The sequence below is a fragment of the Chlorocebus sabaeus genome, chromosome 5 (assembly GCF_047675955.1).
Source record: "Chlorocebus sabaeus isolate Y175 chromosome 5, mChlSab1.0.hap1, whole genome shotgun sequence".
NCBI classification, from domain to species: domain Eukaryota; kingdom Metazoa; phylum Chordata; class Mammalia; order Primates; family Cercopithecidae; genus Chlorocebus; species Chlorocebus sabaeus.
In genome coordinates, this window is record NC_132908.1 from 33,634,906 (window position 1) to 33,775,698 (window position 140,793).

Here is a 140,793-nt window from a genome sequence, read left to right on the forward strand (position 1 = left end):
GAAGCCCATAGAGGGCTATGGTGAAAAAGGAAATATCTTCCGTTCAAAACTGGAAAGAAGCTTTCTGAGAAACTGTTCTGTGTTCTGTTAATTCATCTCACACAGTTACAACTTTCCCTTCAACAAGCCTTTCGCTAAGGCTGTTCTTGTGGAATTGGCAAAGGGATATTTGGAAGCCCTTAGAGGCCTATGGTGAAAAAGGAAATATCTTCCGTTCAAAACTGGAAAGAAGCTTTCTGAGAAACTGCTCTGTGTTCTGTTCATTCATCTCACAGAGTTACATCTTCCCCTTCAAGAAGCCTTTCGCTAAGGCTGTTCTTGTGGAATTGGCAAAGGGATATTTGGAAGCCCATAGAGGGCTATGCTGAAAAAGGAAATATCTTCCGTTCAAAACTGGAAAGAAGCTTTCTGAGAAACTGCTCTGTGTTCTGTTAATTCATCTCACAGAGTTACAACTTTCCCTCCAAGAAGCCTTTCGCTAAGGCTGTTCTTGTGGAATTGGCAAAGGGATATTTGGAAGCCCATAGAGGCCTATGGTGAAAAAGGAAATATCTTCCGTTCAAAACTGGAAAGAAGCTTTCTGAGAAACTGCTCTGTGTTCTGTTAATTCATCTCACAGAGTTACATCTTTCCCTTCAAGAAGCCTTTCGCTAATGCTGTTTTTGTGGAATTGGCAAAGGGATATTTGGAAGCCCATAGAGGGTTATGGTGAAAAAGGAAGTAACTTCCGTTGAAAACTGGAAAAAAGCTTTCTGAGAAACGGCTCTGTGTTCTGTTAATTCATCTCACAGAGTTACATCTTTCCCTTCAAGAAGCCTTTCGCTAAGGCTGTTCTTGTGGAATTGGCAAAGGGATATTTGGAAGCCCATACAGGGCTATGGTGAAAAAGGAAATATCTTCCGTTCAAAAGTGGAAAGAAGCTTTCTGAGTAACTGCTCTGTGTTCTGTTAATTCATCTCATAGAGTTACATCTTTCACTTCAAGAAGCCTGTCGCTAAGGCTGTTCTTGTGGAATTGGCAAAGGGATATTTGGAAGCCCATAGAGGGCTAGGGTGAAAAGGGAAATATCTTCCGTTCAAAACTGGAAAGAAGCTTTCTGAGAAACTGCTCTGTGTTCTGTTAATTCATCTCACAGAGTTACATCTTTCCCTTCAAGAAGCCTTTCGCTAAGGCTGTTCTTGTGGAATTGGCAAAGGGATATTTGGAAGCCCTTAGAGGCCTATGGTGAAAAAGGAAATATCTTCCGTTCAAAACTGGAAAGAAGCTTTCTGAGAAACTGCTCTGTGTTCTGTTCATTCATCTCACAGAGTTACATCTTCCCCTTCAAGAAGCCTTTCGCTAAGGCTGTTCTTGTGGAATTGGCAAAGGGATATTTGGAAGCCCATAGAGGGCTATGGTGAAAAAGGAAATATCTTCCGTTCAAAACTGGAAAGAAGCTTTCTGAGAAACTGCTCTGTGTTCTGTTAATTCATCTCACACAGTTACAACTTTCCCTTCAACAAGCCTTTCGCTAAGGCTGTTCTTGTGGAATTGGCAAAGGGATATTTGGAAGCCCTTAGAGGCCTATGGTGAAAAAGGAAATATCTTCCGTTCAAAACTGGAAAGAACCTTTCTGAGAAACTGCTCTGTGTTCTGTTAATTCATCTCACAGAGTTACATCTTCCCCTTCAAGAAGCTTTTCGCTAAGGCTGTTCTTGTGGAATTGGCAAAGGGATATTTGGAAGCCCATAGAGGGCTATGGTGAAAAAGGAAATATCTTCCGTTCAAAACTGGAAAGAAGCTTTCTGAGAAACTGCTCTGTGTTCTGTTAATTCATCTCACACAGTTACAACTTTCCCTTCAACAAGCCTTTCGCTAAGGCTGTTCTTGTGGAATTGGCAAAGGGATATTTGGAAGCCCTTAGAGGCCTATGGTGAAAAAGGAAATATCTTCCGTTCAAACCTGGAAAGAAGCTTTCTGAGAAACTGCTCTGTGTTCTGTTAATTCATCTCACAGAGTTTCATCTTTCACTTCAAGAAGACTTTCGCTAAGGCTGTTCTTGTGGAATTGGCAAAGGGATATTTGGAAGCCCATAGAGGGCTCTGGTGAAAAAGGAAATATCTTCCGTTCAAAACTGGAAAGAAGCTTTCTGAGAAACTGCTCTGTGTTCTGTTAATTCATCTCACAGAGTTACATCTTTCCCTTCAAGAAACCTTTCGCTAAGGCTGTTCTTGTGGAATTGGCAAAGGGATATTTGGAAGCCCATAGAGGGCTATGGTGAAAAAGGAAATATCTTCCGTTCAAAAGTGGAAAGAAGCTTTCTGAGTAACTGCTCTGTGTTCTGTTAATTCATCTCACAGAGTTACATCTTTCCCTTCAAGAAGCCTGTCGCTAAGACTGTTCTTGTGGAATTGGCAAAGGGATATTTGGAAGCCCATAGAGGGCTATGGTGAAAAGGGAAATATCTTCCGTTCAAAACTGGAAAGAAGCTTTCTGAGAAACTGCTCTGTGTTCTGTTCATTCATCTCACAGAGTTACATCTTTCCCTTCAAGAAGCCTTTCGCTAAGGCTGTTCTTGTGGAATTGGCAAAGGGATATTTGGAAGCCCTTAGAGGCCTATGGTGAAAAAGGAAATATCTTCCGTTCAAAACTGGAAAGAAGCTTTCTGAGAAACTGCTCTGTGTTCTGTTCATTCATCTCACAGAGTTACATCTTCCCCTTCAAGAAGCCTTTCGCTAAGGCTGTTCTTGTGGAATTGGCAAAGGGATATTTGGAAGCCCATAGAGGGCTATGGTGAAAAAGGAAATATCTTCCGTTCAAAACTGGAAAGAAGCTTTCTGAGAAACTGCTCTGTGTTCTGTTAATTCATCTCACACAGTTACAACTTTCCCTTCAACAAGCCTTTCGCTAAGGCTGTTCTTCTGGAATTGGCAAAGGGATATTTGGAAGCCCTTAGAGGCCTATGGTGAAAAAGGAAATATCTTCCGTTCAAAACTGGAAAGAAGCTTTCTGAGAAACTGCTCTGTGTTCTGTTAATTCATCTCACAGAGTTACATCTTCCCCTTCAAGAAGCCTTTCGCTAAGGCTGTTCTTGTGGAATTGGCAAAGGGATATTTGGAAGCCCATAGACGGCTATGGTGAAAAAGGAAATATCTTCCGTTCAATACTGGAAAGAAGCTTTCTGAGAAACTGCTCTGTGTTCTGTTAATTCATCTCACACAGTTACAACTTTCCCTTCAACAAGCCTTTCGCTAAGGCTGTTCTTGTGGAATTGGCAAAGGGATATTTGGAAGCCCTTAGAGGCCTATGGTGAAAAAGGAAATATCTTCCGTTCAAAACTGGAAAGAAGCTTTCTGAGAAACTGCTCTGTGTTCTGTTCATTCATCTCACAGAGTTACATCTTCCCCTTCAAGAAGACTTTCGCTAAGGCTGTTCTTGTGGAATTGGCAAAGGGATATTTGGAAGCCCATAGAGGGCTCTGGTGAAAAAGGAAATATCTTCCGTTCAAAACTGGAAAGAAGCTTTCTGAGAAACTGCTCTGTGTTCTGTTAATTCATCTCACAGAGTTACATCTTTCCCTTCAAGAAACCTTTCGCTAAGGCTGTTCTTGTGGAATTGGCAAAGGGATATTTGGAAGCCCATAGAGGGCTATGGTGAAAAAGGAAATATCTTCCGTTCAAAAGTGGAAAGAAGCTTTCTGAGTAACTGCTCTGTGTTCTGTTAATTCATCTCACAGAGTTACATCTTTCCCTTCAAGAAGCCTGTCGCTAAGACTGTTCTTGTGGAATTGGCAAAGGGATATTTGGAAGCCCATAGAGGGCTATGGTGAAAAGGGAAATATCTTCCGTTCAAAACTGGAAAGAAGCTTTCTGAGAAACTGCTCTGTGTTCTGTTCATTCATCTCACAGAGTTACATCTTTCCCTTCAAGAATCCTTTCGCTAAGGCTGTTCTTGTGGAATTGGCAAAGGGATATTTGGAAGCCCTTAGAGGCCTATGGTGAAAAAGGAAATATCTTCCGTTCAAAACTGGAAAGAAGCTTTCTGAGAAACTGCTCTGTGTTCTGTTCATTCATCTCACAGAGTTACATCTTCCCCTTCAAGAAGCCTTTCGCTAAGGCTGTTCTTGTGGAATTGGCAAAGGGATATTTGGAAGCCCATAGAGGGCTATGGTGAAAAAGGAAATATCTTCCGTTCAAAACTGGAAAGAAGCTTTCTGAGAAACTGCTCTGTGTTCTGTTAATTCATCTCACACAGTTACAACTTTCCCTTCAACAAGCCTTTCGCTAAGGCTGTTCTTCTGGAATTGGCAAAGGGATATTTGGAAGCCCTTAGAGGCCTATGGTGAAAAAGGAAATATCTTCCGTTCAAAACTGGAAAGAAGCTTTCTGAGAAACTGCTCTGTGTTCTGTTAATTCATCTCACAGAGTTACATCTTCCCCTTCAAGAAGCCTTTCGCTAAGGCTGTTCTTGTGGAATTGGCAAAGGGATATTTGGAAGCCCATAGACGGCTATGGTGAAAAAGGAAATATCTTCCGTTCAATACTGGAAAGAAGCTTTCTGAGAAACTGCTCTGTGTTCTGTTAATTCATCTCACACAGTTACAACTTTCCCTTCAACAAGCCTTTCGCTAAGGCTGTTCTTGTGGAATTGGCAAAGGGATATTTGGAAGCCCTTAGAGGCCTATGGTGAAAAAGGAAATATCTTCCGTTCAAAACTGGAAAGAAGCTTTCTGAGAAACTGCTCTGTGTTCTGTTCATTCATCTCACAGAGTTACATCTTCCCCTTCAAGAAGACTTTCGCTAAGGCTGTTCTTGTGGAATTGGCAAAGGGATATTTGGAAGCCCATAGAGGGCTCTGGTGAAAAAGGAAATATCTTCCGTTCAAAACTGGAAAGAAGCTTTCTGAGAAACTGCTCTGTGTTCTGTTAATTCATCTCACAGAGTTACATCTTTCCCTTCAAGGAGCCTTTCGCTAAGGCTGTTCTTGTGGAATTGGCAAAGTGATATTTGGAAGCCCATAGAGGGCTTTGGTGAAAAAGGAAATATCTTCCGTTCAAAACTGGAAAGAAGCTTTCTGAGAAACTGCTCTGTGTTCTCTTAATTCATCTCAAGAGTTACATCTTTCCCTTCAAGAAGCCTTTCGCTAAGGCTTTTCTTGTGGAATTGGCAAAGGGATATTTGGAAGCCCATAGAGGGCTATGGTGAAAAAGGAAATATCTTCCGTTGAAAAGTGGAAAGAAGCTGTCGGAGAAACTGCTCTGTGATCTGTTAATTCATCTCACAGAGTTACATCTTTCCCTTCAAAAAGCCTTTCGCTAAGGCTGTTCTTGTGGAATTGGCAAAGGGATATTTGGAAGCCCATAGAGGCCTATGGTGAAAAAGGAAATATCTTCCGTTCAAAACTGGAAAGAAGCTTTCTGAGAAACTGCTCTGTGTTCTGTTAATTCATCTCACAGAGTTACATCTTTCCCTTCAAGAAGCCTTTCGCTAATGCTGTTTTTGTGGAATTGGCAAAGGGATATTTGGAAGCCCATAGAGGGCTATGGTGAAAAGGGAAATATCTTCCGTTCAAAACTGGAAAGAAGCTTTCTGAGAAACTGCTCTGTGTTCTGTTAATTCATCTCACAGAGTTACATCTTTCCCTTCAAGAAGCCTTTCGCTAAGGCTGTTCTTGTGGAATTGGCAAAGGGATATTTGGAAGCCCTTAGAGGCCTATGGTGAAAAAGGAAATATCTTCCGTTCAAAACTGGAAAGAAGCTTTCTGAGAAACTGCTCTGTGTTCTGTTCATTCATCTCACAGAGTTACATCTTCCCCTTCAAGAAGCCTTTCGCTAAGGCTGTTCTTGTGGAATTGGCAAAGGGATATTTGGAAGCCCATAGAGGGCTTTGGTGAAAAAGGAAATATCTTCCGTTCAAAACTGGAAAGAAGCTTTCTGAGAAACTGCTCTGTGTTCTGTTAATTCATCTCACACAGTTACAACTTTCCCTTCAACAAGCCTTTCGCTAAGGCTGTTCTTGTGGAATTGGCAAAGGGATATTTGGAAGCCCTTAGAGGCCTATGGTGAAAAAGGAAATATCTTCCGTTCAAAACTGGAAAGAAGCTTTCTGAGAAACTGCTCTGTGTTCTGTTCATTCATCTCACAGAGTTACATCTTCCCCTTCAAGAAGCCTTTCGCTAAGGCTGTTCTTGTGGAATTGGCAAAGGGATATTTGGAAGCCCATAGAGGGCTATGGTGAAAAAGGAAACATCTTCCGTTCAAAACTGGAAAGAAGCTTTCTGAGAAACTGCTCTGTGTTCTCTTAATTCATCTCACAGAGTTAAACTTTCCCTTCAACAAGCCTTTCGCTAAGGCTGTTCTTGTGGAATTGGCAAAGGGATATTTGGAAGCCCTTATAGGCCTATGGTGAAAAAGGAAACATCTTCCGTTCAAAACTGGAAAGAAGCTTTCTGAGAAACTGCTCTGTGTTCTGTTCATTCATCTCACAGAGTTACATCTTCCCCTTCAAGAAGCCTTTCGCTAAGGCTTTTCTTGTGGAATTGGCAAAGGGATATTTGGAAACCCATAGAGGGCTATGGTGAAAAAGGAAATATCTTCCGTTCAAAACTGGAAAGAAGCTTTCTGAGAAACTGCTCTGTGTTCTGTTAATTCATCTCACCGAGTTACATCTTTCACTTCAAGAAGCCTTTCGCTAAGGCTGTTCTTGTGGAATTGGCAAAGGGATATTTGGAAGCCCATAGAGGGCTTTGGTGAAAAAGGAAATATCTTCCGTTCAAAACTGGAAAGAAGCTTTCTGAGAAACTGCTCTGTGTTCTGTTAATTCATCTCACAGAGTTACATCTTTCACTTCAAGAAGACTTTCGCTAAGGCTGTTCTTGTGGAATTGGCAAAGGGATATTTGGAAGCCCATAGAGGGATATGGTGAAAAAGGAAATATCTTCCGTTCAAAACTGGCAAGAAGCTTTCTGAGAAACTGCTCTGTGTTCTCTTAATTCTTCTCACAGAGTTACATCTTTCCCTTCAAGAAGCCTTTCGCTAAGGCTGTTCTTGTGGAATTGGCAAAGGGATATTTGGAAGCCCATAGAGGGCTATGGTGAAAAAGGAAATATCTTCCGTTCAAAACTGGAAAGAAGCTTTCTGAGAAACTGCTCTGTGTTCTGTTAATTCATCACAGAGAGTTACATCTTTCCCTTCAAAAAGCCTTTCGCTAAGGCTATTCTTGTGGAATTGCCAAAGGGATATTTGGAAGCCCATAGAGGGCTATGGTGAAAAAGGAAATATCTTCCGTTCAAAAGTGGAAAGAAGCTGTCGGAGAAACTGCTCTGTGTTCTGTTAATTCATCTCACAGAGTTACATCTTTCCCTTCAAAAAGCCTTTCGCTGAGGCTGTTCTTGTGGAATTGGCAAAGGGATATTTGGAAGCCCATAGAGGCCTATGGTGAAAAAGGAAATATCTTCCGTTCAAAACTGGAAAGAAGCTTTCTGAGAAACCGCTCTGTGTTCTGTTCATTCATCTCACAGAGTTACATCTTCCCCTTCAAGAAGCCTTTCGCTAAGGCTGTTCTTGTGGAATTGGCAAAGGGATATTTGGAAGCCCATAGAGGGCTATGGTGAAAAAGGAAATATCTTCCGTTCAAAACTGGAAAGAAGCTTTCTGAGAAACTGCTCTGTGTTCTGTTAATTCATCTCACACAGTTACAACTTTCCCTTCAACAAGCCTTTCGCTAAGGCTGTTCTTGTGGAATTGTCAAAGGGATATTTGGAAGCCCTTAGAGGCCTATGGTGAAAAAGGAAATATCTTCCGTTCAAAACTGGAAAGAAGCTTTCTGAGAAACTGCTCTGTGTTCTCTTCATTCATCTCACAGAGTTACATCTTCCCCTTCAAGAAGCCTTTCGCTAAGGCTGTTCTTGTGGAATTGGCAAAGGGATATTTGGAAGCCCATAGAGGGCTATGGTGAAAAAGGAAATATCTTCCGTTCAAAACTGGAAAGAAGCTTTCTGAGAAACTGCTCTGTGTTCTGTTAATTCATCTCACAGAGTTAAAACTTTCCTTCAACAAGCCTTTCGCTAAGGCTGTTCTTCTGGAATTGGCAAAGGGATATTTGGAAGCCCTTAGAGGCCTATGGTGAAAAAGGAAATATCTTCCGTTCAAAACTGGAAAGAAGCTTTCTGAGAAACTGCTCTGTGTTCTGCTCATTCATCTCACAGAGTTACATCTTTCCTTTCAAGAAGCCTTTCGCTAAGGCTGTTCTTGTGGAATTGGCAAAGGGATATTTGGAAGCCCATAGAGGGCTATGGTGAAAAAGGAAATATCTTCCGTTCGAAACTGGAAAGAAGCTTTCTGAGAAACTGCTCTGTGTTCTGTTAATTCATCTCACACAGTTACAACTTTCCCTTCAAGAAGCCTTTCGCTAAGGCTGTTCTTGTGGAATTGGCAAAGGGATATTTGTAAGCCCTTAGAGGCCTATGGTGAAAAAGGAAATATCTTCCGTTCAAAACTGGAAAGAAGCTTTCTGAGAAACTGCTCTGTGTTCTGTTCATTCAACTCACAGAGTTACATCTTCCCCTTCAAGAAGCCTTTCGCTAAGGCTGTTCTTGTGGAATTGGCAAAGGGATATTTGGAAGCCCATAGAGGGCTATGGTGAAAAAGGAAATATCTTCCGTTCAAAACTGGAAAGAAGCTTTCTGAGAAACTGCTCTGTGTTCTGTTAATTCATCTCACAGAGTTAAATCTTTCCCTTCAAGAAGCCTTTCGCTAAGGCTGTTCTTGTGGAATTGGCAAAGTGATATTTGGAAGCCCATAGAGGGCTTTGGTGAAAAAGGAAATATCTTCCGTTTAAAACTGGAAAGAAGCTTTCTGAGAAACTGCTCTGTGTTCTGTTCATTCATCTCACAGAGTTACATCTTTCACTTCAAGAAGCCTTTCGCTAAGGCTGTTCTTGTGGAATTGGCAAAGGGATATTTGGAAGCCCATAGAGGGCTATGGTGAAAAAGGAAATATCTTCCGTTCAAAACTGGAAAGAAGCTTTCTGAGAAACTGCACTGTGTTCTCTTAATTCTTCTCACAGAGTTACATCTTTCCCTTCAAGAAGCCTTTCGCTAAGGCTGTTCTTGTGGAATTGGCAAAGGGATATTTGGAAGCCCATAGAGGGCTATGGTGAAAAAGGAAATATCTTCCGTTCAAAAGTGGAAAGAAGCTGTCGGAGAAACTGCTCTGTGTTCTGTTCATTCATCTCACAGTGTTACATCTTTCCCTTCAAAAAGCCTTTCGCTAAGGCTGTTCTTGTGGAATTGGCAAAGGGATATTTGGAAGCCCTTAGAGGCCTATGGTGAAAAAGGAAATATCTTCCGTTCAAAACTGGAAACAAGCTTTCTGAGAAACTGCTCTGTGTTCTGTTCATTCATCTCACAGAGTTACATCTTCCCCTTCAAGAAGCCTTTCGCTAAGGCTGTTCTTGTGGAATTGGCAAAGGGATATTTGGAAGCCCATAGAGGGCTATGGTGAAAAAGGAAATATCTTCCGTTCAAAACTGGAAAGAAGCTTCCTGAGAAACTGCTCTGTGTTCTGTTAATTCATCTCACACAGTTACAACTTTCCCTTCAGCAAGCCTTTCGCTAAGGCTGTTCTTGTGGAATTGGCAAAGGGATATTTGGAAGCCCATAGAGGGCTATGGTGAAAAAGGAAATATCTTCCGTTCAAAACTGGAAAGAAGCTTTCTGAGAAACTGCTCTGTGTTCTGTTAATTCATCTCACAGAGTTACATCTTTCCCTTCAAGAAGCCTTTCGCTAAGGCTGTTCTTGTGGAATTGGCAAAGGGATATTTGGAAGCCCATAGAGGGCTTTGGTGAAAAAGGAAATATCTTCCGTTCAAAACTGGAAAGAAGCTGTCGGAGAAACTGCTCTGTGTTCTGTTAATTCATCTCACAGAGTTACATCTTTCCCTTCAAAAAGCCTTTCGCTGAGGCTGTTCTTGTGGAATTGGCAAAGGGATATTTGGAAGCCCATAGAGGCCTATGGTGAAAAAGGAAATATCTTCCGTTCAAAACTGGAAAGAAGCTTTCTGAGAAACCGCTCTGTGTTCTGTTCATTCATCTCACAGAGTTACATCTTCCCCTTCAAGAAGCCTTTCACTAAGGCTGTTCTTGTGGAATTGGCAAAGGGATATTTGGAAGCCATAGAGGGCTATGGTGAAAAAGGAAATATCTTCCGTTCAAAAGTGGAAAGAAGCTGTCGGAGAAACTGCTCTGTGTTCTGTTAATTCATCTCACAGAGTTAGATCTTTCCCTTCAAAAAGCCTTTCGCTAAGGCTGTTCTTGTGGAATTGGCAAAGGGATATTTGGAAGCCCTTAGAGGCCTATGGTGAAAAAGGAAATATCTTCCGTTCAAAACTGGAAAGAAGCTTTCTGAGAAACTGCTCTGTGTTCTGTTAATTCATCTCACACAGTTACATCTTTCCCTTCAAGAAGCCTTTCGCTAAGGCTGTTCTTGTGGAATTGGCAAAGGGATATTTGGAAGCCCTTAGAGGCCTATGGTGAAAAAGGAAATATCTTCCGTTCAAAACTGGAAAGAAGCTTTCTGAGAAACTGCTCTGTGTTCTGTTCATTCATCTCACACAGTTACATCTTCCCCTTCAAGAAGCCTTTCGCTAAGGCTGTTCTTGTGGAATTGGCAAAGGGATATTTGGAAGCCCATAGAGGGCTATGGTGAAAAAGGAAATATCTTCCGTTCAAAACTGGAAAGAAGCTTTCTGAGAAACTGCTCTGTGTTCTCTTAATTCATCTCACAGAGTTACATCTTTCCCTTCAAGAAGCCTTTCGCTAAGGCTTTTCTTGTGGAATTGGCAAAGGGATATTTGGAAGCCCATAGAGGGCTATGGTGAAAAAGGAAATATCTTCCGTTCAAAAGTGGAAAGAAGCTGTCGGGGAAACTGCTCTGTGTTCTGTTAATTCATCTCACAGAGTTAGATCTTTCCCTTCAAAAAGCCTTTCGCTAAGGCTGTTCTTGAGAATTGGCAAAGGGATATTTGGAAGCCCATAGAAGCCTATGGTGAAAAAGGAAATATCTTCCGTTCAAAACTGGAAAGAAGCTTTCTGAGAAACTGCTCTGTGTTCTGTTAATTCATCTCACACAGTTACATCTTTCCCTTCAAGAAGCCTTTCGCTAAGGCTGTTCTTGTGGAATTGGCAAAGGGATATTTGGAAGCCCATAGAGGGCTATGGTGAAAAAGGAAATATCTTCCGTTCAAAACTGGAAAGAAGCTTTCTGAGAAACTGCTCTGTGTTCTGTTCATTCATCTCACAGAGTTACATCTTCCCCTTCAAGAAGCCTTTCGCTAAGGCTGTTCTTGTGGAATTGGCAAAGGGATATTTGGAAGCCCATAGAGGGCTATGGTGAAAAAGGAAATATCTTCCGTTCAAAACTGGAAAGAAGCTTTCTGAGAAACTGCTCTGTGTTCTGTTAATTCATCTCACACAGTTACAACTTTCCCTTCAACAAGCCTTTCGCTAAGGCTGTTCTTGTGGAATTGTCAAAGGGATATTTGGAAGCCCTTAGAGGCCTATGGTGAAAAAGGAAATATCTTCCGTTCAAAACTGGAAAGAAGCTTTCTGAGAAACTGCTCTGTGTTCTCTTCATTCATCTCACAGAGTTACATCTTCCCCTTCAAGAAGCCTTTCGCTAAGGCTGTTCTTGTGGAATTGGCAAAGGGATATTTGGAAGCCCATAGAGGGCTATGGTGAAAAAGGAAATATCTTCCGTTCAAAACTGGAAAGAAGCTTTCTGAGAAACTGCTCTGTGTTCTGTTAATTCATCTCACAGAGTTAAAACTTTCCTTCAACAAGCCTTTCGCTAAGGCTGTTCTTCTGGAATTGGCAAAGGGATATTTGGAAGCCCTTAGAGGCCTATGGTGAAAAAGGAAATATCTTCCGTTCAAAACTGGAAAGAAGCTTTCTGAGAAACTGCTCTGTGTTCTGCTCATTCATCTCACAGAGTTACATCTTTCCTTTCAAGAAGCCTTTCGCTAAGGCTGTTCTTGTGGAATTGGCAAAGGGATATTTGGAAGCCCATAGAGGGCTATGGTGAAAAAGGAAATATCTTCCGTTCGAAACTGGAAAGAAGCTTTCTGAGAAACTGCTCTGTGTTCTGTTAATTCATCTCACACAGTTACAACTTTCCCTTCAAGAAGCCTTTCGCTAAGGCTGTTCTTGTGGAATTGGCAAAGGGATATTTGTAAGCCCTTAGAGGCCTATGGTGAAAAAGGAAATATCTTCCGTTCAAAACTGGAAAGAAGCTTTCTGAGAAACTGCTCTGTGTTCTGTTCATTCAACTCACAGAGTTACATCTTCCCCTTCAAGAAGCCTTTCGCTAAGGCTGTTCTTGTGGAATTGGCAAAGGGATATTTGGAAGCCCATAGAGGGCTATGGTGAAAAAGGAAATATCTTCCGTTCAAAACTGGAAAGAAGCTTTCTGAGAAACTGCTCTGTGTTCTGTTAATTCATCTCACAGAGTTAAATCTTTCCCTTCAAGAAGCCTTTCGCTAAGGCTGTTCTTGTGGAATTGGCAAAGTGATATTTGGAAGCCCATAGAGGGCTTTGGTGAAAAAGGAAATATCTTCCGTTTAAAACTGGAAAGAAGCTTTCTGAGAAACTGCTCTGTGTTCTGTTCATTCATCTCACAGAGTTACATCTTTCACTTCAAGAAGCCTTTCGCTAAGGCTGTTCTTGTGGAATTGGCAAAGGGATATTTGGAAGCCCATAGAGGGCTATGGTGAAAAAGGAAATATCTTCCGTTCAAAACTGGAAAGAAGCTTTCTGAGAAACTGCACTGTGTTCTCTTAATTCTTCTCACAGAGTTACATCTTTCCCTTCAAGAAGCCTTTCGCTAAGGCTGTTCTTGTGGAATTGGCAAAGGGATATTTGGAAGCCCATAGAGGGCTATGGTGAAAAAGGAAATATCTTCCGTTCAAAAGTGGAAAGAAGCTGTCGGAGAAACTGCTCTGTGTTCTGTTCATTCATCTCACAGTGTTACATCTTTCCCTTCAAAAAGCCTTTCGCTAAGGCTGTTCTTGTGGAATTGGCAAAGGGATATTTGGAAGCCCTTAGAGGCCTATGGTGAAAAAGGAAATATCTTCCGTTCAAAACTGGAAACAAGCTTTCTGAGAAACTGCTCTGTGTTCTGTTCATTCATCTCACAGAGTTACATCTTCCCCTTCAAGAAGCCTTTCGCTAAGGCTGTTCTTGTGGAATTGGCAAAGGGATATTTGGAAGCCCATAGAGGGCTATGGTGAAAAAGGAAATATCTTCCGTTCAAAACTGGAAAGAAGCTTTCTGAGAAACTGCTCTGTGTTCTGTTAATTCATCTCACACAGTTACAACTTTCCCTTCAGCAAGCCTTTCGCTAAGGCTGTTCTTGTGGAATTGGCAAAGGGATATTTGGAAGCCCATAGAGGGCTATGGTGAAAAAGGAAATATCTTCCGTTCAAAACTGGAAAGAAGCTTTCTGAGAAACTGCTCTGTGTTCTGTTAATTCATCTCACAGAGTTACATCTTTCCCTTCAAGAAGCCTTTCGCTAAGGCTGTTCTTGTGGAATTGGCAAAGGGATATTTGGAAGCCCATAGAGGGCTTTGGTGAAAAAGGAAATATCTTCCGTTCAAAACTGGAAAGAAGCTGTCGGAGAAACTGCTCTGTGTTCTGTTAATTCATCTCACAGAGTTACATCTTTCCCTTCAAAAAGCCTTTCGCTGAGGCTGTTCTTGTGGAATTGGCAAAGGGATATTTGGAAGCCCATAGAGGCCTATGGTGAAAAAGGAAATATCTTCCGTTCAAAACTGGAAAGAAGCTTTCTGAGAAACCGCTCTGTGTTCTGTTCATTCATCTCACAGAGTTACATCTTCCCCTTCAAGAAGCCTTTCACTAAGGCTGTTCTTGTGGAATTGGCAAAGGGATATTTGGAAGCCATAGAGGGCTATGGTGAAAAAGGAAATATCTTCCGTTCAAAAGTGGAAAGAAGCTGTCGGAGAAACTGCTCTGTGTTCTGTTAATTCATCTCACAGAGTTAGATCTTTCCCTTCAAAAAGCCTTTCGCTAAGGCTGTTCTTGTGGAATTGGCAAAGGGATATTTGGAAGCCCTTAGAGGCCTATGGTGAAAAAGGAAATATCTTCCGTTCAAAACTGGAAAGAAGCTTTCTGAGAAACTGCTCTGTGTTCTGTTAATTCATCTCACACAGTTACATCTTTCCCTTCAAGAAGCCTTTCGCTAAGGCTGTTCTTGTGGAATTGGCAAAGGGATATTTGGAAGCCCTTAGAGGCCTATGGTGAAAAAGGAAATATCTTCCGTTCAAAACTGGAAAGAAGCTTTCTGAGAAACTGCTCTGTGTTCTGTTCATTCATCTCACACAGTTACATCTTCCCCTTCAAGAAGCCTTTCGCTAAGGCTGTTCTTGTGGAATTGGCAAAGGGATATTTGGAAGCCCATAGAGGGCTATGGTGAAAAAGGAAATATCTTCCGTTCAAAACTGGAAAGAAGCTTTCTGAGAAACTGCTCTGTGTTCTGTTAATTCATCTCACACAGTTACAACTTTCCCTTCAACAAGCCTTTCGCTAAGGCTGTTCTTGTGGAATTGGCAAAGGGATATTTGGAAGCCCTTAGAGGCCTATGGTGAAAAAGGAAATATCTTCCGTTCAAAACAGGAAAGAGGCTTTCTGAGTAACTGCTCTGTGTTCTGTTCATTCATCTCACAGAGTTACATCTTCCCCTTCTAGAAGCCTTTCGCTAAGGCTGTTCTTGTGGAATTGGCAAAGGGATGTTTGGAAGCCCATAGAGGGCTAGGGTGAAAAAGGAAATATCTTCCGTTCAAAACTGAAAGAAGCTTTCTGAGAAACTGCTCTGTGTTCTGTTAATTCATCTCACAGAGTTACATCTTCCCCTTCAAGAAGCCTTTCGCTAAGGCTGTTCTTGTGGAATTGGCAAAGGGATATTTGGAAGCCCATAGAGGGCTATGGTGAAAAAGGAAATATCTTCCGTTCAAAACTGGAAAGAAGCTTTCTGAGAAACTGCTCTGTGTTCTGTTAATTCATCTCACACAGTTACAACTTTCCCTTCAACAAGCCTTTCGCTAAGGCTGTTCTTGTGGAATTGGCAAAGGGATATTTGGAAGCCCTTAGAGGCCTATGGTGAAAAAGGAAATATCTTCCGTTCAAAACTGGAAAGAAGCTTTCTGAGAAACTGCTCTGTGTTCTGTTCATTCATCTCACAGAGTTACATCTTCCCCTTCAAGAAGCCTTTCGCTAAGGCTGTTCTTGTGGAATTGGCAAAGGGATATTTGGAAGCCCATAGAGGGCTATGGTGAAAAAGGAAATATCTTCCGTTCAAAACTGGAAAGAAGCTTTCTGAGAAACTGCTCTGTGTTCTGTTAATTCATCACAGAGAGTTACATCTTTCCCTTCAAAAAGCCTTTCGCTAAGGCTATTCTTGTGGAATTGGCAAAGGGATATTTGGAAGCCCATAGAGGGCTATGGTGAAAAAGGAAATATCTTCCGTTCAAAACTGGAAAGAAGCTTTCTGAGAAACTGCTCTGTGTTCTCTTAATTCATCTCACAGAGTTACATCTTTCCCTTCAAGAAGCCTTTCGCTAAGGCTTTTCTTGTGGAATTGGCAAAGGGATATTTGGAAGCCCATAGAGGGCTATGGTGAAAAAGGAAATATCTTCCGTTCAAAAGTGGAAAGAAGCTGTCGGGGAAACTGCTCTGTGTTCTGTTAATTCATCTCACAGAGTTAGATCTTTCCCTTCAAAAAGCCTTTCGCTAAGGCTGTTCTTGAGAATTGGCAAAGGGATATTTGGAAGCCCATAGAAGCCTATGGTGAAAAAGGAAATATCTTCCGTTCAAAACTGGAAAGAAGCTTTCTGAGAAACTGCTCTGTGTTCTGTTAATTCATCTCACACAGTTACATCTTTCCCTTCAAGAAGCCTTTCGCTAAGGCTGTTCTTGTGGAATTGGCAAAGGGATATTTGGAAGCCCATAGAGGGCTATGGTGAAAAAGGAAATATCTTCCGTTCAAAACTGGAAAGAAGCTTTCTGAGAAACTGCTCTGTGTTCTGTTCATTCATCTCACAGAGTTACATCTTCCCCTTCAAGAAGCCTTTCGCTAAGGCTGTTCTTGTGGAATTGGCAAAGGGATATTTGGAAGCCCTTAGAGGGCTATGGTGAAAAAGGAAATATCTTCCGTTCAAAACTGGAAAGAAGCTTTCTGAGAAACTGCTATGTGTTCTGTTAATTCATCTCACAGAGTTAAAACTTTCCTTCAACAAGCCTTTCGCTAAGGCTGTTCTTCTGGAATTGGCAAAGGGATATTTGGAAGCCCTTAGAGGCCTATGGTGAAAAAGGAAATATCTTCCGTTCAAAACTGGAAAGAAGCTTTCTGAGAAACTGCTCTGTGTTCTGTTCATTCATCTCACACAGTTACATCTTTCCCTTCAAGAAGCCTTTCGCTAAGGCTGTTCTTGTGGAATTGGCAAAGGGATATTTGGAAGCCCTTAGAGGCCTATGGTGAAAAAGGAAATATCTTCCGTTCAAAACTGGAAAGAAGCTTTCTGAGAAACTGCTCTGTGTTCTGTTCATTCATCTCACACAGTTACATCTTCCCCTTCAAGAAGCCTTTCGCTAAGGCTGTTCTTGTGGAATTGGCAAAGGGATATTTGGAAGCCCATAGAGGGCTATGGTGAAAAAGGAAATATCTTCCGTTCAAAACTGGAAAGAAGCTTTCTGAGAAACTGCTCTGTGTTCTGTTAATTCATCTCACACAGTTACAACTTTCCCTTCAACAAGCCTTTCGCTAAGGCTGTTCTTGTGGAATTGGCAAAGGGATATTTGGAAGCCCTTAGAGGCCTATGGTGAAAAAGGAAATATCTTCCGTTCAAAACAGGAAAGAGGCTTTCTGAGTAACTGCTCTGTGTTCTGTTCATTCATCTCACAGAGTTACATCTTCCCCTTCAAGAAGCCTTTCGCTAAGGCTGTTCTTGTGGAATTGGCAAAGGGATGTTTGGAAGCCCATAGAGGGCTATGGTGAAAAAGGAAATATCTTCCGTTCAAAACTGAAAGAAGCTTTCTGAGAAACTGCTCTGTGTTCTGTTAATTCATCTCACAGAGTTACATCTTCCCCTTCAAGAAGCCTTTCGCTAAGGCTGTTCTTGTGGAATTGGCAAAGGGATATTTGGAAGCCCATAGAGGGCTATGGTGAAAAAGGAAATATCTTCCGTTCAAAACTGGAAAGAAGCTTTCTGAGAAACTGCTCTGTGTTCTGTTAATTCATCTCACACAGTTACAACTTTCCCTTCAACAAGCCTTTCGCTAAGGCTGTTCTTGTGGAATTGGCAAAGGGATATTTGGAAGCCCTTAGAGGCCTATGGTGAAAAAGGAAATATCTTCCGTTCAAAACTGGAAAGAAGCTTTCTGAGAAACCGCTCTGTGTTCTGTTCATTCATCTCACAGAGTTACATCTTCCCCTTCAAGAAGCCTTTCACTAAGGCTGTTCTTGTGGAATTGGCAAAGGGATATTTGGAAGCCATAGAGGGCTATGGTGAAAAAGGAAATATCTTCCGTTCAAAAGTGGAAAGAAGCTGTCGGAGAAACTGCTCTGTGTTCTGTTAATTCATCTCACAGAGTTAGATCTTTCCCTTCAAAAAGCCTTTCGCTAAGGCTGTTCTTGTGGAATTGGCAAAGGGATATTTGGAAGCCCTTAGAGGCCTATGGTGAAAAAGGAAATATCTTCCGTTCAAAACTGGAAAGAAGCTTTCTGAGAAACTGCTCTGTGTTCTGTTCATTCATCTCACACAGTTACATCTTTCCCTTCAAGAAGCCTTTCGCTAAGGCTGTTCTTGTGGAATTGGCAAAGGGATATTTGGAAGCCCTTAGAGGCCTATGGTGAAAAAGGAAATATCTTCCGTTCAAAACTGGAAAGAAGCTTTCTGAGAAACTGCTCTGTGTTCTGTTCATTCATCTCACACAGTTACATCTTCCCCTTCAAGAAGCCTTTCGCTAAGGCTGTTCTTGTGGAATTGGCAAAGGGATATTTGGAAGCCCATAGAGGGCTATGGTGAAAAAGGAAATATCTTCCGTTCAAAACTGGAAAGAAGCTTTCTGAGAAACTGCTCTGTGTTCTGTTAATTCATCTCACACAGTTACAACTTTCCCTTCAACAAGCCTTTCGCTAAGGCTGTTCTTGTGGAATTGGCAAAGGGATATTTGGAAGCCCTTAGAGGCCTATGGTGAAAAAGGAAATATCTTCCGTTCAAAACAGGAAAGAGGCTTTCTGAGTAACTGCTCTGTGTTCTGTTCATTCATCTCACAGAGTTACATCTTCCCCTTCAAGAAGCCTTTCGCTAAGGCTGTTCTTGTGGAATTGGCAAAGGGATGTTTGGAAGCCCATAGAGGGCTATGGTGAAAAAGGAAATATCTTCCGTTCAAAACTGAAAGAAGCTTTCTGAGAAACTGCTCTGTGTTCTGTTAATTCATCTCACAGAGTTACATCTTCCCCTTCAAGAAGCCTTTCGCTAAGGCTGTTCTTGTGGAATTGGCAAAGGGATATTTGGAAGCCCATAGAGGGCTATGGTGAAAAAGGAAATATCTTCCGTTCAAAACTGGAAAGAAGCTTTCTGAGAAACTGCTCTGTGTTCTGTTAATTCATCTCACACAGTTACAACTTTCCCTTCAACAAGCCTTTCGCTAAGGCTGTTCTTGTGGAATTGGCAAAGGGATATTTGGAAGCCCTTAGAGGCCTATGGTGAAAAAGGAAATATCTTCCGTTCAAAACTGGAAAGAAGCTTTCTGAGAAACTGCTCTGTGTTCTGTTCATTCATCTCACAGAGTTACATCTTCCCCTTCAAGAAGCCTTTCGCTAAGGCTGTTCTTGTGGAATTGGCAAAGGGATATTTGGAAGCCCATAGAGGGCTATGGTGAAAAAGGAAATATCTTCCGTTCAAAACTGGAAAGAAGCTTTCTGAGAAACTGCTCTGTGTTCTGTTAATTCATCACAGAGAGTTACATCTTTCCCTTCAAAAAGCCTTTCGCTAAGGCTATTCTTGTGGAATTGGCAAAGGGATATTTGGAAGCCCATAGAGGGCTATGGTGAAAAAGGAAATATCTTCCGTTCAAAACTGGAAAGAAGCTTTCTGAGAAACTGCTCTGTGTTCTCTTAATTCATCTCACAGAGTTACATCTTTCCCTTCAAGAAGCCTTTCGCTAAGGCTTTTCTTGTGGAATTGGCAAAGGGATATTTGGAAGCCCATAGAGGGCTATGTTGAAAAAGGAAATATCTTCCGTTCAAAAGTGGAAAGAAGCTGTCGGGGAAACTGCTCTGTGTTCTGTTAATTCATCTCACAGAGTTAGATCTTTCCCTTCAAAAAGCCTTTCGCTAAGGCTGTTCTTGAGAATTGGCAAAGGGATATTTGGAAGCCCATAGAAGCCTATGGTGAAAAAGGAAATATCTTCCGTTCAAAACTGGAAAGAAGCTTTCTGAGAAACTGCTCTGTGTTCTGTTAATTCATCTCACACAGTTACATCTTTCCCTTCAAGAAGCCTTTCGCTAAGGCTGTTCTTGTGGAATTGGCAAAGGGATATTTGGAAGCCCATAGAGGGCTATGGTGAAAAAGGAAATATCTTCCGTTCAAAACTGGAAAGAAGCTTTCTGAGAAACTGCTCTGTGTTCTGTTCATTCATCTCACAGAGTTACATCTTCCCCTTCAAGAAGCCTTTCGCTAAGGCTGTTCTTGTGGAATTGGCAAAGGGATATTTGGAAGCCCTTAGAGGGATATGGTGAAAAAGGAAATATCTTCCGTTCAAAACTGGAAAGAAGCTTTCTGAGAAACTGCTATGTGTTCTCTTAATTCTTCTCACAGAGTTACATCTTTCCCTTCAAGAAGCCTTTCGCTAAGGCTGTTCTTGTGGAATTGGCAAAGGGATATTTGGAAGCCCTTAGAGGGCTATGGTGAAAAAGGAAATATCTTCCGTTCAAAACTGGAAAGAAGCTTTCTGAGAAACTGCTCTGTGTTCTGCTCATTCATCTCACAGAGTTACATCTTTCCTTTCAAGAAGCCTTTCGCTAAGGCTGTTCTTGTGGAATTGGCAAAGGGATATTTGGAAGCCCATAGAGGGCTTTGGTGAAAAAGGAAATATCTTCCGTTCAAAACTGGAAAGAAGCTGTCGGAGAAACTGCTCTGTGTTCTGTTAATTCATCTCACAGAGTTACATCTTTCCCTTCAAAAAGCCTTTCGCTGAGGCTGTTCTTGTGGAATTGGCAAAGGGATATTTGGAAGCCCATAGAGGCCTATGGTGAAAAAGGAAATATCTTCCGTTCAAAACTGGAAAGAAGCTTTCTGAGAAACCGCTCTGTGTTCTGTTCATTCATCTCACAGAGTTACATCTTCCCCTTCAAGAAGCCTTTCACTAAGGCTGTTCTTGTGGAATTGGCAAAGGGATATTTGGAAGCCATAGAGGGCTATGGTGAAAAAGGAAATATCTTCCGTTCAAAAGTGGAAAGAAGCTGTCGGAGAAACTGCTCTGTGTTCTGTTAATTCATCTCACAGAGTTAGATCTTTCCCTTCAAAAAGCCTTTCGCTAAGGCTGTTCTTGTGGAATTGGCAAAGGGATATTTGGAAGCCCTTAGAGGCCTATGGTGAAAAAGGAAATATCTTCCGTTCAAAACTGGAAAGAAGCTTTCTGAGAAACTGCTCTGTGTTCTGTTAATTCATCTCACACAGTTACATCTTTCCCTTCAAGAAGCCTTTCGCTAAGGCTGTTCTTGTGGAATTGGCAAAGGGATATTTGGAAGCCCTTAGAGGCCTATGGTGAAAAAGGAAATATCTTCCGTTCAAAACTGGAAAGAAGCTTTCTGAGAAACTGCTCTGTGTTCTGTTCATTCATCTCACACAGTTACATCTTCCCCTTCAAGAAGCCTTTCGCTAAGGCTGTTCTTGTGGAATTGGCAAAGGGATATTTGGAAGCCCATAGAGGGCTATGGTGAAAAAGGAAATATCTTCCGTTCAAAACTGGAAAGAAGCTTTCTGAGAAACCGCTCTGTGTTCTGTTAATTCATCTCACACAGTTACAACTTTCCCTTCAACAAGCCTTTCGCTAAGGCTGTTCTTGTGGAATTGGCAAAGGGATATTTGGAAGCCCTTAGAGGCCTATGGTGAAAAAGGAAATATCTTCCGTTCAAAACAGGAAAGAGGCTTTCTGAGTAACTGCTCTGTGTTCTGTTCATTCATCTCACAGAGTTACATCTTCCCCTTCAAGAAGCCTTTCGCTAAGGCTGTTCTTGTGGAATTGGCAAAGGGATATTTGGAAGCCCATAGAGGGCTAAGGTGAAAAAGGAAATATCTTCCGTTCAAAACTGGAAAGAAGCTTTCTGAGAAACTGCTCTGTGTTCTGTTAATTCATCTCACACAGTTACAACTTTCCCTTCAACAAGCCTTTCGCTAAGGCTGTTCTTGTGGAATTGGCAAAGGGATATTTGGAAGCCCTTAGAGGCCTATGGTGAAAAAGGAAATATCTTCCGTTCAAAACTGTAAAGAAGCTTTCTGAGAAACTGCTCTGTGTTCTGTTCATTCATCTCACAGAGTTACATCTTCCCCTTCAAGAAGCCTTTCGCTAAGGCTGTTCTTGTGGAATTGGCAAAGGGATATTTGGAAGCCCATAGAGGGCTATGGTGAAAAAGGAAATATCTTCCGTTCAAAACTGGAAAGAAGCTTTCTAAGAAACTGCTCTGTGTTCTGTTAATTCATCACAGAGAGTTACATCTTTCCCTTCAAAAAGCCTTTCGCTAAGGCTATTCTTGTGGAATTGGCAAAGGGATATTTGGAATCCCATAGAGGGCTATGGTGAAAAAGGAAATATCTTCCGTTCAAAACTGGAAAGAAGCTTTCTGAGAAACTGCTCTGTGTTCTCTTAATTCATCTCACAGAGTTACATCTTTCCCTTCAAGAAGCCTTTCGCTAAGGCTTTTCTTGTGGAATTGGCAAAGGGATATTTGGAAGCCCATAGAGGGCTATGGTGAAAAAGGAAATATCTTCCGTTCAAAAGTGGAAAGAAGCTGTCGGGGAAACTGCTCTGTGTTCTGTTAATTCATCTCACAGAGTTAGATCTTTCCCTTCAAAAAGCCTTTCGCTAAGGCTGTTCTTGAGAATTGGCAAAGGGATATTTGGAAGCCCATAGAAGCCTATGGTGAAAAAGGAAATATCTTCCGTTCAAAACTGGAAAGAAGCTTTCTGAGAAACTGCTCTGTGTTCTGTTAATTCATCTCACACAGTTACATCTTTCCCTTCAAGAAGCCTTTCGCTAAGGCTGTTCTTGTGGAATTGGCAAAGGGATATTTGGAAGCCCATAGAGGGCTATGGTGAAAAAGGAAATATCTTCCGTTCAAAACTGGAAAGAAGCTTTCTGAGAAACTGCTCTGTGTTCTGTTCATTCATCTCACAGAGTTACATCTTCCCCTTCAAGAAGCCTTTCGCTAAGGCTGTTCTTGTGGAATTGGCAAAGGGATATTTGGAAGCCCTTAGAGGGCTATGGTGAAAAAGGAAATATCTTCCGTTCAAAACTGGAAAGAAGCTTTCTGAGAAACTGCTCTGTGTTCTGTTAATTCATCTCACACAGTTACAACTTTCCCTTCAACAAGCCTTTCGCTAAGGCTGTTCTTGTGGAATTGTCAAAGGGATATTTGGAAGCCCTTAGAGGCCTATGGTGGAAAAGGAAATATCTTCCGTTCAAAACTGGAAAGAAGCTTTCTGAGAAACTGCTCTGTGTTCTCTTAATTCTTCTCACAGAGTTACATCTTTCCCTTCAAGAAGCCTTTCGCTAAGGCTGTTCTTGTGGAATTGGCAAAGGGATATTTGGAAGCCCATAGAGGGCTATGGTGAAAAAGGAAATATCTTCCGTTCAAAAGTGGAAAGAAGCTTTCTGAGAAACTGCTCTGTGTTCTGTTAATTCATCTCACACAGTTACAACTTTCCCTTCAACAAGCCTTTCGCTAAGGCTGTTCTTGTGGAATTGGCAAAGGGATATTTGGAAGCCCTTAGAGGCCTATGGTGAAAAAGGAAATATCTTCCGTTCAAAACTGGAAAGAAGCTTTCTGAGAAACTGATCTGTGTTCTGTTCATTCATCTCACAGAGTTACATCTTCCCCTTCAAGAAGCCTTTCGCTAAGGCTGTTCTTGTGGAATTGGCCAAAGGATATTTGGAAGCCCATAGAGGGCTACGGTGAAAAAGGAAATATCTTCCGTTCAAAACTGGAAAGAAGCTTTCTGAGAAACTGCTCTGTGTTCTCTTAATTCATCTCACACAGTTACAACTTTTCCTTCAACAAGCCTTTCGCTAAGGCTGTTCTTGTGGAATTGGCAAAGGGATATTTGGAAGCCCTTAGAGGCCTATGGTGCAAAAGGAAATATCTTCCGTTCAAAACTGGAAAGAAGCTTTCTGAGAAACTGCTCTGTGTTCTGTTCATTCGTCTCACAGAGTTACATCTTCCCCTTCAAGAAGCCTTTCGCTAAGGCTGTTCTTGTGGAATTGGCAAAGGGATATTTGGAAGCCCATAGAGGGCTATGCTGAAAAAGGAAATATCTTCCGTTCAAAACTGGAAAGAAGCTTTCTGAGAAACTGCTCTGTGTTCTGTTAATTCATCTCACAGAGTTAAAACTTTCCCTTCAACAAGCCTTTCGCTAAGGCTGTTCTTGTGGAATTGGCAAAGGGATATTTGGAAGCCCTTATAGGCCTATGGTGAAAAAGGAAATATCTTCCGTTCAAAACTGGAAAGAAGCTTTCTGAGAAACTGCTCTGTGTTCTGTTCATTCATCTCACAGAGTTACATCTTCCCCTTCAAGAAGCCTTTCGCTAAGGCTTTTCTTGTGGAATTGGCAAAGGGTTATTTGGAAGCCCATAGAGGGCTATGGTGAAAAAGGAAATATCTTCCGTTCAAAACTGGAAAGAAGCTTTCTGAGAAACTGCTCTGTGTTCTGTTAATTCATCTCACAGAGTTACATCTTTCCCTTCAAGAAGCCTTTCGCTAAGGCTGCTCTTGTGGAATTGGCAAAGTGATATTTGGAAGCCCATAGAGGGCTTTGGTGAAAAAGGAAATATCTTCCGTTCAAAACTGGAAAGAAGCTTTCTGAGAAACTGCTCTGTGTTCTGTTAATTCATCTCACAGAGTTACATCTTTCACTTCAAGAAGACTTTCGCTAAGGCTGTTCTTGTGGAATTGGCAAAGGGATATTTGGAAGCCCAGAGAGGGCTATGGTGAAAAAGGAAATATCTTCCGTTCAAAACTGGCAAGAAGCTTTCTGAGAAACTGCTCTGTGTTCTCTTAATTCTTCTCACAGAGTTACATCTTTCCCTTCAAGAAGCCTTTCGCTAAGGCTGTTCTTGTGGAATTGGCAAAGGGATATATGGAAGCCCATAGAGGGCTATGGTGAAAAAGGAAATATCTTCCGTTCAAAACTGGAAAGAAGCTTTCTGAGAAACTGCTCTGTGTTCTGTTAATTCATCACAGAGAGTTACATCTTTCCCTTCAAAAAGCCTTTCGCTAAGGCTATTCTTGTGGAATTGCCAAAGGGATATTTGGAAGCCCATAGAGGGCTATGGTGAAAAAGGAAATATCTTCCGTTCAAAAGTGGAAAGAAGCTGTCGGAGAAACTGCTCTGTGTTCTGTTAATTCATCTCACAGAGTTACATCTTTCCCTTCAAAAAGCCTTTCGCTGAGGCTGTTCTTGTGGAATTGGCAAAGGGATATTTGGAAGCCCATAGAGGCCTATGGTGAAAAAGGAAATATCTTCCGTTCAAAACTGGAAAGAAGCTTTCTGAGAAACTGCTCTGTGTTCTGTTCATTCATCTCACAGAGTTACATCTTCCCCTTCAAGAAGCCTTTCACTAAGGCTGTTCTTGTGGAATTGGCAAAGGGATATTTGGAAGCCCATAGAGGGCTATGGTGAAAAAGGAAATATCTTCCGTTCAAAACTGGAAAGAAGCTTTCTGAGAAACTGCTCTGTGTTCTGTTAATTCATCTCACACAGTTACAACTTTCCCTTCAACAAGCCTTTCGCTAAGGCTGTTCTTGTGGAATTGGCAAAGGGATATTTGGAAGCCCTTAGAGGCCTATGGTGAAAAAGGAAATATCTTCCGTTCAAAACTGGAAAGAAGCTTTCTGAGAAACTGCTCTGTGTTCTGTTCATTCATCTCACAGAGTTACATCTTTCACTTCAAAAAGCCTTTCGCTAAGGCTGTTCTTGTGGAATTGGCAAAGTGATATTTGGAAGCCCATAGAGGGCTTTGGTGAAAAAGGAAATATCTTCCGTTCAAAACTGGAAAGAAGCTTTCTGAGAAACTGCTCTGTGTTCTGTTAATTCATCTCACAGAGTTACATCTTTCACTTCAAGAAGACTTTCGCTAAGGCTGTTCTTGTGGAATTGGCAAAGGGATATTTGGAAGCCCATAGAGGGCTATGGTGAAAAAGGAAATATCTTCCGTTCAAAACTGGCAAGAAGCTTTCTGAGAAACTGCTCTGTGTTCTCTTAATTCTTCTCACAGAGTTACATCTTTCCCTTCAAGAAGCCTTTCGCTAAGGCTGTTTTTGTGGAATTGGCAAAGGGATATTTGGAAGCCCATAGAGGGCTATGGTGAAAAAGGAAATATCTTCCGTTCAAAACTGGAAAGAAGCTTTCTGAGAAACTGCTCTGTGTTCTGTTAATTCATCACAGAGAGTTACATCTTTCCCTTCAAAAAGCCTTTCGCTAGGGCTATTCTTGTGGAATTGGCAAAGGTATATTTGGAGGCCCATAGAGAGCTATGGTGAAAAAGGAAATATCTTCCGTTCAAAACTGGAAAGAAGCTTTCTGAGAAACTGCTGTGTGTTCTCTTAATTCATCTCACAGAGTTACATCTTTCCCTTCAAGAAGCCTTTCGCTAAGGCTTTTCTTGTGGAATTGGCAAAGGGATATTTGGAAGCCCATAGAGGGCTATGGTGAAAAAGGAAATATCTTCCGTTCAAAAGTGGAAAGAAGCTGTCGGAGAAACTGGTCTGTGTTCTGTTAATTCATCTCACAGAGTTAGATCTTTCCCTTCAAAAAGCCTTTCGCTAAGCTGTTCTTGTGGAATTGGCAAAGGGATATTTGGAAGCCCTTAGAGGCCTATGGTGAAAAAGGAAATATCTTCCGTTCAAAACTGGAAAGAAGCTTTCTGAGAAACTGCTCTGTGTTCTGTTAATTCATCTCACACAGTTACATCTTTCCCTTCAAGAAGCCTTTCGCTAAGGCTGTTCTTGTGGAATTGGCAAAGGGATATTTGGAAGCCCTTAGAGGCCTATGGTGAAAAAGGAAATATCTTCCGTTCAAAACTGGAAAGAAGCTTTCTGAGAAACTGCTCTGTGTTCTGTTCATTCATCTCACACAGTTACATCTTCCCCTTCAAGAAGCCTTTCGCTAAGGCTGTTCTTGTGGAATTGGCAAAGGGATATTTGGAAGCCCATAGAGGGCTATGGTGAAAAAGGAAATATCTTCCGTTCAAAACTGGAAAGAAGCTTTCTGAGAAACTGCTCTGTGTTCTGTTAATTCATCTCACACAGTTACAACTTTCCCTTCAACAAGCCTTTCGCTAAGGCTGTTCTTGTGGAATTGGCAAAGGGATATTTGGAAGCCCTTAGAGGCCTATGGTGAAAAAGGAAATATCTTCCGTTCAAAACAGGAAAGAGGCTTTCTGAGTAACTGCTCTGTGTTCTGTTCATTCATCTCACAGAGTTACATCTTCCCCTTCAAGAAGCCTTTCGCTAAGGCTGTTCTTGTGGAATTGGCAAAGGGATATTTGGAAGCCCATAGAGGGCTAGGGTGAAAAAGGAAATATCTTCCGTTCAAAACTGAAAGAAGCTTTCTGAGAAACTGCTCTGTGTTCTGTTAATTCATCTCACAGAGTTACATCTCCCCTTCAAGAAGCCTTTCGCTAAGGCTGTTCTTGTGGAATTGGCAAAGGGATATTTGGAAGCCCATAGAGGGCTATGGTGAAAAAGGAAATATCTTCCGTTCAAAACTGGAAAGAAGCTTTCTGAGAAACTGCTCTGTGTTCTGTTAATTCATCTCACACAGTTACAACTTTCCCTTCAACAAGCCTTTCGCTAAGGCTGTTCTTGTGGAATTGGCAAAGGGATATTTGGAAGCCCTTAGAGGCCTATGGTGAAAAAGGAAATATCTTCCGTTCAAAACTGGAAAGAAGCTTTCTGAGAAACTGCTCTGTGTTCTGTTCATTCATCTCACAGAGTTACATCTTCCCCTTCAAGAAGCCTTTCGCTAAGGCTGTTCTTGTGGAATTGGCAAAGGGATATTTGGAAGCCCATAGAGGGCTATGGTGAAAAAGGAAATATCTTCCGTTCAAAAGTGGAAAGAAGCTGTCGGAGAAACTGCTCTGTGTTCTGTTAATTCATCTCACAGAGTTACATCTTTCCCTTCAAAAAGCCTTTCGCTGAGGCTGTTCTTGTGGAATTGGCAAAGGGATATTTGGAAGCCCATAGAGGCCTATGGTGAAAAAGGAAATATCTTCCGTTCAAAACTGGAAAGAAGCTTTCTGAGAAACTGCTCTGTGTTCTGTTCATTCATCTCACAGAGTTACATCTTCCCCTTCAAGAAGCCTTTCACTAAGGCTGTTCTTGTGGAATTGGCAAAGGGATATTTGGAAGCCCATAGAGGGCTATGGTGAAAAAGGAAATATCTTCCGTTCAAAACTGGAAAGAAGCTTTCTGAGAAACTGCTCTGTGTTCTGTTAATTCATCTCACACAGTTACAACTTTCCCTTCAACAAGCCTTTCGCTAAGGCTGTTCTTGTGGAATTGGCAAAGGGATATTTGGAAGCCCTTAGAGGCCTATGGTGAAAAAGGAAATATCTTCCGTTCAAAACTGGAAAGAAGCTTTCTGAGAAACTGCTCTGTGTTCTGTTCATTCATCTCACAGAGTTACATCTTTCACTTCAAAAAGCCTTTCGCTAAGGCTGTTCTTGTGGAATTGGCAAAGTGATATTTGGAAGCCCATAGAGGGCTTTGGTGAAAAAGGAAATATCTTCCGTTCAAAACTGGAAAGAAGCTTTCTGAGAAACTGCTCTGTGTTCTGTTAATTCATCTCACAGAGTTACATCTTTCACTTCAAGAAGACTTTCGCTAAGGCTGTTCTTGTGGAATTGGCAAAGGGATATTTGGAAGCCCATAGAGGGCTATGGTGAAAAAGGAAATATCTTCCGTTCAAAACTGGCAAGAAGCTTTCTGAGAAACTGCTCTGTGTTCTCTTAATTCTTCTCACAGAGTTACATCTTTCCCTTCAAGAAGCCTTTCGCTAAGGCTGTTTTTGTGGAATTGGCAAAGGGATATTTGGAAGCCCATAGAGGGCTATGGTGAAAAAGGAAATATCTTCCGTTCAAAACTGGAAAGAAGCTTTCTGAGAAACTGCTCTGTGTTCTGTTAATTCATCACAGAGAGTTACATCTTTCCCTTCAAAAAGCCTTTCGCTAGGGCTATTCTTGTGGAATTGGCAAAGGTATATTTGGAAGCCCATAGAGAGCTATGGTGAAAAAGGAAATATCTTCCGTTCAAAACTGGAAAGAAGCTTTCTGAGAAACTGCTGTGTGTTCTCTTAATTCATCTCACAGAGTTACATCTTTCCCTTCAAGAAGCCTTTCGCTAAGGCTTTTCTTGTGGAATTGGCAAAGGGATATTTGGAAGCCCATAGAGGGCTATGGTGAAAAAGGAAATATCTTCCGTTCAAAAGTGGAAAGAAGCTGTCGGAGAAACTGGTCTGTGTTCTGTTAATTCATCTCACAGAGTTAGATCTTTCCCTTCAAAAAGCCTTTCGCTAAGCTGTTCTTGTGGAATTGGCAAAGGGATATTTGGAAGCCCTTAGAGGCCTATGGTGAAAAAGGAAATATCTTCCGTTCAAAACTGGAAAGAAGCTTTCTGAGAAACTGCTCTGTGTTCTGTTAATTCATCTCACACAGTTACATCTTTCCCTTCAAGAAGCCTTTCGCTAAGGCTGTTCTTGTGGAATTGGCAAAGGGATATTTGGAAGCCCTTAGAGGCCTATGGTGAAAAAGGAAATATCTTCCGTTCAAAACTGGAAAGAAGCTTTCTGAGAAACTGCTCTGTGTTCTGTTCATTCATCTCACACAGTTACATCTTCCCCTTCAAGAAGCCTTTCGCTAAGGCTGTTCTTGTGGAATTGGCAAAGGGATATTTGGAAGCCCATAGAGGGCTATGGTGAAAAAGGAAATATCTTCCGTTCAAAACTGGAAAGAAGCTTTCTGAGAAACTGCTCTGTGTTCTGTTAATTCATCTCACACAGTTACAACTTTCCCTTCAACAAGCCTTTCGCTAAGGCTGTTCTTGTGGAATTGGCAAAGGGATATTTGGAAGCCCTTAGAGGCCTATGGTGAAAAAGGAAATATCTTCCGTTCAAAACAGGAAAGAGGCTTTCTGAGTAACTGCTCTGTGTTCTGTTCATTCATCTCACAGAGTTACATCTTCCCCTTCAAGAAGCCTTTCGCTAAGGCTGTTCTTGTGGAATTGGCAAAGGGATATTTGGAAGCCCATAGAGGGCTAGGGTGAAAAAGGAAATATCTTCCGTTCAAAACTGAAAGAAGCTTTCTGAGAAACTGCTCTGTGTTCTGTTAATTCATCTCACAGAGTTACATCTTCCCCTTCAAGAAGCCTTTCGCTAAGGCTGTTCTTGTGGAATTGGCAAAGGGATATTTGGAAGCCCATAGAGGGCTATGGTGAAAAAGGAAATATCTTCCGTTCAAAACTGGAAAGAAGCTTTCTGAGAAACTGCTCTGTGTTCTGTTAATTCATCTCACACAGTTACAACTTTCCCTTCAACAAGCCTTTCGCTAAGGCTGTTCTTGTGGAATTGGCAAAGGGATATTTGGAAGCCCTTAGAGGCCTATGGTGAAAAAGGAAATATCTTCCGTTCAAAACTGGAAAGAAGCTTTCTGAGAAACTGCTCTGTGTTCTGTTCATTCATCTCACAGAGTTACATCTTCCCCTTCAAGAAGCCTTTCGCTAAGGCTGTTCTTGTGGAATTGGCAAAGGGATATTTGGAAGCCCATAGAGGGCTATGGTGAAAAAGGAAATATCTTCCGTTCAAAACTGGAAAGAAGCTGTCGGAGAAACTGCTCTGTGTTCTGTTAATTCATCTCACAGAGTTACATCTTTCCCTTCAAAAAGCCTTTCGCTAATGCTGTTTTTGTGGAATTGGCAAAGGGATATTTGGAAGCCCATAGAGGGTTATGGTGAAAAAGGAAGTAACTTCCGTTGAAAACTGGAAAGAAGCTTTCTGAGAAACGGCTCTGTGTTCTGTTAATTCATCTCACAGAGTTACATCCTTCCCTTCAAGAAGCCTTTCGCTAAGGCTGTTCTTGGGGAATTGGCAAAGGGATATTTGGAAGCCCATAGAGGGCTATGGTGAAAAAGGAAATATCTTCCAGTCAAAAGTGGAAAGAAGCTTTCTGAGTAACTGCTCTGTGTTCTGTTAATTCATCTCACAGAGTTACATCTTTCACTTCAAGAAGCCTGTCGCTAAGACTGTTCTTGTGGAATTGGCAAAGGGATATTTGGAAGCCCATAGAGGGCTATGGTGAAAAGGGAAATATCTTCCGTTCAAAACTGGAAAGAAGCTTTCTGAGAAACTGCTCTGTGTTCTGTTAATTCATCTCACAGAGTTACATCTTTCCCTTCAAGAAGCCTTTCGCTAAGGCTGTTCTTGTGGAATTGGCAAAGGGATATTTGGAAGCACTTAGAGGCCTATGGTGAAAAAGGAAATATCTTCCGTTCAAAACTGGAAAGAAGCTTTCTGAGAAACTGCTCTGTGTTCTGTTCATTCATCTCACAGAGTTACATCTTCCCCTTCAAGAAGCCTTTCGCTAAGGCTGTTCTTGTGGAATTGGCAAAGGGATATTTGGAAGCCCATAGAGGGCTATGGTGAAAAAGGAAATATCTTCCGTTCAAAACTGGAAAGAAGCTTTCTGAGAAACTGCTCTGTGTTCTGTTAATTCATCTCACACAGTTACAACTTTCCCTTCAACAAGCCTTTCGCTAAGGCTGTTCTTGTGGAATTGGCAAAGGGATATTTGGAAGCCCTTAGAGGCCTATGGTGAAAAAGGAAATATCTTCCGTTCAAAACTGGAAAGAAGCTTTCTGAGAAACTGCTCTGTGTTCTGTTCGTTCATCTCACAGAGTTACATCTTCCCCTTCAAGAAGCCTTTCGCTAAGGCTGTTCTTGTGGAATTGGCAAAGGGATATTTGGAAGCCCATAGAGGGCTATGGTGAAAAAGGAAATATCTTCCGTTCAAAACTGGAAAGAAGCTTTCTGAGAAACTGTTCTGTGTTCTGTTAATTCATCTCACACAGTTACAACTTTCCCTTCAACAAGCCTTTCGCTAAGGCTGTTCTTGTGGAATTGGCAAAGGGATATTTGGAAGCCCTTAGAGGCCTATGGTGAAAAAGGAAATATCTTCCGTTCAAAACTGGAAAGAAGTTTTCTGAGAAACTGCTCTGTGTTCTGTTCATTCATCTCACAGAGTTACATCTTCCCCTTCAAGAAGCCTTTCGTTAAGGCTGTTCTTGTGGAATTGGCAAAGGGATATTTGGAAGCCCATAGAGGGCTATGCTGAAAAAGGAAATATCTTCCGTTCAAAACTGGAAAGAAGCTTTCTGAGAAACTGCTCTGTGTTCTGTTCATTCATCTCACAGAGTTACATCTTCCCCTTCAAGAAGCCTTTCGCTAAGGCTGTTCTTGTGGAATTGGCAAAGGGATATTTGGAAGCCCATAGAGGCCTATGGTGAAAAAGGAAATATCTTCCGTTCAAAACTGGAAAGAAGCTTTCTGAGAAACTGCTCTGTGTTCTGTTAATTCATCTCACAGAGTTACATCTTTCCCTTCAAGAAGCCTTTCGCTAATGCTGTTTTTGTGGAATTGGCAAAGGGATATTTGGAAGCCCATAGAGGGTTATGGTGAAAAAGGAAGTAACTTCCGTTGAAAACTGGAAAAAAGCTTTCTGAGAAACGGCTCTGTGTTCTGTTAATTCATCTCACAGAGTTACATCTTTCCCTTCAAGAAGCCTTTCGCTAAGGCTGTTCTTGTGGAATTGGCAAAGGGATATTTGGAAGCCCATACAGGGCTATGGTGAAAAAGGAAATATCTTCCGTTCAAAAGTGGAAAGAAGCTTTCTGAGTAACTGCTCTGTGTTCTGTTAATTCATCTCACAGAGTTACATCTTTCACTTCAAGAAGCCTGTCGCTAAGACTGTTCTTGTGGAATTGGCAAAGGGATATTTGGAAGCCCATAGAGGGCTATGGTGAAAAGGGAAATATCTTCCGTTCAAAACTGGAAAGAAGCTTTCTGAGAAACTGCTCTGTGTTCTGTTAATTCATCTCACAGAGTTACATCTTTCCCTTCAAGAAGCCTTTCGCTAAGGCTGTTCTTGTGGAATTGGCAAAGGGATATTTGGAAGCCCTTAGAGGCCTATGGTGAAAAAGGAAATATCTTCCGTTCAAAACTGGAAAGAAGCTTTCTGAGAAACTGCTCTGTGTTCTGTTCATTTATCTCACAGAGTTACATCTTCCCCTTCAAGAAGCCTTTCGCTAAGGCTGTTCTTGTGGAATTGGCAAAGGGATATTTGGAAGCCCATAGAGGGCTATGGTGAAAAAGGAAATATCTTCCGTTCAAAACTGGAAAGAAGCTTTCTGAGAAACTGCTCTGTGTTCTGTTAATTCATCTCACACAGTTACAACTTTCCCTTCAACAAGCCTTTCGCTAAGGCTGTTCTTGTGGAATTGGCAAAGGGATATTTGGAAGCCCATAGAGGGCTATGGTGAAAAAGGAAATATCTTCCGTTCAAAACTGGAAAGAAGCTTTCTGAGAAACTGCTCTGTGTTCTGTTCATTGATCTCACAGAGTTACATCTTTCCCTTCAAGAAGCCTTTCGCTAAGGCTGTTCTTGTGGAATTGGCAAAGGGATATTTGGAAGCCCATAGAGGGCTATGGTGAAAAGGGAAATATCTTCCGTTCAAAACTGGAAAGAAGCTTTCTGAGAAACTGCTCTGTGTTCTGTTAATTCATCTCACAGAGTTACATCTTTCCCTTCAAGAAGCCTTTCGCTAAGGCTGTTCTTGTGGAATTGGCAAAGGGATATTTGGAAGCCCTTAGAGGCCTATGGTGAAAAAGGAAATATCTTCCGTTCAAAACTGGAAAGAAGCTTTCTGAGAAACTGCTCTGTGTTCTGTTCATTCATCTCACAGAGTTACATCTTCCCCTTCAAGAAGCCTTTCGCTAAGGCTGTTCTTGTGGAATTGGCAAAGGGATATTTGGAAGACCATAGAGGGCTATGGTGAAAAAGGAAATATCTTCCGTTCAAAACTGGAAAGAAGCTTTCTGAGAAACTGCTCTGTGTTCTGTTAATTCATCTCACACAGTTACAACTTTCCCTTCAACAAGCCTTTCGCTAAGGCTGTTCTTGTGGGATTGGCAAAGGGATATTTGGAAGCCCTTAGAGGCCTATGGTGAAAAAGGAAATATCTTCCGTTCAAAACTGGAAAGAAGCTTTCTGAGAAACTGCTCTGTGTTCTGTTCATTCATCTCACAGAGTTACATCTTCCCCTTCAAGAAGCCTTTCGCTAAGGCTGTTCTTGTGGAATTGGCAAAGGGATATTTGGAAGCCCATAGAGGGCTATGGTGAAAAAGGAAATATCTTCCGTTCGAAACTGGAAAGAAGCTTTCTGAGAAACTGCTCTGTGTTCTCTTAATTCATCTCACAGAGTTAAACTTTCCCTTCAACAAGCCTTTCGCTAAGGCTGTTCTTGTGGAATTGGCAAAGGGATATTTGGAAGCCCTTATAGGCCTATGGTGAAAAAGGAAACATCTTCCGTTCAAAACTGGAAAGAAGCTTTCTGAGAAACTGCTCTGTGTTCTGTTCATTCATCTCACAGAGTTACATCTTCCCCTTCAAGAAGCCTTTCGCTAAGGCTTTTCTTGTGGAATTGGCAAAGGGATATTTGGAAGCCCATAGAGGGCTATGGTGAAAAAGGAAATATCTTCCGTTCAAAACTGGAAAGAAGCTTTCTGAGAAACTGCTCTGTGTTCTGTTAATTCATCTCACAGAGTTACATCTTTCACTTCAAGAAGCCTTTCGCTAAGGCTGTTCTTGTGGAATTGGCAAAGGGATATTTGGAAGCCCATAGAGGGCTTTGGTGAAAAAGGAAATATCTTCCGTTCAAAACTGGAAAGAAGCTTTCTGAGAAACTGCTCTGTGTTCTGTTAATTCATCTCACAGAGTTACATCTTTCACTTCAAGAAGACTTTCGCTAAGGCTGTTCTTGTGGAATTGGCAAAGGGATATTTGGAAGCCCATAGAGGGATATGGTGAAAAAGGAAATATCTTCCGTTCAAAACTGGCAAGAAGCTTTCTGAGAAACTGCTCTGTGTTCTCTTAATTCTTCTCACAGAGTTACATCTTTCCCTTCAAGAAGCCTTTCGCTAAGGCTGTTCTTGTGGAATTGGCAAAGGGATATTTGGAAGCCCATAGAGGGCTATGGTGAAAAAGGAAATATCTTCCGTTCAAAACTGGAAAGAAGCTTTCTGAGAAACTGCTCTGTGTTCTGTTAATTCATCACAGAGAGTTACATCTTTCCCTTCAAAAAGCCTTTCGCTAAGGCTATTCTTGTGGAATTGCCAAAGGGATATTTGGAAGCCCATAGAGGGCTATGGTGAAAAAGGAAATATCTTCCGTTCAAAAGTGGAAAGAAGCTGTCGGAGAAACTGCTCTGTGTTCTGTTAATTCATCTCACAGAGTTACATCTTTCCCTTCAAAAAGCCTTTCGCTGAGGCTGTTCTTGTGGAATTGGCAAAGGGATATTTGGAAGCCCATAGAGGCCTATGGTGAAAAAGGAAATATCTTCCGTTCAAAACTGGAAAGAAGCTTTGTGAGAAACCGCTCTGTGTTCTGTTAATTCGTCTCACACAGTTACATCTTTCCCTTCAAGAAGCCTTTCGCTAAGGCTGTTCTTGTGGAATTGGCAAAGGGATATTTGGAAGCCCTTAGAGGCCTATGGTGAAAAAGGAAATATCTTCCGTTCAAAACTGTAAAGAAGCTTTCTGAGAAACTGCTCTGTGTTCTGTTCATTCATCTCACACAGTTACATCTTCCCCTTCAAGAAGCCTTTCGCTAAGGCTGTTCTTGTGGAATTGGCAAAGGGATATTTGGAAGCCCATAGAGGGCTATGGTGAAAAAGGAAATATCTTCCGTTCAAAACTGGAAAGAAGCTTTCTGAGAAACTGCTCTGTGTTCTGTTAATTCATCTCACACAGTTACAACTTTCCCTTCAACAAGCCTTTCGCTAAGGCTGTTCTTGTGGAATTGGCAAAGGGATATTTGGAAGCCCTTAGAGGCCTATGGTGAAAAAGGAAATATCTTCCGTTCAAAACAGGAAAGAGGCTTTCTGAGTAACTGCTCTGTGTTCTGTTCATTCATCTCACAGAGTTACATCTTCCCCTTCAAGAAGCCTTTCGCTAAGGCTGTTCTTGTGGAATTGGCAAAGGGATGTTTGGAAGCCCATAGAGGGCTAGGGTGAAAAAGGAAATATCTTCCGTTCAAAACTGAAAGAAGCTTTCTGAGAAACTGCTCTGTGTTCTGTTAATTCATCTCACAGAGTTACATCTTCCCCTTCAAGAAGCCTTTCGCTAAGGCTGTTCTTGTGGAATTGGCAAAGGGATATTTGGAAGCCCATAGAGGGCTAAGGTGAAAAAGGAAATATCTTCCGTTCAAAACTGGAAAGAAGCTTTCTGAGAAACTGCTCTGTGTTCTGTTAATTCATCTCACACAGTTACAACTTTCCCTTCAACAAGCCTTTCGCTAAGGCTGTTCTTGTGGAATTGGCAAAGGGATATTTGGAAGCCCTTAGAGGCCTATGGTGAAAAAGGAAATATCTTCCGTTCAAAACTGGAAAGAAGCTTTCTGAGAAACTGCTCTGTGTTCTGTTCATTCATCTCACAGAGTTACATCTTCCCCTTCAAGAAGCCTTTCGCTAAGGCTGTTCTTGTGGAATTGGCAAAGGGATATTTGGAAGCCCATAGAGGGCTATGGTGAAAAAGGAAATATCTTCCGTTCAAAACTGGAAAGAAGCTTTCTAAGAAACTGCTCTGTGTTCTGTTAATTCATCACAGAGAGTTACATCTTTCCCTTCAAAAAGCCTTTCGCTAAGGCTATTCTTGTGGAATTGGCAAAGGGATATTTGGAAGCCCATAGAGGGCTATGGTGAAAAAGGAAATATCTTCCGTTCAAAACTGGAAAGAAGCTTTCTGAGAAACTGCTCTGTGTTCTCTTAATTCATCTCACAGAGTTACATCTTTCCCATCAAGAAGCCTTTCGCTAAGGCTTTTCTTGTGGAATTGGCAAAGGGATATTTGGAAGCCCATAGAGGGCTATGGTGAAAAAGGAAATATCTTCCGTTCAAAAGTGGAAAGAAGCTGTCGGGGAAACTGCTCTGTGTTCTGTTAATTCATCTCACAGAGTTAGATCTTTCCCTTCAAAAAGCCTTTCGCTAAGGCTGTTCTTGAGAATTGGCAAAGGGATATTTGGAAGCCCATAGAAGCCTATGGTGAAAAAGGAAATATCTTCCGTTCAAAACTGGAAAGAAGCTTTCTGAGAAACTGCTCTGTGTTCTGTTAATTCATCTCACACAGTTACATCTTTCCCTTCAAGAAGCCTTTCGCTAAGGCTGTTCTTGTGGAATTGGCAAAGGGATATTTGGAAGCCCATAGAGGGCTATGGTGAAAAAGGAAATATCTTCCGTTCAAAACTGGAAAGAAGCTTTCTGAGAAACTGCTCTGTGTTCTGTTCATTCATCTCACAGAGTTACATCTTCCCCTTCAAGAAGCCTTTCGCTAAGGCTGTTCTTGTGGAATTGGCAAAGGGATATTTGGAAGCCCTTAGAGGGCTATGGTGAAAAAGGAAATATCTTCCGTTCAAAACTGGAAAGAAGCTTTCTGAGAAACTGCTCTGTGTTCTGTTAATTCATCTCACACAGTTACAACTTTCCCTTCAACAAGCCTTTCGCTAAGGCTGTTCTTGTGGAATTGTCAAAGGGATATTTGGAAGCCCTTAGAGGCCTATGGTGGAAAAGGAAATATCTTCCGTTCAAAACTGGAAAGAAGCTTTCTGAGAAACTGCTCTGTGTTCTGTTCATTCATCTCACAGAGTTACATCTTCCCCTTCAAGAAGCCTTTCGCTAAGGCTGTTCTTGTGGAATTGGCAAAGGGATATTTGGAAGCCCATAGAGGGCTATGGTGAAAAAGGAAATATCTTCCGTTCAAAACTGGAAAGAAGCTTTCTGAGAAACTGCTCTGTGTTCTGTTAATTCATCTCACAGAGTTAAAACTTTCCTTCAACAAGCCTTTCGCTAAGGCTGTTCTTCTGGAATTGGCAAAGGGATATTTGGAAGCCCTTAGAGGCCTATGGTGAAAAAGGAAATATCTTTCGTTCAAAACTGGAAAGAAGCTTTCTGAGAAACTGCTCTGTGTTCTGCTCATTCATCTCACAGAGTTACATCTTTCCTTTCAAGAAGCCTTTCGCTAAGGCTGTTCTTGTGGAATTGGCAAAGGGATATTTGGAAGCCCATAGAGGGCTATGGTGAAAAAGGAAATATCTTCCGTTCAAAACTGGAAAGAAGCTTTCTGAGAAACTGCTCTGTGTTCTGTTAATTCATCTCACACAGTTACAACTTTCCCTTCAAGAAGCCTTTCGCTAAGGCTGTTCTTGTGGAATTGGCAAAGGGATATTTGTAAGCCCTTAGAGGCCTATGGTGAAAAAGGAAATATCTTCCGTTCAAAACTGGAAAGAAGCTTTCTGAGAAACTGCTCTGTGTTCTGTTCATTCAACTCACAGAGTTACATCTTCCCCTTCAAGATGCCTTTCGCTAAGGCTGTTCTTGTGGAATTGGCAAAGGGATATTTGGAAGCCCATAGAGGGCTATGGTGAAAAAGGAAATATCTTCCGTTCAAAACTGGAAAGAAGCTTTCTGAGAAACTGCTCTGTGTTCTGTTCATTCATCTCACAGAGTTACATCTTTCCCTTCAAGAAGCCTTTCGCTAAGGCTGTTCTTGTGGAATTGGCAAAGTGATATTTGGAAGCCCATAGAGGGCTTTGGTGAAAAAGGAAATATCTTCCGTTCAAAACTGGAAAGAAGCTTTCTGAGAAACTGCTCTGTGTTCTGTTAATTCATCTCACAGAGTTACATCTTTCACTTCAAGAAGCCTTTCGCTAAGGCTGTTCTTGTGGAATTGGCAAAGGGATATTTGGAAGCCCATAGAGGGCTATGGTGAAAAAGGAAATATCTTCCGTTCAAAACTGGAAAGAAGCTTTCTGAGAAACTGCTCTGTGTTCTCTTAATTCTTCTCACAGAGTTACATCTTTCCCTTTAAGAAGCCTTTCGCTAAGGCTGTTCTTGTGGAATTGGCAAAGGGATATTTGGAAGCCCATAGAGGGCTATGGTGAAAAAGGAAATATCTTCCGTTCAAAAGTGGAAAGAAGCTGTCCGAGAAACTGCTCTGTGTTCTGTTAATTCATCTCACAGAGTTACATCTTTCCCTTCAAGAAGCCTTTCGCTAAGGCTGTTCTTGTGGAATTGGCAAAGTGATATTTGGAAGCCCATAGAGGGCTTTGGTGAAAAAGGAAATATCTTCCGTTCAAAACTGGAAAGAAGCTTTCTGAGAAACTGCTCTGTGTTCTGTTAATTCATCTCACAGAGTTAAAATCTTTCACTTCAAGAAGCCTTTCGCTAAGGCTGTTCTTGTGGAATTGGCAAAGGGATATTTGGAAGCCCATAGAGGGCTATGCTGAAAAAGGAAATATCTTCCGTTCAAAACTGGAAAGAAGCTTTCTGAGAAACTGCTCTGTGTTCTCTTAATTCTTCTCACAGAGTTACATCTTTCCCTTCAAGAAGCCTTTCGCTAAGGCTGTTCTTGTGGAATTGGCAAAGGGATATATGGAAGCCCATAGAGGGCTATGGTGAAAAAGGAAATATCTTCCGTTCAAAACTGGAAAGAAGCTTTCTGAGAAACTGCTCTGTGTTCTGTTAATTCATCACAGAGAGTTACATCTTTCCCTTCAAAAAGCCTTTCGCTAAGGCTATTCTTGTGGAATTGCCAAAGGGATATTTGGAAGCCCATAGAAGGCTATGGTGAAAAAGGAAATATCTTCCGTTCAAAAGTGGAAAGAAGCTGTCGGAGAAACTGCTCTGTGTTCTGTTAATTCATCTCACAGAGTTACATCTTTCCCTTCAAAAAGCCTTTCGCTGAGGCTGTTCTTGTGGAATTGGCAAAGGGATATTTGGAAGCCCATAGAGGCCTATGGTGAAAAAGGAAATATCTTCCGTTCAAAACTGGAAAGAAGCTTTCTGAGAAACTGCTCTGTGTTCTGTTCATTCATCTCACAGAGTTACATCTTCCCCTTCAAGAAGCCTTTCACTAAGGCTGTTCTTGTGGAATTGGCAAAGGGATATTTGGAAGCCCATAGAGGGCTATGGTGAAAAAGGAAATATCTTCCGTTCAAAACTGGAAAGAAGCTTTCTGAGAAACTGCTCTGTGTTCTGTTAATTCATCTCACACAGTTACAACTTTCCCTTCAACAAGCCTTTCGCTAAGGCTGTTCTTGTGGAATTGGCAAAGGGATATTTGGAAGCCCTTAGAGGGCTTTGGTGAAAAAGGAAATATCTTCCGTTCAAAACTGGAAAGAAGCTTTCTGAGAAACTGCTCTGTGTTCTGTTAATTCATCTCACAGAGTTACATCTTTCACTTCAAGAAGACTTTCGCTAAGGCTGTTCTTGTGGAATTGGCAAAGGGATATTTGGAAGCCCATAGAGGGCTATGGTGAAAAAGGAAATATCTTCCGTTCAAAACTGGCAAGAAGCTTTCTGAGAAACTGCTCTGTGTTCTCTTAATTCTTCTCACAGAGTTACATCTTTCCCTTCAAGAAGCCTTTCGCTAAGGCTGTTTTTGTGGAATTGGCAAAGGGATATTTGGAAGCCCATAGAGGGCTATGGTGAAAAAGGAAATATCTTCCGTTCAAAACTGGAAAGAAGCTTTCTGAGAAACTGCTCTGTGTTCTGTTAATTCATCACAGAGAGTTACATCTTTCCCTTCAAAAAGCCTTTCGCTAAGGCTATTCTTGTGGAATTGGCAAAGGTATATTTGGAAGCCCATAGAGAGCTATGGTGAAAAAGGAAATATCTTCCGTTCAAAACTGGAAAGAAGCTTTCTGAGAAACTGCTGTGTGTTCTCTTAATTCATCTCACAGAGTTACATCTTTCCCTTCAAGAAGCCTTTCGCTAAGGCTTTTCTTGTGGAATTGGCAAAGGGATATTTGGAAGCCCATAGAGGGCTACGGTGAAAAAGGAAATATCTTCCGTTCAAAAGTGGAAAGAAGCTGTCGGAGAAACTGCTCTGTGTTCTGTTAATTCATCTCACAGAGTTAGAGCTTTCCCTTCAAAAAGCCTTTCGCTAAGGCTGTTCTTGTGGAATTGGCAAAGGGATATTTGGAAGCCCTTAGAGGCCTATGGTGAAAAAGGAAATATCTTCCGTTCAAAACTGGAAAGAAGCTTTCTGAGAAACTGCTCTGTGTTCTGTTAATTCATCTCACACAGTTACATCTTTCCCTTCAAGAAGCCTTTCGCTAAGGCTGTTCTTGTGGAATTGGCAAAGGGATATTTGGAAGCCCTTAGAGGCCTATGGTGAAAAAGGAAATATCTTCCGTTCAAAACTGGAAAGAAGCTTTCTGAGAAACTGCTCTGTGTTCTGTTCATTCATCTCACACAGTTACATCTTCCCCTTCAAGAAGCCTTTCGCTAAGGCTGTTCTTGTGGAATTGGCAAAGGGATATTTGGAAGCCCATAGAGGGCTATGGTGAAAAAGGAAATATCTTCCGTTCAAAACTGGAAAGAAGCTTTCTGAGAAACTGCTCTGTGTTCTGTTAATTCATCTCACACAGTTACAACTTTCCCTTCAACAAGCCTTTCGCTAAGGCTGTTCTTGTGGAATTGGCAAAGGGATATTTGGAAGCCCTTAGAGGCCTATGGTGAAAAAGGAAATATCTTCCGTTCAAAACAGGAAAGAGGCTTTCTGAGTAACTGCTCTGTGTTCTGTTCATTCATCTCACAGAGTTACATCTTCCCCTTCAAGAAGCCTTTCGCTAAGGCTGTTCTTGTGGAATTGGCAAAGGGATATTTGGAAGCCCATAGAGGGCTAGGGTGAAAAAGGAAATATCTTCCGTTCAAAACTGAAAGAAGCTTTCTGAGAAACTGCTCTGTGTTCTGTTAATTCATCTCACAGAGTTACATCTTCCCCTTCAAGAAGCCTTTCGCTAAGGCTGTTCTTGTGGAATTGGCAAAGGGATATTTGGAAGCCCATAGAGGGCTATGGTGAAAAAGGAAATATCTTCCGTTCAAAACTGGAAAGAAGCTTTCTGAGAAACTGCTCTGTGTTCTGTTAATTCATCTCACACAGTTACAACTTTCCCTTCAACAAGCCTTTCGCTAAGGCTGTTCTTGTGGAATTGGCAAAGGGATATTTGGAAGCCCTTAGAGGCCTATGGTGAAAAAGGAAATATCTTCCGTTCAAAACTGGAAAGAAGCTTTCTGAGAAACTGCTCTGTGTTCTGTTCATTCATCTCACAGAGTTACATCTTCCCCTTCAAGAAGCCTTTCGCTAAGGCTGTTCTTGTGGAATTGGCAAAGGGATATTTGGAAGCCCATAGAGGGCTATGGTGAAAAAGGAAATATCTTCCGTTCAAAACTGGAAAGAAGCTGTCGGAGAAACTGCTCTGTGTTCTGTTAATTCATCTCACAGAGTTACATCTTTCCCTTCAAAAAGCCTTTCGCTAATGCTGTTTTTGTGGAATTGGCAAAGGGATATTTGGAAGCCCATAGAGGGTTATGGTGAAAAAGGAAGTAACTTCCGTTGAAAACTGGAAAGAAGCTTTCTGAGAAACGGCTCTGTGTTCTGTTAATTCATCTCACAGAGTTACATCCTTCCCTTCAAGAAGCCTTTCGCTAAGGCTGTTCTTGGGGAATTGGCAAAGGGATATTTGGAAGCCCATAGAGGGCTATGGTGAAAAAGGAAATATCTTCCAGTCAAAAGTGGAAAGAAGCTTTCTGAGTAACTGCTCTGTGTTCTGTTAATTCATCTCACAGAGTTACATCTTTCACTTCAAGAAGCCTGTCGCTAAGACTGTTCTTGTGGAATTGGCAAAGGGATATTTGGAAGCCCATAGAGGGCTATGGTGAAAAGGGAAATATCTTCCGTTCAAAACTGGAAAGAAGCTTTCTGAGAAACTGCTCTGTGTTCTGTTAATTCATCTCACAGAGTTACATCTTTCCCTTCAAGAAGCCTTTCGCTAAGGCTGTTCTTGTGGAATTGGCAAAGGGATATTTGGAAGCACTTAGAGGCCTATGGTGAAAAAGGAAATATCTTCCGTTCAAAACTGGAAAGAAGCTTTCTGAGAAACTGCTCTGTGTTCTGTTCATTCATCTCACAGAGTTACATCTTCCCCTTCAAGAAGCCTTTCGCTAAGGCTGTTCTTGTGGAATTGGCAAAGGGATATTTGGAAGCCCATAGAGGGCTATGGTGAAAAAGGAAATATCTTCCGTTCAAAACTGGAAAGAAGCTTTCTGTGAAACTGCTCTGTGTTCTGTTAATTCATCTCACACAGTTACAACTTTCCCTTCAACAAGCCTTTCGCTAAGGCTGTTCTTGTGGAATTGGCAAAGGGATATTTGGAAGCCCTTAGAGGCCTATGGTGAAAAAGGAAATATCTTCCGTTCAAAACTGGAAAGAAGCTTTCTGAGAAACTGCTCTGTGTTCTGTTCGTTCATCTCACAGAGTTACATCTTCCCCTTCAAGAAGCCTTTCGCTAAGGCTGTTCTTGTGGAATTGGCAAAGGGATATTTGGAAGCCCATAGAGGGCTATGGTGAAAAAGGAAATATCTTCCGTTCAAAACTGGAAAGAAGCTTTCTGAGAAACTGTTCTGTGTTCTGTTAATTCATCTCACACAGTTACAACTTTCCCTTCAACAAGCCTTTCGCTAAGGCTGTTCTTGTGGAATTGGCAAAGGGATATTTGGAAGCCCTTAGAGGCCTATGGTGAAAAAGGAAATATCTTCCGTTCAAAACTGGAAAGAAGTTTTCTGAGAAACTGCTCTGTGTTCTGTTCATTCATCTCACAGAGTTACATCTTCCCCTTCAAGAAGCCTTTCGTTAAGGCTGTTCTTGTGGAATTGGCAAAGGGATATTTGGAAGCCCATAGAGGGCTATGCTGAAAAAGGAAATATCTTCCGTTCAAAACTGGAAAGAAGCTTTCTGAGAAACTGCTCTGTGTTCTGTTCATTCATCTCACAGAGTTACATCTTCCCCTTCAAGAAGCCTTTCGCTAAGGCTGTTCTTGTGGAATTGGCAAAGGGATATTTGGAAGCCCATAGAGGCCTATGGTGAAAAAGGAAATATCTTCCGTTCAAAACTGGAAAGAAGCTTTCTGAGAAACTGCTCTGTGTTCTGTTAATTCATCTCACAGAGTTACATCTTTCCCTTCAAGAAGCCTTTCGCTAATGCTGTTTTTGTGGAATTGGCAAAGGGATATTTGGAAGCCCATAGAGGGTTATGGTGAAAAAGGAAGTAACTTCCGTTGAAAACTGGAAAAAAGCTTTCTGAGAAACGGCTCTGTGTTCTGTTAATTCATCTCACAGAGTTACATCTTTCCCTTCAAGAAGCCTTTCGCTAAGGCTGTTCTTGTGGAATTAGCAAAGGGATATTTGGAAGCCCATACAGGGCTATGGTGAAAAAGGAAATATCTTCCGTTCAAAAGTGGAAAGAAGCTTTCTGAGTAACTGCTCTGTGTTCTGTTAATTCATCTCACAGAGTTACATCTTTCACTTCAAGAAGCCTGTCGCTAAGACTGTTCTTGTGGAATTGGCAAAGGGATATTTGGAAGCCCATAGAGGGCTATGGTGAAAAGGGAAATATCTTCCGTTCAAAACTGGAAAGAAGCTTTCTGAGAAACTGCTCTGTGTTCTGTTAATTCATCTCACAGAGTTACATCTTTCCCTTCAAGAAGCCTTTCGCTAAGGCTGTTCTTGTGGAATTGGCAAAGGGATATTTGGAAGCCCTTAGAGGCCTATGGTGAAAAAGGAAATATCTTCCGTTCAAAACTGGAAAGAAGCTTTCTGAGAAACTGCTCTGTGTTCTGTTCATTTATCTCACAGAGTTACATCTTCCCCTTCAAGAAGCCTTTCGCTAAGGCTGTTCTTGTGGAATTGGCAAAGGGATATTTGGAAGCCCATAGAGGGCTATGGTGAAAAAGGAAATATCTTCCGTTCAAAACTGGAAAGAAGCTTTCTGAGAAACTGTTCTGTGTTCTGTTAATTCATCTCACACAGTTACAACTTTCCCTTCAACAAGCCTTTCGCTAAGGCTGTTCTTGTGGAATTGGCAAAGGGATATTTGGAAGCCCTTCGAGGCCTATGGTGAAAAAGGAAATATCTTCCGTTCAAAACTGGAAAGAAGCTTTCTGAGAAACTGCTCTGTGTTCTGTTCATTCATCTCACAGAGTTACATCTTCCCCTTCAAGAAGCCTTTCGCTAAGGCTGTTCTTGTGGAATTGGCAAAGGGATATTTGGAAGACCATAGAGGGCTATGGTGAAAAAGGAAATATCTTCCGTTCAAAACTGGAAAGAAGCTTTCTGAGAAACTGCTCTGTGTTCTGTTAATTCATCTCACACAGTTACAACTTTCCCTTCAACAAGCCTTTCGCTAAGGCTGTTCTTGTGGGATTGGCAAAGGGATATTTGGAAGCCCTTAGAGGCCTATGGTGAAAAAGGAAATATCTTCCGTTCAAAACTGGAAAGAAGCTTTCTGAGAAACTGCTCTGTGTTCTGTTCATTCATCTCACAGAGTTACATCTTCCCCTTCAAGAAGCCTTTCGCTAAGGCTGTTCTTGTGGAATTGGCAAAGGGATATTTGGAAGCCCATAGAGGGCTATGGTGAAAAAGGAAATATCTTCCGTTCGAAACTGGAAAGAAGCTTTCTGAGAAACTGCTCTGTGTTCTCTTAATTCATCTCACAGAGTTAAACTTTCCCTTCAACAAGCCTTTCGCTAAGGCTGTTCTTGTGGAATTGGCAAAGGGATATTTGGAAGCCCTTATAGGCCTATGGTGAAAAAGGAAACATCTTCCGTTCAAAACTGGAAAGAAGCTTTCTGAGAAACTGCTCTGTGTTCTGTTCATTCATCTCACAGAGTTACATCTTCCCCTTCAAGAAGCCTTTCGCTAAGGCTTTTCTTGTGGAATTGGCAAAGGGATATTTGGAAGCCCATAGAGGGCTATGGTGAAAAAGGAAATATCTTCCGTTCAAAACTGGAAAGAAGCTTTCTGAGAAACTGCTCTGTGTTCTGTTAATTCATCTCACAGAGTTACATCTTTCACTTCAAGAAGCCTTTCGCTAAGGCTGTTCTTGTGGAATTGGCAAAGGGATATTTGGAAGCCCATAGAGGGCTTTGGTGAAAAAGGAAATATCTTCCGTTCAAAACTGGAAAGAAGCTTTCTGAGAAACTGCTCTGTGTTCTGTTAATTCATCTCACAGAGTTACATCTTTCACTTCAAGAAGACTTTCGCTAAGGCTGTTCTTGTGGAATTGGCAAAGGGATATTTGGAAGCCCATAGAGGGATATGGTGAAAAAGGAAATATCTTCCGTTCAAAACTGGCAAGAAGCTTTCTGAGAAACTGCTCTGTGTTCTCTTAATTCTTCTCACAGAGTTACATCTTTCCCTTCAAGAAGCCTTTCGCTAAGGCTGTTCTTGTGGAATTGGCAAAGGGATATTTGGAAGCCCATAGAGGGCTATGGTGAAAAAGGAAATATCTTCCGTTCAAAACTGGAAAGAAGCTTTCTGAGAAACTGCTCTGTGTTCTGTTAATTCATCACAGAGAGTTACATCTTTCCCTTCAAAAAGCCTTTCGCTAAGGCTATTCTTGTGGAATTGCCAAAGGGATATTTGGAAGCCCATAGAGGGCTATGGTGAAAAAGGAAATATCTTCCGTTCAAAAGTGGAAAGAAGCTGTCGGAGAAACTGCTCTGTGTTCTGTTAATTCATCTCACAGAGTTACATCTTTCCCTTCAAAAAGCCTTTCGCTGAGGCTGTTCTTGTGGAATTGGCAAAGGGATATTTGGAAGCCCATAGAGGCCTATGGTGAAAAAGGAAATATCTTCCGTTCAAAACTGGAAAGAAGCTTTCTGAGAAACTGCTGTGTGTTCTCTTAATTCATCTCACAGAGTTACATCTTTCCCTTCAAGAAGCCTTTCGCTAAGGCTTTTCTTGTGGAATTGGTAAAGGGATATTTGGAAGCCCATAGAGGGCTATGGTGAAAAAGGAAATATCTTCCGTTCAAAAGTGGAAAGAAGCTGTCGGAGAAACTGCTCTGTGTTCTGTTAATTCATCTCACAGAGTTAGATCTTTCCCTTCAAAAAGCCTTTCGCTAAGGCTGTTCTTGTGGAATTGGCAAAGGGATATTTGGAAGCCCTTAGAGGCCTATGGTGAAAAAGGAAATATCTTCCGTTCAAAACTGGAAAGAAGCTTTCTGAGAAACTGCTCTGTGTTCTGTTAATTCATCTCACACAGTTACATCTTTCCCTTCAAGAAGCCTTTCGCTAAGGCTGTTCTTGTGGAATTGGCAAAGGGATATTTGGAAGCCCTTAGAGGCCTATGGTGAAAAAGGAAATATCTTCCGTTCAAAACTGGAAAGAAGCTTTCTGAGAAACTGCTCTGTGTTCTGTTCATTCATCTCACACAGTTACATCTTCCCCTTCAAGAAGCCTTTCGCTAAGGCTGTTCTTGTGGAATTGGCAAAGGGATATTTGGAAGCCCATAGAGGGCTATGGTGAAAAAGGAAATATCTTCCGTTCAAAACTGGAAAGAAGCTTTCTGAGAAACTGCTCTGTGTTCTGTTAATTCATCTCACACAGTTACAACTTTCCCTTCAACAAGCCTTTCGCTAAGGCTGTTCTTGTGGAATTGGCAAAGGGATATTTGGAAGCCCTTAGAGGCCTATGGTGAAAAAGGAAATATCTTCCGTTCAAAACAGGAAAGAGGCTTTCTGAGTAACTGCTCTGTGTTCTGTTCATTCATCTCACAGAGTTACATCTTCCCCTTCAAGAAGCCTTTCGCTAAGGCTGTTCTTGTGGAATTGGCAAAGGGATATTTGGAAGCCCATAGAGGGCTAGGGTGAAAAAGGAAATATCTTCCGTTCAAAACTGAAAGAAGCTTTCTGAGAAACTGCTCTGTGTTCTGTTAATTCATCTCACAGAGTTACATCTTCCCCTTCAAGAAGCCTTTCGCTAAGGCTGTTCTTGTGGAATTGGCAAAGGGATATTTGGAAGCCCATAGAGGGCTATGGTGAAAAAGGAAATATCTTCCGTTCAAAACTGGAAAGAAGCTTTCTGAGAAACTGCTCTGTGTTCTGTTAATTCATCTCACACAGTTACAACTTTCCCTTCAACAAGCCTTTCGCTAAGGCTGTTCTTGTGGAATTGGCAAAGGGATATTTGGAAGCCCTTAGAGGCCTATGGTGAAAAAGGAAATATCTTCCGTTCAAAACTGGAAAGAAGCTTTCTGAGAAACTGCTCTGTGTTCTGTTCATTCATCTCACAGAGTTACATCTTCCCCTTCAAGAAGCCTTTCGCTAAGGCTGTTCTTGTGGAATTGGCAAAGGGATATTTGGAAGCCCATAGAGGGCTATGGTGAAAAAGGAAATATCTTCCGTTCAAAACTGGAAAGAAGCTGTCGGAGAAACTGCTCTGTGTTCTGTTAATTCATCTCACAGAGTTACATCTTTCCCTTCAAAAAGCCTTTCGCTAATGCTGTTTTTGTGGAATTGGCAAAGGGATATTTGGAAGCCCATAGAGGGTTATGGTGAAAAAGGAAGTAACTTCCGTTGAAAACTGGAAAGAAGCTTTCTGAGAAACGGCTCTGTGTTCTGTTAATTCATCTCACAGAGTTACATCCTTCCCTTCAAGAAGCCTTTCGCTAAGGCTGTTCTTGGGGAATTTGCAAAGGGATATTTGGAAGCCCATAGAGGGCTATGGTGAAAAAGGAAATATCTTCCAGTCAAAAGTGGAAAGAAGCTTTCTGAGTAACTGCTCTGTGTTCTGTTAATTCATCTCACAGAGTTACATCTTTCACTTCAAGAAGCCTGTCGCTAAGACTGTTCTTGTGGAATTGGCAAAGGGATATTTGGAAGCCCATAGAGGGCTATGGTGAAAAGGGAAATATCTTCCGTTCAAAACTGGAAAGAAGCTTTCTGAGAAACTGCTCTGTGTTCTGTTAATTCATCTCACAGAGTTACATCTTTCCCTTCAAGAAGCCTTTCGCTAAGGCTGTTCTTGTGGAATTGGCAAAGGGATATTTGGAAGCACTTAGAGGCCTATGGTGAAAAAGGAAATATCTTCCGTTCAAAACTGGAAAGAAGCTTTCTGAGAAACTGCTCTGTGTTCTGTTCATTCATCTCACAGAGTTACATCTTCCCCTTCAAGAAGCCTTTCGCTAAGGCTGTTCTTGTGGAATTGGCAAAGGGATATTTGGAAGCCCATAGAGGGCTATGGTGAAAAAGGAAATATCTTCCGTTCAAAACTGGAAAGAAGCTTTCTGAGAAACTGCTCTGTGTTCTGTTAATTCATCTCACACAGTTACAACTTTCCCTTCAACAAGCCTTTCGCTAAGGCTGTTCTTGTGGAATTGGCAAAGGGATATTTGGAAGCCCTTAGAGGCCTATGGTGAAAAAGGAAATATCTTCCGTTCAAAACTGGAAAGAAGCTTTCTGAGAAACTGCTCTGTGTTCTGTTCGTTCATCTCACAGAGTTACATCTTCCCCTTCAAGAAGCCTTTCGCTAAGGCTGTTCTTGTGGAATTGGCAAAGGGATATTTGGAAGCCCATAGAGGGCTATGGTGAAAAAGGAAATATCTTCCGTTCAAAACTGGAAAGAAGCTTTCTGAGAAACTGTTCTGTGTTCTGTTAATTCATCTCACACAGTTACAACTTTCCCTTCAACAAGCCTTTCGCTAAGGCTGTTCTTGTGGAATTGGCAAAGGGATATTTGGAAGCCCTTAGAGGCCTATGGTGAAAAAGGAAATATCTTCCGTTCAAAACTGGAAAGAAGTTTTCTGAGAAACTGCTCTGTGTTCTGTTCATTCATCTCACAGAGTTACATCTTCCCCTTCAAGAAGCCTTTCGTTAAGGCTGTTCTTGTGGAATTGGCAAAGGGATATTTGGAAGCCCATAGAGGGCTATGCTGAAAAAGGAAATATCTTCCGTTCAAAACTGGAAAGAAGCTTTCTGAGAAACTGCTCAGTGTTCTGTTCATTCATCTCACAGAGTTACATCTTCCCCTTCAAGAAGCCTTTCGCTAAGGCTGTTCTTGTGGAATTGGCAAAGGGATATTTGGAAGCCCATAGAGGCCTATGGTGAAAAAGGAAATATCTTCCGTTCAAAACTGGAAAGAAGCTTTCTGAGAAACTGCTCTGTGTTCTGTTAATTCATCTCACAGAGTTACATCTTTCCCTTCAAGAAGCCTTTCGCTAATGCTGTTTTTGTGGAATTGGCAAAGGGATATTTGGAAGCCCATAGAGGGTTATGGTGAAAAAGGAAGTAACTTCCGTTGAAAACTGGAAAAAAGCTTTCTGAGAAACGGCTCTGTGTTCTGTTAATTCATCTCACAGAGTTACATCTTTCCCTTCAAGAAGCCTTTCGCTAAGGCTGTTCTTGTGGAATTGGCAAAGGGATATTTGGAAGCCCATACAGGGCTATGGTGAAAAAGGAAATATCTTCCGTTCAAAAGTGGAAAGAAGCTTTCTGAGTAACTGCTCTGTGTTCTGTTAATTCATCTCACAGAGTTACATCTTTCACTTCAAGAAGCCTGTCGCTAAGACTGTTCTTGTGGAATTGGCAAAGGGATATTTGGAAGCCCATAGAGGGCTATGGTGAAAAGGGAAATATCTTCCGTTCAAAACTGGAAAGAAGCTTTCTGAGAAACTGCTCTGTGTTCTGTTAATTCATCTCACAGAGTTACATCTTTCCCTTCAAGAAGCCTTTCGCTAAGGCTGTTCTTGTGGAATTGGCAAAGGGATATTTGGAAGCCCTTAGAGGCCTATGGTGAAAAAGGAAATATCTTCCGTTCAAAACTGGAAAGAAGCTTTCTGAGAAACTGCTCTGTGTTCTGTTCATTTATCTCACAGAGTTACATCTTCCCCTTCAAGAAGCCTTTCGCTAAGGCTGTTCTTGTGGAATTGGCAAAGGGATATTTGGAAGCCCATAGAGGGCTATGGTGAAAAAGGAAATATCTTCCGTTCAAAACTGGAAAGAAGCTTTCTGAGAAACTGTTCTGTGTTCTGTTAATTCATCTCACACAGTTACAACTTTCCCTTCAACAAGCCTTTCGCTAAGGCTGTTCTTGTGGAATTGGCAAAGGGATATTTGGAAGCCCTTAGAGGCCTATGGTGAAAAAGGAAATATCTTCCGTTCAAAACTGGAAAGAAGCTTTCTGAGAAACTGCTCTGTGTTCTGTTCATTCATCTCACAGAGTTACATCTTCCCCTTCAAGAAGCCTTTCGCTAAGGCTTTTCTTGTGGAATTGGCAAAGGGATATTTGGAAGCCCATAGAGGGCTATGGTGAAAAAGGAAATATCTTCCGTTCAAAACTGGAAAGAAGCTTTCTGAGAAACTGCTCTGTGTTCTGTTAATTCATCTCACAGAGTTACATCTTTCACTTCAAGAAGCCTTTCGCTAAGGCTGTTCTTGTGGAATTGGCAAAGGGATATTTGGAAGCCCATAGAGGGCTTTGGTGAAAAAGGAAATATCTTCCGTTCAAAACTGGAAAGAAGCTTTCTGAGAAACTGCTCTGTGTTCTGTTAATTCATCTCACAGAGTTACATCTTTCACTTCAAGAAGACTTTCGCTAAGGCTGTTCTTGTGGAATTGGCAAAGGGATATTTGGAAGCCCATAGAGGGATATGGTGAAAAAGGAAATATCTTCCGTTCAAAACTGGCAAGAAGCTTTCTGAGAAACTGCTCTGTGTTCTCTTAATTCTTCTCACAGAGTTACATCTTTCCCTTCAAGAAGCCTTTCGCTAAGGCTGTTCTTGTGGAATTGGCAAAGGGATATTTGGAAGCCCATAGAGGGATATGGTGAAAAAGGAAATATCTTCCGTTCAAAACTGGAAAGAAGCTTTCTGAGAAACTGCTCTGTGTTCTGTTAATTCATCACAGAGAGTTACATCTTTCCCTTCAAAAAGCCTTTCGCTAAGGCTATTCTTGTGGAATTGCCAAAGGGATATTTGGAAGCCCATAGAGGGCTATGGTGAAAAAGGAAATATCTTCCGTTCAAAAGTGGAAAGAAGCTGTCGGAGAAACTGCTCTGTGTTCTGTTAATTCATCTCACAGAGTTACATCTTTCCCTTCAAAAAGCCTTTCGCTGAGGCTGTTCTTGTGGAATTGGCAAAGGGATATTTGGAAGCCCATAGAGGCCTATGGTGAAAAAGGAAATATCTTCCGTTCAAAACTGGAAAGAAGCTTTCTGAGAAACCGCTCTGTGTTCTGTTCATTCATCTCACAGAGTTACATCTTCCCCTTCAAGAAGCCTTTCACTAAGGCTGTTCTTGTGGAATTGGCAAAGGGATATTTGGAAGCCATAGAGGGCTATGGTGAAAAAGGAAATATCTTCCGTTCAAAAGTGGAAAGAAGCTGTCGGAGAAACTGCTCTGTGTTCTGTTAATTCATCTCACAGAGTTAGATCTTTCCCTTCAAAAAGCCTTTCGCTAAGGCTGTTCTTGTGGAATTGGCAAAGGGATATTTGGAAGCCCTTAGAGGCCTATGGTGAAAAAGGAAATATCTTCCGTTCAAAACTGGAAAGAAGCTTTCTGAGAAACTGCTCTGTGTTCTGTTAATTCATCTCACACAGTTACATCTTTCCCTTCAAGAAGCCTTTCGCTAAGGCTGTTCTTGTGGAATTGGCAAAGGGATATTTGGAAGCCCTTTGAGGCCTATGGTGAAAAAGGAAATATCTTCCGTTCAAAACTGGAAAGAAGCTTTCTGAGAAACTGCTCTGTGTTCTGTTCATTCATCTCACACAGTTACATCTTCCCCTTCAAGAAGCCTTTCGCTAAGGCTGTTCTTGTGGAATTGGCAAAGGGATATTTGGAAGCCCATAGAGGGCTATGGTGAAAAAGGAAATATCTTCCGTTCAAAACTGGAAAGAAGCTTTCTGAGAAACTGCTCTGTGTTCTGTTAATTCATCTCACACAGTTACAACTTTCCCTTCAACAAGCCTTTCGCTAAGGCTGTTCTTGTGGAATTGGCAAAGGGATATTTGGAAGCCCTTAGAGGCCTATGGTGAAAAAGGAAATATGTTCCGTTCAAAACAGGAAAGAGGCTTTCTGAGTAACTGCTCTGTGTTCTGTTCATTCATCTCACAGAGTTACATCTTCCCCTTCAAGAAGCCTTTCGCTAAGGCTGTTCTTGTGGAATTGGCAAAGGGATGTTTGGAAGCCCATAGAGGGCTAGGGTGAAAAAGGAAATATCTTCCGTTCAAAACTGAAAGAAGCTTTCTGAGAAACTGCTCTGTGTTCTGTTAATTCATCTCACAGAGTTACATCTTCCCCTTCAAGAAGCCTTTCGCTAAGGCTGTTCTTGTGGAATTGGCAAAGGGATATTTGGAAGCCCATAGAGGGCTAAGGTGAAAAAGGAAATATCTTCCGTTCAAAACTGGAAAGAAGCTTTCTGAGAAACTGCTCTGTGTTCTGTTAATTCATCTCACACAGTTACAACTTTCCCTTCAACAAGCCTTTCGCTAAGGCTGTTCTTGTGGAATTGGCAAAGGGATATTTGGAAGCCCTTAGAGGCCTATGGTGAAAAAGGAAATATCTTCCGTTCAAAACTGGAAAGAAGCTTTCTGAGAAACTGCTCTGTGTTCTGTTCATTCATCTCACAGAGTTACATCTTCCCCTTCAAGAAGCCTTTCGCTAAGGCTGTTCTTGTGGAATTGGCAAAGGGATATTTGGAAGCCCATAGAGGGCTATGGTGAAAAAGGAAATATCTTCCGTTCAAAACTGGAAAGAAGCTTTCTAAGAAACTGCTCTGTGTTCTGTTAATTCATCACAGAGAGTTACATCTTTCCCTTCAAAAAGCCTTTCGCTAAGGCTATTCTTGTGGAATTGGCAAAGGGATATTTGGAAGCCCATAGAGGGCTATGGTGAAAAAGGAAATATCTTCCGTTCAAAACTGGAAAGAAGCTTTCTGAGAAACTGCTCTGTGTTCTCTTAATTCATCTCACAGAGTTACATCTTTCCCTTCAAGAAGCCTTTCGCTAAGGCTTTTCTTGTGGAATTGGCAAAGGGATATTTGGAAGCCCATAGAGGGCTATGGTGAAAAAGGAAATATCTTCCGTTCAAAACTGGAAAGAAGCTGTCGGGGAAACTGCTCTGTGTTCTGTTAATTCATCTCACAGAGTTAGATCTTTCCCTTCAAAAAGCCTTTCGCTAAGGCTGTTCTTGAGAATTGGCAAAGGGATATTTGGAAGCCCATAGAAGCCTATGGTGAAAAAGGAAATATCTTCCGTTCAAAACTGGAAAGAAGCTTTCTGAGAAACTGCTCTGTGTTCTGTTAATTCATCTCACACAGTTACATCTTTCCCTTCAAGAAGCCTTTCGCTAAGGCTGTTCTTGTGGAATTGGCAAAGGGATATTTGGAAGCCCATAGAGGGCTATGGTGAAAAAGGAAATATCTTCCGTTCAAAACTGGAAAGAAGCTTTCTGAGAAACTGCTCTGTGTTCTGTTCATTCATCTCACAGAGTTACATCTTCCCCTTCAAGAAGCCTTTCGCTAAGGCTGTTCTTGTGGAATTGGCAAAGGGATATTTGGAAGCCCTTAGAGGGCTATGGTGAAAAAGGAAATATCTTCCGTTCAAAACTGGAAAGAAGCTTTCTGAGAAACTGATCTGTGTTCTGTTCATTCATCTCACAGAGTTACATCTTCCCCTTCAAGAAGCCTTTCGCTAAGGCTGTTCTTATGGAATTGGCAAAGGGATATTTGGAAGCCCATAGAGGGCTACGGTGAAAAAGGAAATATCTTCCGTTCAAAACTGGAAAGAAGCTTTCTGAGAAACTGCTCTGTGTTCTCTTAATTCATCTCACACAGTTACAACTTTTCCTTCAACAAGCCTTTCGCTAAGGCTGTTCTTGTGGAATTGGCAAAGGGATATTTGGAAGCCCTTAGAGGCCTATGGTGCAAAAGGAAATATCTTCCGTTCAAAACTGGAAAGAAGCTTTCTGAGAAACTGCTCTGTGTTCTGTTCATTCGTCTCACAGAGTTACATCTTCCCCTTCAAGAAGCCTTTCGCTAAGGCTGTTCTTGTGGAATTGGCAAAGGGATATTTGGAAGCCCATAGAGGGCTATGCTGAAAAAGGAAATATCTTCCGTTCAAAACTGGAAAGAAGCTTTCTGAGAAACTGCTCTGTGTTCTCTTAATTCTTCTCACAGAGTTACATCTTTCCCTTCAAGAAGCCTTTCGCTAAGGCTGTTCTTGTGGAATTGGCAAAGGGATATATGGAAGCCCATAGAGGGCTATGGTGAAAAAGGAAATATCTTCCGTTCAAAACTGGAAAGAAGCTTTCTGAGAAACTGCTCTGTGTTCTGTTAATTCATCACAGAGAGTTACATCTTTCCCTTCAAAAAGCCTTTCGCTAAGGCTATTCTTGTGGAATTGCCAAAGGGATATTTGGAAGCCCATAGAAGGCTATGGTGAAAAAGGAAATATCTTCCGTTCAAAAGTGGAAAGAAGCTGTCGGAGAAACTGCTCTGTGTTCTGTTAATTCATCTCACAGAGTTACATCTTTCCCTTCAAAAAGCCTTTCGCTGAGGCTGTTCTTGTGGAATTGGCAAAGGGATATTTGGAAGCCCATAGAGGCCTATGGTGAAAAAGGAAATATCTTCCGTTCAAAACTGGAAAGAAGCTTTCTGAGAAACTGCTCTGTGTTCTGTTCATTCATCTCACAGAGTTACATCTTCCCCTTCAAGAAGCCTTTCACTAAGGCTGTTCTTGTGGAATTGGCAAAGGGATATTTGGAAGCCCATAGAGGGCTATGGTGAAAAAGGAAATATCTTCCGTTCAAAACTGGAAAGAAGCTTTCTGAGAAACTGCTCTGTGTTCTGTTAATTCATCTCACACAGTTACAACTTTCCCTTCAACAAGCCTTTCGCTAAGGCTGTTCTTGTGGAATTGGCAAAGGGATATTTGGAAGCCCTTAGAGGGCTTTGGTGAAAAAGGAAATATCTTCCGTTCAAAACTGGAAAGAAGCTTTCTGAGAAACTGCTCTGTGTTCTGTTAATTCATCTCACAGAGTTACATCTTTCACTTCAAGAAGACTTTCGCTAAGGCTGTTCTTGTGGAATTGGCAAAGGGATATTTGGAAGCCCATAGAGGGCTATGGTGAAAAAGGAAATATCTTCCGTTCAAAACTGGCAAGAAGCTTTCTGAGAAACTGCTCTGTGTTCTCTTAATTCTTCTCACAGAGTTACATCTTTCCCTTCAAGAAGCCTTTCGCTAAGGCTGTTTTTGTGGAATTGGCAAAGGGATATTTGGAAGCCCATAGAGGGCTATGGTGAAAAAGGAAATATCTTCCGTTCAAAACTGGAAAGAAGCTTTCTGAGAAACTGCTCTGTGTTCTGTTAATTCATCACAGAGAGTTACATCTTTCCCTTCAAAAAGCCTTTCGCTAAGGCTATTCTTGTGGAATTGGCAAAGGTATATTTGGAAGCCCATAGAGAGCTATGGTGAAAAAGGAAATATCTTCCGTTCAAAACTGGAAAGAAGCTTTCTGAGAAACTGCTGTGTGTTCTCTTAATTCATCTCACAGAGTTACATCTTTCCCTTCAAGAAGCCTTTCGCTAAGGCTTTTCTTGTGGAATTGGCAAAGGGATATTTGGAAGCCCATAGAGGGCTATGGTGAAAAAGGAAATATCTTCCGTTCAAAAGTGGAAAGAAGCTGTCGGAGAAACTGCTCTGTGTTCTGTTAATTCATCTCACAGAGTTAGATCTTTCCCTTCAAAAAGCCTTTCGCTAAGGCTGTTCTTGTGGAATTGGCAAAGGGATATTTGGAAGCCCTTAGAGGCCTATGGTGAAAAAGGAAATATCTTCCGTTCAAAACTGGAAAGAAGCTTTCTGAGAAACTGCTCTGTGTTCTGTTAATTCATCTCACACAGTTACATCTTTCCCTTCAAGAAGCCTTTCGCTAAGGCTGTTCTTGTGGAATTGGCAAAGGGATATTTGGAAGCCCTTAGAGGCCTATGGTGAAAAAGGAAATATCTTCCGTTCAAAACTGGAAAGAAGCTTTCTGAGAAACTGCTCTGTGTTCTGTTCATTCATCTCACACAGTTACATCTTCCCCTTCAAGAAGCCTTTCGCTAAGGCTGTTCTTGTGGAATTGGCAAAGGGATATTTGGAAGCCCATAGAGGGCTATGGTGAAAAAGGAAATATCTTCCGTTCAAAACTGGAAAGAAGCTTTCTGAGAAACTGCTCTGTGTTCTGTTAATTCATCTCACACAGTTACAACTTTCCCTTCAACAAGCCTTTCGCTAAGGCTGTTCTTGTGGAATTGGCAAAGGGATATTTGGAAGCCCTTAGAGGCCTATGGTGAAAAAGGAAATATCTTCCGTTCAAAACAGGAAAGAGGCTTTCTGAGTAACTGCTCTGTGTTCTGTTCATTCATCTCACAGAGTTACATCTTCCCCTTCAAGAAGCCTTTCGCTAAGGCTGTTCTTGTGGAATTGGCAAAGGGATATTTGGAAGCCCATAGAGGGCTAGGGTGAAAAAGGAAATATCTTCCGTTCAAAACTGAAAGAAGCTTTCTGAGAAACTGCTCTGTGTTCTGTTAATTCATCTCACAGAGTTACATCTTCCCCTTCAAGAAGCCTTTCGCTAAGGCTGTTCTTGTGGAATTGGCAAAGGGATATTTGGAAGCCCATAGAGGGCTATGGTGAAAAAGGAAATATCTTCCGTTCAAAACTGGAAAGAAGCTTTCTGAGAAACTGCTCTGTGTTCTGTTAATTCATCTCACACAGTTACAACTTTCCCTTCAACAAGCCTTTCGCTAAGGCTGTTCTTGTGGAATTGGCAAAGGGATATTTGGAAGCCCTTAGAGGCCTATGGTGAAAAAGGAAATATCTTCCGTTCAAAACTGGAAAGAAGCTTTCTGAGAAACTGCTCTGTGTTCTGTTCATTCATCTCACAGAGTTACATCTTCCCCTTCAAGAAGCCTTTCGCTAAGGCTGTTCTTGTGGAATTGGCAAAGGGATATTTGGAAGCCCATAGAGGGCTATGGTGAAAAAGGAAATATCTTCCGTTCAAAACTGGAAAGAAGCTGTCGGAGAAACTGCTCTGTGTTCTGTTAATTCATCTCACAGAGTTACATCTTTCCCTTCAAAAAGCCTTTCGCTAATGCTGTTTTTGTGGAATTGGCAAAGGGATATTTGGAAGCCCATAGAGGGTTATGGTGAAAAAGGAAGTAACTTCCGTTGAAAACTGGAAAGAAGCTTTCTGAGAAACGGCTCTGTGTTCTGTTAATTCATCTCACAGAGTTACATCCTTCCCTTCAAGAAGCCTTTCGCTAAGGCTGTTCTTGGGGAATTGGCAAAGGGATATTTGGAAGCCCATAGAGGGCTATGGTGAAAAAGGAAATATCTTCCAGTCAAAAGTGGAAAGAAGCTTTCTGAGTAACTGCTCTGTGTTCTGTTAATTCATCTCACAGAGTTACATCTTTCACTTCAAGAAGCCTGTCGCTAAGACTGTTCTTGTGGAATTGGCAAAGGGATATTTGGAAGCCCATAGAGGGCTATGGTGAAAAGGGAAATATCTTCCGTTCAAAACTGGAAAGAAGCTTTCTGAGAAACTGCTCTGTGTTCTGTTAATTCATCTCACAGAGTTACATCTTTCCCTTCAAGAAGCCTTTCGCTAAGGCTGTTCTTGTGGAATTGGCAAAGGGATATTTGGAAGCACTTAGAGGCCTATGGTGAAAAAGGAAATATCTTCCGTTCAAAACTGGAAAGAAGCTTTCTGAGAAACTGCTCTGTGTTCTGTTCATTCATCTCACAGAGTTACATCTTCCCCTTCAAGAAGCCTTTCGCTAAGGCTGTTCTTGTGGAATTGGCAAAGGGATATTTGGAAGCCCATAGAGGGCTATGGTGAAAAAGGAAATATCTTCCGTTCAAAACTGGAAAGAAGCTTTCTGAGAAACTGCTCTGTGTTCTGTTAATTCATCTCACACAGTTACAACTTTCCCTTCAACAAGCCTTTCGCTAAGGCTGTTCTTGTGGAATTGGCAAAGGGATATTTGGAAGCCCTTAGAGGCCTATGGTGAAAAAGGAAATATCTTCCGTTCAAAACTGGAAAGAAGCTTTCTGAGAAACTGCTCTGTGTTCTGTTCGTTCATCTCACAGAGTTACATCTTCCCCTTCAAGAAGCCTTTCGCTAAGGCTGTTCTTGTGGAATTGGCAAAGGGATATTTGGAAGCCCATAGAGGGCTATGGTGAAAAAGGAAATATCTTCCGTTCAAAACTGGAAAGAAGCTTTCTGAGAAACTGTTCTGTGTTCTGTTAATTCATCTCACACAGTTACAACTTTCCCTTCAACAAGCCTTTCGCTAAGGCTGTTCTTGTGGAATTGGCAAAGGGATATTTGGAAGCCCTTAGAGGCCTATGGTGAAAAAGGAAATATCTTCCGTTCAAAACTGGAAAGAAGTTTTCTGAGAAACTGCTCTGTGTTCTGTTCATTCATCTCACAGAGTTACATCTTCCCCTTCAAGAAGCCTTTCGTTAAGGCTGTTCTTGTGGAATTGGCAAAGGGATATTTGGAAGCCCATAGAGGGCTATGCTGAAAAAGGAAATATCTTCCGTTCAAAACTGGAAAGAAGCTTTCTGAGAAACTGCTCTGTGTTCTGTTCATTCATCTCACAGAGTTACATCTTCCCCTTCAAGAAGCCTTTCGCTAAGGCTGTTCTTGTGGAATTGGCAAAGGGATATTTGGAAGCCCATAGAGGCCTATGGTGAAAAAGGAAATATCTTCCGTTCAAAACTGGAAAGAAGCTTTCTGAGAAACTGCTCTGTGTTCTGTTAATTCATCTCACAGAGTTACATCTTTCCCTTCAAGAAGCCTTTCGCTAATGCTGTTTTTGTGGAATTGGCAAAGGGATATTTGGAAGCCCATAGAGGGTTATGGTGAAAAAGGAAGTAACTTCCGTTGAAAACTGGAAAAAAGCTTTCTGAGAAACGGCTCTGTGTTCTGTTAATTCATCTCACAGAGTTACATCTTTCCCTTCAAGAAGCCTTTCGCTAAGGCTGTTCTTGTGGAATTGGCAAAGGGATATTTGGAAGCCCATACAGGGCTATGGTGAAAAAGGAAATATCTTCCGTTCAAAAGTGGAAAGAAGCTTTCTGAGTAACTGCTCTGTGTTCTGTTAATTCATCTCACAGAGTTACATCTTTCACTTCAAGAAGCCTGTCGCTAAGACTGTTCTTGTGGAATTGGCAAAGGGATATTTGGAAGCCCATAGAGGGCTATGGTGAAAAGGGAAATATCTTCCGTTCAAAACTGGAAAGAAGCTTTCTGAGAAACTGCTCTGTGTTCTGTTAATTCATCTCACAGAGTTACATCTTTCCCTTCAAGAAGCCTTTCGCTAAGGCTGTTCTTGTGGAATTGGCAAAGGGATATTTGGAAGCCCTTAGAGGCCTATGGTGAAAAAGGAAATATCTTCCGTTCAAAACTGGAAAGAAGCTTTCTGAGAAACTGCTCTGTGTTCTGTTCATTTATCTCACAGAGTTACATCTTCCCCTTCAAGAAGCCTTTCGCTAAGGCTGTTCTTGTGGAATTGGCAAAGGGATATTTGGAAGCCCATAGAGGGCTATGGTGAAAAAGGAAATATCTTCCGTTCAAAACTGGAAAGAAGCTTTCTGAGAAACTGTTCTGTGTTCTGTTAATTCATCTCACACAGTTACAACTTTCCCTTCAACAAGCCTTTCGCTAAGGCTGTTCTTGTGGAATTGGCAAAGGGATATTTGGAAGCCCTTAGAGGCCTATGGTGAAAAAGGAAATATCTTCCGTTCAAAACTGGAAAGAAGCTTTCTGAGAAACTGCTCTGTGTTCTGTTAATTCATCTCACAGAGTTACATCTTCCCCTTCAAGAAGCTTTTCGCTAAGGCTGTTCTTGTGGAATTTTCAAAGGGATATTTGGAAGCCCATAGAGGGCTATGGTGAAAAAGGAAATATCTTCCGTTCAAAACTGGAAAGAAGCTTTCTGAGAAACTGCTCTGTGTTCTGTTAATTCATCTCACACAGTTACAACTTTCCCTTCAACAAGCCTTTCGCTCAGGCTGTTCTTGTGGAATTGGCAAAGGGATATTTGGAAGCCCTTAGAGGCCTATGGTGAAAAAGAAAATATCTTCCGTTCAAAACTGGAAAGAAGCTTTCTGAGAAACTGCTCTGTGTTCTGTTAATTCATCTCACAGAGTTTCATCTTTCACTTCAAGAAGACTTTCGCTAAGGCTGTTCTTGTGGAATTGGCAAAGGGATATTTGGAAGCCCATAGAGGGCTCTGGTGAAAAAGGAAATATCTTCCGTTCAAAACTGGAAAGAAGCTTTCTGAGAAACTGCTCTGTGTTCTGTTAATTCATCTCACAGAGTTACATCTTTCCCTTCAAGAAACCTTTCGCTAAGGCTGTTCTTGTGGAATTGGCAAAGGGATATTTGGAAGCCCATAGAGGGCTATGGTGAAAAAGGAAATATCTTCCGTTCAAAAGTGGAAAGAAGCTTTCTGAGTAACTGCTCTGTGTTCTGTTAATTCATCTCACAGAGTTACATCTTTCACTTCAAGAAGCCTGTCGCTAAGACTGTTCTTGTGGAATTGGCAAAGGGATATTTGGAAGCCCATAGAGGGCTATGGTGAAAAGGGAAATATCTTCCGTTCAAAACTGGAAAGAAGCTTTCTGAGAAACTGCTCTGTGTTCTGTTAATTCATCTCACAGAGTTACATCTTTCCCTTCAAGAAGCCTTTCGCTAAGGCTGTTCTTGTGGAATTGGCAAAGGGATATTTGGAAGCCCTTAGAGGCCTATGGTGAAAAAGGAAATATCTTCCGTTCAAAACTGGAAAGAAGCTTTCTGAGAAACTGCTCTGTGTTCTGTTCATTCATCTCACAGAGTTACATCTTCCCCTTCAAGAAGCCTTTCGCTAAGGCTGTTCTTGTGGAATTGGCAAAGGGATATTTGGAAGCCCATAGAGGGCTATGGTGAAAAAGGAAATATCTTCCGTTCAAAACTGGAAAGAAGCTTTCTGAGAAACTGCTCTGTGTTCTGTTAATTCATCTCACACAGTTACAACTTTCCCTTCAACAAGCCTTTCGCTAAGGCTGTTCTTCTGGAATTGGCAAAGGGATATTTGGAAGCCCTTAGAGGCCTATGGTGAAAAAGGAAATATCTTCCGTTCAAAACTGGAAAGAAGCTTTCTGAGAAACTGCTCTGTGTTCTGTTCATTCATCTCACAGAGTTACATCTTCCCCTTCAAGAAGCCTTTCGCTAAGGCTGTTCTTGTGGAATTGGCAAAGGGATATTTGGAAGCCCATAGAGGGCTATGGTGAAAAAGGAAATATCTTCCGTTCAATACTGGAAAGAAGCTTTCTGAGAAACTGCTCTGTGTTCTGTTAATTCATCTCACACAGTTACAACTTTCCCTTCAACAAGCCTTTCGCTAAGGCTGTTCTTGTGGAATTGGCAAAGGGATATTTGGAAGCCCTTAGAGGCCTATGGTGAAAAAGGAAATATCTTCCGTTCAAAACTGGAAAGAAGCTTTCTGAGAAACTGCTCTGTGTTCTGTTAATTCATCTCACAGAGTTACATCTTTCACTTCAAGAAGACTTTCGCTAAGGCTGTTCTTGTGGAATTGGCAAAGGGATATTTGGAAGCCCATAGAGGGCTCTGGTGAAAAAGGAAATATCTTCCGTTCAAAACTGGAAAGAAGCTTTCTGAGAAACTGCTCTGTGTTCTGTTAATTCATCTCACAGAGTTACATCTTTCCCTTCAAGAAGCCTTTCGCTAAGGCTGTTCTTGTGGAATTGGCAAAGTGATATTTGGAAGCCCATAGAGGGCTTTGGTGAAAAAGGAAATATCTTCCGTTCAAAACTGGAAAGAAGCTTTCTGAGAAACTGCTCTGTGTTCTCTTAATTCATCTCAAGAGTTACATCTTTCCCTTCAAGAAGCCTTTCGCTAAGGCTTTTCTTGTGGAATTGGCAAAGGGATATTTGGAAGCCCATAGAGGGCTATGGTGAAAAAGGAAATATCTTCCGTTGAAAAGTGGAAAGAAGCTGTCGGAGAAACTGCTCTGTGTTCTGTTAATTCATCTCACAGAGTTACATCTTTCCCTTCAAAAAGCCTTTCGCTAAGGCTGTTCTTGTGGAATTGGCAAAGGGATATTTGGAAGCCCATAGAGGCCTATGGTGAAAAAGGAAATATCTTCCGTTCAAAACTGGAAAGAAGCTTTCTGAGAAACTGCTCTGTGTTCTGTTAATTCATCTCACAGAGTTACATCTTTCCCTTCAAGAAGCCTTTCGCTAATGCTGTTTTTGTGGAATTGGCAAAGGGATATTTGGAAGCCCATAGAGGGCTATGGTGAAAAGGGAAATATCTTCCGTTCAAAACTGGAAAGAAGCTTTCTGAGAAACTGCTCTGTGTTCTGTTAATTCATCTCACAGAGTTACATCTTTCCCTTCAAGAAGCCTTTCGCTAAGGCTGTTCTTGTGGAATTGGCAAAGGGATATTTGGAAGCCCTTAGAGGCCTATGGTGAAAAAGGAAATATCTTCCGTTCAAAACTGGAAAGAAGCTTTCTGAGAAACTGCTCTGTGTTCTGTTCATTCATCTCACAGAGTTACATCTTCCCCTTCAAGAAGCCTTTCGCTAAGGCTGTTCTTGTGGAATTGGCAAAGGGATATTTGGAAGCCCATAGAGGGCTATGGTGAAAAAGGAAATATCTTCCGTTCAAAACTGGAAAGAAGCTTTCTGAGAAACTGCTCTGTGTTCTGTTAATTCATCTCACACAGTTACAACTTTCCCTTCAACAAGCCTTTCGCTAAGGCTGTTCTTGTGGAATTGGCAAAGGGATATTTGGAAGCCCTTAGAGGCCTATGGTGAAAAAGGAAATATCTTCCGTTCAAAACTGGAAAGAAGCTTTCTGAGAAACTGCTCTGTGTTCTGTTCATTCATCTCACAGAGTTACATCTTCCCCTTCAAGAAGCCTTTCGCTAAGGCTGTTCTTGTGGAATTGGCAAAGGGATATTTGGAAGCCCATAGAGGGCTATGGTGAAAAAGGAAATATCTTCCGTTCAAAACTGGAAAGAAGCTTTCTGAGAAACTGCTCTGTGTTCTCTTAATTCATCTCACAGAGTTAAACTTTCCCTTCAACAAGCCTTTCGCTAAGGCTGTTCTTGTGGAATTGGCAAAGGGATATTTGGAAGCCCTTATAGGCCTATGGTGAAAAAGGAAACATCTTCCGTTCAAAACTGGAAAGAAGCTTTCTGAGAAACTGCTCTGTGTTCTGTTCATTCATCTCACAGAGTTACATCTTCCCCTTCAAGAAGCTTTCGCTAAGGCTTTTCTTGTGGAATTGGCAAAGGGATATTTGGAAGCCCATAGAGGGCTATGGTGAAAAAGGAAATATCTTCCGTTCAAAACTGGAAAGAAGCTTTCTGAGAAACTGCTCTGTGTTCTGTTAATTCATCTCACAGAGTTACATCTTTCACTTCAAGAAGCCTTTCGCTAAGGCTGTTCTTGTGGAATTGGCAAAGTGATATTTGGAAGCCCATAGAGGGCTTTGGTGAAAAAGGAAATATCTTCCGTTCAAAACTGGAAAGAAGCTTTCTGAGAAACTGCTCTGTGTTCTGTTAATTCATCTCACAGAGTTACATCTTTCACTTCAAGAAGACTTTCGCTAAGGCTGTTCTTGTGGAATTGGCAAAGGGATATTTGGAAGCCCATAGAGGGATATGGTGAAAAAGGAAATATCTTCCGTTCAAAACTGGCAAGAAGCTTTCTGAGAAACTGCTCTGTGTTCTCTTAATTCTTCTCACAGAGTTACATCTTTCCCTTCAAGAAGCCTTTCGCTAAGGCTGTTCTTGTGGAATTGGCAAAGGGATATTTGGAAGCCCATAGAGGGCTATGGTGAAAAAGGAAATATCTTCCGTTCAAAACTGGAAAGAAGCTTTCTGAGAAACTGCTCTGTGTTCTGTTAATTCATCACAGAGAGTTACATCTTTCCCTTCAAAAAGCCTTTCGCTAAGGCTATTCTTGTGGAATTGCCAAAGGGATATTTGGAAGCCCATAGAGGGCTATGGTGAAAAAGGAAATATCTTCCGTTCAAAAGTGGAAAGAAGCTGTCGGAGAAACTGCTCTGTGTTCTGTTAATTCATCTCACAGAGTTACATCTTTCCCTTCAAAAAGCCTTTCGCTGAGGCTGTTCTTGTGGAATTGGCAAAGGGATATTTGGAAGCCCATAGAGGCCTATGGTGAAAAAGGAAATATCTTCGGTTCAAAACTGGAAAGAAGCTTTCTGAGAAACCGCTCTGTGTTCTGTTCATTCATCTCACAGAGTTACATCTTCCCCTTCAAGAAGCCTTTCACTAAGGCTGTTCTTGTGGAATTGGCAAAGGGATATTTGGAAGCCCATAGAGGGCTATGGTGAAAAAGGAAATATCTTCCGTTCAAAAGTGGAAAGAAGCTGTCGGAGAAACTGCTCTGTGTTCTGTTAATTCATCTCACAGAGTTAGATCTTTCCCTTCAAAAAGCCTTTCGCTAAGGCTGTTCTTGTGGAATTGGCAAAGGGATATTTGGAAGCCCTTAGAGGCCTATGGTGAAAAAGGAAATATCTTCCGTTCAAAACTGGAAAGAAGCTTTCTGAGAAACTGCTCTGTGTTCTGTTAATTCATCTCACAGAGTTACATCTTTCCCTTCAAGAAGCCTTTCGCTAAGGCTGTTCTTGTGGAATTGGCAAAGGGATATTTGGAAGCCCTTAGAGGCCTATGGTGAAAAAGGAAATATCTTCCGTTCAAAACTGGAAAGAAGCTTTCTGAGAAACTGCTCTGTGTTCTGTTCATTTATCTCACACAGTTACATCTTCCCCTTCAAGAAGCCTTTCGCTAAGGCTGTTCTTGTGGAATTGGCAAAGGGATATTTGGAAGCCCATAGAGGGCTATGGTGAAAAAGGAAATATCTTCCGTTCAAAACTGGAAAGAAGCTTTCTGAGAAACTGCTCTGTGTTCTGTTAATTCATCTCACACAGTTACAACTTTCCCTTCAACAAGCCTTTCGCTAAGGCTGTTCTTGTGGAATTGGCAAAGGGATATTTGGAAGCCCTTAGAGGCCTATGGTGAAAAAGGAAATATCTTCCGTTCAAAACAGGAAAGAGGCTTTCTGAGTAACTGCTCTGTGTTCTGTTCATTCATCTCACAGAGTTACATCTTCCCCTTCAAGAAGCCTTTCGCTAAGGCTGTTCTTGTGGAATTGGCAAAGGGATATTTGGAAGCCCATAGAGGGCTTTGGTGAAAAAGGAAATATCTTCCGTTCAAAACTGAAAGAAGCTTTCTGAGAAACTGCTCTGTGTTCTGTTAATTCATCTCACAGAGTTACATCTTCCCCTTCAAGAAGCCTTTCGCTAAGGCTGTTCTTGTGGAATTGGCAAAGGGATATTTGGAAGCCCATAGAGGGCTAGGGTGAAAAAGGAAATATCTTCCGTTCAAAACTGAAAGAAGCTTTCTGAGAAACTGCTCTGTGTTCTGTTAATTCATCTCACAGAGTTACATCTTCCCCTTCAAGAAGCCTTTCGCTAAGGCTGTTCTTGTGGAATTGGCAAAGGGATATTTGGAAGCCCATAGAGGGCTATGGTGAAAAAGGAAATATCTTCCGTTCAAAACTGGAAAGAAGCTTTCTGAGAAACTGCTCTGTGTTCTGTTAATTCATCTCACACAGTTACAACTTTCCCTTCAACAAGCCTTTCGCTAAGGCTGTTCTTGTGGAATTGGCAAAGGGATATTTGGAAGCCCTTAGAGGCCTATGGTGAAAAAGGAAATATCTTCCGTTCAAAACTGGAAAGAAGCTTTCTGAGAAACTGCTCTGTGTTCTGTTCATTCATCTCACAGAGTTACATCTTCCCCTTCAAGAAGCCTTTCGCTAAGGCTGTTCTTGTGGAATTGGCAAAGGGATATTTGGAAGCCCATAGAGGGCTATGGTGAAAAAGGAAATATCTTCCGTTCAAAACAGGAAAGAAGCTGTCGGAGAAACTGCTCTGTGTTCTGTTAATTCATCTCACAGAGTTACATCTTTCCCTTCAAAAAGCCTTTCGCTAATGCTGTTTTTGTGGAATTGGCAAAGGGATATTTGGAAGCCCATAGAGGGTTATGGTGAAAAAGGAAGTAACTTCCGTTGAAAACTGGAAAGAAGCTTTCTGAGAAACGGCTCTGTGTTCTGTTAATTCATCTCACAGAGTTACATCTTTCCCTTCAAGAAGCCTTTCGCTAAGGCTGTTCTTGGGGAATTGGCAAAGGGATATTTGGAAGCCCATAGAGGGCTATGGTGAAAAAGGAAATATCTTCCGTTCAAAAGTGGAAAGAAGCTTTCTGAGTAACTGCTCTGTGTTCTGTTAATTCATCTCACAGAGTTACATCTTTCACTTCAAGAAGCCTGTCGCTAAGACTGTTCTTGTGGAATTGGCAAAGGGATATTTGGAAGCCCATAGAGGGCTATGGTGAAAAGGGAAATATCTTCCGTTCAAAACTGGAAAGAAGCTTTCTGAGAAACTGCTCTGTGTTCTGTTAATTCATCTCACAGAGTTACATCTTTCCCTTCAAGAAGCCTTTCGCTAAGGCTGTTCTTGTGGAATTGGCAAAGGGATATTTGGAAGCCCTTAGAGGCCTATGGTGAAAAAGGAAATATCTTCCGTTCAAAACTGGAAAGAAGCTTTCTGAGAAACTGCTCTGTGTTCTGTTCGTTCATCTCACAGAGTTACATCTTCCCCTTCAAGAAGCCTTTCGCTAAGGCTGTTCTTGTGGAATTGGCAAAGGGATATTTGGAAGCCCATAGAGGGCTATGGTGAAAAAGGAAATATCTTCCGTTCAAAACTGGAAAGAAGCTTTCTGAGAAACTGTTCTGTGTTCTGTTAATTCATCTCACACAGTTACAACTTTCCCTTCAACAAGCCTTTCGCTAAGGCTGTTCTTGTGGAATTGGCAAAGGGATATTTGGAAGCCCTTAGAGGCCTATGGTGAAAAAGGAAATATCTTCCGTTCAAAACTGGAAAGAAGCTTTCTGAGAAACTGCTCTGCGTTCTGTTCATTCATCTCACAGAGTTACATCTTCCCCTTCAAGAAGCCTTTCGCTAAGGCTGTTCTTGTGGAATTGGCAAAGGGATATTTGGAAGCCCATAGAGGGCTATGCTGAAAAAGGAAATATCTTCCGTTCAAAACTGGAAAGAAGCTTTCTGAGAAACTGCTCTGTGTTCTGTTAATTCATCTCACAGAGTTACAACTTTCCCTCCAAGAAGCCTTTCGCTAAGGCTGTTCTTGTGGAATTGGCAAAGGGATATTTGGAAGCCCATAGAGGCCTATGGTGAAAAAGGAAATATCTTCCGTTCAAAACTGGAAAGAAGCTTTCTGAGAAACTGCTCTGTGTTCTGTTAATTCATCTCACAGAGTTACATCTTTCCCTTCAAGAAGCCTTTCGCTAATGCTGTTTTTGTGGAATTGGCAAAGGGATATTTGGAAGCCCATAGAGGGTTATGGTGAAAAAGGAAGTAACTTCCGTTGAAAACTGTAAAAAAGCTTTCTGAGAAACGGCTCTGTGTTATGTTAATTCATCTCACAGAGTTACATCTTTCCCTTCAAGAAGCCTTTCGCTAAGGCTGTTCTTGTGGAATTGGCAAAGGGATATTTGGAAGCCCATACAGGGCTATGGTGAAAAAGGAAATATCTTCCGTTCAAAAGTGGAAAGAAGCTTTCTGAGTAACTGCTCTGTGTTCTGTTAATTCATCTCACAGAGTTACATCTTTCACTTCAAGAAGCCTGTCGCTAAGACTGTTCTTGTGGAATTGGCAAAGGGATATTTGGAAGCCCATAGAGGGCTATGGTGAAAAGGGAAATATCTTCCGTTCAAAACTGGAAAGAAGCTTTCTGAGAAACTGCTCTGTGTTCTGTTAATTCATCTCACAGAGTTACATCTTTCCCTTCAAGAAGCCTTTCGCTAAGGCTGTTCTTGTGGAATTGGCAAAGGGATATTTGGAAGCCCTTAGAGGCCTATGGTGAAAAAGGAAATATCTTCCGTTCAAAACTGGAAAGAAGCTTTCTGAGAAACTGCTCTGTGTTCTGTTCATTCATCTCACAGAGTTACATCTTCCCCTTCAAGAAGCCTTTCGCTAAGGATGTACTTGTGGAATTGGCAAAGGGATATTTGGAAGCCCATAGAGGGCTATGGTGAAAAAGGAAATATCTTCCGTTCAAAACTGGAAAGAAGCTTTCTGAGAAACTGCTCTGTGTTCTGTTAATTCATCTCACACAGTTACAACTTTCCCTTCAACAAGCCTTTCGCTAAGGCTGTTCTTGTGGAATTGGCAAAGGGATATTTGGAAGCCCTTAGAGGCCTATGGTGAAAAAGGAAATATCTTCCGTTCAAAACTGGAAAGAAGCTTTCTGAGAAACTGCTCTGTGTTCTGTTCATTCATCTCACAGAGTTACATCTTCCCCTTCAAGAAGCCTTTCGCTAAGGCTGTTCTTGTGGAATTGGCAAAGGGATATTTGGAAGCCCATAGAGGGCTATGGTGAAAAAGGAAATATCTTCCGTTCAAAACTGGAAAGAAGCTTTCTGAGAAACTGCTCTGTGTTCTCTTAATTCATCTCACAGAGTTAAACTTTCCCTTCAACAAGCCTTTCGCTAAGGCTGTTCTTGTGGAATTGGCAAAGGGATATTTGGAAGCCCTTATAGGCCTATGGTGAAAAAGGAAACATCTTCCGTTCAAAACTGGAAAGAAGCTTTCTGAGAAACTGCTCTGTGTTCTGTTCATTCATCTCACAGAGTTACATCTTCCCCTTCAAGAAGCCTTTCGCTAAGGCTTTTCTTGTGGAATTGGCAAAGGGATATTTGGAAGCCCATAGAGGGCTATGGTGAAAAAGGAAATATCTTCCGTTCAAAACTGGAAAGAAGCTTTCTGAGAAACTGCTCTGTGTTCTGTTAATTCATCTCACAGAGTTACATCTTTCACTTCAAGAAGCCTTTGGCTAAGGCTGTTCTTGTGGAATTGGCAAAGTGATATTTGGAAGCCCATAGAGGGCTTTGGTGAAAAAGGAAATATCTTCCGTTCAAAACTGGAAAGAAGCTTTCTGAGAAACTGCTCTGTGTTCTGTTAATTCTTCTCACAGAGTTACATCTTTCACTTCAAGAAGACTTTCGCTAAGGCTGTTCTTGTGGAATTGGCAAAGGGATATTTGGAAGCCCATAGAGGGATATGGTGAAAAAGGAAATATCTTCCGTTCAAAACTGGCAAGAAGCTTTCTGAGAAACTGCTCTGTGTTCTCTTAATTCTTCTCACAGAGTTACATCTTTCCCTTCAAGAAGCCTTTCGCTAAGGCTGTTCTTGTGGAATTTGCAAAGGGATATTTGGAAGCCCATAGAGGGCTATGGTGAAAAAGGAAATATCTTCCGTTCAAAACTGGAAAGAAGCTTTCTGAGAAACTGCTCTGTGTTCTGTTAATTCATCACAGAGAGTTACATCTTTCCCTTCAAAAAGCCTTTCGCTAAGGCTATTCTTGTGGAATTGCCAAAGGGATATTTGGAAGCCCCTAGAGGGCTATGGTGAAAAAGGAAATATCTTCCGTTCAAAAGTGGAAAGAAGCTGTCGGAGAAACCGCTCTGTGTTCTGTTAATTCATCTCACAGAGTTACATCTTTCCCTTCAAAAAGCCTTTCGCTGAGGCTGTTCTTGTGGAATTGGCAAAGGGATATTTGGAAGCCCATAGAGGCCTATGGTGAAAAAGGAAATATCTTCCGTTCAAAACTGGAAAGAAGCTTTCTGAGAAACTGCTCTGTGTTCTGTTCATTCATCTCACAGAGTTACATCTTCCCCTTCAAGAAGCCTTTCACTAAGGCTGTTCTTGTGGAATTGGCAAAGGGATATTTGGAAGCCCATAGAGGGCTATGGTGAAAAAGGAAATATCTTCCGTTCAAAACTGGAAAGAAGCTTTCTGAGAAACTGCTCTGTGTTCTGTTAATTCATCTGACACAGTTACAACTTTCCCTTCAACAAGCCTTTCGCTAAGGCTGTTCTTGTGGTATTGGCAAAGGGATATTTGGAAGCCCTTAGAGGCCTATGGTGAAAAAGGAAATATCTTCCGTTCAAAACTGGAAAGAAGCTTTCTGAGAAACTGCTCTGTGTTCTGTTAATTCATCTCACAGAGTTACATCTTTCCCTTCAAGAAGCCTTTCGCTAAGGCTGTTCTTGGGGAATTGGCAAAGGGTTATTTGGAAGCCCATAGAGGGCTATGGTGAAAAAGGAAATATCTTCCGTTCAAAAGTGGAAAGAAGCTTTCTGAGTAACTGCTCTGTGTTCTGTTAATTCATCTCACAGAGTTACATCTTTCACTTCAAGAAGCCTGTCGCTAAGACTGTTCTTGTGGAATTGGCAAAGGGATATTTGGAAGCCCATAGAGGCCTATGGTGAAAAAGGAAATATCTTCCGTTCAAAACTGGAAAGAAGCTTTCTGAGAAACTGCTCTGTGTTCTGTTCATTCATCTCACAGAGTTACATCTTCCCCTTCAAGAAGCCTTTCACTAAGGCTGTTCTTGTGGAATTGGCAAAGGGATATTTGGAAGCCCATAGAGGGCTATGGTGAAAAATTAAATATCTTCCGTTCAAAACTGGAAAGAAGCTTTCTGAGAAACTGCTCTGTGTTCTGTTAATTCATCTCACACAGTTACAACTTTCCCTTCAACAAGCCTTTCGCTAAGGCTGTTCTTCTGGAATTGGCAAAGGGATATTTGGAAGCCCTTAGAGGCCTATGGTGAAAAAGGAAATATCTTCCGTTCAAAACTGGAAAGAAGCTTTCTGAGAAACTGCTCTGTGTTCTGTTCATTCATCTCACAGAGTTACATCTTCCCCTTCAAGAAGCCTTTCGCTAAGGCTGTTCTTGTGGAATTGGCAAAGGGATATTTGGAAGCCCATAGAGGGCTATGGTGAAAAAGGAAATATCTTCCGTTCAAAACTGGAAAGAAGCTTTCTGAGAAACTGCTCTGTGTTCTGTTAATTCATCTCACAGAGTTACAACTTTCCCTTCAACAAGCCTTTCGCTAAGGCTGTTCTTGTGGAATTGGCAAAGGGATATTTGGAAGCCCTTATAGGCCTATGGTGAAAAAGGAAATGTCTTGCGTTCAAAACTGGAAAGAAGCTTTCTGAGAAACTGCTCTGTGTTCTGTTCATTCATCTCACAGAGTTATATCTTCCCCTTCAAAAAGCCTTTCGCTAAGGCTTTTCTTGTGTAATTGGCAAAGGGATATTTGGAAGCCCATAGAGGGCTATGGTGAAAAAGGAAATATCTTCCTTTCAAAACTGGAAAGAAGCTTTCTGAGAAACTGCTCTGTGTTCTGTTAATTCATCTCAAAGAGTTACATCTTTCCCTTCAAGAAGCCTTTCGCTAAGGCTGTTCTTGTGGAATTGGCAAAGTGATATTTGGAAGCCCTTAGAAGGCTTTGGTGAAAAAGGAAATATCTTCCGTTCAAAACTGGAAAGAAGCTTTCTGAGAAACTGCTCTGTGTTCTCTTAATTCATCTCACAGAGTTACATCTTTCCCTTCAAGAAGCCTTTCGCTAAGGCTTTTCTTGTGGAATTGGCAAAGGGATATTTGGAAGCCCATAGAGGGCTATGGTGAAAAAGGAAATATCTTCCGTTCAAAACTGGAAAGAAGCTGTCGGAGAAACTGCTCTGTGTTCTGTTAATTCATCTCACAGAGTTACATCTTTCCCTTCAAAAAGCCTTTCGCTAATGCTGTTTTTGTGTAATTGGCAAAGGGATATTTGGAAGCCCATAGAGGGTTATGGTGAAAAAGGAAGTAACTTCCGTTGAAAACTGGAAAGAAGCTTTCTGAGAAACGGCTCTGTGTTCTGTTAATTCATCTCACAGAGTTACATCTTTCCCTTCAAGAAGCCTTTCGCTAAGGCTGTTCTTGGGGAATTGGCAAAGGGATATTTGGAAGCCCATAGAGGGCTATGGTGAAAAAGGAAATATCTTCCGTTCAAAAGTGGAAAGAAGCTTTCTGAGTAACTGCTCTGTGTTCTGTTAATTCATCTCACAGAGTTATATCTTTCACTTCAAGAAGCCTGTCGCTAAGACTGTTCTTGTGGAATTGGCAAAGGGATATTTGGAAGCCCATAGAGGGCTATGGTGAAAAGGGAAATATCTTCCGTTCAAAACTGGAAAGAAGCTTTCTGAGAAACTGCTCTGTGTTCTGTTAATTCATCTCACAGAGTTACATCTTTCCCTTCAAGAAGCCTTTCGCTAATGCTGTTCTTGTGGAATTGGCAAAGGGATATTTGGAAGCCCTTAGAGGCCTATGGTGAAAAAGGAAATATCTTCCGTTCAAAACTGGAAAGAAGCTTTCTGAGAAACTGCTCTGTGTTCTGTTCATTCATCTCACAGAGTTACATCTTCCCCTTCAAGAAGCCTTTCGCTAAGGCTGTTCTTGTGGAATTGGCAAAGGGATATTTGGAAGCCCATAGAGGGCTATGGTGAAAAAGGAAATATCTTCCGTTCAAAACTGGAAAGAAGCTTTCTGAGAAACTGCTCTGTGTTCTGTTAATTCATCTCACACAGTTACAACTTTCCCTTCAACAAGCCTTTCGCTAAGGCTGTTCTTGTGGAATTGGCAAAGGGATATTTGGAAGCCCTTAGAGGCCTATGGTGAAAAAGGAAATATCTTCCGTTCAAAACTGGAAAGAAGCTTTCTGAGAAACTGCTCTGTGTTCTGTTAATTCATCTCACAGAGTTACATCTTCCCCTTCAAGAAGCCTTTCGCTAAGGCTGTTCTTGTGGAATTGGCAAAGGGATATTTGGAAGCCCATAGAGGGCTATGGTGAAAAAGGAAATATCTTCCGTTCAAAACTGGAAAGAAGCTTTCTGAGAAACTGCTCTGTGTTCTGTTAATTCATCTCACACAGTTACAACTTTCCCTTCAACAAGCCTTTCGCTAAGGCTGTTCTTGTGGAATTGGCAAAGGGATATTTGGAAGCCCTTAGAGGCCTATGGTGAAAAAGGAAATATCTTCCGTTCAAAACTGGAAAGAAGCTTTCTGAGAAACTGCTCTGTGTTCTGTTAATTCATCTCACAGAGTTACATCTTTCACTTCAAGAAGACTTTCGCTAAGGCTGTTCTTGTGGAATTGGCAAAGGGATATTTGGAAGCCCATAGAGGGCTCTGGTGAAAAAGGAAATATCTTCCGTTCAAAACTGGAAAGAAGCTTTCTGAGAAACTGCTCTGTGTTCTGTTAATTCATCTCACAGAGTTACATCTTTCCCTTCAAGAAACCTTTCGTTAAGGCTGTTCTTGTGGAATTGGCAAAGGGATATTTGGAAGCCCATAGAGGGCTATGGTGAAAAAGGAAATATCTTCCGTTCAAAAGTGGAAAGAAGCTTTCTGAGTAACTGCTCTGTGTTCTGTTAATTCATCTCACAGAGTTACATCTTTCACTTCAAGAAGCCTGTCGCTAAGACTGTTCTTGTGGAATTGGCAAAGGGATATTTGGAAGCCCATAGAGGGCTATGGTGAAAAGGGAAATATCTTCCGTTCAAAACTGGAAAGAAGCTTTCTGAGAAACTGCTCTGTGTTCTGTTAATTCATCTCACAGAGTTACATCTTTCCCTTCAAGAAGCCTTTCGCTAAGGCTGTTCTTGTGGAATTGGCAAAGGGATATTTGGAAGCCCTTAGAGGCCTATGGTGAAAAAGGAAATATCTTCCGTTCAAAACTGGAAAGAAGCTTTCTGAGAAACTGCTCTGTGTTCTGTTCATTCATCTCACAGAGTTACATCTTCCCCTTCAAGAAGCCTTTCGCTAAGGCTGTTCTTGTGGAATTGGCAAAGGGATATTTGGAAGCCCATAGAGGGCTATGGTGAAAAAGGAAATATCTTCCGTTCAAAACTGGAAAGAAGCTTTCTGAGAAACTGCTCTGTGTTCTGTTAATTCATCTCACACAGTTACAACTTTCCCTTCAACAAGCCTTTCGCTAAGGCTGTTCTTCTGGAATTGGCAAAGGGATATTTGGAAGCCCTTAGAGGCCTATGGTGAAAAAGGAAATATCTTCCGTTCAAAACTGGAAAGAAGCTTTCTGAGAAACTGCTCTGTGTTCTGTTAATTCATCTCACAGAGTTACATCTTCCCCTTCAAGAAGCCTTTCGCTAAGGCTGTTCTTGTGGAATTGGCAAAGGGATATTTGGAAGCCCATAGACGGCTATGGTGAAAAAGGAAATATCTTCCGTTCAAAACTGGAAAGAAGCTTTCTGAGAAACTGCTCTGTGTTCTGTTAATTCATCTCACACAGTTACAACTTTCCCTTCAACAAGCCTTTCGCTAAGGCTGTTCTTGTGGAATTGGCAAAGGGATATTTGGAAGCCCTTAGAGGCCTATGGTGAAAAAGGAAATATCTTCCGTTCAAAACTGGAAAGAAGCTTTCTGAGAAACTGCTCTGTGTTCTGTTAATTCATCTCACAGAGTTACATCTTTCCCTTCAAGAAGACTTTCGCTAAGGCTGTTCTTGTGGAATTGGCAAAGTGATATTTGGAAGCCCATAGAGGGCTTTGGTGAAAAAGGAAATATCTTCCGTTCAAAACTGGAAAGAAGCTTTCTGAGAAACTGCTCTGTGTTCTCTTAATTCATCTCACAGAGTTACGTCTTTCCCTTCAAGAAGCCTTTCGCTAAGGCTTTTCTTGTGGAATTGGCAAAGGGATATTTGGAAGCCCATAGAGGGCTATGGTGAAAAAGGAAATATCTTCCGTTGAAAAGTGGAAAGAAGCTGTCGGAGAAACTGCTCTGTGTTCTGTTAATTCATCTCACAGAGTTACATCTTTCCCTTCAAAAAGCCTCTCGCTAAGGCTGTTCTTGTGGAATTGGCAAAGGGATATTTGGAAGCCCTTATAGGCCTACGGTGAAAAAGGAAATATCTTCCGTTCAAACCTGGAAAGAAGCTTTCTGAGAAACTGCTCTTTGTTCTGTTCATTCGTCTCACAGAGTTACATCTTCCCCTTCAAGAAGCCTTTCGCTAAGGCTTTTCTTGTGGAATTGGCAAAGGGATATTTGGAAGCCCATAGAGGGCTATGGTGAAAAAGGAAATATCTTCCGTTCAAAACTGGAAAGAAGCTTTCTGAGAAACTGCTCTGTGTTCTGTTAATTCATCTCACAGAGTTACATCTTTCCCTTCAAGAAGCCTTTCGCTAAGGCTGTTCTTGTGGAATTGGCAAAGTGATATTTGGAAGCCCATAGAGGGCTTTGGTGAAAAAGGAAATATCTTCCGTTCAAAACTGGAAAGAAGCTTTCTGAGAAACTGCTCTGTGTTCTGTTAATTCATCTCACAGAGTTACATCTTTCACTTCAAGAAGACTTTCGGTAAGGCTGTTCTTGTGGAATTGGCAAAGGGATATTTGGAAGCCCATAGAGGGCTATGGGGAAAAAGGAAATATCTTCCGTTCAAAACTGGCAAGAAGCTTTCTGAGAAACTGCTCTGTGTTCTCTTAATTCTTCTCACAGAGTTACATCTTTCCCTTCAAGAAGCCTGTCGCTAAGGCTGTTCTTGTGGAATTGGCAAAGGGATATTTGGAAGCCCATAGAGGGCTATATTGAAAAAGGAAATATCTTCCGTTCAAAACTGGAAAGAAGCTTTCTGAGAAAATGCTCTGTGTTCTGTTAATTCATCACAGAGAGTTACATCTTTCCCTTCAAAAAGCCTTTCGCTAAGGCTGTTCTTGTGGAATTGGCAAAGGGATATTTGTAAGCCCTTAGAGGCCTATGGTGAAAAAGGAAATATCTTCCGTTCAAAACTGGAAAGAAGCTTTCTGAGAAACTGCTCTGTGTTCTGTTCATTCATCTCACACAGTTACATCTTCCCCTTCAAGAAGCCTTTCGCTAAGGCTGTTCTTGTGGAATTGGCAAAGGGATATTTGGAAGCCCATAGAGGGCTATGGTGAAAAAGGAAATATCTTCCGTTCAAAACTGGAAAGAAGCTTTCTGAGAAACTGCTCTGTGTTCTGTTAATTCATCTGACACAGTTACAACTTTCCCTTCAACAAGCCTTTCGCTAACGCTGTTCTTGTGGAATTGGCAAAGGGATATTTGGAAGCCCTTAGAGGCCTATGGTGAAAAAGGAAATATCTTCCGTTCAAAACTGGAAAGAAGCTTTCTGAGAAACTCCTCTGTGTTCTGTTCATTCATCTCACAGAGTTACATCTTCCCCTTCAAGAAGCCTTTCGCTAAGGCTGTTCTTGTGGAATTGGCAAAGGGATATTTGGAAGCCCATAGAGGGCTATGCTGAAAAAGGAAATATCTTCCGTTCAAAACTGGAAAGAAGCTTTCTGAGAAACTGCTCTGTGTTCTGTTAATTCATCTCACAGAGTTACAACTTTCCCTTCAACAAGCCTTTCGCTAAGGCTGTTCTTGTGGAATTGGCAAAGGGATATTTGGAAGCCCTTAGAGGCCTATGGTGAAAAAGGAAATATCTTCCGTTCAAAACTGGAAAGAAGCTTTCTGAGAAACTGCTCTGAGTTCTGTTCATTCATCTCACAGAGTTACATCTTCCCCTTCAAGAAGCCTTTCGCTAAGGCTGTTCTTGTGGATTTGGCAAAGGGATATTTGGAAGCCCATAGAGGGCTATGGTGAAAAAGGAAATATCTTCCGTTCAAAACTGGCAAGAAGTTTTCTGAGAAACTGCTCTGTGTTCTCTTAATTCTTCTCACAGAGTCACATCTTTCCCTTCAAGAAGCCTTTCGCTAAGGCTGTTCTTGTGGAATTGGCAAAGGGATATTTGGAAGCCCATAGAGGGCTATGGTGAAAAAGGAAATATCTTCCGTTCAAAACTGGAAAGAAGCTTTCTGAGAAACTGCTCTGTGTTCTGTTAATTCATCTGACACAGTTGCAACTTTCCCTTCAACAAGCCTTTCGCTAACGCTGTTCTTGTGGAATTGGCAAAGGGATATTTGGAAGCCCTTAGAGGCCTATGGTGAAAAAGGAAATATCTTCCGTTCAAAACTGGAAAGAAGCTTTCTGAGAAACTCCTCTGTGTTCTGTTCATTCATCTCACAGAGTTACATCTTCCCCTTCAAGAAGCCTTTCGCTAAGGCTGTTCTTGTGGAATTGGCAAAGGGATATTTGGAAGCCCATAGAGGGCTATGCTGAAAAAGGAAATATCTTCCGTTCAAAACTGGAAAGAAGCTTTCTGAGAAACTGCTCTGTGTTCTGTTAATTCATCTCACAGAGTTACAACTTTCCCTTCAACAAGCCTTTCGCTAAGGCTGTTCTTGTGGAATTGGCAAAGGCATATTTGGAAGCCCTTAGAGGCCTATGGTGAAAAAGGAAATATCTTCCGTTCAAAACTGGAAAGAAGCTTTCTGAGAAACTGCTCTGAGTTCTGTTCATTCATCTCACAGAGTTACATCTTCCCCTTCAAGAAGCCTTTCGCTAAGGCTGTTCTTGTGGATTTGGCAAAGGGATATTTGGAAGCCCATAGAGGGCTATGGTGAAAAACGAAATATCTTCCGTTCAAAACTGGCAAGAAGCTTTCTGAGAAACTGCTCTGTGTTCTCTTAATTCTTCTCACAGAGTCACATCTTTCCCTTCAAGAAGCCTTTCGCTAAGGCTGTTCTTGTGGAATTGGCAAAGGGATATTTGGAAGCCCATAGAGGGCTATGGTGAAAAAGGAAATATCTTCCGTTCAAAACTGGAAAGAAGCTTTCTGAGAAACTGCTCTGTGTTCTGTTAATTCATCACAGAGAGTTACATCTTTGCCTTCAAAAAGCCTTTCGCTAAGGCTATTCTTGTGGAATTGGCAAAGGGATATTTGGAAGCCCATAGAGGCCTATGGTGAAAAAGGAAATATCTTCCGTTCAAAACTGGAAAGAAGCTTTCTGAGAAACTGCTCTGTGTTCTCTTAATTCATCTCACAGAGTTATATCTTTCCCTTCAAGAAGCCTTTCGCTAAGGCTTTTCTTGTGGAATTGACAAAGGGATATTTGGAAGCCCATAGAGGGCTATGGTGAAAAAGGAAATATCTTCCGTTCAAAAGTGGAAAGAAGCTGTCGGAGAAACTGCTCTGTGTTCTGTTAATTCATCTCACAGAGTTAGATCTTTCCCTTCAAAAAGCCTTTCGCTAAGGCTGTTCTTGTGGAATTGGCAAAGGGATATTTGGAAGCCCATAGAGGGCTATGGTGAAAAAGGAAATATCTTCCGTTCAAAACTGGAAAGAAGCTTTCTGAGAAACTGCTCTGTGTTCTGTTAATTCATCACAGAGAGTTACATCTTTCCCTTCAAAAAGCCTTTCGCTAAGTCTGTTCTTGTGGAATTGGCAAAGGGATATTTGGAAGCCCTTAGAGGCCTATGGTGAAAAAGGAAATATCTTCCGTTCAAAACTGGAAAGAAGCTTTCTGAGAAACTGCTCTGTGTTCTATTCATTCATCTCACAGAGTTACATCTTCCCCTTCAAGAAGCCTTTCGCTAAGGCTGTTCTTGTGGAATTGGCAAAGGGATATTTGGAAGCCCATAGAGGGCTATGGTGAAAAAGGAAATATCTTCCGTTCAAAACTGGAAAGAAGCTTTCTGAGAAACTGCTCTGTGTTCTGTTAATTCATCTCACACAGTTACAACTTTCCCTTCAACAAGCCTTTCGCTAAGGCTGTTCTTGTGGAATTGGCAAAGGGATATTTGGAAGCCCTTAGAGGCCTATGGTGAAAAAGGAAATATCTTCCGTTCAAAACTGGAAAGAAGCTTTCTGAGAAACTGCTCTGTGTTCTCTTCATTCACCTCACAGAGATACATCTTCCCCTTCATGAAGCCTTTCGCTAAGGCTGTTCTTGTGGAATTGGCAAAGGGATATTTGGAAGCCCTTAGAGGCCTATGGTGAAAAAGGAAATATCTTCTGTTCAAAACTGGAAAGAAGCTTTCTGAGAAACTGCTCTGTGTTCTGTTCATTCATCTCACAGAGTTACATCTTTCCCTTCAAGAAGCCTTTCGCTAAGGCTGTTCTTGTGGAATTGGCAAAGGGATATTTGGAAGCCCATAGAGGGCTATGGTGAAAAAGGAAATATCTTCCGTTCAAAACTGGAAAGAAGCTTTCTGAGAAACTGCTCTGTGTTCTGTTAATTCATCTCACAGAGTTACAACTTTCCCTTCAACAAGCCTTTCGCTAAGGCTGTTCTTGGGGAATTGGCAAAGGGATATTTGGAAGCCCTTAGAGGCCTATGGTGAAAAAGGAAATATCTTCCGCTCAAAACTGGAAAGAAGCTTTCTGAGAAACTGCTCTGTGTTCTGTTCATTCATCTCACAGAGTTACATCTTCCTCTTCAAGAAGCCTTTCGCTAAGGCTGTTCTTGTGGCATTGGCAAAGGGATATTTGGAAGCCCATAGAGGGCTTTGGTGAAAAAGGAAATATCTTCCGTTCAAAACTGGAAAGAAGCTTTCTGAGAAACTGCTCTGTGTTCTCTTAATTCATCTCACAGAGTTACATCTTACCCTTCAAGAAGCCTTTCGCTAATGCTGTTTTTGTGGAATTGGCAAAGGGATATCTGGAAGCCCATAGAGGGTTATGGTGAAAAAGGAAATAAGTTCCGTTGAAAACTGGAAAGAAGCTTTCTGAGAAACTGCTCTGTGTTCTGTTAATTCATCTCACAGAGTTACATCTTTCCCTTCAAGAAGCCTTTCGCTAAGGCTGTTCTTGTGGAATTGGCAAAGGGATATTTGGAAGCCCTTAGAGGCCTATGGTGAAAAAGGAAATATCTTCCGTTCAAAACTGGAAAGAAGCTTTCTGAGAAACTGCTCTGTGTTCTGTTCATTCATCTCACAGAGTTACATCTTCCCCTTCAGGAAGCCTTTCGCTAAGGCTGTTCTTGTGGAATTGGCAAAGGGATATTTTGAAGCCCATAGAGGGCTATGGTGAAAAAGGAAATATCTTCCGTTCAAAACTGGAAACCAGCTTTCTGAGAAACTGCTCTGTGTTCTGTTAATTCATCTCACACAGTTACAACTTTCCCTTCAACAAGCCTTTCGCTAAGGCTGTTCTTGTGGAATTGGCAAAGGGATATTTGGAAGCCCTTAGAGGCCTATGGTGAAAAAGGAAATATCTTCCGTTCAAAACTGGAAAGAAGCTTTCTGAGAAACTGCTCTGTGTTCTGTTCATTCATCTCACAGAGTTACATCTTCCCCTTCAAGAAGCCTTTCGCTAAGGCTGTTCTTGTGGAATTGGCAAAGGGATATTTTGAAGCCCATAGAGGGCTATGGTGAAAAAGGAAATATCTTCCGTTCAAAACTGGAAACCAGCTTTCTGAGAAACTGCTCTGTGTTCTGTTAATTCATCTCACACAGTTACAACTTTCCCTTCAACAAGCCTTTCGCTAAGGCTGTTCTTGTGGAATTGGCAAAGGGATATTTGGAAGCCCTTAGAGGCCTATGGTGAAAAAGGAAATATCTTCCGTTCAAAACTGGAAAGAAGCTTTCTGAGAAACTGCTCTGTGTTCTCTTCATTCATCTCACAGAGTTCCATCTTCCCCTTCAAGAAGCCTTTCGCTAAGGCTGTTCTTGTGGAATTGGCAAAGGGATATTTGGAAGCCTTTAGAGGCCTATGGTGAAAAAGGAAATATCTTCCGTTCAAAACTGGAAAGAAGCTTTCTGAGAAACTGCTCTGTGTTCTGTTAATTCATCTCACAGAGTTACATCTTTCCCTTCAAAAAGCCTTTCGCTAAGGCTGTTCTTGTGGAATTGGCAAAGGGATATTTGGAAGCCCATAGAGGGCTATGGTGAAAAAGGAAATATCTTCCGTTCAAAATTGGAAAGAAGCTTTCTGAGAAACTGCTCTGTGTTCTGTTAATTCATCTCACAGAGTTACATCTTTCCCTTCAAGAAGCCTTTTGCTAAGGCTGTTCTTGTGGAATTGGCAAAGGGATATTTGGAAGCCCATAGAGGGCTTTGGTGAAAAAGGAAATATCTTCCGTTCAAAAGTGGAAAGAAGCTTTCTGAGAAACTGCTCTGTGTTCTGTTAATTCATCTCACAGAGTTACATCTTTCACTTCAAGAAGACTTTCGCTAAGGCTGTTCTTGTGGAATTGGCAAAGGGATATTTGGAAGCCCATAGAGGGCTATGGTGAAAAAGGAAATATCTTCCGTTCAAAACTGTCAAGAAGCTTTCTGAGAAACTGCTCTGTGTTCTCTTAATTCTTCTCACAGAGTTACATCTTTCCCTTCAAGAAGCCTTTCGCTAAGGCTGTTCTTCTGGAATTGGCATCGGGATATTTGGAAGCCCATAGAGGGCTAGGGTGAAAAAGGAAATATCTTCCGTTCAAAACTGGAAAGAAGCTTTCTGAGAAACTGCTCTGTGTTCTGTTAATTCATCACAGAGAGTTACATCTTTCCCTTCAAAAAGCCTTTCGCTAAGGCTATTCTTGTGGAATTGGCAAAGGGATATTTGGAAGCCCATAGAGGGCTATGGTGAAAAAGGAAATATCTTCCGTTCAAAACTGGAAAGAAGCTTTCTGAGAAACTGCTCTGTGTTCTCTTAATTCAACTCACAGAGTTACATCTTTCCCTTCAAGAAGCCTTTCGCTGAGGCTGTTCTTGTGGAATTGGCAAAGGGATATTTGGAAGCCCATACAGGGCTATGGTGAAAAAGGAAATATCTTCCGTTCAAAACTGGAAAGAAGCTTTCTGAGAAACTGCTCTGTGTTCTGTTAATTCATCTCACACAGTTACAACTTTCCCTTCAACAAGCCTTTCGCTAAGGCTGTTCTTCTGGAATTGGCAAAGGGATATTTGGAAGCCCTTAGAGGCCTATGGTGAAAAAGGAAATATCTTCCATTCAAAACTGGAAAGAAGCTTTCTGAGAAACTGCTCTGTGTTCTGCTCATTCATCTCACAGAGTTACATCTTTCCCTTCAAGAAGCCTTTCGCTAAGGCTGTTCTTGTGGAATTGGCAAAGGGATATTTGGAAGCCCATAGAGGGCTATGGTGAAAAAGGAAATATCTTCCGTTCAAAACTGGAAAGAAGCTTTCTGAGAAACTGCTCTGTGTTCTGTTCATTCATCTCACAGAGTTACATCTTCCCCTTCAAGAAGCCTTTCGCTAAGGCTTTTCTTGTGGAATTGGCAAAGGGATATTTGGAAGCCCATAGAGGGCTATGGTGAAAAAGGAAATATCTTCCGTTCAAAACTGGAAAGAAGCTTTCTGAGAAACTGCTCTGTGTTCTGTTAATTCATCTCACAAAGTTACATCTTTCCCTTCAAGAAGCCTTTCGCTAAGGCTGTTCTTGTGGAATTGGCAAAGGGATATTTGGAAGCCCATAGAGGGCTTTGGTGAAAAAGGAAATATCTTCCGTTCAAAACTGGAAAGAAGCTTTCTGAGAAACTGCTCTGTGTTCTGTTAATTCATCTCACAGAGTTACATCTTTCACTTCAAGAAGACTTTCGCTAAGGCTGTTCTTGTGGAATTGGCAAAGGGATATTTGGAAGCCCATAGAGGGCTATGGTGAAAAAGGAAATATCTTCCGTTCAAAACTGGCAAGAATCTTTCTGAGAAACTGCTCTGTGTTCTCTTAATTCTTCTCACAGAGTTACATCTTTCCCTTCAAGAAGCCTTTCGCTAAGGCTGTTCTTGTGGAATTGGCAAAGGGATATTTGGAAGCCCATAGAGGGCTATGGTGTAAAAGGAAATATCTTCCGTTCAAAACTGGAAAGAAGCTTTCTGAGAAACTGCTCTGTGTTCTGTTAATTCATCACAGAGAGTTACATCTTTCCCTTCAAAAAGCCTTTCGCTAAGGCTATTCTTGTGGAATTGGCAAAGGGATATTTGGAAGCCCATAGAGGGCTATGGTGAAAAAGGAAATATCTTCCGTTCAAAACTGGAAAGAAGCTTTCTGAGAAACTGCTCTGTGTTCTCTTAATTCATCTCACAGAGTTACATCTTTCCCTTCAAGAAGCCTTTCGCTAAGGCTTTTCTTGTGGAATTGGCAAAGGGATATTTGGAAGCCCATAGAGGGCTATGGTGAAAAAGGAAATATCTTCCGTTCAAAAGTGGAAAGAAGCTGTCGGGGAAACTGCTCTGTGTTCTGTTAATTCATCTCACAGAGTTAGATCTTTCCCTTCAAAAAGCCTTTCGCTAAGGCTGTTCTTGAGAATTGGCAAAGGGATATTTGGAAGCCCATAGAAGCCTATGGTGAAAAAGGAAATATCTTCCGTTCAAAACTGGAAAGAAGCTTTCTGAGAAACTGCTCTGTGTTCTGTTTATTCATCTCACAGAGTTACATCTTTCCCTTCAAGAAGCCTTTCGCTAAGGCTGTTCTTGTGGAATTGGCAAAGTGATATTTGGAAGCCCATAGAGGGCTTTGGTGAAAAAGGAAATATCTTCCGTTCAAAACTGGAAAGAAGCTTTCTGAGAAACTGCTCTGTGTTCTGTTAATTCATCTCACAGAGTTACATCTTTCACTTCAAGAAGACTTTCGCTAAGGCTGTCCTTGTGGAATTGGCAAAGGGATATTTGGAAGCCCATAGAGGGCTATGGGGAAAAAGGAATTATCTTCCGTTCAAAACTGGCAAGAAGCTTTCTGAGAAACTGCTCTGTGTTCTCTTAATTCTTCTCACAGAGTTACATCTTTCCCTTCAAGAAGCCTGTCGCTAAGGCTGTTCTTGTGGAATTGGCAAAGGGATATTTGGAAGCCCATAGAGGGCTATGGTGAAAAAGGAAATATCTTCCGTTCAAAACTGGAAAGAAGCTTTCTGAGAAACTGCTCTGTGTTCTGTTAATTCATCACAGAGAGTTACATCTTTCCCTTCAAAAAGCCTTTCGCTAAGGCTGTTCTTGTGGAATTGGCAAAGGGATATTTGGAAGCCCTTAGAGGCCTATGGTGAAAAAGGAAATATCTTCCGTTCAAAACTGGAAAGAAGCTTTCTGAGAAACTGCTCTGTGTTCTGTTAATTCATCTCACACAGTTACAACTTTCCCTTCAACAAGCCTTTCGCTAAGGCTGTTCTTGTGGAATTGGCAAAGGGATATTTGGAAGCCCTTAGAGGCCTATGGTGAAAAAGGAAATATCTTCCGTTCAAAACTGGAAAGAAGCTTTCTGAGAAACTGCTCTGTGTTCTGTTCATTCATCTCACAGAGTTACATCTTTCCCTTCAAGAAGCCTTTCGCTAAGGCTGTTCTTGTGGAATTGGCAAAGGGATATTTGGAAGCCCATAGAGGGCTATGGTGAAAAAGGAAATATCTTCTGTTCAAAACTGGAAAGAAGCTTTCTGAGAAACTGCTCTGTGTTCTGTTAATTCATCTCACAGAGTTACAACTTTCCCTTCAACAAGCCTTTCGCTAAGGCTGTTCTTGGGGAATTGGCAAAGGGATATTTGGAAGCCCTTAGAGGCCTATGGTGAAAAAGGAAATATCTTCCGTTCAAAACTGGAAAGAAGCTTTCTGAGAAACTGCTCTGTGTTCTGTTCATTCATCTCACAGAGTTACATCTTCCCCTTCAAGAAGCCTTTCGCTAAGGCTGTTCTTGTGGAATTGGCAAAGGGATATTTGGAAGCCCATAGAGGGCTATGGTGAAAAAGGAAATATCTTCCGTTCAAAACTGGAAAGAAGCTTTCTGAGAAACTGCTCTGTGTTCTGTTAATTCATCTCACAGAGTTACATCTTTCCCTTCAAGAAGCCTTTCGCTAAGGCTGTTCTTGTGGAATTGGCAAAGGGATATTTGGAAGCCCATAGAGGGCTTTGGTGAAAAAGGAAATATCTTCCGTTCAAAACTGGAAAGAAGCTTTCTGAGAAACTGCTCTGTGTTCTCTTAATTCTTCTCACAGAGTTACATCTTTCCCTTCAAGAAGCCTTTCGCTAAGGCTGTTCTTGTGGAATTGGCAAAGGGATATTTGGAAGCCCATAGAGGGCTATGGTGAAAAAGGAAATATCTTCCGTTCAAAACTGGAAAGAAGCTTTCTGAGAAACTGCTCTGTGTTCTGTTAATTCATCACAGAGAGTTACATCTTTCCCTTCAAAAAGCCTTTCGCTAAGGCTATTCTTGTGGAATTGGCAAAGGGATATTTGGAAGCCCATAGAGGGCTATGGTGAAAAAGGAAATATCTTCCGTTCAAAACTGGAAAGAAGCTTTCTGAGAAACTGCTCTGTGTTCTCTTAATTCATCTCACAGAGTTACATCTTTCACTTCAAGAACCCTTTCGCTAAAGCTGTTCTTGTGGAATTGGCAAAGGGATATTTGGAAGCCCATAGAGGGCTTTGGTGAAAAAGGAAATATCTTCCGTTCAAAAGTGGAAAGAAGCTTTCTGAGAAACTGCTCTGTGTTCTCTTAATTCTTCTCACAGAGTTACATCTTTCCCTTCAAGAAGCCTTTCGCTAAGGCTGTTCTTGTGGAATTGGCAAAGGGATATTTGGAAGCCCATAGAGGGCTATGGTGAAAAAGGAAATATCTTCCGTTCAAAACTGGAAAGAAGCTTTCTGAGAAACTGCTCTTTGTTCTGTTAATTCATCACAGAGAGTTACATCTTTCCCTTCAAAAAGCCTTTCGCTAAGGCTATTCTTGTGGAATTGGCACAGGGATATTTGGAAGCCCATAGAGGGCTATGGTGAAAAAGGAAATATCTTCCGTTCAAAGCTGGAAAGAAGCTTTCTGAGAAACTGCTCTGTGTTCTGTTAATTCATCTCACAGAGTTACATCTTTCCCTTCAAGAAGCCTTTCGCTAAGGCTTTTCTTGTGGAATTGGCAAAGGGATATTTGGAAGCCCATAGAGGGCTATGGTGAAAAAGGAAATATCTTCCGTTCAAAAGTGGAAAGAAGCTTTCGGAGAAACTGCTCTGTGTTCTGTTAATTCATCTCACAGAGTTACATCTTTCCCTTCAAAAAGCCTTTCGCTAAGGCTGTTCTTGTGGAATTGGCAAAGGGATATTTGGAAGCCCATAGAGTCCTATGGTGAAAAAGGAAATATCTTCCGTTCAAAACTGGAAAGAAGCTTTCTGAGAAACTGCTCTGTGTTCTGTTAATTCATCTCACAGAGTTACATCTTTCGCTTCAAGAAGCCTTTTGCTAAGGCTGTTCTTGTGGAATTGGCAAAGGGATATTTGGAAGCCCATAGAGGGCTTTGGTGAAAAAGGAAATATCTTCCGTACAAAATGGGAAAGAAGCTTTCTGAGATACTGCTCTGTGTTCTCTTAATTCATGTCACAGCGTTACATCTTTCCCTTCAAGAAGCCTTTCGCTAAGGCTGTTCTTGTGGAATTGGCAAAGGGATATTTGGAAGCCCATAGAGGGCTATGGTGAAAAAGGAAATATCTTTCGTTCAAAAGTGGAAAGAAGCTTTCTGAGGAACTGCTCTGTGTTCTGTTAATTCATCTCACCGAGTTACATCTTTCCGTTCAAGAAGCCTTTCGCTAAGGCTGTTCTTGTGGAATTGGCAAAGGGATATTTGGAAGCCCATAGAGTGCTATGGTGAAAAAGGAAATATCTTCCGTTCAAAACTGGAAAGAAGCTTTCTGAGAAACTGCTCTGTGTTCTCTTAATTCATCTCACAGAGTTACACCTTTCCCTTCAAGAAGCCTTTCGCTAAGGCTGTTCTTGTGTAATTGGCAAAGGGATATTTGGAAGCCCATAGAGGGCTATGGTGAAAAAGGAAATATCTTCCGTTCAAAACTGGAAAGAAGCTTTCTGAGATACTGCTCTGTGTTCTCTTAATTCATGTCACAGAGTTACATCTTTCCCTTCAAGAAGCCTTTCGCTAAGGCTGTTCTTGTGGAATTGGCAAAGGGATATTTGGAAGCCCATAGAGGGCTATGGTGAAAAAGGAAATATCTTCCGTTCAAAAGTGGAAAGAAGCTGTCGGAGAAACTGCTCTGTGTTCTGTTAATTCATCTCACAGAGTTACATCTTTCCCTTCAAAAAGCCTTTCGCTAAGGCTGTTCTTGTGGAATTGGCAAAGGGATATTTGGAAGCCCATGGAGGCCTATGGTGAAAAAGGAAATATCTGCCGTTCAAAACTGGAAAGAAGCTTTCTGAGAAACTGCTCTGTGTTCTGTTAATTCATCTCACAGAGTTACATCTTTCCCTTCAAGAAGCCTTTCGCTAATGCTGTTCTTGTGGAATTGGCAAAGGGATATTTGGAAGCCCATAGAGGGTTATGGTGAAAAAGGAAATAACTTCCGTTGAAAACTGGAAAGAAGCTTTCTGAGAAACGGCTCTGTGTTCTGTTAATTCATCTCACAGAGTTACATCTTTCCCTTCAAGAAGCCTTTCGCTAAGGCTGTTCTTGTGGAATTGGCAAAGGGATATTTGGAAGCCCATAGAGGGCTATGGTGAAAAGGAAATATCTTCCGTTCAAAAGTGGAAAGAAGCTTTCTGAGTAACTGCTCTGTGTTCTGTTAATTCATCTCACAGAGTTACATCTTTCACTTCAAGAAGCCTGTCGCTAAGGCTGTTCTTGAGGAATTGGCAAATGGATATTTGGAAGCCCATAGAGGGCTATGGTGAAAAGGGAAATATCTTCAGTTCATAACTGGAAAGAAGCTTTCTGAGAAACGGCTCTGTGTTCTGTTAATTCATCTCCCAGAGTTACATCTTTCCCTTCAACAAGCCTTTCGCTAAGGCTGTTCTTGTGGAATTGGCAAAGGGATATTTGGAAGCCCTTAGAGGCCTATGGTGAAAAAGGAAATATCTTCCGTTCAAAACTGGAAAGAAGCTTTCTGAGAAACTGCTCTGTGTTCTGTTCATTCATCTCACAGAGTTACATCTTCCCCTTCAAGAAGCCTTTCGCTAAGGCTGTTCTTGTGGAATTGGCAAAGGGATATTTGGAAGCCCATAGAGGGCTATGGTGAAAAAGGAAATATCTTCCGTTCAAAACTGGAAAGAAGCTTTCTGAGAAACTGCTCTGTGTTCTGTTAATTCATCTCACACAGTTACAACTTTCCCTTCAACAAGCCTTTCGCTAAGGCTGTTCTTGTGGAATTGGCAAAGGGATATTTGGAAGCCCTTAGAGGCCTATGGTGAAAAAGGAAATATCTTCCGTTCAAAACTGGAAAGAAGCTTTCTGAGAAACTGCTCTGTGTTCTGTTCATTCATCTCACAGAGTTACATCTTTCCCTTCAAGAAGCCTTTCGCTAAGGCTGTTCTTGTGGAATTGGCAAAGGGATATTTGGAAGCCCATAGAGGGCTATGGTGAAAAAGGAAATATCTTCCGTTCAAAACTGGAAAGAAGCTTTCTGAGAAACTGCTCTGTGTTCTGTTAATTCATCTCACAGAGTTACAACTTTCCCTTCAACAAGCCTTTCGCTAAGGCTGTTCTTGTGGAATTGGCAAAGGGATATTTGGAAGCCCTTAGAGGCCTATGGTGAAAAAGGAAATATCTTCCGTTCAAAACTGGAAAGAAGCTTTCTGAGAAACTGCTCTGTGTTCTGTTAATTCATCTCACAGAGTTACATCTTCCCCTTCAAGAAGCCTTTCGCTAAGGCTGTTCTTGTGGAATTGGCAAAGTGATATTTGGAAGCCCATAGAGGGCTTTGGTGAAAAAGGAAATATCGTCCGTTCAAAACTGGAAAGAAGCTTTCTGAGAAACTGCTCTGGGTTCTGTTAATTCATCTCACAGAGTTACATCTTTCCCTTCAAGAATCCTTTCGCTAAGGCTGTTCTTGTGGAATTGGCAAAGGGATATCTGGAAGCCCATAGAGGGCTTTGGTGAAAAAGGAAATATTTTCCGTTCAAAACTGGCAAGAAGCTTTCTGAGAAACTGCTCTGTGTTCTCTTAATTCTTCTCACAGAGTTACATCTTTCCCTTCAAGAAGCCGTTCCCTAAGGCTGTTCTTGTGGAATTGGCAAAGGGATATTTGGAAGCCCATAGAGGGCTATGGTGAAAAAGGAAATATCTTCCGTTCAAAACTGGAAAGAAGCTTTCTGAGAAACTGCTCTGTGTTCTGTTAATTCATCACAGAGAGTTACATCTTTCCCTTCAAAAAGCCTTTCGCTAAGGCTATTCTTGTGGAATTGGCAAAGGGATATTTGGAAGCCCATAGAGGGCTATGGTGAAAAAGGAAATATATTCCGTTCAAAACTGGAAAGAAGCTTTATGAGAAACTGCTCTGTGTTCTCTTAATTCATCTCACAGAGTTACATCTTTCCCTTCAAGAAGCCTTTCGCTAAGGCTTTTCTTGTGGAATTGGCAAAGGGATATTTGGAAGCCCATAGAGGGCTATGGTGAAAAAGGAAATATCTTCCGTTCAAAAGTGGAAAGAAGCTGTCGGAGAAACTGCTCTGTGTTCTGTTAATTCATCTCACAGAGTTACATCTTTCCCTTCAAGAAGCCTTTCGCTAAGGCTGTTCTTGTGGAATTGGCAAAGGGATATTTGGAAGCCCATAGAGTGCTATGGTGAAAAAGGAAATATCTTCCGTTCAAAACTGGAAAGAAGCGTTCTGAGAAACTGCTCTGTGTTCTTTTAATTCATCTCACAGACTTACATGTTTCACTTCAAGAAGCCTTTCGCTATGGCTGTTCTTGTGGAATTGGCAAAGGGATATTTGGAAGCCCATAGAGGGCTATGGTGAAAAAGGAAATATCTTCCGTTCAAAAGTGGAAAGAAGCTTTCGGAGAAACGGCTCTGTGTTCTGTTAATTCATCTCACAGAGTTACATCTTTCCCTTCAACAAGCCTTTCGCTAAGGCTGTTCTTGTGGAATTGGCAAAGGGATATTTGGAAGCCCTTAGAGGCCTATGGTGAAAAAGGAAATATCTGCCGTTCAAAACTGGAAAGAAGCTTTCTGAGAAACTGCTCTGTGTTCTGTTAATTCATCTCACAGAGTTACATCTTTCCCTTCAAGAAGCCTTTCGCTAATGCTGTTCTTGTGGAATTGGCAAAGGGATATTTGGAAGCCCATAGAGGGTTATGGTGAAAAAGGAAATAACTTCCGTTGAAAACTGGAAAGAAGCTTTCTGAGAAACGGCTCTGTGTTCTGTTAATTCATCTCACAGAGTTACATCTTTCCCTTCAAGAAGCCTTTCGCTAAGGCTGTTCTTGTGGAATTGGCAAAGGGATATTTGGAAGCCCATAGAGTCCTATGGTGAAAAAGGAAATATCTTCCGTTCAAAAGTGGAAAGAAGCTTTCTGAGTAACTGCTCTGTGTTCTGTTAATTCATCTCACAGAGTTACATCTTTCACTTCAAGAAGCCTGTCGCTAAGGCTGTTCTTGAGGAATTGGCAAAGGGATATTTGGAAGCCCATAGAGGGCTATGGTGAAAAGGGAAATATCTTCAGTTCAAAACTGGAAAGAAGCTTTCTGAGAAACTGCTCTGTGTTCTGTTAATTCATCTCCCAGAGTTACATCTTTCCCTTCAAGACGCCTTTCGCTAAGGCTGTTCTGGTGGAATTGGCAAAGGGATATTTGGAAGCCCTTAGAGGCCTATGGTGAAAAAGGAAATATCTTCCGTTCAAAACTGGAAAGAAGCTTTCTGAGAAACTGCTCTGTGTTCTATTCATTCATCTCACAGAGTTACATATTCCCCTTCAAGTAGCCTTTCGCTAAGGCTGTTCTTGTGGAATTGGCAAAGGGATATTTGGAAGCCCATAGAGGGCTATGGTGAAAAAGGAAATATCTTCCGTTCAAAACTGGAAAGAAGCTTTCTGAGAAACTGCTCTGTGTTCTGTTAATTCATCTCACACAGTTACAACTTTCCCTTCAACAAGCCTTTCGCTAAGGCTGTTCTTGTGGAATTGGAAAAGGGATATTTGGAAGCCCTTAGAGGCCTATGGTGAAAAAGGAAATATCTTCCGTTCAAAACTGGAAAGAAGCTTTCTGAGAAACTGCTCTGTGTTCTCTTCCTTCATCTCACAGAGATACATCTTCCCCTTCATGAAGCCTTTCGCTAAGGCTGTTCTTGTGGAATTGGCAAAGGGATATTTGGAAGCCCATAGAGGGCTATGGTGAAAAAGGAAATATCTTCCGTTCAAAACTGGAAAGAAGCTTTCTGAGAAACTGCTCTGTGTTCTGTTAATTCATCTCACACAGTTACAACTTTCCCTTCAACAAGCCTTTCGCTAAGGCTGTTCTTGTGGAATTGGCAAAGGGATATTTGGAAGCCCTTAGAGGCCTATGGTGAAAAAGGAAATATCTTCTGTTCAAAACTGGAAAGAAGCTTTCTGAGAAACTGCTATGTGTTCTGTTCATTCATCTCACAGAGTTACATCTTTCCCTTCAAGAAGCCTTTCGCTAAGGCTGTTCTTGTGGAATTGGCAAAGGGATATTTGGAAGCCCATAGAGGGCTATGGTGAAAAGGGAAATATCTTCCGTTCAAAACTGGAAAGAAGCTTTCTGAGAAACTGCTCTGTGTTCTGTTAATTCATCTCACAGAGTTACAACTTTCCCTTCAACAAGCCTTTCGCTAAGGCTGTTCTTGGGGAATTGGCAAAGGGATATTTGGAAGCCCTTAGAGGGCTATGGTGAAAAAGGAAATATCTTCCGTTCAAAACTGGAAAGAAGCTTTCTGAGAAACTGCTCTGTGTTCTGTTCATTCATCTCACAGAGTTACATCTTCCCCTTCAAGAAGCCTTTCGCTAAGGCTGTTCTTGTGGAATTGGCAAAGGGATATTTGGAAGCCCATAGAGGGCTATGGTGAAAAAGGAAATATCTTCCGTTCAAAACTGGAAAGAAGCTTTCTGAGAAACTGCTCTGTGTTCTGTTAATTCATCTCACAGAGTTACATCTTTCCCTTCAAGACGCCTTTCGCTAAGGCTGTTCTTGTGGAATGGGCAAAGTGATATTTGGAAGCCCATAGAGGGCTTTGGTGAAAAAGGAAATATCTTCCGTTCAAAACTGGAAAGAAGCTTTCTGAGAAACTGCTCTGGGTTCTGTTAATTCATCTCACAGAGTTACATCTTTCCCTTCAAGAAGCCTTTCGCTAAGGCTGTTCTTGTGGAATTGGCAAAGGGATATTTGGAAGCCCATAGAGGGCTATGGTGAAAAAGGAAATATCTTCCGTTCAAAACTGGCAAGAAGCTTTCTGAGAAACTGCTCTGTGTTCTCTTAATTCTTCTCACAGAGTTATATCTTTCCCTTCAAGAAGCCTTTCGCTAAGGCTGTTCTTGTGGAATTGGCAAAGGGATATTTGGAAGCCCATAGAGGGCTATGGTGAAAAAGGAAATATCTTCCGTTCAAAGCTGGAAAGAAGCTTTCTGAGAAACTGCTCTGTGTTCTGTTAATTCATCTCACAGAGTTACATCTTTCCCTTCAAGAAGCCTTTCGCTAAGGCTTTTCTTGTGGAATTGGCAAAGGGATATTTGGAAGCCCATAGAGGGCTATGGTGAAAAAGGAAATATCTTCCGTTCAAAAGTGGAAAGAAGCTTTGGGAAAAACTCCTCTGTGTTCTGTTAATTCATCTCACAGAGTTACATCTTTCCCTTCAAAAAGCCTTTCGCTAAGGCTGTTCTTGTGGAATTGGCAAAGGGATATTTGGAAGCCCACAGAGTCCTATGGTGAAAAAGGAAATATCTTCCCTTCAAAACTGGAAAGAAGCTTTCTGAGAAACTGCTCTGTGTTCTGTTAATTCATCTCACAGAGTTACATCTTTCCCTTCAAGAAGCCTTTTGCTAAGGCTGTTCTTGTGGAATTGGCAAAGGGATATTTGGAAGCCCATAGAGGGCTTTGGTGAAAAAGGAAATATCTTTCGTACAAAATGGGAAAGAAGCTTTCTGAGATACTGCTCTGTGTTCTCTTAATTCATGTCACAGAGTTACATCTTTCCCTTCAAGAAGCCTTTCGCTAAGGCTGTTCTTGTGGAATTGGCAAAGGGATATTTGGAAGCCCATAGAGGGCTATGGTGAAAAAGGAAATATCTTTCGTTCAAAAGTGGAAAGAAGCTTTCTGAGAAACTGCTCTGTGTTCTGTTAATTCATCTCACCGAGTTACATCTTTCCGTTCAAGAAGCCTTTCGCTAAGGCTGTTCTTGTGGAATTGGCAAAGGGATATTTGGAAGCCCATAGAGTGCTATGGTGAAAAGGGAAATATCTTCCGTTCAAAACTGGAAAGAAGCTTTCTGAGAAACTGCTCTGTGTTCTGTTAATTCATCTCACAGACTTACATGTTTCACTTCAAGAAGCCTTTCGCTAAGGCTGTTCTTGTGGAATTGGCAAAGGGATATTTGGAAGCCCATAGATGGCTATGGTGAAAAAGGAAATATCTTCCGTTCAAAAGTGGAAAGAAGCTTTTTGAGAAACTGCTCTGTGTTCTGTACATTCATCTCACAGAGTTACATCTTTCCCTTCAAGAAGCCTTTCGCTAAGGCTGTTCTTGTGGAATTGGCAAAGGGATATTTGGAAGCCCATAGAGGGCTATGGTGAAAAAGGAAATATCTTCCGTTCAAAAGTGGAAAGAAGCTTTCGGAGAAACTGCTCTGTGTTCTGTTAATTCATCACAGACAGTTACATCTTTCCCTTCAAAAAGCCTTACGCTAAGGCTATTCTTGTGGAATTGGCAAAAGGATATTTGGAAGCCCATAGAGGGCTATGGTGAAAAAGGAAATATCTTCCGTTCAAAAGTGGAAAGAAGCTGTCGGAGAAACTGCTCTGTGTTCTGTTAATTCATCTCACAGAGTTACATCTTTCGCTTCAAAAAGCCTTTCGCTAAGGCTGTTCCTGTGGAATTGGCAAAGGGATATTTGGAAGCCCATAGAGGCCTACGGTGAAAAAGGAAATATCTTCCGTTCAAAACTGGAAAGAAGCTTTCTGAGAAACTGCTCTGTGTTCTGTTAATTCATCTCACAGAGTTACATCTTTCCCTTCAAGAAGCCTTTCGCTAAGGCTGTTCTTGTGGAATTGGCAAAGGGATATTTGGAAGCCCATAGAGGGCTACGGTGAAAAAGAAAATATCTTCCGTTCAAAACTGGAAAGAAGCTTTCTGAGAAACTGCTCTGTGTTCTGTTAATTCATCTCACCGAGTTACATCTTTCCCTTCAAGAAGCCTTTCGCTAAGGCTGTTCTTGTGGAATTGGCAAAGGGATATTTGGAAGCCCATAGAGTGCTATGGTGAAAAAGGAAATATCTTCCGTTCAAAACTGGAAAGAAGCGTTCTGAGAAACTGCTCTGTGTTCTGTTAATTCATCTCACAGACTTACACGTTTCACTTCAAGAAGCCTTTCGTTAAGGCTGTTCTTGTGGAATTGGCAAAGGGATATTTGGAAACTCATAGAGGGCTATGGTGAAAAAGGAAATATCTTCCGTTCAAAGCTGGAAAGAAGCTTTCTGAGAAACTGCTCTGTGTTCTGTTAATTCATCTCACAGAGTTACATCTTTCCCTTCAAGAAGCCTTTCGCTAAGGCTGTTCTTGTGGAATTGGCAAAGGGATATTTGGAAGCCCATAGAGGGCTATGGTGAAAAGCGAAATATCTTCCGTTCAAAAGTGGAAAGAAGCTTTCTGAGAAACGGCTCTGTGTTCTGTTAATACATCTCACAGAGTTACATCTTTCCCTTCAAGAAGCCTTTCGCTAAGGCTGTTCTTGTGGTATTGGCAAAGGGATATTTGGAAGCCCATAGAGGGCTATGGTGAAAAAGGAAATATCTTCCGTTCAAAACTGGAAAGAAGCTTTCTGAGAAACTGCTCTCTGTTCTGTTCATTCATCTCACAGAGTTACATCTTTCCCTTCAAGAAGCCTTTCGCTAAGGCTGTTCTTGTGGAATTGGCAAAGTGATATTAGGAAGCCCTTAGAGGGCTATGGTGAAAAAGGAAATATCTTCCGTTGAAAACTGGAAAGAAGCTTTCTGAGAAACTGCTCTGTGTTCTGTTCATTCATCTCACAGAGTTACATCTTTCCCTTCAAGAAGCCTTTCGCTAAGGCTGTTCTTGTGGAATTGGCAAAGGGATATTTGGAAGCCCATAGAGGGCTATGGTGAAAAAGGAAATATCTTCCGTTCAAAACTGGAAAGAAGCTTTCTGAGAAACTGCTCTGTGTTCTGTTATTTCATCTCACAGAGTTACAACTTTCCCTTCAACAAGCCTTTCGCTAAGGCTGTTCTTGTGGAATTGGCAAAGGGATATTTGGAAGCCCTTAGAGGCCTATGGTGAAAAAGGAAATATCTTCCGTTCAAAACTGGAAAGAAGCTTTCTGAGAAACTGCTCTGTGTTCTGTTCATTCATCTCACAGAGTTACATCTTCCCCTTCAAGAAGCCTTTCGCTAAGGCTGTTCTTGTGGAATTGGCAAAGGGATATTTGGAAGCCCATAGAGGGCTATGGTGAAAAAGGAAATATCTTCCGTTTAAAACTGGAAAGAAGCTTTCTGAGAAACTGCTCTGTGTTCTGTTAATTCATCTCACAGAGTTACATCTTTCCCTTCAAGAAGCCTTTCGCTAAGGCTGTTCTTGTGGAATGGGCAAAGTGATATTTGGAAGCCCATAGAGGGCTTTGGTGAAAAAGGAAATATCGTCCGTTCAAAACTGGAAAGAAGCGTTCTGAGAAACTGCTCTGTGTTCTGTTAATTCATCTCACAGACTTACATGTTTCACTTCAAGAAGCCTTTCGCTAAGGCTGTTCTTGTGGAATTGGCAAAGGGATATTTGGAAGCCCATAGAGGGCTATGGTGAAAAAGGAAATATCTTCCGTTCAAAAGTGGAAAGAAGCTTTTTGAGAAACTGCTCTGTGTTCTGTTCATTCATCTCACAGAGTTACATCTTTCCCTTCAAGAAGCCTTTCGCTAAGGCTGTTCTTGTGGAATTGGCAAAGGGATATTTGGAAGCCCATAGAGGGCTATGGTGAAAAAGGAAATATCTTCCGTTCAAAACTGGAAAGAAGCTTTCGGAGAAACTGCTCTGTGTTCTGTTAATTCATCACAGACAGTTACATCTTTCCCTTCAAAAAGCCTTACGCTAAGGCTATTCTTGTGGAATTGGCAAAAGGATATTTGGAAGCCCATAGAGGGCTATGGTGAAAAAGGAAATATCTTCCCTTCAAAAGTGGAAAGAAGCTGTCGGAGAAACTGGTCTGTGTTCTGTTAATTCATCTCACAGAGTTACATCTTTCGCTTCAAAAAGCCTTTCGCTAAGGCTGTTCCTGTGGAATTGGCAAAGGGATATTTGGAAGCCCATAGAGGCCTATGGTGAAAAAGGAAATATCTTCCGTTCAAAACTGGAAAGAAGCTTTCTGAGAAACTGCTCTGTGTTCTGTTAATTCATCTCACAGAGTTACATCTTTCACTTCAAGAAGCCTTTCGCTAAGGCTGTTCTTGTGGAATTGGCAAAGGGATATTTGGAAGCCCATAGAGGGCTATGGTGAAAAAGAAAATATCTTCTGTTCAAAACTGGAAAGAAGCTTTCTGAGAAACTGCTCTGAGTTCTCTTAATTCATCTCACAGAGTTACACCTTTCCCTTCAAGAAGCCTTTCGCTAAGGCTGTTCTTGTGGAATTGGCAAAGGGATATTTGGAAGCCCATAGAGGGCTATGGTGAAAAAGGAAATATCTTGCGTTCAAAACTGGAAAGAAGCTTTCTGAGATACTGCTCTGTGTTCTCTTAATTCATGTCACAGAGTTACATCTTTCCCTTCAAGAAGCCTTTCGCTAAGGCTGTTCTTGTGGAATTGGCAAAGGGATATTTGGAAGCCCATAGAGTGCTATGGTGAAAAAGGAAATATCTTCCGTTCAAAACTGGAAAGAAGCGTTCTGAGAAACTGCTCTGTGTTCTGTTAATTCATCTCACAGACTTACATGTTTCACTTCAAGAAGCCTTTCGCTAAGGCTGTTCTTGTGGAATTGGCAAAGGGATATTTGGAAGCCCATAGAGGGCTATGGTGAAAAAGGAAATATCTTCCGTTCAAAAGTGGAAAGAAGCTTTCGGAGAAACGGCTCTGTGTTCTGTTAATTCATCTCACAGAGTTACATCTTTCCCTTCAACAAGCCTTTCGCTAAGGCTGTTCTTGTGGAATTGGCAAAGGGATATTTGGAAGCCCTTAGAGGCCTATGGTGAAAAAGGAAATATCTTCCGTTCAAAACTGGAAAGAAGCTTTCTGAGAAACTGCTCTGTGTTCTGTTCATTCATCTCACAGAGTTACATCTTCCCCTTCAAGAAGCCTTTCGCTAAGGCTGTTCTTGTGGAATTGGCAAAGGGATGTTTGGAAGCCCATAGAGGGCTATGGTGAAAAAGGAAATATCTTCCGTTCAAAACTGGAAAGAAGCTTTCTGAGAAACTGCTCTGTGTTCTCTTAATTCATCTCACTGAGTTACATCTTTCCCTTCAAGAATCCTTTCGCTAAGGCTGTTCTTGTGGAATTGGCAAAGGGATAGTTGGAAGCCCATAGAGGGCTATGGTGAAAAAGGAAATATCTTCCGTTCAAAACTGGAAAGAAGCTTTCTGAGAAACTGCTCTGTGTTCTGTTAATTCATCTCACACAGTTACAACTTTCCCTTCAACAAGCCTTTCGCTAAGGCTGTTCTTCTGGAATTGGCAAAGGGATATTTGGAAGCCCTTAGAGGCCTATGGTGAAAAAGGAAATATCTTCCGTTCAAAACTGGAAAGAAGCTTTCTGAGAAACTGCTCTGTGTTCTGCTCATTCATCTCACAGAGTTACATCTTTCCCTTCAAGAAGCCTTTCGCTAAGGCTGTTCTTGTGGAATTGGCAAAGGGATATTTGGAAGCCCATAGAGGGCTATGGTGAAAAAGGAAATATCTTCCGTTCAAAACTGGAAAGAAGCTTTCTGAGAAACTGCTCTGTGTTCTGTTCATTCATCTCACAGAGTTACATCTTCCCCTTCAAGAAGCCTTTCGCTAAGGCTTTTCTTGTGGAATTGGCAAAGGGATATTTGGAAGCCCATAGAGGGCTATGGTGAAAAAGGAAATATCTTCCGTTCAAAAGTGGAAAGAAGCTTTGGGAGAAACTCCTCTGTGTTCTGTTAATTCATCTCACAGAGTTACATCTTTCCCTTCAAAAAGCCTTTCGCTAAGGCTGTTCTTGTGGAATTGGCAAAGGGATATTTGGAAGCCCACAGAGTCCTATGGTGAAAAAGGAAATATCTTCCCTTCAAAACTGGAAAGAAGCTTTCTGAGAAACTGCTCTGTGTTCTGTTAATTCATCTCACAGAGTTACATCTTTCCCTTCAAGAAGCCTTTTGCTAAGGCTGTTCTTGTGGAATTGGCAAAGGGATATTTGGAAGCCCATAGAGGGCTTTGGTGAAAAAGGAAATATCTTTCGTACAAAATGGGAAAGAAGCTTTCTGAGATACTGCTCTGTGTTCTCTTAATTCATGTCACAGAGTTACATCTTTCCCTTCAAGAAGCCTTTCGCTAAGGCTGTTCTTGTGGAATTGGCAAAGGGATATTTGGAAGCCCATAGAGGGCTATGGTGAAAAAGGAAATATCTTTCGTTCAAAAGTGGAAAGAAGCTTTCTGAGAAACTGCTCTGTGTTCTGTTAATTCATCTCACCGAGTTACATCTTTCCGTTCAAGAAGCCTTTCGCTAAGGCTGTTCTTGTGGAATTGGCAAAGGGATATTTGGAAGCCCATAGAGTGCTATGGTGAAAAGGGAAATATCTTCCGTTCAAAACTGGAAAGAAGCTTTCTGAGAAACTGCACTGTGTTCTGTTAATTCATCTCACAGACTTACATGTTTCACTTCAAGAAGCCTTTCGCTAAGGCTGTTCTTGTGGAATTGGCAAAGGGATATTTGGAAGCCCATAGATGGCTATGGTGAAAAAGGAAATATCTTCCGTTCAAAAGTGGAAAGAAGCTTTTTGAGAAACTGCTCTGTGTTCTGTACATTCATCTCACAGAGTTACATCTTTCCCTTCAAGAAGCCTTTCGCTAAGGCTGTTCTTGTGGAATTGGCAAAGGGATATTTGGAAGCCCATAGAGGGCTATGGTGAAAAAGGAAATATCTTCCGTTCAAAAGTGGAAAGAAGCTTTCGGAGAAACTGCTCTGTGTTCTGTTAATTCATCACAGACAGTTACATCTTTCCCTTCAAAAAGCCTTACGCTAAGGCTATTCTTGTGGAATTGGCAAAAGGATATTTGGAAGCCCATAGAGGGCTATGGTGAAAAAGGAAATATCTTCCGTTCAAAAGTGGAAAGAAGCTGTCGGAGAAACTGCTCTGTGTTCTGTTAATTCATCTCACAGAGTTACATCTTTCGCTTCAAAAAGCCTTTCGCTAAGGCTGTTCCTGTGGAATTGACAAAGGGATATTTGGAAGCCCATAGAGGCCTACGGTGAAAAAGGAAATATCTTCCGTTCAAAACTGGAAAGAAGCTTTCTGAGAAACTGCTCTGTGTTCTGTTAATTCATCTCACAGAGTTACATCTTTCCCTTCAAGAAGCCTTTCGCTAAGGCTGTTCTTGTGGAATTGGCAAAGGGATATTTGGAAGCCCATAGAGGGCTACGGTGAAAAAGAAAATATCTTCCGTTCAAAACTGGAAAGAAGCTTTCTGAGAAACTGCTCTGTGTTCTGTTAATTCATCTCACCGAGTTACATCTTTCCCTTCAAGAAGCCTTTCGCTAAGGCTGTTCTTGTGGAATTGGCAAAGGGATATTTGGAAGCCCATAGAGTGCTATGGTGAAAAAGGAAATATCTTCCGTTCAAAACTGGAAAGAAGCGTTCTGAGAAACTGCTCTGTGTTCTGTTAATTCATCTCACAGAGTTACATCTTTCCCTTCAAGAAGCCTTTCGCTAAGGCTGTTCTTGTGGAATTGGCAAAGGGATATTTGGAAGCCCATAGAGGGCTATGGTGAAAAGCGAAATATCTTCCGTTCAAAAGTGGAAAGAATCTTTCTGAGAAACGGCTCTGTGTTCTGTTAATACATCTCACAGAGTTACATCTTTCCCTTCAAGAAGCCTTTCGCTAAGGCTGTTCTTGTGGTATTGGCAAAGGGATATTTGGAAGCCCATAGAGGGCTATGGTGAAAAAGGAAATATCTTCCGTTCAAAACTGGAAAGAAGCTTTCTGAGAAACTGCTCTCTGTTCTGTTCATTCATCTCACAGAGTTACATCTTTCCCTTCAAGAAGCCTTTCGCTAAGGCTGTTCTTGTGGAATTGGCAAAGTGATATTAGGAAGCCCTTAGAGGGCTATGGTGAAAAAGGAAATATCTTCCGTTGAAAACTGGAAAGAAGCTTTCTGAGAAACTGCTCTGTGTTCTGTTCATTCATCTCACAGAGTTACATCTTTCCCTTCAAGAAGCCTTTCGCTAAGGCTGTTCTTGTGGAATTGGCAAAGGGATATTTGGAAGCCCATAGAGGGCTATGGTGAAAAAGGAAATATCTTCCGTTCAAAACTGGAAAGAAGCTTTCTGAGAAACTGCTCTGTGTTCTGTTATTTCATCTCACAGAGTTACAACTTTCCCTTCAACAAGCCTTTCGCTAAGGCTGTTCTTGTGGAATTGGCAAAGGGATATTTGGAAGCCCGTAGAGGCCTATGGTGAAAAAGGAAATATCTTCCGTTCAAAACTGGAAAGAAGCTTTCTGAGAAACTGCTCTGTGTTCTGTTCATTCATCTCACAGAGTTACATCTTCCCCTTCAAGAAGCCTTTCGCTAAGGCTGTTCTTGTGTAATTGGCAAAGGGATATTTGGAAGCCCATAGAGGGCTATGGTGAAAAAGGAAATATCTTCCGTTTAAAACTGGAAAGAAGCTTTCTGAGAAACTGCTCTGTGTTCTGTTAATTCATCTCACAGAGTTACATCTTTCCCTTCAAGAAGCCTTTCGCTAAGGCTGTTCTTGTGGAATGGGCAAAGTGATATTTGGAAGCCCATAGAGGGCTTTGGTGAAAAAGGAAATATCGTCCGTTCAAAACTGGAAAGAAGCGTTCTGAGAAACTGCTCTGTGTTCTGTTAATTCATCTCACAGACTTACATGTTTCACTTCAAGAAGCCTTTCGCTAAGGCTGTTCTTGTGGAATTGGCAAAGGGATATTTGGAAGCCCATAGAGGGCTATGGTGAAAAAGGAAATATCTTCCGTTCAAAAGTGGAAAGAAGCTTTTTGAGAAACTGCTCTGTGTTCTGTTCATTCATCTCACAGAGTTACATCTTTCCCTTCAAGAAGCCTTTCGCTAAGGCTGTTCTTGTGGAATTGGCAAAGGGATATTTGGAAGCCCATAGAGGGCTATGGTGAAAAAGGAAATATCTTCCGTTCAAAACTGGAAAGAAGCTTTCGGAGAAACTGCTCTGTGTTCTGTTAATTCATCACAGACAGTTACCTCTTTCCCTTCAAAAAGCCTTACGCTAAGGCTATTCTTGTGGAATTGGCAAAAGGATATTTGGAAGCCCATAGAGGGCTATGGTGAAAAAGGAAATATCTTCCCTTCAAAAGTGGAAAGAAGCTGTCGGAGAAACTGGTCTGTGTTCTGTTAATTCATCTCACAGAGTTACATCTTTCGCTTCAAAAAGCCTTTCGCTAAGGCTGTTCCTGTGGAATTGGCAAAGGGATATTTGGAAGCCCATAGAGGCCTATGGTGAAAAAGGAAATATCTTCCGTTCAAAACTGGAAAGAAGCTTTCTGAGAAACTGCTCTGTGTTCTGTTAATTCATCTCACAGAGTTACATCTTTCACTTCAAGAAGCCTTTCGCTAAGGCTGTTCTTGTGGAATTGGCAAAGGGATATTTGGAAGCCCATAGAGGGCTATGGTGAAAAAGAAAATATCTTCTGTTCAAAACTGGAAAGAAGCTTTCTGAGAAACTGCTCTGAGTTCTCTTAATTCATCTCACAGAGTTACACCTTTCCCTTCAAGAAGCCTTTCGCTAAGGCTGTTCTTGTGGAATTGGCAAAGGGATATTTGGAAGCCCATAGAGGGCTATGGTGAAAAAGGAAATATCTTGCGTTCAAAACTGGAAAGAAGCTTTCTGAGATACTGCTCTGTGTTCTCTTAATTCATGTCACAGAGTTACATCTTTCCCTTCAAGAAGCCTTTCGCTAAGGCTGTTCTTGTGGAATTGGCAAAGGGATATTTGGAAGCCCATAGAGTGCTATGGTGAAAAAGGAAATATCTTCCGTTCAAAACTGGAAAGAAGCGTTCTGAGAAACTGCTCTGTGTTCTGTTAATTCATCTCACAGACTTACATGTTTCACTTCAAGAAGCCTTTCGCTAAGGCTGTTCTTGTGGAATTGGCAAAGGGATATTTGGAAGCCCATAGAGGGCTATGGTGAAAAAGGAAATATCTTCCGTTCAAAAGTGGAAAGAAGCTTTCGGAGAAACGGCTCTGTGTTCTGTTAATTCATCTCACAGAGTTACATCTTTCCCTTCAACAAGCCTTTCGCTAAGGCTGTTCTTGTGGAATTGGCAAAGGGATATTTGGAAGCCCTTAGAGGCCTATGGTGAAAAAGGAAATATCTTCCGTTCAAAACTGGAAAGAAGCTTTCTGAGAAACTGCTCTGTGTTCTGTTCATTCATCTCACAGAGTTACATCTTCCCCTTCAAGAAGCCTTTCGCTAAGGCTGTTCTTGTGGAATTGGCAAAGGGATGTTTGGAAGCCCATAGAGGGCTATGGTGAAAAAGGAAATATCTTCCGTTCAAAACTGGAAAGAAGCTTTCTGAGAAACTGCTCTGTGTTCTCTTAATTCATCTCACTGAGTTACATCTTTCCCTTCAAGAATCCTTTCGCTAAGGCTGTTCTTGTGGAATTGGCAAAGGGATAGTTGGAAGCCCATAGAGGGCTATGGTGAAAAAGGAAATATCTTCCGTTCAAAACTGGAAAGAAGCTTTCTGAGAAACTGCTCTGTGTTCTGTTAATTCATCTCACACAGTTACAACTTTCCCTTCAACAAGCCTTTCGCTAAGGCTGTTCTTCTGGAATTGGCAAAGGGATATTTGGAAGCCCTTAGAGGCCTATGGTGAAAAAGGAAATATCTTCCGTTCAAAACTGGAAAGAAGCTTTCTGAGAAACTGCTCTGTGTTCTGCTCATTCATCTCACAGAGTTACATCTTTCCCTTCAAGAAGCCTTTCGCTAAGGCTGTTCTTGTGGAATTGGCAAAGGGATATTTGGAAGCCCATAGAGGGCTATGGTGAAAAAGGAAATATCTTCCGTTCAAAACTGGAAAGAAGCTTTCTGAGAAACTGCTCTGTGTTCTGTTCATTCATCTCACAGAGTTACATCTTCCCCTTCAAGAAGCCTTTCGCTAAGGCTTTTCTTGTGGAATTGGCAAAGGGATATTTGGAAGCCCATAGAGGGCTATGGTGAAAAAGGAAATATCTTCCGTTCAAAACTGGAAAGAAGCTTTCTGAGAAACTGCTCTGTGTTCTGTTAATTCATCTCACAAAGTTACATCTTTCCCTTCAAGAAGCCTTTCGCTAAGGCTGTTCTTGTGGAATTGGCAAAGGGATATTTGGAAGCCCATAGAGGGCTTTGGTGAAAAAGGAAATATCTTCCGTTCAAAACTGGAAAGAAGCTTTCTGAGAAACTGCTCTGTGTTCTGTTAATTCATCTCACAGAGTTACATCTCTCACTTCAAGAAGCCTTTCGCTATGGCTGTTCTTGTGGAATTAGCAAAGGGATATTTGGAAGCCCATAGAGGGCTAGGGTGAAAAAGGAAATATATTCTGTTCAAAACTGGCAAGAAGCTTTCTGAGAAACTGCTCTATGTTCTCTTAATTCTTCTCACAGAGTTACATCTTTCCCTTCAAGAAACCTTTCGCTAAGGCTGTTCTTGTGGAATTGGCAAAGGGATATTTGGAAGCCCATAGAGGGCTATGGTGAAAAAGGAAATATCTTCCGTTCAAAACTGGAAAGAAGCTTTCGGAGAAACTGCTCTGTGTTCTGTTAATTCATCTCAAAGAGTTACATCTTTCCCCTCAACAAGCCTTTCGCTAAGGCTGTTCTTGTGGAATTGGCAAAGGGATATTTGGAAGCCCATAGAGGGCTATGGTGAAAAAGAAAATATCTTCCGTTCAAAACTGGAAAGAAGCTTTCTGAGAAACTGCTCTGTGTTCTCTTAATTCATCTCACTGAGTTACATCTTTCCCTTCAAGAATCCTTTCGCTAAGGCTGTTCTTGTGGAATTGGCAAAGGGATATTTGGAAGCCCATAGAGGGCTATGGTGAAAAAGGAAATATCTTCCGTTCAAAACTGGAAAGAAGCTTTCTGAGAAACTGCTCTGTGTTCTGTTAATTCATCACAGAGAGTTACATCTTTCCCTTCAAAAAGCCTTTCGCTAAGGCTATTCTTGTGGAATTGGCAAAGGGATATTTGGAAGCCCATAGAGGGCTATGGTGAAAAAGGAAATACCTTCCGTTCAAAACTGGAAAGAAGCTTTCTGAGAAACTGCTCTGTGTTCTCTTAATTCATCTCACAGAGTTACATCTTTCCCTTCAAGAAGCCTTTCGCTAAGACTTTTCTTGTGGAGTTGGCAAAGGGATATTTGGAAGCCCATAGAGGGCTATGGTGAAAAAGGATATATCTTCCGTTCAAAACTGGAAAGAAGCTTTCGGAGAAACTGCTCTGTGTTCTGTTAATTCATCTCACAGAGTTACATCTTTCGCTTCAAAAAGCCTTTCGCTAAGGCTGTTCTTGTGGAATTGGCAAAGGGATATTTGGAAGACCATAGAGGCCTATGGTGAAAAAGGAAATATCTTCCGTTCAAAACTGGAAAGAAGCTTTCTGAGAAACTGCTCTCTGTTCTGTTCATTCATCTCACAGAGTTACATCTTTCCCTTCAAGTAGCCTTTCGCTAAGGCTGTTCTTTTGGAATTGGCAAAGGGATATTTGGAAGCCCATAGAGTGCTATGGTGAAAAAGGAAATATCTTCCTTTCAAAAGTGGAAAGAAGCTTTTTGAGAAACTGCTCTGTGTTCTCTTCATTCATCTCACAGAGTTACATCTTTCCCTTCAAGAAGCCTTTCGCTAAGGCTGTTCTTGTGGAATTGGCAAAGGGATATTTGGAAGCCCATAGAGGGCTATGGTGAAAAAGGAAATATCTTCCGTTCAAAACTGGAAAGAAGCTTTCTGAGAAACTGCTCTATGTTCTGTTAATTCATCTCACAGAGTTACATCTTTCCCTTCAAGAAGCCTTTCGCTAAGGCTGTTCTTTGGAATTGGCAAAGTGATATTTGGAAGCCCATAGAGGCCTTTGGTGAAAAAGGAAATATCTTCCGTTCAAAAGTGGAAAGAAGCTTTCTGAGAAACTGCTCTGTGTTCTGTTAATTCATCTCACAGAGTTACATCTTTCACTTCAAGAAGCCTTTCGCTAAGGCTTTTCTTGTGGAATTGGCAAAGGGATATTTGGAAGCCCATAGAGGGCTATGGTGAAAAAGGAAATATCTTCCGTTCAAAACTGGCAAGACGCTTTCTGAGAAACTGCTCTGTGTTCTGTTAATTCATCTCACCGAGTTACATCTTTCCCTTCAAGAAGCCTTTCGCTAAGGCTGTTCTTGTGGAATTGGCAAAGTGATATTTGGAAGCCCTTAGAGGGCTATGGTGAAAAAGGAAATATCTTCCGTTCAAAACTGGAGAGAAGCTTTCTGAGAAACTGCTCTGTGTTCTGTTCATTCATCTCACGGAGTTACATCTTTCCCTTCAAGAAGCCTTTCGCTAAGGCTGTTCTTGTGGAATTGGTAAAGCAATATTTGGAAGCCCATAGAGGCCTATGGTGAAAAAGGAAATATCTTCCGTTCAAAAGTGGAAAGAAGCTTTCTGAGAAACTGCTCTGTGTTCTCTTAATTCACCTCCCCGAGTTACATCTTTCCCTTCAAGAAGCCTTTCGCTAAGGCTGTTCTTGTGGAATTCGCAAAGGGATATTTGGAAGCCCATAGAGGCCTATGGTGAAAAAGGAAATATGTTCCGTTCAAAACTGGAAAGAAGCTTTCTGAGAAACTGCTCTGTGTTCTGTTCATTCATCTCACACAGTTACATCTTCCCCTTCAAGAAGCCTTTCGCTAAGGCTGTTCTTGTGTAATTGGCAAAGGGATATTTGGAAGCCCATAGAGGGCTATGGTGAAAAAGGAAATATCTTCCGTTCAAAACTGGAAAGAAGCTTTCTGAGAAACTGCTCTGTGTTCTGTTAATTCATCTCACACAGTTACAACTTTCCCTTCAACAAGCCTTTCGCTAAGGCTGTTCTTGTGGAATTGGCAAAGGGATATTTGGAAGCCCTTAGAGGCCTATGGTTAGAAAGGAAATATCTTCCGTTCAAAACTGGAAAGAAGCTTTCTGAGAAACTGCTCTGTGTTCTGTTCATTCATCTCACAGAGTTACATCTTCCCCTTCAAGAAGCCTTTCGCTAAGGCTGTTCTTGTGGAATTGGCAAAGGGATATTTGGAAGCCCATAGAGGGCTACGGTGAAAAAGGAAATATCTTCCGTTCAAAACTGGAAAGAAGCTTTCTGAGAAACTGCTCTGTGTTCTGTTAATTCATCTCACAGAGTTACATCTTTCCCTTCAGAAGCCTTTCGCTAAGGCTGTTCTTGTGGAATTGGCAAAGGGATATTTGGAAGCCCTTAGAGGCCTATGGTGAAAAAGGAAATATCTTCCGTTCAAAACTGGAAAGAAGCTTTCTGAGAAACTGCTCTGTGTTCTGTTCATTCATCTCACAGAGTTACATCTTCCCCTTCAAGAAGCCTTTCGCTAAGGCTGTTCTTGTGGAATTGGCAATTGATATTTGGAAGCCCATAGAGGGCTATGGTGAAAAAGGAAATATCTTCTGTTCAAAACTGGAAAGAAGCTTTCTGAGAAACTGCTCTGTGTTCTGTTAATTCATCACAGAGAGTTACATCTTTCCCTTCAAAAAGCCTTTCGCTAAGGCTATTCTTGTGGAATTGGCAAAGGGATATTTGGAAGCCCATAGAGGGCTATGGTGAAAAAGAAAATATCTTCCGTTCAAAACTGGAAAGAAGCTTTCTGAGAAACTGCTCTGTGTTCTCTTAATTCATCTCACAGAGTTACATTTTTCCCTTCAAGAAGCCTTTCGCTAAGGCTTTTCTTGTGGAATTGGCAAAGGGATATTTGGAAGCCCATAGAGGGCTATGGTGAAAAAGGAAATATCTTCCGTTCAAAAGTGGAAAGAAGCTGTCGGAGAAACTGCTCTGTGTTCTGTTAATTCATCTCACAGAGTTACATCTTTCCCTTCAAAAAGCCTTTCGCTAAGGCTGTTCTTGTGGAATTGGCAAAGGGATATTTGGAAGCCCATAGAGGGCTATGGTGAAAAAGGAAATATCTTCCGTTCAAAATTGGAAAGAAGCTTTCTGAGAAACTGCTCTGTGTTCTGTTAATTCATCTCACAGAGTTACATCTTTCCCTTCAAGAAGCCTTTTGCTAAGGCTGTTCTTGTGGAATTGGCAAAGGGATATTTGGAAGCCCATAGAGGGCTTTGGTGAAAAAGGAAATATCTTCCGTTCAAAAGTGGAAAGAAGCTTTCTGAGAAACTGCTCTGTGTTCTGTTAATTCATCTCACAGAGTTACATCTTTCACTTCAAGAAGACTTTCGCTAAGGCTGTTCTTGTGGAATTGGCAAAGGGATATTTGGAAGCCCATAGAGGGCTATGGTGAAAAAGGAAATATCTTCCGTTCAAAACTGTCAAGAAGCTTTCTGAGAAACTGCTCTGTGTTCTCTTAATTCTTCTCACAGAGTTACATCTTTCCCTTCAAGAAGCCTTTCGCTAAGGCTGTTCTTCTGGAATTGGCATCGGGATATTTGGAAGCCCATAGAGGGCTAGGGTGAAAAAGGAAATATCTTCCGTTCAAAACTGGAAAGAAGCTTTCTGAGAAACTGCTCTGTGTTCTGTTAATTCATCACAGAGAGTTACATCTTTCCCTTCAAAAAGCCTTTCGCTAAGGCTATTCTTGTGGAATTGGCAAAGGGATATTTGGAAGCCCATAGAGGGCTATGGTGAAAAAGGAAATATCTTCCGTTCAAAACTGGAAAGAAGCTTTCTGAGAAACTGCTCTGTGTTCTCTTAATTCAACTCACAGAGTTACATCTTTCCCTTCAAGAAGCCTTTCGCTGAGGCTGTTCTTGTGGAATTGGCAAAGGGATATTTGGAAGCCCATACAGGGCTATGGTGAAAAAGGAAATATCTTCCGTTCAAAACTGGAAAGAAGCTTTCTGAGAAACTGCTCTGTGTTCCGTTAATTCATCTCACACAGTTACAACTTTCCCTTCAACAAGCCTTTCGCTAAGGCTGTTCTTCTGGAATTGGCAAAGGGATATTTGGAAGCCCTTAGAGGCCTATGGTGAAAAAGGAAATATCTTCCGTTCAAAACTGGAAAGAAGCTTTCTGAGAAACTGCTCTGTGTTCTGCTCATTCATCTCACAGAGTTACATCTTTCCCTTCAAGAAGCCTTTCGCTAAGGCTGTTCTTGTGGAATTGGCAAAGGGATATTTGGAAGCCCATAGAGGGCTATGGTGAAAAAGGAAATATCTTCCGTTCAAAACTGGAAAGAAGCTTTCTGAGAAACTGCTCTGTGTTCTGTTCATTCATCTCACAGAGTTACATCTTCCCCTTCAAGAAGCCTTTCGCTAAGGCTTTTCTTGTGGAATTGGCAAAGGGATATTTGGAAGCCCATAGAGGGCTATGGTGAAAAAGGAAATATCTTCCGTTCAAAACTGGAAAGAAGCTTTCTGAGAAACTGCTCTGTGTTCTGTTAATTCATCTCACAAAGTTACATCTTTCCCTTCAAGAAGCCTTTCGCTAAGGCTGTTCTTGTGGAATTGGCAAAGGGATATTTGGAAGCCCATAGAGGGCTTTGGTGAAAAAGGAAATATCTTCCGTTCAAAACTGGAAAGAAGCTTTCTGAGAAACTGCTCTGTGTTCTGTTAATTCATCTCACAGAGTTACATCTTTCACTTCAAGAAGACTTTCGCTAAGGCTGTTCTTGTGGAATTGGCAAAGGGATATTTGGAAGCCCATAGAGGGCTATGGTGAAAAAGGAAATATCTTCCGTTCAAAACTGGCAAGAATCTTTCTGAGAAACTGCTCTGTGTTCTCTTAATTCTTCTCACAGAGTTACATCTTTCCCTTCAAGAAGCCTTTCGCTAAGGCTGTTCTTGTGGAATTGGCAAAGGGATATTTGGAAGCCCATAGAGGGCTATGGTGTAAAAGGAAATATCTTCCGTTCAAAACTGGAAAGAAGCTTTCTGAGAAACTGCTCTGTGTTCTGTTAATTCATCACAGAGAGTTACATCTTTCCCTTCAAAAAGCCTTTCGCTAAGGCTATTCTTGTGGAATTGGCAAAGGGATATTTGGAAGCCCATAGAGGGCTATGGTGAAAAAGGAAATATCTTCCGTTCAAAACTGGAAAGAAGCTTTCTGAGAAACTGCTCTGTGTTCTCTTAATTCATCTCACAGAGTTACATCTTTCCCTTCAAGAAGCCTTTCGCTAAGGCTTTTCTTGTGGAATTTGCAAAGGGATATTTGGAAGCCCATAGAGGGCTATGGTGAAAAAGGAAATATCTTCCGTTCAAAAGTGGAAAGAAGCTGTCGGGGAAACTGCTCTGTGTTCTGTTAATTCATCTCACAGAGTTAGATCTTTCCCTTCAAAAAGCCTTTCGCTAAGGCTGTTCTTGAGAATTGGCAAAGGGATATTTGGAAGCCCATAGAAGCCTATGGTGAAAAAGGAAATATCTTCCGTTCAAAACTGGAAAGAAGCTTTCTGAGAAACTGCTCTGTGTTCTGTTTATTCATCTCACAGAGTTACATCTTTCCCTTCAAGAAGCCTTTCGCTAAGGCTGTTCTTGTGGAATTGGCAAAGTGATATTTGGAAGCCCATAGAGGGCTTTGGTGAAAAAGGAAATATCTTCCGTTCAAAACTGGAAAGAAGCTTTCTGAGAAACTGCTCTGTGTTCTGTTAATTCATCTCACAGAGTTACATCTTTCACTTCAAGAAGACTTTCGCTAAGGCTGTCCTTGTGGAATTGGCAAAGGGATATTTGGAAGCCCATAGAGGGCTATGGGGAAAAAGGAATTATCTTCCGTTCAAAACTGGCAAGAAGCTTTCTGAGAAACTGCTCTGTGTTCTCTTAATTCTTCTCACAGAGTTACATCTTTCCCTTCAAGAAGCCTGTCGCTAAGGCTGTTCTTGTGGAATTGGCAAAGGGATATTTGGAAGCCCATAGAGGGCTATGGTGAAAAAGGAAATATCTTCCGTTCAAAACTGGAAAGAAGCTTTCTGAGAAACTGCTCTGTGTTCTGTTAATTCATCACAGAGAGTTACATCTTTCCCTTCAAAAAGCCTTTCGCTAAGGCTGTTCTTGTGGAATTGGCAAAGGGATATTTGTAAGCCCTTAGAGGCCTATGGTGAAAAAGGAAATATCTTCCGTTCAAAACTGGAAAGAAGCTTTCTGAGAAACTGCTCTGTGTTCTGTTAATTCATCTGACACAGTTACAACTTTCCCTTCAACAAGCCTTTCGCTAAGGCTGTTCTTGTGGAATTGGCAAAGGGATATTTGGAAGCCCTTAGAGGCCTATGGTGAAAAAGGAAATATCTTCCGTTCAAAACTGGAAAGAAGCTTTCTGAGAAACTCCTCTGTGTTCTGTTCATTCATCTCACAGAGTTACATCTTCCCCTTCAAGAAGCCTTTCGCTAAGGCTGTTCTTGTGGAATTGGCAAAGGGATATTTGGAAGCCCATAGAGGGCTATGCTGAAAAAGGAAATATCTTCCGTTCAAAACTGGAAAGAAGCTTTCTGAGAAACTGCTCTGTGTTCTGTTAATTCATCTCACAGAGTTACAACTTTCCCTTCAACAAGCCTTTCGCTAAGGCTGTTCTTGTGGAATTGGCAAAGGGATATTTGGAAGCCCTTAGAGGCCTACGGTGAAAAAGGAAATATCTTCCGTTCAAAACTGGAAAGAAGCTTTCTGAGAAACTGCTCTGTGTTCTGTTCATTCATCTCACAGAGTTACATCTTCCCCTTCAAGAAGCCTTTCGCTAAGGCTGTTCTTGTGGATTTGGCAAAGGGATATTTGGAAGCCCATAGAGGCCTATGGTGAAAAAGGAAATATCTTCCGTTCAAAACTGGAAAGAAGCTTTCTGAGAAACTGCTCTGTGTTCTGTTAATTCATCTCACAGAGTTACATCTTTCCCTTCAAGAAGCCTTTCGCTAAGGCTTTTCTTGTGGAATTGGCAAAGGGATATTTGGAAGCCCATAGAGGGCTATGGTGAAAAAGGAAATATCTTCCGTTCAAAAGTGGAAAGAAGCTGTCGGAGAAACTGCTCTGTGTTCTGTTAATTCATCTCACAGAGTTACATCTTTCCCTTCAAAAAGCCTTTCGCTAAGGCTGTTCTTGTGGAATTGGCAAAGGGATATTTAGAAGCCCATAGAGGCCTATGGTGAAAAAGGAAATATCTGCCGTTCAAAACTGGAAAGAAGCTTTCTGAGAAACTGCTCTGTGTTCTGTTAATTCATCTCACAGAGTTACATCTTTCCCTTAAAGAAGCCTTTCGCTAAGGCTGTTCTTGTGGAATTGGCATAGGGATATTTGGAAGCCCATAGAGGGTTATGGTGAAAAAGGAAATAACTTCCGTTGAAAACTGGAAAGAAGCTTTCTGAGAAACGGCTCTGTGTTCTGTTAATTCATCTCACAGAGTTACATCTTTCCCTTCAAGAAGCCTTTCGCTAAGGCTGTTCTTGTGGAATTGGCAAAGGGATATTTGGAAGCCCATAGAGGGCTATGGTGAAAAAGGAAATATCTTCCGTTCAAAAGTGTAAAGAAGCTTTCTGAGTAACTGCTCTGTGGTCTGTTAATTCATCTCACAGAGTTACATCTTTCACTTCAAGAAGCCTGTCGCTAAGGCTGTTCTTGAGGAATTGGCAAAGGGATATTTGGAAGCCCATAGAGGGCTATGGTGAAAAGGGAAATATCTTCAGTTCAAAACTGGAAAGAAGCTTTCTGAGAAACTGCTCTGTGTTCTGTTAATTCATCTCCCAGAGTTACATCTTTCCCTTCAAGAAGCCTTTCGCTAAGGCTGTTCTTGTGGAATTGGCAAAGGGATATTTGGAAGCCCTTAGAGGCCTATGGTGAAAAAGGAAATATCTTCCGTTCAAAACTGGAAAGAAGCTTTCTGAGAAACTGCTCTGTGTTCTATTCATTCATCTCACAGAGTTACATCTTCCCCTTCAAGAAGCCTTTCGCTAAGGCTGTTCTTGTGGAATTGGCAAAGGGATATTTGGAAGCCCATAGAGGGCTATGGTGAAAAAGGAAATATCTTCCGTTCAAAACTGGAAAGAAGCTTTCTGAGAAACTGCTCTGTGTTCTGTTAATTCATCTCACACAGTTACAACTTTCCCTTCAACAAGCCTTTCGCTAAGGCTGTTCTTGTGGAATTGGCAAAGGGATATTTGGAAGCCCTTAGAGGCCTATGGTGAAAAAGGAAATATCTTCCGTTCAAAACTGGAAAGAAGCTTTCTGAGAAACTGCTCTGTGTTCTCTTCATTCATCTCACAGAGATACATCTTCCCCTTCATGAAGCCTTTCGCTAAGGCTGTTCTTGTGGAATTGGCAAAGGGATATTTGGAAGCCCATAGAGGGCTATGGTGAAAAAGGAAATATCTTCCGTTCAAAACTGGAAAGAAGCTTTCTGAGAAACGGCTCTGTGTTCTGTTAATTCATCTCACAGAGTTACAACTTTCCCTTCAACAAGCCTTTCGCTAAGGCTGTTCTTGTGGAATTGGCAAAGGGATATTTGGAAGCCCTTAGAGGCCTATGGTGAAAAAGGAAATATCTTCCGTTCAAAACTGGAAAGAGGCTTTCTGAGAAACTGCTCTGTGTTCTGTTCATTCATCTCACAGAGTTACATCTTTCCCTTCAAGAAGCCTTTCGCTAAGGCTGTTCTTGTGGAATTGGCAAAGGGATATTTGGAAGCCCATAGAGGGCTATGGTGAAAAAGGAAATATCTTCCGTTCAAAACTGGAAAGAAGCTTTCTGAGAAACTGCTCTGTGTTCTGTTAATTCATCTCACAGAGTTACAACTTTCCTATCAACAAGCCTTTCGCTAAGGCTCTTCTTGGGGAATTGGCAAAGGGATATTTGGAAGCCCTTAGAGGCCTATGGTGAAAAAGGAAATATCTTCCGTTCAAAACTGGAAAGAAGCTTTCTGAGAAACTGCTCTGTGTTCTGTTCATTCATCTCACAGAGTTACATCTTCCCCTTCAAGAAGCCTTTCGCTAAGGCTGTTCTTGTGGAATTGGCAAAGGGATATTTGGAAGCCCATAGAGGGCTATGGTGAAAAAGGAAATAACTTCCGTTCAAAACTGGCAAGAAGCTTTCTGAGAAACTGCTCTGTGTTCTCTTAATTCTTCTCACAGAGTTACATCTTTCCCTTCAAGAAGCCTTTCGCTAAGGCTGTTCTTGTGGAATTGGCAAGGGGATATTTGGAAGCCCATAGAGGGCTATGGTGAAAAAGGAAATATCTTCCGTTCAAAACTGGAAAGAAGCTTTCTGAGAAACTGCTCTGTGTTCTGTTAATTCATCACAGAGAGTTACATCTTTCCCTTCAAAAAGCCTTTCGCTAAGGCTATTCTTGTGGAATTGGCAAAGGGATATTTGGAAGCCCATAGAGGGCTATGGTGAAAAAGGAAATATCTTCCGTTCAAAACTGGAAAGAAGCTTTCTGAGAAACTGCTCTGTGTTCTCTTAATTCATCTCACAGAGTTACATCTTTCACTTCAAGAACCCTTTCGCTAAAGCTGTTCTTGTGGAATTGGCAAAGGGATATTTGGAAGCCAATAGAGGGCTATGGTGAAAAAGGAAATATCTTCCGTTCAAAAGTGGAAAGAAGCTTTCTGAGAAACTGCTCTGTGTTCTATTAATTCTTCTCACAGAGTTACATCTTTCCCTTCAAGAAGCCTTTCGCTAAGGCTGTTCTTGTGGAATTGGCAAAGGGATATTTGGAAGCCCATAGAGGGCTATGGTGAAAAAGGAAATATCTTCCGTTCAAAACTGGAAAGAAGCTTTCTGAGAAACTGCTCTTTGTTCTGTTAATTCATCACAGAGAGTTACATCTTTCCCTTCAAAAAGCCTTTCGCTAAGGCTATTCTTGTGGAATTGGCAAAGAGATATTTGGAAGCCCATAGAGGGCTATGGTGAAAAAGGAAATATCTTCCGTTCAAAGCTGGAAAGAAGCTTTCTGAGAAACTGCTCTGTGTTCTGTTAATTCATCTCACAGAGTTACATCTTTCCCTTCAAGAAGCCTTTCGCTAAGGCTTTTCTTGTGGAATTGGCAAAGGGATATTTGGAAGCCCATAGAGGGCTATGGTGAAAAAGGAAATATCTTCCGTTCAAAAGGGGAAAGAAGCTTTCGGAGAATCTGCTCTGTGTTCTGTTAATTCATCTCACAGAGTTACATCTTTCCCTTCAAAAAGGCTTTCGCTAAGGCTGTTCTTGTGGAATTGGCAAAGGGATATTTGGAAGCCCATAGAGTCCTATGGTGAAAAAGGAAATATCTTCCGTTCAAAACTGGAAAGAAGCTTTCTGAGAAACTGCTCTGTGTTCTGTTAATTCATCTCACAGAGTTACAACTTTCCCTTCAACAAGCCTTTCGCTAAGGCTGTTCTTGTGGAATTGGCAAAGGGATATTTGGAAGCCCTTATAGGCCTATGGTGAAAAAGGAAATATCTTCCGTTCAAAACTGGAAAGAAGCTTTCTGAGAAACTGCTCTTTGTTCTGTTCATTCATCTCACACAGTTACATCTTCCCCTTCAAGAAGCCTTTCGCTAAGGCTTTTCTTGTGGAATTGGCAAAGGGATATTTGGAAGCCCATAGAGGACTATGGTGAAAAAGGAAATATCTTCCGTTCAAAACTGGAAAGAAGCTTTCTGAGAAACTGCTCTGTGTTCTGTTAATTCATCTCACAGAGTTACAACTTTCCCTTCAACAAGCCTTTCGCTAAGGCTGTTCTTGTGGAATTGGCAAAGGGATATTTGGAAGCCCTTAGAGGCCTATGGTGAAAAAGGAAATATCTTCCGTTCAAAACTGGAAAGAAGCTTTCTGAGAAACTGCTCTGTGTTCTGTTCATTTATCTCACAGAGTTACATCTTCCACTTCAAGAAGCCTTTCGCTAAGGCTGTTCTTGGGGATTTGGCAAAGGGATATTTGGAAGCCCATAGAGGGCTATGCTGAAAAAGGAAATATCTTCCGTTCAAAACTGGCAAGAAGCTTTCTGAGAAACTGCTCTGTGTTCTCTTAATTCTTCTCACAGAGTCACATCTTTCCCTTCAAGAAGCCTTTCGCTAAGGCTGTTCTTGTGGAATTGGCAAAGGGATATTTGGAAGCCCATAGAGGGCTATGGTGAAAAAGGAAATATCTTCCGTTCAAAACTGGAAAGAAGCTTTCTGAGAAACTGCTCTGTGTTCTCTTAATTCATCTCACAGAGTTACATCTTTCCCTTCAAGAAGCCTTTCGCTAAGGCTGTTCTTGTGGAATTGGCAAAGGGATATTTGGAAGCCCATAGAGGGTTATGGTGAAAAAGGAAATAACTTCCGTTGAAAACTGGAAAGAAGCTTTCTGAGAAACGGCTCTGTGTTCTGTTAATTCATCTCACAGAGTTACATCTTTCCCTTCAAGAAGCCTTTCGCTAAGGCTGTTCTTGTGGAATTGGCAAAGGGATATTTGGAAGCCCATAGAGGGCTATGGTGAAAAAGGAAATATCTTCCGTTCAAAAGTGGAAAGAAGCTTTCTGAGTAACTGCTCTGTGTTCTGTTAATTCATCTCACAGAGTTACATCTTTCACTTCAAGAAGCCTGTCGCTAAGGCTGTTCTTGAGGAATTGGCAAAGGGATTTTTGGAAGCCCATAGAGGGCTATGGTGAAAAGGGAAATATCTTCAGTTCAAAACTGGAAAGAAGCTTTCTGAGAAACTGCTCTGTGTTCTGTTAATTCATCTCCCAGAGTTACATCTTTCCCTTCAAGAAGCCTTTCGCTAAGGCTGTTCTTGTGGAATTGGCAAAGGGATATTTGGAAGCCCTTAGAGGCCTATGGTGAAAAAGGAAATATCTTCCGTTCAAAACTGGAAAGAAGCTTTCTGAGAAACTGCTCTGTGTTCTGTTAATTCATCTCACACAGTTACAACTTTCCCTTCAACAAGCCTTTCGCTAAGGCTGTTCTTGTGGAATTGGCAAAGGGATATTTGGAAGCCCTTAGAGGCCTATGGTGAAAAAGGAAATATCTTCTGTTCAAAACTGGAAAGAAGCTTTCTGAGAAACTGCTCTGTGTTCTGTTCATTCATCTCACAGAGTTACATCTTTCCCTTCAAGAAGCCTTTCGCTAAGGCTGTTCTTGTGGAATTGGCAAAGGGATATTTGGAAGCCCATAGAGGGCTATGGTGAAAAAGGAAATATCTTCCGTTCAATACTGGAAAGAAGCTTTCTGAGAAACTGCTCTGTGTTCTGTTAATTCATCTCACACAGTTACAACTTTCCCTTTAACAAGCCTTTCGCTAAGGCTGTTCTTGTGGAATTGGCAAAGGGATATTTGGAAGCCCTTAGAGGCCTATGGTGAAAAAGGAAATATCTTCCGTTCAAAACTGGAAAGAAGCTTTCTGAGAAACTGCTCTGTGTTCTCTTCATTCATCTCACAGAGATACATCTTCCCCTTCATGAAGCCTTTCGCTAAGGCTGTTCTTGTGGAATTGGCAAAGGGATATTTGGAAGCCCATAGAGGGCTATGGTGAAAAAGGAAATATCTTCCGTTCAAAACTGGAAAGAAGCTTTCTGAGAAACTGCTCTGTGTTCTGTTAATTCATCTCACACAGTTACAACTTTCCCTTCAACAAGCCTTTCGCTAAGGCTGTTCTTGTGGAATTGGCAAAGGGATATTTGGAAGCCCTTAGAGGCCTATGGTGAAAAAGGAAATGTCTTCTGTTCAAAACTGGCAAGAAGCTTTCTGAGAAACTGCTCTGTGTTCTGTTCATTCATCTCACAGAGTTACATCTTTCCCTTCAAGAAGCCTTTCGCTAAGGCTGTTCTTGTGGAATTGGCAAAGGGATATTTGGAAGCCCATAGAGGGCTATGGTGAAAAAGGAAATATCTTCTGTTCAAAACTGGAAAGAAGCTTTCTGAGAAACTGCTCTGTGTTCTGTTAATTCATCTCACAGAGTTACAACTTTCCCTTCAACAAGCCTTTCGCTAAGGCTGTTCTTGGGGAATTGGCAAAGGGATATTTGGAAGCCCTTAGAGGCCTATGGTGAAAAAGGAAATATCTTCCGTTCAAAACTGGAAAGAAGCTTTCTGAGAAACTGCTCTGTGTTCTGTTCATTCATCTCACAGAGTTACATCTTCCCCTTCAAGAAGCCTTTCGCTAAGGCTGTTCTTGTGGAATTGGCAAAGGGATATTTGGAAGCCCATAGAGGGCTATGGTGAAAAAGGAAATATCTTCCGTTCAAAACTGGAAAGAAGCTTTCTGAGAAACTGCTCTGTGTTCTGTTAATTCATCTCACAGAGTTACATCTTTCCCTTCAAGAAGCCTTTCGCTAAGGCTGTTCTTGTGGAATTGGCAAAGGGATATTTGGAAGCCCATAGAGGGCTTTGGTGAAAAAGGAAATATCTTCCGTTCAAAACTGGAAAGAAGCTTTCTGAGAAACTGCTCTGTGTTCTCTTAATTCTTCTCACAGAGTTACATCTTTCCCTTCAAGAAGCCTTTCGCTAAGGCTGTTCTTGTGGAATTGGCAAAGGGATATTTGGAAGCCCATAGAGGGCTATGGTGAAAAAGGAAATATCTTCCGTTCAAAACTGGAAAGAAGCTTTCTGAGAAACTGCTCTGTGTTCTGTTAATTCATCACAGAGAGTTACATCTTTCCCTTCAAAAAGCCTTTCGCTAAGGCTATTCTTGTGGAATTGGCAAAGGGATATTTGGAAGCCCATAGAGGGCTATGGTGAAAAAGGAAATATCTTCCGTTCAAAACTGGAAAGAAGCTTTCTGAGAAACTGCTCTGTGTTCTCTTAATTCATCTCACAGAGTTACATCTTTCACTTCAAGAACCCTTTCGCTAAAGCTGTTCTTGTGGAATTGGCAAAGGGATATTTGGAAGCCCATAGAGGGCTTTGGTGAAAAAGGAAATATCTTCCGTTCAAAAGTGGAAAGAAGCTTTCTGAGAAACTGCTCTGTGTTCTCTTAATTCTTCTCACAGAGTTACATCTTTCCCTTCAAGAAGCCTTTCGCTAAGGCTGTTCTTGTGGAATTGGCAAAGGGATATTTGGAAGCCCATAGAGGGCTATGGTGAAAAAGGAAATATCTTCCGTTCAAAACTGGAAAGAAGCTTTCTGAGAAACTGCTCTTTGTTCTGTTAATTCATCACAGAGAGTTACATCTTTCCCTTCAAAAAGCCTTTCGCTAAGGCTATTCTTGTGGAATTGGCACAGGGACATTTGGAAGCCCATAGAGGGCTATGGTGAAAAAGGAAATATCTTCCGTTCAAAGCTGGAAAGAAGCTTTCTGAGAAACTGCTCTGTGTTCTGTTAATTCATCTCACAGAGTTACATCTTTCCCTTCAAGAAGCCTTTCGCTAAGGCTTTTCTTGTGGAATTGGCAAAGGGATATTTGGAAGCCCATAGAGGGCTATGGTGAAAAAGGAAATATCTTCCGTTCAAAAGTGGAAAGAAGCTTTCGGAGAAACTGCTCTGTGTTCTGTTAATTCATCTCACAGAGTTACATCTTTCCCTTCAAAAAGCCTTTCGCTAAGGCTGTTCTTGTGGAATTGGCAAAGGGATATTTGGAAGCCCATAGAGTCCTATGGTGAAAAAGGAAATATCTTCCGTTCAAAACTGGAAAGAAGCTTTCTGAGAAACTGCTCTGTGTTCTGTTAATTCATCTCACAGAGTTACATCTTTCCCTTCAAGAAGCCTTTTGCTAAGGCTGTTCTTGTGGAATTGGCAAAGGGATATTTGGAAGCCCATAGAGGGCTTTGGTGAAAAAGGAAATATCTTCCGTACAAAATGGGAAAGAAGCTTTATGAGATACTGCTCTGTGTTCTCTTAATTCATGTCACAGCGTTACATCTTTCCCTTCAAGAAGCCTTTCGCTAAGGCTGTTCTTGTGGAATTGGCAAAGGGATATTTGGAAGCCCTTAGAGGCCTATGGTGAAAAAGGAAATATCTTCCGTTCAAAACTGGAAAGAAGCTTTCTGAGAAACTTCTCTGTGTTCTCTTAATTCATCTCACACAGTTACAACTTTCCCTTCAACAAGCCTTTCGCTAAGGCTGTTCTTGTGGAATTGGCAAAGGGATATTTGGAAGCCCTTAGAGGCCTATGGTGAAAAAGGAAATATCTTCTGTTCAAAACTGGAAAGAAGCTTTCTGAGAAACTGCTCTGTGTTCTGTTCATTCATCTCACAGAGTTACATCTTTCCCTTCAAGAAGCCTTTCGCTAAGGCTGTTCTTGTGGAATTGGCAAAGGGATATTTGGAAGCCCATAGAGGGCTATGGTGAAAAAGGAAATATCTTCCGTTCAATACTGGAAAGAAGCTTTCTGAGAAACTGCTCTGTGTTCTGTTAATTCATCTCACACAGTTACAACTTTCCCTTTAACAAGCCTTTCGCTAAGGCTGTTCTTGTGGAATTGGCAAAGGGATATTTGGAAGCCCTTAGAGGCCTATGGTGAAAAAGGAAATATCTTCCGTTCAAAACTGGAAAGAAGCTTTCTGAGAAACTGCTCTGTGTTCTCTTCATTCATCTCACAGAGATACATCTTCCCCTTCATGAAGCCTTTCGCTAAGGCTGTTCTTGTGGAATTGGCAAAGGGATATTTGGAAGCCCATAGAGGGCTATGGTGAAAAAGGAAATATCTTCCGTTCAAAACTGGAAAGAAGCTTTCTGAGAAACTGCTCTGTGTTCTGTTAATTCATCTCACACAGTTACAACTTTCCCTTCAACAAGCCTTTCGCTAAGGCTGTTCTTGTGGAATTGGCAAAGGGATATTTGGAAGCCCTTAGAGGCCTATGGTGAAAAAGGAAATGTCTTCTGTTCAAAACTGGCAAGAAGCTTTCTGAGAAACTGCTCTGTGTTCTGTTCATTCATCTCACAGAGTTACATCTTTCCCTTCAAGAAGCCTTTCGCTAAGGCTGTTCTTGTGGAATTGGCAAAGGGATATTTGGAAGCCCATAGAGGGCTATGGTGAAAAAGGAAATATCTTCTGTTCAAAACTGGAAAGAAGCTTTCTGAGAAACTGCTCTGTGTTCTGTTAATTCATCTCACAGAGTTACAACTTTCCCTTCAACAAGCCTTTCGCTAAGGCTGTTCTTGGGGAATTGGCAAAGGGATATTTGGAAGCCCTTAGAGGCCTATGGTGAAAAAGGAAATATCTTCCGTTCAAAACTGGAAAGAAGCTTTCTGAGAAACTGCTCTGTGTTCTGTTCATTCATCTCACAGAGTTACATCTTCCCCTTCAAGAAGCCTTTCGCTAAGGCTGTTCTTGTGGAATTGGCAAAGGGATATTTGGAAGCCCATAGAGGGCTATGGTGAAAAAGGAAATATCTTCCGTTCAAAACTGGAAAGAAGCTTTCTGAGAAACTGCTCTGTGTTCTGTTAATTCATCTCACAGAGTTACATCTTTCCCTTCAAGAAGCCTTTCGCTAAGGCTGTTCTTGTGGAATTGGCAAAGGGATATTTGGAAGCCCATAGAGGGCTTTGGTGAAAAAGGAAATATCTTCCGTTCAAAACTGGAAAGAAGCTTTCTGAGAAACTGCTCTGTGTTCTCTTAATTCTTCTCACAGAGTTACATCTTTCCCTTCAAGAAGCCTTTCGCTAAGGCTGTTCTTGTGGAATTGGCAAAGGGATATTTGGAAGCCCATAGAGGGCTATGGTGAAAAAGGAAATATCTTCCGTTCAAAACTGGAAAGAAGCTTTCTGAGAAACTGCTCTGTCTTCTGTTAATTCATCACAGAGAGTTACATCTTTCCCTTCAAAAAGCCTTTCGCTAAGGCTATTCTTGTGGAATTGGCAAAGGGATATTTGGAAGCCCATAGAGGGCTATGGTGAAAAAGGAAATATCTTCCGTTCAAAACTGGAAAGAAGCTTTCTGAGAAACTGCTCTGTGTTCTCTTAATTCATCTCACAGAGTTACATCTTTCACTTCAAGAACCCTTTCGCTAAAGCTGTTCTTGTGGAATTGGCAAAGGGATATTTGGAAGCCCATAGAGGGCTTTGGTGAAAAAGGAAATATCTTCCGTTCAAAAGTGGAAAGAAGCTTTCTGAGAAACTGCTCTGTGTTCTCTTAATTCTTCTCACAGAGTTACATCTTTCCCTTCAAGAAGCCTTTCGCTAAGGCTGTTCTTGTGGAATTGGCAAAGGGATATTTGGAAGCCCATAGAGGGCTATGGTGAAAAAGGAAATATCTTCCGTTCAAAACTGGAAAGAAGCTTTCTGAGAAACTGCTCTTTGTTCTGTTAATTCATCACAGAGAGTTACATCTTTCCCTTCAAAAAGCCTTTCGCTAAGGCTATTCTTGTGGAATTGGCACAGGGATATTTGGAAGCCCATAGAGGGCTATGGTGAAAAAGGAAATATCTTCCGTTCAAAGCTGGAAAGAAGCTTTCTGAGAAACTGCTCTGTGTTCTGTTAATTCATCTCACAGAGTTACATCTTTCCCTTCAAGAAGCCTTTCGCTAAGGCTTTTCTTGTGGAATTGGCAAAGGGATATTTGGAAGCCCATAGAGGGCTATGGTGAAAAAGGAAATATCTTCCGTTCAAAAGTGGAAAGAAGCTTTCGGAGAAACTGCTCTGTGTTCTGTTAATTCATCTCACAGAGTTACATCTTTCCCTTCAAAAAGCCTTTCGCTAAGGCTGTTCTTGTGGAATTGGCAAAGGGATATTTGGAAGCCCATAGAGTCCTATGGTGAAGAAGGAAATATCTTCCGTTCAAAACTGGAAAGAAGCTTTCTGAGAAACTGCTCTGTGTTCTGTTAATTCATCTCACAGAGTTACATCTTTCCCTTCAAGAAGCCTTTTGCTAAGGCTGTTCTTGTGGAATTGGCAAAGGGATATTTGGAAGCCCATAGAGGGCTTTGGTGAAAAAGGAAATATCTTCCGTACAAAATGGGAAAGAAGCTTTCTGAGATACTGCTCTGTGTTCTCTTAATTCATGTCACAGCGTTACATCTTTCCCTTCAAGAAGCCTTTCGCTAAGGCTGTTCTTGTGGAATTGGCAAAGGGATATTTGGAAGCCCATAGAGGGCTATGGTGAAAAAGGAAATATCTTTCGTTCAAAAGTGGAAAGAAGCTTTCTGAGGAACTGCTCTGTGTTCTGTTAATTCATCTCACCGAGTTACATCTTTCCGTTCAAGAAGCCTTTCGCTAAGGCTGTTCTTGTGGAATTGGCAAAGGGATATTTGGAAGCCCATAGAGTGCTATGGTGAAAAAGGAAATATCTTCCGTTCAAAACTGGAAAGAAGCTTTCTGAGAAACTGCTCTGTGTTCTCTTAATTCATCTCACAGAGTTACACCTTTCCCTTCAAGAAGCCTTTCGCTAAGGCTGTTCTTGTGTAATTGGCAAAGGGATATTTGGAAGCCCATAGAGGGCTATGGTGAAAAAGGAAATATCTTCCGTTCAAAACTGGAAAGAAGCTTTCTGAGATACTGCTCTGTGTTCTCTTAATTCATGTCACAGAGTTACATCTTTCCCTTCAAGAAGCTTTTCGCTAAGGCTGTTCTTGTGGAATTGGCAAAGGGATATTTGGAAGCCCATAGAGGGCTATGGTGAAAAAGGAAATATCTTCCGTTCAAAAGTGGAAAGAAGCTGTCGGAGAAACTGCTCTGTGTTCTGTTAATTCATCTCACAGAGTTACATCTTTCCCTTCAAAAAGCCTTTCGCTAAGGCTGTTCTTGTGGAATTGGCAAAGGGATATTTGGAAGCCCATGGAGGCCTATGGTGAAAAAGGAAATATCTGCCGTTCAAAACTGGAAAGAAGCTTTCTGAGAAACTGCTCTGTGTTCTGTTAATTCATCTCACAGAGTTACATCTTTCCCTTCAAGAAGCCTTTCGCTAATGCTGTTCTTGTGGAATTGGCAAAGGGATATTTGGAAGCCCATAGAGGGTTATGGTGAAAAAGGAAATAACTTCCGTTGAAAACTGGAAAGAAGCTTTCTGAGAAACGGCTCTGTGTTCTGTTAATTCATCTCACAGAGTTACATCTTTCCCTTCAAGAAGCCTTTCGCTAAGGCTGTTCTTGTGGAATTGGCAAAGGGATATTTGGAAGCCCATAGAGGGCTATGGTGAAAAGGAAATATCTTCCGTTCAAAAGTGGAAAGAAGCTTTCTGAGTAACTGCTCTGTGTTCTGTTAATTCATCTCACAGAGTTACATCTTTCACTTCAAGAAGCCTGTCGCTAAGGCTGTTCTTGAGGAATTGGCAAATGGATATTTGGAAGCCCATAGAGGGCTATGGTGAAAAGGGAAATATCTTCAGTTCATAACTGGAAAGAAGCTTTCTGAGAAACGGCTCTGTGTTCTGTTAATTCATCTCCCAGAGTTACATCTTTCCCTTCAACAAGCCTTTCGCTAAGGCTGTTCTTGTGGAATTGGCAAAGGGATATTTGGAAGCCCTTAGAGGCCTATGGTGAAAAAGGAAATATCTTCCGTTCAAAACTGGAAAGAAGCTTTCTGAGAAACTGCTCTGTGTTCTGTTCATTCATCTCACAGAGTTACATCTTCCCCTTCAAGAAGCCTTTCGCTAAGGCTGTTCTTGTGGAATTGGCAAAGGGATATTTGGAAGCCCATAGAGGGCTATGGTGAAAAAGGAAATATCTTCCGTTCAAAACTGGAAAGAAGCTTTCTGAGAAACTGCTCTGTGTTCTGTTAATTCATCTCACACAGTTACAACTTTCCCTTCAACAAGCCTTTCGCTAAGGCTGTTCTTGTGGAATTGGCAAAGGGATATTTGGAAGCCCTTAGAGGCCTATGGTGAAAAAGGAAATATCTTCCGTTCAAAACTGGAAAGAAGCTTTCTGAGAAACTGCTCTGTGTTCTGTTCATTCATCTCACAGAGTTACATCTTTCCCTTCAAGAAGCCTTTCGCTAAGGCTGTTCTTGTGGAATTGGCAAAGGGATATTTGGAAGCCCATAGAGGGCTATGGTGAAAAAGGAAATATCTTCCGTTCAAAACTGGAAAGAAGCTTTCTGAGAAACTGCTCTGTGTTCTGTTAATTCATCTCACAGAGTTACAACTTTCCCTTCAACAAGCCTTTCGCTAAGGCTGTTCTTGTGGAATTGGCAAAGGGATATTTGGAAGCCCTTAGAGGCCTATGGTGAAAAAGGAAATATCTTCCGTTCAAAACTGGAAAGAAGCTTTCTGAGAAACTGCTCTGTGTTCTGTTAATTCATCTCACAGAGTTACATCTTCCCCTTCAAGAAGCCTTTCGCTAAGGCTGTTCTTGTGGAATTGGCAAAGTGATATTTGGAAGCCCATAGAGGGCTTTGGTGAAAAAGGAAATATCGTCCGTTCAAAACTGGAAAGAAGCTTTCTGAGAAACTGCTCTGGGTTCTGTTAATTCATCTCACAGAGTTACATCTTTCCCTTCAAGAATCCTTTCGCTAAGGCTGTTCTTGTGGAATTGGCAAAGGGATATCTGGAAGCCCATAGAGGGCTTTGGTGAAAAAGGAAATATTTTCCGTTCAAAACTGGCAAGAAGCTTTCTGAGAAACTGCTCTGTGTTCTCTTAATTCTTCTCACAGAGTTACATCTTTCCCTTCAAGAAGCCGTTCCCTAAGGCTGTTCTTGTGGAATTGGCAAAGGGATATTTGGAAGCCCATAGAGGGCTATGGTGAAAAAGGAAATATCTTCCGTTCAAAACTGGAAAGAAGCTTTCTGAGAAACTGCTCTGTGTTCTGTTAATTCATCACAGAGAGTTACATCTTTCCCTTCAAAAAGCCTTTCGCTAAGGCTATTCTTGTGGAATTGGCAAAGGGATATTTGGAAGCCCATAGAGGGCTATGGTGAAAAAGGAAATATATTCCGTTCAAAACTGGAAAGAAGCTTTATGAGAAACTGCTCTGTGTTCTCTTAATTCATCTCACAGAGTTACATCTTTCCCTTCAAGAAGCCTTTCGCTAAGGCTTTTCTTGTGGAATTGGCAAAGGGATATTTGGAAGCCCATAGAGTCCTATGGTGAAAAAGGAAATATCTTCCGTTCAAAACTGGAAAGAAGCTTTCTGAGAAACTGCTCTGTGTTCTGTTAATTCATCTCACAGAGTTACATCTTTCCCTTCAAGAAGCCTTTTGCTAAGGCTGTTCTTGTGGAATTGGCAAAGGGATATTTGGAAGCCCATAGAGGGCTTTGGTGAAAAAGGAAATATCTTCCGTACAAAATGGGAAAGAAGCTTTCTGAGATACTGCTCTGTGTTCTCTTAATTCATGTCACAGCGTTACATCTTTCCCTTCAAGAAGCCTTTCGCTAAGGCTGTTCTTGTGGAATTGGCAAAGGGATATTTGGAAGCCCATAGAGGGCTATGGTGAAAAAGGAAATATCTTTCGTTCAAAAGTGGAAAGAAGCTTTCTGAGGAACTGCTCTGTGTTCTGTTAATTCATCTCACCGAGTTACATCTTTCCGTTCAAGAAGCCTTTCGCTAAGGCTGTTCTTGTGGAATTGGCAAAGGGATATTTGGAAGCCCATAGAGTGCTATGGTGAAAAAGGAAATATCTTCCGTTCAAAACTGGAAAGAAGCTTTCTGAGAAACTGCTCTGTGTTCTCTTAATTCATCTCACAGAGTTACACCTTTCCCTTCAAGAAGCCTTTCGCTAAGGCTGTTCTTGTGTAATTGGCAAAGGGATATTTGGAAGCCCATAGAGGGCTATGGTGAAAAAGGAAATATCTTCCGTTCAAAACTGGAAAGAAGCTTTCTGAGATACTGCTCTGTGTTCTCTTAATTCATGTCACAGAGTTACATCTTTCCCTTCAAGAAGCCTTTCGCTAAGGCTGTTCTTGTGGAATTGGCAAAGGGATATTTGGAAGCCCATAGAGTCCTATGGTGAAAAAGGAAATATCTTCCGTTCAAAAGTGGAAAGAAGCTGTCGGAGAAACTGCTCTGTGTTCTGTTAATTCATCTCACAGAGTTACATCTTTCCCTTCAAAAAGCCTTTCGCTAAGGCTGTTCTTGTGGAATTGGCAAAGGGATATTTGGAAGCCCATGGAGGCCTATGGTGAAAAAGGAAATATCTGCCGTTCAAAACTGGAAAGAAGCTTTCTGAGAAACTGCTCTGTGTTCTGTTAATTCATCTCACAGAGTTACATCTTTCCCTTCAAGACGCCTTTCGCTAATGCTGTTCTTGTGGAATTGGCAAAGGGATATTTGGAAGCCCATAGAGGGTTATGGTGAAAAACGAAATAACTTCCGTTGAAAACTGGAAAGAAGCTTTCTGAGAAACGGCTCTGTGTTCTGTTAATTCATCTCACAGAGTTACATATTCCCCTTCAAGAAGCCTTTCGCTAAGGCTGTTCTTGTGGAATTGGCAAAGGGATATTTGGAAGCCCATAGAGGGCTATGGTGAAAAGGAAATATCTTCCGTTCAAAAGTGGAAAGAAGCTTTCTGAGTAACTGCTCTGTGTTCTGTTAATTCATCTCACAGAGTTACATCTTTCACTTCAAGAAGCCTGTCGCTAAGGCTGTTCTTGAGGAATTGGCAAATGGATATTTGGAAGCCCATAGAGGGCTATGGTGAAAAGGGAAATATCTTCAGTTCATAACTGGAAAGAAGCTTTCTGAGAAACGGCTCTGTGTTCTGTTAATTCATCTCCCAGAGTTACATCTTTCCCTTCAACAAGCCTTTCGCTAAGGCTGTTCTTGTGGAATTGGCAAAGGGATATTTGGAAGCCCTTAGAGGCCTATGGTGAAAAAGGAAATATCTTCCGTTCAAAACTGGAAAGAAGCTTTCTGAGAAACTGCTCTGTGTTCTGTTCATTCATCTCACAGAGTTACATCTTCCCCTTCAAGAAGCCTTTCGCTAAGGCTGTTCTTGTGGAATTGGCAAAGGGATATTTGGAAGCCCATAGAGGGCTATGGTGAAAAAGGAAATATCTTCCGTTCAAAACTGGAAAGAAGCTTTCTGAGAAACTGCTCTGTGTTCTGTTAATTCATCTCACACAGTTACAACTTTCCCTTCAACAAGCCTTTCGCTAAGGCTGTTCTTGTGGAATTGGCAAAGGGATATTTGGAAGCCCTTAGAGGCCTATGGTGAAAAAGGAAATATCTTCCGTTCAAAACTGGAAAGAAGCTTTCTGAGAAACTGCTCTGTGTTCTGTTCATTCATCTCACAGAGTTACATCTTTCCCTTCAAGAAGCCTTTCGCTAAGGCTGTTCTTGTGGAATTGGCAAAGGGATATTTGGAAGCCCATAGAGGGCTATGGTGAAAAAGGAAATATCTTCCGTTCAAAACTGGAAAGAAGCTTTCTGAGAAACTGCTCTGTGTTCTGTTAATTCATCTCACAGAGTTACAACTTTCCCTTCAACAAGCCTTTCGCTAAGGCTGTTCTTGTGGAATTGGCAAAGGGATATTTGGAAGCCCTTAGAGGCCTATGGTGAAAAAGGAAATATCTTCCGTTCAAAACTGGAAAGAAGCTTTCTGAGAAACTGCTCTGTGTTCTGTTAATTCATCTCACAGAGTTACATCTTCCCCTTCAAGAAGCCTTTCGCTAAGGCTGTTCTTGTGGAATTGGCAAAGTGATATTTGGAAGCCCATAGAGGGCTTTGGTGAAAAAGGAAATATCGTCCGTTCAAAACTGGAAAGAAGCTTTCTGAGAAACTGCTCTGGGTTCTGTTAATTCATCTCACAGAGTTACATCTTTCCCTTCAAGAATCCTTTCGCTAAGGCTGTTCTTGTGGAATTGGCAAAGGGATATCTGGAAGCCCATAGAGGGCTTTGGTGAAAAAGGAAATATTTTCCGTTCAAAACTGGCAAGAAGCTTTCTGAGAAACTGCTCTGTGTTCTCTTAATTCTTCTCACAGAGTTACATCTTTCCCTTCAAGAAGCCGTTCCCTAAGGCTGTTCTTGTGGAATTGGCAAAGGGATATTTGGAAGCCCATAGAGGGCTATGGTGAAAAAGGAAATATCTTCCGTTCAAAACTGGAAAGAAGCTTTCTGAGAAACTGCTCTGTGTTCTGTTAATTCATCACAGAGAGTTACATCTTTCCCTTCAAAAAGCCTTTCGCTAAGGCTATTCTTGTGGAATTGGCAAAGGGATATTTGGAAGCCCATAGAGGGCTATGGTGAAAAAGGAAATATATTCCGTTCAAAACTGGAAAGAAGCTTTATGAGAAACTGCTCTGTGTTCTCTTAATTCATCTCACAGAGTTACATCTTTCCCTTCAAGAAGCCTTTCGCTAAGGCTTTTCTTGTGGAATTGGCAAAGGGATATTTGGAAGCCCATAGAGGGCTATGGTGAAAAAGGAAATATCTTCCGTTCAAAAGTGGAAAGAAGCTGTCGGAGAAACTGCTCTGTGTTCTGTTAATTCATCTCACAGAGTTACATCTTTCCCTTCAAGAAGCCTTTCGCTAAGGCTGTTCTTGTGGAATTGGCAAAGGGATATTTGGAAGCCCATAGAGTGCTATGGTGAAAAAGGAAATATCTTCCGTTCAAAACTGGAAAGAAGCGTTCTGAGAAACTGCTCTGTGTTCTTTTAATTCATCTCACAGACTTACATGTTTCACTTCAAGAAGCCTTTCGCTATGGCTGTTCTTGTGGAATTGGCAAAGGGATATTTGGAAGCCCATAGAGGGCTATGGTGAAAAAGGAAATATCTTCCGTTCAAAAGTGGAAAGAAGCTTTCGGAGAAACGGCTCTGTGTTCTGTTAATTCATCTCACAGAGTTACATCTTTCCCTTCAACAAGCCTTTCGCTAAGGCTGTTCTTGTGGAATTGGCAAAGTGATATTTGGAAGCCCTTAGAGGCCTATGGTGAAAAAGGAAATATCTGCCGTTCAAAACTGGAAAGAAGCTTTCTGAGAAACTGCTCTGTGTTCTGTTAATTCATCTCACAGAGTTACATCTTTCCCTTCAAGAAGCCTTTCGCTAAGGCTGTTCTTGTGGAATTGGCAAAGGGATATTTGGAAGCCCATAGAGGGTTATGGTGAAAAAGGAAATAACTTCCGTTGAAAACTGGAAAGAAGCTTTCTGAGAAACGGCTCTGTGTTCTGTTAATTCATCTCACAGAGTTACATCTTTCCCTTCAAGAAGCCTTTCGCTAAGGCTGTTCTTGTGGAATTGGCAAAGGGATATTTGGAAGCCCATAGAGTCCTATGGTGAAAAAGGAAATATCTTCCGTTCAAAAGTGGAAAGAAGCTTTCTGAGTAACTGCTCTGTGTTCTGTTAATTCATCTCACAGAGTTACATCTTTCACTTCAAGAAGCCTGTCGCTAAGGCTGTTCTTGAGGAATTGGCAAAGGGATATTTGGAAGCCCATAGAGGGCTATGGTGAAAAGGGAAATATCTTCAGTTCAAAACTGGAAAGAAGCTTTCTGAGAAACTGCTCTGTGTTCTGTTAATTCATCTCCCAGAGTTACATCTTTCCCTTCAAGACGCCTTTCGCTAAGGCTGTTCTGGTGGAATTGGCAAAAGGATATTTGGAAGCCCTTAGAGGCCTATGGTGAAAAAGGAAATATCTTCCGTTCAAAACTGGAAAGAAGCTTTCTGAGAAACTGCTCTGTGTTCTATTCATTCATCTCACAGAGTTACATATTCCCCTTCAAGTAGCCTTTCGCTAAGGCTGTTCTTGTGGAATTGGCAAAGGGATATTTGGAAGCCCATAGAGGGCTATGGTGAAAAAGGAAATATCTTCCGTTCAAAACTGGAAAGAAGCTTTCTGAGAAACTGCTCTGTGTTCTGTTAATTCATCTCACACAGTTACAACTTTCCCTTCAACAAGCCTTTCGCTAAGGCTGTTCTTGTGGAATTGGAAAAGGGATATTTGGAAGCCCTTAGAGGCCTATGGTGAAAAAGGAAATATCTTCCGTTCAAAACTGGAAAGAAGCTTTCTGAGAAACTGCTCTGTGTTCTCTTCCTTCATCTCACAGAGATACATCTTCCCCTTCATGAAGCCTTTCGCTAAGGCTGTTCTTGTGGAATTGGCAAAGGGATATTTGGAAGCCCATAGAGGGCTATGGTGAAAAAGGAAATATCTTCCGTTCAAAACTGGAAAGAAGCTTTCTGAGAAACTGCTCTGTGTTCTGTTAATTCATCTCACACAGTTACAACTTTCCCTTCAACAAGCCTTTCGCTAAGGCTGTTCTTGTGGAATTGGCAAAGGGATATTTGGAAGCCCTTAGAGGCCTATGGTGAAAAAGGAAATATCTTCCGTACAAAATGGGAAAGAAGCTTTCTGAGATACTGCTCTGTGTTCTCTTAATTCATGTCACAGCGTTACATCTTTCCCTTCAAGAAGCCTTTCGCTAAGGCTGTTCTTGTGGAATTGGCAAAGGGATATTTGGAAGCCCATAGAGGGCTATGGTGAAAAAGGAAATATCTTTCGTTCAAAAGTGGAAAGAAGCTTTCTGAGGAACTGCTCTGTGTTCTGTTAATTCATCTCACCGAGTTACATCTTTCCGTTCAAGAAGCCTTTCGCTAAGGCTGTTCTTGTGGAATTGGCAAAGGGATATTTGGAAGCCCATAGAGTGCTATGGTGAAAAAGGAAATATCTTCCGTTCAAAACTGGAAAGAAGCTTTCTGAGAAACTGCTCTGTGTTCTCTTAATTCATCTCACAGAGTTACACCTTTCCCTTCAAGAAGCCTTTCGCTAAGGCTGTTCTTGTGTAATTGGCAAAGGGATATTTGGAAGCCCATAGAGGGCTATGGTGAAAAAGGAAATATCTTCCGTTCAAAACTGGAAAGAAGCTTTCTGAGATACTGCTCTGTGTTCTCTTAATTCATGTCACAGAGTTACATCTTTCCCTTCAAGAAGCCTTTCGCTAAGGCTGTTCTTGTGGAATTGGCAAAGGGATATTTGGAAGCCCATAGAGTCCTATGGTGAAAAAGGAAATATCTTCCGTTCAAAAGTGGAAAGAAGCTGTCGGAGAAACTGCTCTGTGTTCTGTTAATTCATCTCACAGAGTTACATCTTTCCCTTCAAAAAGCCTTTCGCTAAGGCTGTTCTTGTGGAATTGGCAAAGGGATATTTGGAAGCCCATGGAGGCCTATGGTGAAAAAGGAAATATCTGCCGTTCAAAACTGGAAAGAAGCTTTCTGAGAAACTGCTCTGTGTTCTGTTAATTCATCTCACAGAGTTACATCTTTCCCTTCAAGACGCCTTTCGCTAATGCTGTTCTTGTGGAATTGGCAAAGGGATATTTGGAAGCCCATAGAGGGTTATGGTGAAAAAGGAAATAACTTCCGTTGAAAACTGGAAAGAAGCTTTCTGAGAAACGGCTCTGTGTTCTGTTAATTCATCTCACAGAGTTACATATTCCCCTTCAAGAAGCCTTTCGCTAAGGCTGTTCTTGTGGAATTGGCAAAGGGATATTTGGAAGCCCATAGAGGGCTATGGTGAAAAGGAAATATCTTCCGTTCAAAAGTGGAAAGAAGCTTTCTGAGTAACTGCTCTGTGTTCTGTTAATTCATCTCACAGAGTTACATCTTTCACTTCAAGAAGCCTGTCGCTAAGGCTGTTCTTGAGGAATTGGCAAATGGATATTTGGAAGCCCATAGAGGGCTATGGTGAAAAGGGAAATATCTTCAGTTCATAACTGGAAAGAAGCTTTCTGAGGAACGGCTCTGTGTTCTGTTAATTCATCTCCCAGAGTTACATCTTTCCCTTCAACAAGCCTTTCGCTAAGGCTGTTCTTGTGGAATTGGCAAAGGGATATTTGGAAGCCCTTAGAGGCCTATGGTGAAAAAGGAAATATCTTCCGTTCAAAACTGGAAAGAAGCTTTCTGAGAAACTGCTCTGTGTTCTGTTCATTCATCTCACAGAGTTACATCTTCCCCTTCAAGAAGCCTTTCGCTAAGGCTGTTCTTGTGGAATTGGCAAAGGGATATTTGGAAGCCCATAGAGGGCTATGGTGAAAAAGGAAATATCTTCCGTTCAAAACTGGAAAGAAGCTTTCTGAGAAACTGCTCTGTGTTCTGTTAATTCATCTCACACAGTTACAACTTTCCCTTCAACAAGCCTTTCGCTAAGGCTGTTCTTGTGGAATTGGCAAAGGGATATTTGGAAGCCCTTAGAGGCCTATGGTGAAAAAGGAAATATCTTCCGTTCAAAACTGGAAAGAAGCTTTCTGAGAAACTGCTCTGTGTTCTGTTCATTCATCTCACAGAGTTACATCTTTCCCTTCAAGAAGCCTTTCGCTAAGGCTGTTCTTGTGGAATTGGCAAAGGGATATTTGGAAGCCCATAGAGGGCTATGGTGAAAAAGGAAATATCTTCCGTTCAAAACTGGAAAGAAGCTTTCTGAGAAACTGCTCTGTGTTCTGTTAATTCATCTCACAGAGTTACAACTTTCCCTTCAACAAGCCTTTCGCTAAGGCTGTTCTTGTGGAATTGGCAAAGGGATATTTGGAAGCCCTTAGAGGCCTATGGTGAAAAAGGAAATATCTTCCGTTCAAAACTGGAAAGAAGCTTTCTGAGAAACTGCTCTGTGTTCTGTTAATTCATCTCACAGAGTTACATCTTCCCCTTCAAGAAGCCTTTCGCTAAGGCTGTTCTTGTGGAATTGGCAAAGTGATATTTGGAAGCCCATAGAGGGCTTTGGTGAAAAAGGAAATATCGTCCGTTCAAAACTGGAAAGAAGCTTTCTGAGAAACTGCTCTGGGTTCTGTTAATTCATCTCACAGAGTTACATCTTTCCCTTCAAGAATCCTTTCGCTAAGGCTGTTCTTGTGGAATTGGCAAAGGGATATCTGGAAGCCCATAGAGGGCTTTGGTGAAAAAGGAAATATTTTCCGTTCAAAACTGGCAAGAAGCTTTCTGAGAAACTGCTCTGTGTTCTCTTAATTCTTCTCACAGAGTTACATCTTTCCCTTCAAGAAGCCGTTCCCTAAGGCTGTTCTTGTGGAATTGGCAAAGGGATATTTGGAAGCCCATAGAGGGCTATGGTGAAAAAGGAAATATCTTCCGTTCAAAACTGGAAAGAAGCTTTCTGAGAAACTGCTCTGTGTTCTGTTAATTCATCACAGAGAGTTACATCTTTCCCTTCAAAAAGCCTTTCGCTAAGGCTATTCTTGTGGAATTGGCAAAGGGATATTTGGAAGCCCATAGAGGGCTATGGTGAAAAAGGAAATATATTCCGTTCAAAACTGGAAAGAAGCTTTATGAGAAACTGCTCTGTGTTCTCTTAATTCATCTCACAGAGTTACATCTTTCCCTTCAAGAAGCCTTTCGCTAAGGCTTTTCTTGTGGAATTGGCAAAGGGATATTTGGAAGCCCATAGAGGGCTATGGTGAAAAAGGAAATATCTTCCGTTCAAAAGTGGAAAGAAGCTGTCGGAGAAACTGCTCTGTGTTCTGTTAATTCATCTCACAGAGTTACATCTTTCCCTTCAAGAAGCCTTTCGCTAAGGCTGTTCTTGTGGAATTGGCAAAGGGATATTTGGAAGCCCATAGAGTGCTATGGTGAAAAAGGAAATATCTTCCGTTCAAAACTGGAAAGAAGCGTTCTGAGAAACTGCTCTGTGTTCTTTTAATTCATCTCACAGACTTACATGTTTCACTTCAAGAAGCCTTTCGCTATGGCTGTTCTTGTGGAATTGGCAAAGGGATATTTGGAAGCCCATAGAGGGCTATGGTGAAAAAGGAAATATCTTCCGTTCAAAAGTGGAAAGAAGCTTTCGGAGAAACGGCTCTGTGTTCTGTTAATTCATCTCACAGAGTTACATCTTTCCCTTCAACAAGCCTTTCGCTAAGGCTGTTCTTGTGGAATTGGCAAAGGGATATTTGGAAGCCCTTAGAGGCCTATGGTGAAAAAGGAAATATCTGCCGTTCAAAACTGGAAAGAAGCTTTCTGAGAAACTGCTCTGTGTTCTGTTAATTCATCTCACAGAGTTACATCTTTCCCTTCAAGAAGCCTTTCGCTAAGGCTGTTCTTGTGGAATTGGCAAAGGGATATTTGGAAGCCCATAGAGGGTTATGGTGAAAAAGGAAATAACTTCCGTTGAAAACTGGAAAGAAGCTTTCTGAGAAACGGCTCTGTGTTCTGTTAATTCATCTCACAGAGTTACATCTTTCCCTTCAAGAAGCCTTTCGCTAAGGCTGTTCTTGTGGAATTGGCAAAGGGATATTTGGAAGCCCATAGAGTCCTATGGTGAAAAAGGAAATATCTTCCGTTCAAAAGTGGAAAGAAGCTTTCTGAGTAACTGCTCTGTGTTCTGTTAATTCATCTCACAGAGTTACATCTTTCACTTCAAGAAGCCTGTCGCTAAGGCTGTTCTTGAGGAATTGGCAAAGGGATATTTGGAAGCCCATAGAGGGCTATGGTGAAAAGGGAAATATCTTCAGTTCAAAACTGGAAAGAAGCTTTCTGAGAAACTGCTCTGTGTTCTGTTAATTCATCTCCCAGAGTTACATCTTTCCCTTCAAGACGCCTTTCGCTAAGGCTGTTCTGGTGGAATTGGCAAAAGGATATTTGGAAGCCCTTAGAGGCCTATGGTGAAAAAGGAAATATCTTCCGTTCAAAACTGGAAAGAAGCTTTCTGAGAAACTGCTCTGTGTTCTATTCATTCATCTCACAGAGTTACATATTCCCCTTCAAGTAGCCTTTCGCTAAGGCTGTTCTTGTGGAATTGGCAAAGGGATATTTGGAAGCCCATAGAGGGCTATGGTGAAAAAGGAAATATCTTCCGTTCAAAACTGGAAAGAAGCTTTCTGAGAAACTGCTCTGTGTTCTGTTAATTCATCTCACACAGTTACAACTTTCCCTTCAACAAGCCTTTCGCTAAGGCTGTTCTTGTGGAATTGGAAAAGGGATATTTGGAAGCCCTTAGAGGCCTATGGTGAAAAAGGAAATATCTTCCGTTCAAAACTGGAAAGAAGCTTTCTGAGAAACTGCTCTGTGTTCTCTTCCTTCATCTCACAGAGATACATCTTCCCCTTCATGAAGCCTTTCGCTAAGGCTGTTCTTGTGGAATTGGCAAAGGGATATTTGGAAGCCCATAGAGGGCTATGGTGAAAAAGGAAATATCTTCCGTTCAAAACTGGAAAGAAGCTTTCTGAGAAACTGCTCTGTGTTCTGTTAATTCATCTCACACAGTTACAACTTTCCCTTCAACAAGCCTTTCGCTAAGGCTGTTCTTGTGGAATTGGCAAAGGGATATTTGGAAGCCCTTAGAGGCCTATGGTGAAAAAGGAAATATCTTCTGTTCAAAACTGGAAAGAAGCTTTCTGAGAAACTGCTATGTGTTCTGTTCATTCATCTCACAGAGTTACATCTTTCCCTTCAAGAAGCCTTTCGCTAAGGCTGTTCTTGTGGAATTGGCAAAGGGATATTTGGAAGCCCATAGAGGGCTATGGTGAAAAGGGAAATATCTTCCGTTCAAAACTGGAAAGAAGCTTTCTGAGAAACTGCTCTGTGTTCTGTTAATTCATCTCACAGAGTTACAACTTTCCCTTCAACAAGCCTTTCGCTAAGGCTGTTCTTGGGGAATTGGCAAAGGGATATTTGGAAGCCCTTAGAGGGCTATGGTGAAAAAGGAAATATCTTCCGTTCAAAACTGGAAAGAAGCTTTCTGAGAAACTGCTCTGTGTTCTGTTCATTCATCTCACAGAGTTACATCTTCCCCTTCAAGAAGCCTTTCGCTAAGGCTGTTCTTGTGGAATTGGCAAAGGGATATTTGGAAGCCCATAGAGGGCTATGGTGAAAAAGGAAATATCTTCCGTTCAAAACTGGAAAGAAGCTTTCTGAGAAACTGCTCTGTGTTCTGTTAATTCATCTCAGAGAGTTACATCTTTCCCTTCAAGACGCCTTTCGCTAAGGCTGTTCTTGTGGAATGGGCAAAGTGATATTTGGAAGCCCATAGAGGGCTTTGGTGAAAAAGGAAATATCTTCCGTTCAAAACTGGAAAGAAGCTTTCTGAGAAACTGCTCTGGGTTCTGTTAATTCATCTCACAGAGTTACATCTTTCCCTTCAAGAAGCCTTTCGCTAAGGCTGTTCTTGTGGAATTGGCAAAGGGATATTTGGAAGCCCATAGAGGGCTATGGTGAAAAAGGAAATATCTTCCGTTCAAAACTGGCAAGAAGCTTTCTGAGAAACTGCTCTGTGTTCTCTTAATTCTTCTCACAGAGTTATATCTTTCCCTTCAAGAAGCCTTTCGCTAAGGCTGTTCTTGTGGAATTGGCAAAGGGATATTTGGAAGCCCATAGAGGGCTATGGTGAAAAAGGAAATATCTTCCGTTCAAAACTGGAAAGAAGCTTTCTGAGAAACTGCTCTGTGTTCTCTTAATTCATCTCACAGAGTTACATCTTTCACTTCAAGAACCCTTTCGCTAAAGCTGTTCTTGTGGAATTGGCAAAGGGATATTTGGAAGCCCATAGAGGGCTATGGTGAAAAAGGAAATATCTTCCGTTCAAAAGTGGAAAGAAGCTTTCTGAGAAACTGCTCTGTGTTCTCTTAATTCTTCTCACAGAGTTACATCTTTCACTTCAAGAACCCTTTCGCTAAAGCTGTTCTTGTGGAATTGGCAAAGGGATATTTGGAAGCCCATAGAGGGCTATGGTGAAAAAGGAAATATCTTGCGTTCAAAACTGGAAAGAAGCTTTCTGAGAAACTGCTCTGTGTTCTCTTAATTCTTCTCACAGAGTTACATCTTTCCCTTCAAGAAGCCTTTCGCTAAGGCTGTTCTTGTGGAATTGGCAAAGGGATATTTGGAAGCCCATAGAGGGCTATGGTGAAAAAGGAAATATCTTCCGTTCAAAACTGGAAAGAAGCTTTCTGAGAAACTGCTCTTTGTTCTGTTAATTCATCACAGAGAGTTACATCTTTCCCTTCAAAAAGCCTTTCGCTAAGGCTATTCTTGTGGAATTGGCAAAGGGATATTTGGAAGCCCATAGAGGGCTATGGTGAAAAAGGAAATATCTTCCGTTCAAAGCTGGAAAGAAGCTTTCTGAGAAACTGCTCTGTGTTCTGTTAATTCATCTCACAGAGTTACATCTTTCCCTTCAAGAAGCCTTTCGCTAAGGCTTTTCTTGTGGAATTGGCAAAGGGATATTTGGAAGCCCATAGAGGGCTATGGTGAAAAAGGAAATATCTTCCGTTCAAAAGTGGAAAGAAGCTTTGGGAGAAACTCCTCTGTGTTCTGTTAATTCATCTCACAGAGTTACATCTTTCCCTTCAAAAAGCCTTTCGCTAAGGCTGTTCTTGTGGAATTGGCAAAGGGATATTTGGAAGCCCACAGAGTCCTATGGTGAAAAAGGAAATATCTTCCCTTCAAAACTGGAAAGAAGCTTTCTGAGAAACTGCTCTGTGTTCTGTTAATTCATCTCACAGAGTTACATCTTTCCCTTCAAGAAGCCTTTTGCTAAGGCTGTTCTTGTGGAATTGGCAAAGGGATATTTGGAAGCCCATAGAGGGCTTTGGTGAAAAAGGAAATATCTTTCGTACAAAATGGGAAAGAAGCTTTCTGAGATACTGCTCTGTGTTCTCTTAATTCATGTCACAGAGTTACATCTTTCCCTTCAAGAAGCCTTTCGCTAAGGCTGTTCTTGTGGAATTGGCAAAGGGATATTTGGAAGCCCATAGAGGGCTATGGTGAAAAAGGAAATATCTTTCGTTCAAAAGTGGAAAGAAGCTTTCTGAGAAACTGCTCTGTGTTCTGTTAATTCATCTCACCGAGTTACATCTTTCCGTTCAAGAAGCCTTTCGCTAAGGCTGTTCTTGTGGAATTGGCAAAGGGATATTTGGAAGCCCATAGAGTGCTATGGTGAAAAGGGAAATATCTTCCGTTCAAAACTGGAAAGAAGCTTTCTGAGAAACTGCTCTGTGTTCTGTTAATTCATCTCACAGACTTACATGTTTCACTTCAAGAAGCCTTTCGCTAAGGCTGTTCTTGTGGAATTGGCAAAGGGATATTTGGAAGCCCATAGATGGCTATGGTGAAAAAGGAAATATCTTCCGTTCAAAAGTGGAAAGAAGCTTTTTGAGAAACTGCTCTGTGTTCTGTACATTCATCTCACAGAGTTACATCTTTCCCTTCAAGAAGCCTTTCGCTAAGGCTGTTCTTGTGGAATTGGCAAAGGGATATTTGGAAGCCCATAGAGGGCTATGGTGAAAAAGGAAATATCTTCCGTTCAAAAGTGGAAAGAAGCTTTCGGAGAAACTGCTCTGTGTTCTGTTAATTCATCACAGACAGTTACATCTTTCCCTTCAAAAAGCCTTACGCTAAGGCTATTCTTGTGGAATTGGCAAAAGGATATTTGGAAGCCCATAGAGGGCTATGGTGAAAAAGGAAATATCTTCCGTTCAAAAGTGGAAAGAAGCTGTCGGAGAAACTGCTCTGTGTTCTGTTAATTCATCTCACAGAGTTACATCTTTCGCTTCAAAAAGCCTTTCGCTAAGGCTGTTCCTGTGGAATTGGCAAAGGGATATTTGGAAGCCCATAGAGGCCTACGGTGAAAAAGGAAATATCTTCCGTTCAAAACTGGAAAGAAGCTTTCTGAGAAACTGCTCTGTGTTCTGTTAATTCATCTCACAGAGTTACATCTTTCCCTTCAAGAAGCCTTTCGCTAAGGCTGTTCTTGTGGAATTGGCAAAGGGATATTTGGAAGCCCATAGAGGGCTACGGTGAAAAAGAAAATATCTTCCGTTCAAAACTGGAAAGAAGCTTTCTGAGAAACTGCTCTGTGTTCTCTTAATTCATCTCACAGTGTTACACCTTTCCCTTCAAGAAGCCTTTCGCTAAGGCTGTTCTTGTGGAATTGGCAAAGGGATATTTGGAAGCCCATAGAGGGCTATGGTGAAAAAGGAAATATCTTCCGTTCAAAACTGGAAAGAAGCTTTCTGAGATACTGCTCTGTGTTCTCTTAATTCATATCACAGAGTTACATCTTTCCCTTCAAGAAGCCTTTCGCTATGGCTGTTCTTGTGGAATTGGCAAAGGGATATTTGGAAGCCCATAGAGGGCTATGGTGAAAAAGGAAATATCTTTCGTTCAAAAGTGGAAAGAAGCTTTCTGAGAAACTGCTCTGTGTTCTGTTAATTCATCTCACCGAGTTACATCTTTCCCTTCAAGAAGCCTTTCGCTAAGGCTGTTCTTGTGGAATTGGCAAAGGGATATTTGGAAGCCCATAGAGTGCTATGGTGAAAAAGGAAATATCTTCCGTTCAAAACTGGAAAGAAGCGTTCTGAGAAACTGCTCTGTGTTCTGTTAATTCATCTCACAGACTTACACGTTTCACTTCAAGAAGCCTTTCGTTAAGGCTGTTCTTGTGGAATTGGCAAAGGGATATTTGGAAACTCATAGAGGGCTATGGTGAAAAAGGAAATATCTTCCGTTCAAAGCTGGAAAGAAGCTTTCTGAGAAACTGCTCTGTGTTCTGTTAATTCATCTCACAGAGTTACATCTTTCCCTTCAAGAAGCCTTTCGCTAAGGCTGTTCTTGTGGAATTGGCAAAGGGATATTTGGAAGCCCATAGAGGGCTATGGTGAAAAGCGAAATATCTTCCGTTCAAAAGTGGAAAGAAGCTTTCTGAGAAACGGCTCTGTGTTCTGTTAATACATCTCACAGAGTTACATCTTTCCCTTCAAGAAGCCTTTCGCTAAGGCTGTTCTTGTGGTATTGGCAAAGGGATATTTGGAAGCCCATAGAGGGCTATGGTGAAAAAGGAAATATCTTCCGTTCAAAACTGGAAAGAAGCTTTCTGAGAAACTGCTCTCTGTTCTGTTCATTCATCTCACAGAGTTACATCTTTCCCTTCAAGAAGCCTTTCGCTAAGGCTGTTCTTGTGGAATTGGCAAAGTGATATTAGGAAGCCCTTAGAGGGCTATGGTGAAAAAGGAAATATCTTCCGTTGAAAACTGGAAAGAAGCTTTCTGAGAAACTGCTCTGTGTTCTGTTCATTCATCTCACAGAGTTACATCTTTCCCTTCAAGAAGCCTTTCGCTAAGGCTGTTCTTGTGGAATTGGCAAAGGGATATTTGGAAGCCCATAGAGGGCTATGGTGAAAAAGGAAATATCTTCCGTTCAAAACTGGAAAGAAGCTTTCTGAGAAACTGCTCTGTGTTCTGTTATTTCATCTCACAGAGTTACAACTTTCCCTTCAACAAGCCTTTCGCTAAGGCTGTTCTTGTGGAATTGGCAAAGGGATATTTGGAAGCCCTTAGAGGCCTATGGTGAAAAAGGAAATATCTTCCGTTCAAAACTGGAAAGAAGCTTTCTGAGAAACTGCTCTGTGTTCTGTTCATTCATCTCACAGAGTTACATCTTCCCCTTCAAGAAGCCTTTCGCTAAGGCTGTTCTTGTGTAATTGGCAAAGGGATATTTGGAAGCCCATAGAGGGCTATGGTGAAAAAGGAAATATCTTCCGTTTAAAACTGGAAAGAAGCTTTCTGAGAAACTGCTCTGTGTTCTGTTAATTCATCTCACAGAGTTACATCTTTCCCTTCAAGAAGCCTTTCGCTAAGGCTG